Consider the following 144179-nt stretch of genomic DNA (forward strand, 5'->3'; position numbering starts at 1 on the left):
TCTTCGAAGTTATGAACTTAAAAAAATATTTTTTTACTTCAATAAACGATGTCTTTGATCACCGCTTCAGCCTTGTGTGACCTCGACCTAGAGTTATATTTTGCATACATCTGAAGCACTGAGGGAGGGGGGAGGGTAACTTCCTATTATTGGGCATACAGGGATGTGCCAAAAATATGGGTCCTAATTTTGCGAGATTTTATATAAAAATGCATTTACGTTTCAATGATAACTGTATATTGATTTGCAGTATGATCTACATGTATATCATATATAAATATGCGTTTGAAAATCTTACATTATTAATGGTCAATTATTATATTAAATTTAATCAATTCATAAAAACTTAAGGGTAGCTTTATGAATTATGAGTGATGATATAGATTAAGTTCTTAAATAAGAATGGGTCATATTTTAAATAATGTATATAAGTATAGGTCATTCTTTCTTATATATTTATAACTATAGGTACTGAATTTCAGTGAATGTTATATTAAAATGAGTACGTTTTTTGAGGCCAAAATGGCACACCCCTACCAAAACAATATCGAAGTTAACCCCACCCCGCGGAAGTGATCTGAAGTCATTTTCCCTCTTCTTATGCCCCACCTAGGGCATTATGTTTTTCGGTCTGTGCGTCCGCCTGTCCCGCTTCAGGTTAAAGTTTTTGCGGGTCAATGTAGTTTTTGATGAAGTTGAAGTCCAATCAACTTGAAACTTAGTACACATGTTCCCTATGATATGATCTTTCTAATTTTAAAGCCAAACTAGAGTTTACAATTTTAGAAACTGACGAAATTACCAACTGAAGATTCTTCTAATAAAATTTATCAATTACCCTTGTTGGACATGATATCACTACGACACTAGATAAACTCATCATAGATACCAAGATTAAAAATGTGTACGCCAGACGCGCGTTTCATCTACAAAATACTAAACAGTAATGCTCGAATTAAAACAGTTAAAAAGGCCAAATAAAGTACGAAGTTGAAGAGCATTGAGGACTCACAATTCCGAAAGTTTTGCAAAATAAAGCTAAGATAGAGAATGTAAAAGCTAAGATAGAGAGAATGTAACAAAATTTTTGACTTCCATAATTAGCAAAACACAGGTCGTTTTGGTGGAATTATATAAGTTGAAACATAGGTATACAATTTTTCTCCACTAAGGATTCCTGATTGAATTTGAAAACAATTTTTTGACACTGAAAATGTTGTAAGGATGGCAAAAAACAAAAAATCATCTGTTCAGAAAATAACTCCTATATAAAGGAGTCAATTGACAATTTTAGTCATGACGATTGCGACTTATTTGTAGATCTTTTTTTTAGCTGAACACTTTTGCCGCGAACAATTTCTAACTATCATAGTTTCTAAAAAAATAAACAAACAAGAAGCTCTAAAGAGCCTGTGTTGCTCAATTTTTGCATCTTCAACAACGGCCACTTTTTCGCATAAATCATCATGAATAACTTTATAAGGAGTTAACTGACAGTTTCAGCCATGTTGAAATATACGTAGATCTTGTCTTGCTGATCATTTTTGCTTTTAAAGTTTCTATCTACATTTGTATCTATTATACTTTCATGATAATGGGCAAGTCTAAGATTTACAAAAATGATAAACATCATTAAGGGAGAATAACTCCAATAAAGAGTCGACTGAAGATTTCAGCCATGATGGCTCTTTTGTAGATCTTATCTTGCTGATCAAGTTTGCTATTTAAAGTTTCCATATATCTATTAATGTTTTTAAAAGATTAGGCGAAAACACAAAAAACGGGAAAAACGTCATTAGGGCAATAACTCCAATAAGCAGTCGTCGTGAGATTTCGGTCATGTTGACTTATTTATAGATCTTGACTTGTTGATCATTTAACTTTTAAAGTGTCTATCTATCTATAATAATTGTAGTTTTCAAGATATAAGGCCAAAACGCAAAAATGGTCAAAATCGTCATTAAAGGTCAATAACTCTAATTAGAAGTTGTCTATTTCGACCATGTTAATTGACCTATTTGTGGATCTTGTTTTACTGATCAGTTTTCCTAGATAAAGTTTCTTTCTTTCTATTATGGTTTTCAAAATAATGGATAAAAATGGAAAAAAAGTATTTTAAAAATTGACTTTTACGGGCAATAAGCCGTTTGACAGTTTGGCTTCAATGGCCAGCAGGTATATCTCAATATTCTGAACATTTTTTGCCATGCAATCGGACACATTTGTTAAATTAGATACCCCTATATTGTTTGTGCAAAGTTTGGTTAAATTTGACCCGGTAGTTTCAGAGAAGACGTTTTGTCAAGTTAACGACGATGAGCAATACAGATGCCAAGTGTTGACTTATTTGTAATCTTAATTGATTAAACATTTTTATTATTAAAAGATTCTCCATCTAGAAGGTAAAAGTGACCCAAAAATTAACCAAAATTAGAACTTGATCTGTGTTTTTTGGTAAGAAGCATTGTGCATAAGTTTGATAGCATTTGGTTGAGGCAAATTAAAGTTAGAGATCAGAAACTAAATTTGGGACGTACGGATGGACGCATGTACAGACGGACTTTATACCCCCTTCTCTGCGTTGGGGCCATAAAAATGCTCAAAGGGCAAACAACTGATAATTTTGGTAGTTTTAACTCATTTTAGCTCACCTGGCCCAATGGGCCAAGTGAGCTTTTCTCATCACTTGGCGTTCGTCGTCGTCCGTTAACTTTTACCAAAATCTTCTCCTCTGAAACTACTGGGCCAAATTTAACCAAACTTGGCCACAATCATTATTTGGGTATCTAGTTTTAAAAATGTGTCCGACGACCCGCCTACCAACCAACATGGCCGCCATGGCTAAAAATAGAACATAGGGGTAAAATGCAGTTTTTGGCCTATATCTCTGAAACTTAAGCATTTAGAGCAAATCTGACATGAGGTAAAAATGTTCATCATCTACCTGCCCTGAAATTTTCAGACGAATCAGACAACCCGTTGTTGGGTTGCTGCCCCTGAATTGGTAATTTTAAGGAAATTTTGCAGTTTTTTGTTATTATCTTGAATATTATTATAGATAGAGATAAACTGTAAACAGCAATAATGTTCAGCAAAGTAAGATCTACAAATAAGTCAACATGACCAAAATTGTAAATTGACCCCTTATGGAGTTATTGCCCTTTATAGTCAATTTTTAACAATTTTTCGTAAATTTTTGTAATCTTTTACAAAATTCTTCCCCTCTGAAACTCTTTGCCAAGTTTAATCACACTTGGCAACAATCTTCATTGGGGTATCTAATTTAAAAAAATATGTCTGAAGACCTCTCCTGCCAACCAAGATGGCCAACATGGCAAAAAATAGAACATAGGGGGTAAAATGCAAGTTTTGTCTATTATTTTGAAAACCATTATAAAGAGAGAAAATCCGACATGAACAAAAATGTTCAGGATGTTGAGCTCTACCAATTATCCATACATGTCAAAACTGTCAAACGACTTCTTATAGGATTTATTGCCCTTAAATGACAAATTTTACCATTTTTTTCATTTTTGCCTTTATCTTGAAAACTATGATAGATACAGAGAAACTTTAAGATGACCAGCAAGACAAGTTCTACAAATAGGTCAACATGGTCGAAATCGTCAATCGACTCCTTATTAGAGTTATAGCCATTTGATGATGATTTTGACCATTTTTTTTGCGTTTTTGCCTTATATCTTAAACTATAATAGACAGATAGAAACTTAGCTAGGCAAAATTGATCAGCAAAACGAGTTATTGCCCTTTAAAGAACATTTTCACCTTTTTTTTTGCGTTTTGTCATATATGATAGAAAATTATAATAGATAAAGATACACTTTAAATCACAAAAATTATCAGCAAGTCAAGATCTACTAACAAGTCAAATTTTGCCGATATACTTAAGTAGACTGTGACTCTTTACAAGAGTGATTGCCCTTAAATGAGGATTTTTTTTATCCTCTTTTGTGTTTTGAGCAAAAACTAAAGAAGATAGAGAGAAACTAAACAGGCTAAATGATCAGCAATACAAGATCAACAAAACAGATTTTTGTCATGACTTCTATTCTTGTCTACAATGTTGGAGAATTTCCTTTGTTGAAAATGCACATAGACCAAGGTGAGCGACACAGGCTCTTTAGAGCCTCTAGTTAGATCTTAATGCTCGTCATTTTTATTATTTTAAGTCTCTCTTTAACTGTTTTTGAAGATTGTCAACATACAATGCAAAATTTGCTTAAATTGAACATTCAGTACAAGATAGACATCACACTGCTGATGATGTATACCCGACTGTTTTGCTCTTAACCGATTTGGTTTTTAAGATTTAAACCAATAACTTAAATTAGCTAACAACATGAATAATAGATATTTCAGGGGCAATAAATGGGTTGTTGGACTTTTCTAAAAATTCCATAGGAGATAGAACTGCTGAAACATTAAACCTTCACCAGCTTTAGTTTTTGAGATGTACTATATTACACCCCTATTCTATTTTTAGTAAGAGGCCATGTTTGTTGGCTCAAATTCCTGGATACAATTTTAAACTAGATAGCCTAAGAAGCATTCACATAAAGTTTGGTAACATTTGGCCCAGTAGTGTAGGAAATTTAAAAAAAAAATGTTTTAAAGTTTAATATAACAAATGCCAAGTGATGGGAAAATGTCAAATGGTCTTTTAGAGGGCAATAACATCAAAATGGATTGATTGATTGTTGGTTGCTTAAAATCCAGTGGCAAATATTTCATGCATGTTTAGGAGGATCACATCAAAATGGATTGTCCAACTCTTCTAAAAAATCTTACAGCAGATACACCTCCACCTCCTGATTTTTTCCCCAGATGTCAGTTTTGCTCTTAGTTTTTTTGGGATACAACTCAATAACTGTAGTCATACTCGAGCCTTATTTTTAGTAACAATGCTTGATGGATCAAATCCTCAAACTGTACACCCAATAGAAAATTCAGGCAAACTTGGTAACATATGACCAATTTATTTTCGAGAAGAATTTTTTTAAAGTATACATCGACACAATGGCAAGTGATTGCAATCACTCATATGGCCCTTTAGGCCAGGTGAGCTATAATTGACACCTATCTTTATTCAAGAAAGCCTGCAACAGCCATGTTTTGCATACAATCAAAATGGTTTGAAGACCCTCAATGTAGATCTTTCAGATTGGCTAATTCAGACTTCAAAAATAAATAGATGGAGGGTACAACATGTGTGTATGTCAAATCAGCAGCCTAATTGGAAAAAGTCAGCAAACCAGTACACAATGCATTCAATCTACAAGTTATCATTATACATTAATGTACCAAAGATTAGTTCCAGATCTGCAGACATTACAATAACAAGTCAAGATTCATAATTCCACAAAAATAGTCAATCAACTGTTGAGAAACACAAACTTGATCTGTAAATAGTCATTTTACACTAATGTAATGCAAATCAAATAAATATTTGAAGGAATTACTGAAAAAATTTTGGACAACTGTTTGATATTGAAAAGGACCTACATGGGTAACACTATATGCCCCCATCACATAGTGGCTTTGGCATAAAAATGTGACTTCCATCTGGCCCCAATGGCTAATTACATGTCATAGAAGCCAGTAGACAGAACAATGGTATTATGCAGAGGCTGGAAAAAAATCTCATTAAATACCAAGAAATATAACAAGAGTGCACACGCTGAAATGTCTCGCCTGTTTTACTGACCATTGTATTTATGTTGAAAGTCTTAAAGATACTGGTTTTACTACAAGTATCACATAAACTTAACATTTTTAAAGATCCATGACAACGAGGTCAATGTCAGATAAAAACTGTCACACAGACAGGTACACCTTACAATTATTCCATACACCAAATATAGTTGACCCATTGCTCATGGTAATTGAAAAACAGACCAAAACACAAAAACTTAACATTGACCAATGAACCATTAAAATGAGGTCAAGGTTAGATGACACCCACTAGACAGACATGTACACCTTACAATCATTCCATACACCAAATATAGTTGACCTATTGCATACAGTACTTGAAAAACAGACCAAAACACCAAAAAATAACAATGACCAATGAACCATGAAAATGAGGTCAAGGTCAGATAAAACCCGTCAGTCTGATATGTACCCCTTACAATCATTCCATACACCAAATATAGTTGACCTGCTGCTTGTAGTATCTGAGAAACAGACCTAATCACGCAACTTTAACCTTGATCACTGATCCATGAATTGAGGTTGAGGTCAGGTTAACCCTGTCTGACTGACATGTAAACATTGCAAGGAACCCATATACCAAACAAAAAACTAATTTTTTTTCAAGCAGTCACTGAACCATGAAAATGAGGTCAAGGACCGCTGATAGTAATACCTATGTCTCGCATACTGCCACTTTTGTTGCAGGCCAGACAATACCCAACATATCAAATTTAAAGAATTGTTTCACAAACTACAGGTCCTTTTTGAAAAGATCATGGCAAAAAGAATGAAGAAAATGAATAGCTCATGAAAATGTTCTATCTGGCTTTTAAGCCTTAGTCACACATCAGGAATTTAACTACTGACCTTACATTCCAGGTTAAATTTGTCTTAATTCCAATCATGATCATGTGATTCTAACGTTTGATTTTGCCATTTGATCAGGGACTCTCCCTTTTGAAATTTTCTTGAAGTTCATTATTTTGGTAACTTTACTTTTAAGCTGGAAAATATGTAAAAACATTTATTTTATCACAACAATCAGATATTGTTATGGGAGTGTCCTGTTCATCACATTCTCAATCCAATTCTGATCAAATTTGTATCTTTCTCATGGTAATAAAAATGATCGAAATTGTGCCGACATCATCTCTATTCTCCTGAATATGGTCCAACAGAGATCCACTAGTGATGCAGGACATTGTAAAGATTTTGTTCCGATACAGTAGAATCTGTCCCAACATGTCAGGATTGTAATCAGACTAGACAAAATCGACAGAGTTTCTCTAATATTAGAGGACACACCTAACTGTCAGAAGTACTTGGCTGACCGTTTCTGACCATTCCCAATCATTATATATAATTATGACTCTGTCACGTAACTGTACCACTGTGTTCATACAAAGACATTCCAGATCATTAACAAATGGGAGCCATAATGGTCTATGTGAGTACTCCACATTAGGGTGGAAATATAATACAAACTAACATTGTAACTATCATTTATTGTTTTTGAACCAATATGTATGCACTTTATTTTTTTACAGGTATATGGTTCAAATTTTTCAACAATTGAAAAAAAGATCTAGTTTCAAAAAAACAATTCAGTTGCAGCAATCAAAGGAAGAAAAATTGCAATTTTTTTTTAATTTTCTGTAATTCTGTTAAAATGTAGAAAGTTAATTTAGAGTGTTATCTTTGTGATTTTTTTTGTCAGTTGTGTGCATTCTACATGTTCTATAAATTGTTTCCTCTTGAGCACTCACAAAAAGATACTGTAACATTAATTAAACCTCATTATTTGAATTGTATTTCTTTCTATTTTATATTGAAACATTGCTATTTAGTATTTCTACTTTCAATGTCATCCGTAACTGCAGAATTTTCATAAATAAATTTTCAGGGGTTTTACTCCAAAAGTAATGGTACCGCTGAAACAGTACCATAAATTTGCTCTGTATGATATAAATTTTCTCCAAAGGGTGTGAAATTATTTCAGCAGTTCATAAATCATTTATACATTGCTCGGATAAAAAAACATCACTTAGATAAGAATATAATTAAATTCAAGTCAAGTTAATTCTTATACCTATTTCATTCCTTAAACATAATTGAAAATCTGTGAAACAATCTGTCAGAATAAGATATAATGTTAATATTTAGTACAAATCATTTGTATTTAGCACCAATTGTATTATTACATGTGCAACAAACAAATTACTTCATGTTCTTTTACAACCATAATGGCCATTTTTTTCAAATTTTTTAAAGATTAGCACTAGAAAGTATTTTCCAACTTCAGTTCTGTACATGTATTGTTCTCTTGTTAAAAGAAAGAGAAATAAACAAATCATGTAATTTAAATCATCAGGAATTTTATTCCATAATCCTATAATTCATGTCTAAGGTCATTTTGAAATGTAAATAGTTTCCTATGAAATCTATTAAAGTTTTGAGTAAAGAACATTTTACAGCCAAGTTTAAAAAATGCAAATAAATAATTAACAATGTATAAAAATCAGTCAATTTATCCTGCAACAGGTTACAATCCTGTCCAGACTTCTATCACAGTAGTCAAAATAGCTGTCAACACCACTTACAATCATATTACAATGTTACTTTAATACAAGTGTACAGAATCAAGTTTTGTTTGTATCCTTTAAGTATCAAGTTGTGTACAGAAAGTTTATAAATGATTTGTATATTCCAAATGGATTTGAGTTGTAGAACATCAACAAAATACTGTTCCCTTTTTTTTTACACAGTATGAACAATGGATTATAGTGAACATGATCAGTCTTCGATAAATCACAGATACTTAATTTAAAAGGAACTTGAAACATTTGAAATTAAGAGGTACCCTTGATTTTGAAATTTTCCATCCGTCAGAAGCAATCTTAATGCAATCCTAGCCAGAGTAGGACAAAAGCCCCTCATTTTAATTGAAGAATTTAGAAATTCATGTAGTAAATATTTTGAGTTCTCAAATTAACATTTACTTGACTTAACATCTTAAAATATTTTTTTAATTTCATTTCATTGCTTTAATTACATGTATTTTGTTGCAGCGATTGCAAAAGAAAATTATTTGTTTATTGTTACTATGATTAGTTAATCCATTAAGTAAAACTATCTGTGGTCTAGCAATCAACATCCATCATGCCATTAGATGTTATTGGAAATCTTCCCATCGCACTTCACCATGAAATAAGGAAATACTAAAAGAACCCCCTCCAAAATTATTTAAAATTACCATTTTTATATACTTCATAGTTTCAAGGATGATATGTATTATGAAAGAGGGTCTTTTTTCCTAGACACTAATATATTGACTTCTGTAATTTGTATGAGAGCAAAATATATAAATGACATAAAATCTGTATCATGAAGATTGTAAGTTTGATATTGTGGTATTAATGCTGGTCTTCAGATGTATAATGACCTATTTGACCAACTTTTCTTTAAGAACCATTAAATCAATATTTAGGTTATGATGTTGTATGTGTTTTGAAATGAAAGGGGATTAAAAAAAACTGATGTGTACACATGTGGTTAATGCAGATAAAATATAGTTCACCCCAGATAAAAAAAAACACCAATTTTAAAGCCTTCAGTTTGTATATAAAAAAATATAATGATCAAATAATGAACTGAGAAATGCTACTAGATATCACTGTTGATGTCCAACTTTTTTACAATATTAATGACAATGCTAAAAACATATATTTCAGCATATCAAATTAGGGAAAGATTGATAATTCTAACATGTAGTAAAAATACACAATTTCAAGTAACAGATTTCAAAAAGCCTGAAAGCATTAACAACCTATAATATCATGGTCATGACTAATTTTGCTATTCAAAGCAAATCCCCTTTATCCAAAAATCATTTCTTCATTTACATAATACTAATTCCACCAAAATAACTTCAGCATTCCTCATTATTTTAAATCTATCACATGATCATATACAAAATTGATAATTGACAGCTATTTTTCCCTTGAGCGGCAAAAGGTCTTCTATATATAGCTCAATAACATGCATAGAGGTAAAAGTTTGCTTCATGCTCCAATTGGTCTTGTCATAACACCACCAGTTTGCCGCGGACAGCCCATTCAGGAAGAATTATTTGTATTGTTGTTAAAACAATTTCAGTCCTCGAGGAAGAAAAAGTTCCCAGTCTTCTTCTGTTCTGAATCCTGAAATGGAGGACCAAGAATGTTTAGCTATTTTGTCAATCAATTCAAATATATAAAATAAAATACTTTGCATGTACAAATTCCTTTCAAGATATAATTCCCAGTAGTTACATTGTATTCAGTAAGGATCATAACAACAGGGGTAAATAAAATGCTCCGCAGGGCGCAGCTTGATACGACCGCAGAGGTAGACCCCTGAACAGTTGCGGCAAGTATGGACACAACATTCAAGCTTGATACAGCTCTGAATTTGGATTGTGATTAAATATTTGACACAGCATAGGTTACTGACACAGAATGAATGTGGTCTAAGAACTTAAAAATTTTATAATTGGACATTCACCTATTATGGTCCTATATCCAAAATCTAAATACATGGTTAGATTCAGCATATCAAAGAACCCCAAGAATTCAATTTTTGATGAAATCAAACAAAGTTTAATTTAGGACCCTTTTGACCTCAATGTGGACAAAGTTGATAACGGGGCCCAAAAATCAAAAATCTAAATACATGGTTAGATTCAGCATATCAAAGAACCCCATATATTCAATTTTTGTTGAAATCAAACAAAGTTTAATTTTGGACCCCGATTTGGACCAACTTGAAAACTGGGCCCATAATCAAAAATCTAAATATATGTTTAGATTCAGCATATCAAAGAACCCTAAGAGTTCAATTTTTGTTAAAATCAAACTTAGTTTAATTTTGGACCCTTTGGACCTTAATGTAGACCAATTTAAAAACGGGGCCCTAAATCCAAAAACGGAACCAAAAATTAAGAATCTAAATACACGGTTAGATTCGGCATATCAAAGAACCCCAATAATTCAATTTTTGATGAAATCAAACAAAGTTTAATTTTGGACCCTTTGGACCTCAATGTGGACCAATTTAAAAACGGGGCCCAAAATTCAAAAACTTAATACACGGTCAGATTCAGCACATTAAAGAACCCCAAGAATTCAAGAATAAAACCCCACTGAAATTGGTCAAGAAATAAGCAATTTATACAAAGTATCTTCTTTTGCACAATACTGTGCAATTGAATATTTCTTGCTATTGCGCAATACTGTACAGTTGACAATTTCTTGCTATTGCGCAATATTGTGCTATTGGATATTTCTTGCTATTGCGCAATACTGTGCACTTGAAGATTTCTTGCTATTGCGCAATACTGTGCAATGGAAGATTTCTTGCTATTGTGCAATACTGTGCAATTGAAAATTTCTTGCTATTGCACAATACTTATTATATAATAATTTACACATCCTGTTTGGTGTGTATCTCCTACCATATCATTATTATTTGCTTTTAAATATAAATCAGAAATAACCAACTTAAAATGGAAAATTTTAAAAGAAAAAAAAAGGAAAAAAAGAAAAGAAATGAAAAAAAAAAATCCCCCCCCCCAAATTTTTTGAAACCCCTTATGATTCATCACCCCCAAACTCAATCCCAGCCTTCCCTTTGTGGTATGGAACCTTGCAGTACAATTTCAGAGAGATCCATACACTTGAACACAAGTTATTGTCCTGAAACTAGAAAAATGCTTGTTTTTTTCCCCTTTTAGGCCCCCTTATTCCTAAAATTTTGAGGCAATTACCCCCAATATCAATCCCAGCCTTCCCTTTTTGGTATGGTACCTTGCAGTACAATTTCAGAGAGATCCATACACTTGAACACAAGTAATTGTCTGGAAACTAGAAAAATGCTATTTTTGGCCCCTTTTTGGCCCCTAATTCCTAAACGTTTTGGGCAATTACCCCCAAACTCAATTCCAGCTTTCCCTTTGTGATATGGAACCTTGTAGTTCAATTTCAGAAAGATCCATACACTTACACACAAGTTATTGTCATGAAACTAAAAAAATGCTTGTTTTTTGCCCCTTTTTTGGCCCCTAATTCCTAAAATTTTGAGGCAATTACCCCCAAAATCAATCCCAGCATTCCCTTTGTGATATGAAAACTTGTGGTACAATGTCAGAGAGATCCATACACTAACACACAAGTTATGTCTGGAAGTTACAATAAAATGCTTCGCTGGGCGCAGCTTGATACGACCGCAGAGGTCGAACCCTGAACAGTTGGGGCAAGTATGGACACAACATTCAAGCTTGATACAGCTCTGAATTTGGATTGTGATTAAATATTTGACACAGCATAGGTTTCTGACACAGAAAGAATGTGGTCTAAGAACTTCAATTTTTTTTAATTTACCTATTATGGTCCAATGTCCAAAATCAAAATACATGGTTAGATTCAGCATATCAAAGAACCCCATATATTCAATTTTTGTTGAAATCAAACAAAGTTTAATTTTGGACCCCAACTTGGACAAACTTGAAAACTGGTCCAATAATCAAAAATCTAAACACATGTTTAGATTCAGCATATCAAAGTACCCCAAGAATTCAATTTTTGTTAAAATCAAACTAAGTTTAATTTTGGACCCTTTGGACCTTAATGTAGACCAATTTAAAAAACGGGACCCAAAATTAAAAATCTAAAAACACAGTTAGATTTGGCATATCAAAGAACCCCAATAATTCAATTTTTGATGAAATCAAACAAAGAATAATTTTGGACCCTTTTGACCTCAATATGAACCAATTTGATAGCAGGCCCACAAAATAAAAAATCTAAATACATGGTAAGATTCAGCATATCAAAGAACCCCATATATTCAATTTTTGTTGAAATCAAACAAAGTTTAATTTTGGACCCCAATTTGGACCAACTTGAAAACTGGGCCAAAAATCTAAAATCTAAATACATGTTTAGATTCAGCATATCAAAGAACCCCATATATTCAATTTTTGTTGAAATCAAACAAAGTTTAATTTTGGACCCATATTTGGACCAACTTGAAAACTGGTCCCATAATCAAAAATCTAAACACGTTTAGATTCAGCATATCAAAGAACCCCAAAAATTCAATTTTTGTTAAAATCAAACTAAGTTTAATTTTGGACCCTTTGGACCTTAATGTAGACCAATTTAAAAAACGGGACCCAAAATTAAAAATCTAAATACACGGTTAGATTTGGCATATCAAAGAACCCCAATAATTAAATTTTTGATGAAATCAAACAAAGTTTAATTTTGGACCCTTTTGACCTCAATATGAACCAATTTGATAGCGGGCCCACAAATAAAAAATCTAAATACATGGTAAGATTCAGCATATCAAAGAACCCCATATATTCAATTTTTGTTGAAATCAAACTAAGTTTAATTTTGGACCCCAATTTGGACCAACTTGAAAACTGGGCCAAAAATCTAAAATCTAAATACATGTTTAGATTCAGCATATCAAAGAACCCCATATATTCAATTTTTGTTGAAATCAAACAAAGTTTAATTTTGGACCCCAACTTGGACCAACTTGAAAACTGGGCCCATAATCAAAAATCTAAACACATGTTTAGATTCAGCATATCAAAGAACCCCAAGAATTCAATTTTTGTTAAAATCAAACTAAGTTTAATTTTGGACCCTTTGGACCTTAATGTAGACCAATTTAAAAACGGGACCCAAAACTAAAAATCTAAATACACGGTTAGATTTGGCATATCAAAGAACCCCAATAATTCAATTTTTGATGAAATCAAACAAAGTTTAATTTTGGACCCTTTTGACCTCAATATGAACCAATTTGATAGCGGGTCCACAAATAAAAAATCTAAATACATGGTTAGATTCAGCATATCAAAGAACCCCAATAATTCAATTTTTGATGAAATCAAACAAAGTTTAATTTTGGACCCTTTGGACCTCAATGTGGACCAATTTAAAAACGGGGCCCAAAATCCAAAAACTTAATACACGGTTAGATTCAGCATATTAAAGAACCCCAAGAATTCAAGAATAAAACCCCATTGAAATTGATCAAGAAATAAGCAATTTATACGAAGTATCTTCTTTTGCACAATACTGTGCAATTGAATATTTCTTGCTATTGTGCAATACTGTACAATTGACAATTTCTTGCTATTGCGCAATATTGTGCTATTGGATATTTCTTGCTATTGCGCAATACTGTGCAATTGAAGATTTCTTGCTATTGCGCAATACTGTGCAATTGAAGATTTCTTGCAATTGTGCAATACTGTGCAATTGAAAATTTCTTGCTATTGCACAATACTTATTATATAATAATTTACACATCCTGTTTGGTGTGTATCTCCTACCATATCATTATTATTTGCTTTTAAATATTAATCAGAAATAATGGAAAATTTTAAAAGAAAAAAAAAAGGAAAAAAAGAAGAAAAAAAATCCCCCCCCCCCAAATTTTTTGAACCCCCTTATGATTCATCACCCCCAAACTCAATCCCAGCCTTCCCTTTGTGGTATGGTACCTTGCAGTACAATTTCAGAGAGATCCATACACTTGAACACAAGTTATTGTCTGAAAACTAGAAAAATGCTTATTTTTGGCCCCTTTTTGGCCCCCAATTCCTAAACGTTTCGGGCAATTACCCCCAAACTCAATTCCAGCTTTCCCTTTGTGATATGGAACCTTGTAGTACAATTTCAGAAATATCCAAACACTTACACACAAGTTATTGTCATGAAACTAGAAAAATGCTTGTTTTTTGCCCCTTTTTTGGCCCCTAATTCCTAAAATTTTGAGGCAATTACCCCTAAAATCAATTACAGCCTTCCCTTTGTGATATGGAACCTTGTGGTACAATGTCAGAGAGATCCATACACTTACACACAAGTTATTGTCTGGAAGTTACAAAAATGCTTATTTTTTGGCCCCTTTTTGGCCCCTAATTCCTTAACTGTTGGTACCATGACCCCCAAAATCAATCCCCACCTTCCTTTCGTGGTATTGAACCTTATGGTAAAATTTCATGGAGATCCATTCACTTAAACTAAAGTTAGAGTGCGAAAACCAATGTGTCTTCGGACGACGCCGACGACGACGACGACAACGACGACGACGACGACGACGACGACGACGCCAACGTCATACCAATATACGACCAAAAAATTTTCAATTTTTGCGGTCGTATAAAAATGCTTATTTTTGGCCCCTAATTCCTTAACTGTTGGTACCATAACCCCCAAAATCAATCCCAACCTGCCTTTTGTGGTATTGAACCTTATGGTAAAATTTCACGGAGATCCATTCACTTAAACTAAAGTTAGAGTGCGAAAACCAATGTGTCTTCGGACGACGCCGGACAACGCCGACGACGACGCCAACGTCATACCAATATACGACCAAAAATTTTTTAATTTTTGCGGTCGTATAAAAACCACAAAGCACTAGAGGAAAAATACCCATGATCATTTGCAACATTTTCACCTGATAGCAATGACCAAACAAGACAGCAATTATCAAAGTTATGTAGTGATGGCATCAGTTTAGACTGAAAACAACCATGACTGAGTTTTGTTCAACATTGACTGATCTATTTGATGAAGAGCTATTCCATCAGGATGTTTTTTAATTTGATTTATGCAAAAGAATATATGTCGACAATGTTGTGATTTTGAAACTCCCTTCATACCCTCTCACATCCATTTTAATGGAATACACATTTTATTGAACATTTAGCTCTTTAGAAGCAAATCAACATTATTTATGCAAATGATGCAGGCTTAAAATGATTGATTGCTGCTTAACAACCAGCAGAAAATATTTCTTGCACATTCAGGACAATAACACGTTGATGTGTCAAGAAAATACCCTCTTTTTACTAGCAAGAAATGTTGAGACAAGTTTTAAATTGGTAGATCATAAGGGAAGTTTTCTGTCAAATAATTACATCATTTTCGGGAAAATATTTCAACAGAAATAGTTTATTCAGCTTCCGAATTTAATCATCTGTAATTATGAAATACTTCAACAGTGGAAATTTATAAATATTTCGTGAAATCCAATTTGTCGCTTGCAAGTTGGGATACATGGCCGCCAATTTTTTTGTGGGACCCATACAAATCAATGCTGCTATCAATTCTTTTCTTTCCAGCTTGTCTGTAGAACATGCCATGCAATTTTTGTCATATCTGCAATCATTTCCCTTGACAAGCCTTTAGAAATCATCTTTCAATACCAAAATAAACTTGTCAATTCTCTGAAATAACTGACCTGAATATGTATGAAATCCCTACCAACTTTGCAAATAAGATTACTTTTTATAACATTCAATAAATAATGCCCCATGTATTTTTTTCATTTTTTGCTCTGTAGGTTTTCAGAGTCCAGCTGGGCAGCAGTTACAATTTCTGTATAACTGAAAAGCGTAATTTAGCCTTGGTAACATAATGCTTTCACAAACAACGATTTCCACTTAAAAAACCCAAACTACCCTAAACATCTATCAATCAATAACTCAAACAATGTTTACCTAAGAATTAAGTAAAACCACAACTGAAGATCTGTATTTGAATAATACACTTTCAACTGTATTTTCAAGTTCAGTATATATTTTACCTTGACTGAGTGGCGCTTGTTGATTCTTGGTCTGAAGTTGTTGGGATCTCTTCTGAAGGTGATTTCTAAAGACCTCAAAAACTTATTCATTCCATTGAGTAAGGATGATGGTCTGTAATATTCAAACACAAAAATAAATTCAACAATTATTCGTACTATCGTATTACCTTTGCTATTCAGGACTCATAACATATTTCATTTACTTTGCAAAAGGATCTTCTATTACTGCTTACCCTGGTCTCAATCCATTTGAAAATTATGAGATTCCATCAGGTTTTTTCTCTTGATTCGAATTTCAAAATAGATATTAAAGCTTTAAACATCAGTACACTATTGCAGTAAATTTTGGATTGATTAAAGAACATTAATATATACCTGTAATACTTAAGAAATTAAGAAATTGAAGCATTCAATCTAACATTTATGTGCCTGTCCCAAATCAGGAGCCTGTATTTCAGTGGTTATGGCATATTTGTTTTATGAATTGTATAGTTATAAATTAGGCTTTAAGTTTTCTTGTTTGAATTGTTTCACATTTTTCATGTTGGGGTTTTTTATAGCACACTATACAGTATAGATTTTTCTCATTGTTGAAGGCCAAAAAACAGTGACCTATAATTGCTTATATCTTCTTCATTTGAACTCTGGTAGATTGTTCACTGTAGTTGACTCATTAGCAATCATATCACATCTCATTTTTTATCCTTTCATATTTACCATATAATTGCTAGATAAAACTCTAATCTACACATACTGGATGGGTTCCAACATGCCCAATGTAAAAAAAAAAAAGTGTCCAAATAGTAACCCCTGCAAATAATCTCCCTTAGTACTACAAACAGAACCTTCATGCTAATCTTTTTTAAGCTAGTCTGCAAATTATCTTTTTTTCCTTTTTTTGTCGTGTAATGTTAACTGCTCCGCGGATGGCAATATTGGTCCACTTTTCAGGCCATGCAAAAAAGATTGTTGGTTTCCCCTAACCCCGCTGGGTCCATTTTGTTTTCAAGTGTTAAGATATCCCCCCAAAAAATTTCAGATATCTGAAACAGAAGCATTTAAACATTATAAAGAAATGCAAAATTCAAACCACTTACGAGTTTGCTATTGTATCAATGCCTGGGTTTCCTTCAAACACCACAACTCTGTCAGCTAGGTAGGTAGCCATGATGAAATCGTGCTCTACTACAAAGGCTGTTTTCTTTGCATGAAGAATAAATCTGTTAAAACATAAAAGTGATTATGCATGTTAAATACTACATCACTGGAGTATGATATAATCATTGGGGTGACTCAATACCTGCTAGTCTGATTGAATTATTTAAGCTCTTTGTGAAACAAAACTCCTTTGATTTTCCTTTAAAAAAATTTTCACATGATTTCAGGTGGCAACATTAAAATGTAGTGAGCTGTTCTAATCTATGGATTTTTTTCACACATGACACCTTTTTCTCTTTTTAAATGTTTCAAGAAAGAAAAGTAGTATATTCAGTTTCATTGTTTTGGTCTTACAAAAACTCAAAACATGTTAATCAAAGTAATATGGCCCTAGTACTTGTACCTTTTCTTCAAGTCAGACTACTGTATCATTTTCGGGAAAATTGCTCAACATTTTAGTTCAGCTTCCGTAATGTAATCATTTACAGTAATCTCCCTTGTTTAATAGCATTTGTGTCTATTATCCAAAAATGGTCTTAAAATAGATCAATGTTAACTTTTCTAGAGTAATATTTCAGTTTTCATCGTGATTATGCAATAAACTTTATATTTTAAACAACCCTTGTAATAACTTCTTGTTCATTGTCCAGATAATTCTGATCACACACTTTTTCATTTGGCCTACTATTTCTCATTGACACACATACGTCCTATCAGGCAAGGTGAATCTGATCTCAATAGATCAGTCTGTGATAATATTTATTAGTGAGAGAAAAAGAAGTTTATTCAGTTTCATCAGTTTTTGTCTTACAAAAACCAAAAAACTGTTATCCAGATTAATATGGCCTTAATACTTGTACATTTTCTTCATGACTACTGTATCATTTTCGGGAAAATTACTCAACATTTAAGTTCAGCATCCGTAATATAATCATTTACAGTACTAGTCATCCTTGTTTAATAGCATTTTGTCTATTACAGTAGACTCCGGCAAATCGGATACCCAAAATGTCAGCTAAAAATATCCGATTACCCGATATATTCAATTAGACGATGAATGTATATTCATTGAATATTCTGCAATAATGAGTAGATATAATCCTGAGATGTTACTAACCCTGACAATTGCTAAATATGTGAAAGGGCTGGAGGATTGATGGAGTGATTTTTATCAGTTACATCACCACGATGTTTGTGTAAAAAAATTATCAGCTGATTATGTAATGATTAAATTTGTTTGCAGTTTTTAAATCCTTTATTTATTAAAATAAATCAAATGTCCTGAAATATTTATGTGAATTATTATCTACCATCCATAGTTTGTCTTTATTTGTTTTGTAAGTAAATTAATATCCATTATTTACATTATCACACAGGTAAACTAATTTGGCTATAAATAGATCTGAGCATGTCTGTGTAGAATCTCCAAACTAAAATCGTATTTGTTATAATTTTATTTCTTTTAAAAATTATATTTAAATTTATGAAAATAATCATGATTGATAAAATATTATAGCATAAAGTTTACGTTTTCTGAAGACTATTTATATTTAGGTCATAGTTCTAGAGGCTTCCTAACAAATTTGTAAACATCCAAAATGGCGTCCATGACATGTGGTCACTTTTGCACATGTGAAAAAATTTATCTGACAAAAGTCAGATTTCTCTTGTCAAAAGGGATTTATATTTATATTGCAATAAATTATTCAGAAGGAGGTACATTCAGTTTAGATTATATTTCTGATTCTGTGAACATTTAGAGTTTAATCAAAATTCTCCAAACAGCAACGTCAACTTGTCAACTGAGTCTTGCATACTTTATAAATAAATTCAAACCATTTGAAGTAAAAGGGCATCTAATTCACGTGACAAAGGAAGACAATGATTAAAGACAACAATTTATTAAGAAATAGTTCCTTTTATTTAGTAAAAACAAGATCTTCTTGTCTGCAAGATTGTAAATTCGTAACTTCCGGGTCCATTTCCTGTCAGAAAAACATTGAAAATATACGATTGTGCATGGTTTTGAACAAAATGACCTGAATATTCTTATCCGATTTGCCGATATATTCTTATATCCGATATTCGATTACACGATAAAATTAACATTAAACATATAGGGAATGGTTTGGTGTTTTGAAATAATATTACAATAGCCGATATATTCGTTTAGCCGATATCCGATTAGGTGGAGTCTACTGTATCATACTTTTGGAGTGTCCATCAAACAAATGATCTTAATAATCTTAAGTGTGTTCTGTGCTGTAGCATCACTGTCCTAGATTAAGGGGAGAGTTTGTCGCTATCTAACCAGTTTAACCCCGCCACAATCTGTATTTGCCTGTCCAAAGTCAGGAGCCTGTAATTCAGTGGTTGTCGTTTGTTTCTGTATATCATATTTGGTTTTTTTTCGTTCATTATTTTGTACATAAAAGGTCGTTTGTTTTCTTGTTTGAATTGTTTTACATTTGTCATTTCGGGGCCTTTTATAGCTGACTATGCAGTATGGGTTTTGCTCATTGTTAAAGACAGTACCGTGACATATAGCTGTTTACTTCTATGTCATTTTGGTCTCTGGTGGAGAGTTGTCTCATTGGCAATTATACCACATCTTCTTATTTTCATATTTAAAACAGATCAAATGTTAACTTTACTTGTTGAGTAATATTTAAAGTTGTGATTAAGCAATAAACTTATTTTTAACAATCCTAGTTCCAGCTTTTCATATTGCTCAAGGCCTCTCTATTCTCATCTGAAAATCCTAAATAAATTCATTTTGTTGTGTCGCCTATTCAACTCAATTAAAGGTTTTCATGATTTAATAAAATGCTCCGCAGGGCCCAGCTTGATATGACCGCAGAGGTCGAACCCTGAACAGTTGGGGCAAGTATGGACACAACATTCAAGCTTGATACAGCTCTGAATTTGGATTGTGATTAAATATTTGACACAGCATAGGTTTCTGACACAGAATGAATGTGGTCTAAGAACTTAAAAATTTTAAATTGGACATTCACCTCTTATGGTCCAATATCCAAAATCTAAATACATGGTTAGATTCAGCATATCAAAGAACCCCAAGAATTCAATTTTTGATGAAATCAAACAAAGTTTAATTTTGGACCCTTTTGACCTCAATGTGGACAAAGTTGATAACGGGACCCAAAAATCAAAAATCTAAATACATGGTTAGATTCAGCATATCAAAGAACCCCATATATTCAATTTTTGTTGAAATCAAACAAAGTTTAATTTTGGACCCCGATTTGGACCAACTTGAAAACTGGGCCCAGAATCAAAAATCTAAATACATGTTTAGATTCAGCATATCAAAGAACCCTAAAAATTCAATTTTTGTTAAAATCAAACTAAGTTTAATTTTGGACCCTTTGGACCTTAATGTAGACCAATTTGAAAACGGAACCAAAAATTAAGAATCTAAATACACGGTTAGATTCGGCATATCAAAGAACCCCAATAATTCAATTTTTGATGAAATCAAACAAAGTTAAATTTTGGACCCTTTGGACCTCAATGTGGACCAATTTAAAAACGGGGCCCAAAATCCCAAAAACTTAATACACGGTTAGATTCAGCATATTAAAGAACCCCAAGATTTCAAGAATAAAACCCCATTGAAATTGATCAAGAAATAAGCAATTTATACGAAGTATCTTCTTTTGCACAATACTGTGCAATTGAATATTTCTTGCTATTGCGCAATACTGTACAATTGACAATTTCTTGCTATTGCGCAATATTGTGCTATTGGATATTTCTTGCTATTGCGCAATACTGTGCAATTGAAGATTTCTTGCTATTGCGCAATACTGTGCAATTGAAGATTTCTTGCTATTGTGCAATACTGTGCAATTGAAAATTTCTTGCTATTGCACAATACTTATTATATAATAATTTACACATCCTGTTTGGTGTGTATCTCCTACCATATCATTATTATTTACTTTTAAATATTAATCAGAAATAACCAACTTAAAATGGAAATTTTAAAAGAAAAAAAAAAGGAAAAAAAGAAAAAAAAAGAAAAAAAAAAATCCCCCCCCCAAAAATTTTTTGAACCCCCTTATGATACATCACCCCCAAACTCAATCCCAGCCTTCCCTTTGTGGTATGGTACCTTGCAGTACAATTTCAGAGAGATCCATACACTTGAACACAAGTTATTGTCTGGAAACTAGAAAAATGCTTATTTTTGGCCCCTTTTTGGCCCCCAATTCCTAAACGTTTAGGGCAATTACCCCCAAACTCAATTCCAGCTTTCCCTTTGTGATATGGAACCTTGTAGTACAATTTCAGAAATATCCAAACACTTACACACAAGTTATTGTCATGAAACTAGAAAAATGCTTGTTTTTTGCCCCTTTTTTGGCCCCTAATTCCTAAAATTTTGAGGCAATTACCCCCAAAATCAATTACAGCCTTCCCTTTGTGATATGGAACCTTGTGGTACAATGTCAGAGAGATCCATACACTAACACACAAGTTATGTCTGGAAGTTACAAAAATGCTTATTTTTGGCCCCTAATTCCTTAACTGTTGGTACCATAACCCCCAAAATCAATCCCAAACTTCCTTTGGTGGTATTGAACCTTATGGTAAAATTTCATGGAGATCCATTCATTTAAACTAAAGTTAGAGTGCGAAAACCAATGTGTCTTCGGACGAAACCGGACGACGCCAACGTCATACCAATATACGACCAAAATTTTTTTAATTTTTGCGGTCGTATAAGGGATCATAGATTTATTCTTACGAGGAAGCTCGGAGCATGCTCGGAGGATGCTCGGAGCTTTTTTAGTAGGCTCTTCTCAGCAGTTTATGTGATAATAATTATCATGATCCATTAAGATGTCAATCAAATCTATAGCACTTCTATAATAAGGAAGATAGAGCATTATAGAGGAAGCTCAATTAACACCTGTGTAAACATCTGGTCTATTCAAATAAATCTTGAATGAAATTTTACAAAACTATAAAATAGATAAGAAATTCTTCAATAGTACTGTACAATGCTTGGCAAGAAATATCAAGTCTTCACAGGAAGATAATGTTTTTAAAATATTTTCTTATTTATAATCATTCTTTTTCAATATAAAAAAAAATACTCAAATTTTATATTTAAAATATAAATATAGCTTAATTAAATTTATACTACATAAAATTAAACATAAAAGTCACCAAAGACAAAAACTATGGTAATAGATTTATAATCATTTGTTAAACTTTATATGCAACAGCAAACTTTATAGTTCTTTAATAGAAAATGATGGCTACTTTGGGAAAAAGTTCTAATTCATAGGCTGGGTTGAAAGACTGTTCACAATATAATAATTATGATAAATTGATTTTACTTCAGCAATCCTCTACATCTATTTCTTTAATAAATTTTTTGATTTTGTTTTTATGATAATTAAATGGATTCAGTGGACCAAAAACTTTACAACAAAAAATTATACTTTGTTCTGGAATCCCTTTTGTCTTTTATTTTAAATTCTAGTTCTTCATTACATTGATTTGTATAAAAAATGTCAACTTATTTTTTCAAGTATCTCTTTTAAGCTTAATCAAAATGCAGAAAGTCATAATTACATTTGATATCCCTGAATGATAATTGCAAGATTTCCATTTCATATCAACCTCCTTTTTCTATTTATATATGTGAACAGAAGAGCAAATCATCATAAAATTGAGAAGTCATTTACACAATCTATTTTGCTGTCTGCTTAAAATTTAGAATTTTGATTCATTATCCTAATGCTTTAAGTCAATTGAATACCAGTTTAAAACATACTGTTATTTTATACTATGTATTATAACTGCAGTTAAAAATTCTTGTAATAATTTATTTCAAGTTAGGAAAATGGAATTTAGAAGTTTTAGTGTTTGAGGCCTAGAGAACAGGCAATTTTCTTGAATAATTTGCAGACTTGACTTATATATTCTAGGTCCCTCACTTACAAATATTTAAAGATGTATAGTAATTATAGTTCAATTTGGTTTACTTAAAAGCATTTTTGATTCAGCATACGACTCTCATGACTGTAGGAACATGACAATAGGTAGTCACGACTATACCACTTTAGTTTAGGGGTTAAATTATTATTTATCTACCATATATAAAATAATGCAATATCATCTGTTTCTATCTAATTTTTTTATAACTGTATTTAAAATTGGAATCAATTATTATTGTTGAAGATGTTTTTTATTTAACAGCATACAGCATTTTAATATTATCAAAATATTTAATATGGAGCATAAAAGAGGATGCTCTAAGATAATTATCCCTACTGAAACTGTAAAATGGGTTATTCCCTCAAACTATAATGTTTATATAATGTATCATGCTGTGATATAAACCTTTTATAATAATGTTTTGCGCCTACACAGATTTCTAAACAGTATTATTGGACAGACTGCAGAGTGACTTGTATCAATATTTACTTTTAAATTGTGTGATCATATTTTACTTGTATGAATTGAATATTAAATAACATAAAACAAGCAAAAAATAATTAATTCAACTCCAAACAACTGCCACAATGTCCTATACTAATGAACATAATTATGCCTGAAATTCTTACTAACTTTGATTTATGTTTTTTTTTTTTATAATTATACTCATGAAAGCTAAAAAGAAAAAAAAAATAACTAGTTTGAATCTTATAGAAAATTTTTTTAGTATATATATTTATATTTTTAGGATCTGTTTTATATTGATAGTATGTACTGATAAAGGCCTATATAAAATGACTTTCTACATACAGGCGTTAACTGAGCTTCCTCTACATTGCTTTACTTTCCTTTTGATAGAAGTTGTTTATATATATTAAAAAGTCATTCGAGAAAAGGAAATAGAGGATTGCTGAACTAAAATCCATTTATTTTACTCCGTTATATTGTCAAAATTCTTTCAGGTGTAATACCACCAAAATATAGTACATTCAGTTTCAAGCCAGAAATGGTTGATTTTTTTTATATTCCATTTAATTTGACAGTTGTTGGAAATTAACCCTGCATTTCATTGCAGAAAGTTTTTTTTGGGTCGTTAACATGTATCTTGGGTGTTTCAAAGCAATAAAAAATTCTATTGGTGTTGCTATAAAATATTTTGGAAATTTAAGGGGACATTGCTACTAAAGCTGGTAAACAGGAAAAAAAAAGGGGGAGAGGAATTTGACTGGTTAACTTCTGGTGACGTTTAATATCTTATCTGCAATGAAAAGTTATGTTGTATTTTCACTGTAGTACTGGACAGGATAAAACTTCACTCATGTAGAGTATTTCTTTATTTAAAACATAGATAAATTCATCACATTTAATAAAAAAAAGGCAAATTAAACAAAGACTTATGGGGGAAAAACAATTTTATGTTAAATTTTCCCTGCAGTAATTGACAGGTTAAACTTTACTCATGCCAAATATCTCTTTATTTAAAACAAAGATGAATTCTACACAATTAAAAAAAAGTCAATTAAACAGAGACGTACTAGGGGAAAAACAATGGTGATATTACCCCCTCAAACCAGCCTTCCAATAATGAATTACAACTTTTCCTAAAGTAGCCATAATTTTTTTATAAAAGAACTAAGTTTGCTATTTTATATATATAAAAAAAAAAACATATTACCATTGTTTAGTTAGGGGCATTACTTAAACAATTTTTTTTCAAAATTACCTATGCAATTTATGTTAAAAACGATGCTATATCATATATTACTTCTATTTCATGTATAAGTAACTTATTTCAATATTATTTTTATATGTGTCCATTCATACAGGTTTTAATAGCTTTAACAAATTTTCACAGACATCTGGTTATTTTTCCCATGAAATATAAAACTAATCCTCCTGAAACACTAATTGACTTTCTGAGCCACGCTTCTGGGTCAAAGATTGTCCTCTTGGGACTATTAAAATACCATTTTCCTTTAAAATCTTAATGGTAGACAAATATAAATAGATGGAACCTTGTGATTTAATTAAGACTTGAAGTTATTTATAATGTGTAATCTAAAACAATAGCATATGTTCCATAAATAATTATAAGTGCTAAGTTTTTCAAAGATGTATAAAATAATTTATAAAAGTAATAATTTTGTCCTCATTTTTAAAGTAACCTTTTATCTCTATACTCATCTCACATTTGATAAATACTTAATTTTATTTAATAAAATTATATCAAATTCTTAAAAACTACATTTAGTCCATGCTACTATTGACATTTAAAATAACTATTGAGTTATTAAATAATTTTTAAAAACGAAAAAAATTATAAGTAACTAAAAAAAAATTTACTTGTTTAGTATCGCCCCATGACTGTTGTTTGTGCCTTGATGACTTTTATGTAGCATATTATATAGTATAAACTATATCTAAATTATATAATCTAATAAGAAAATATTTTAATGACTTTTACTTTTTGTGGAGACGACATTTCTTTCCAAGTATTTCCCAGTACTGTTGAAGAATTTCTAATCTATTTTATAGTTTTGTAAATTTCATGCAAAATGTATTTGAATATACCAGATGTTTACACAGGTGTTAATTGAGCTTCCTCTATAATGCTTTACTTTCCTTATTATAGAAGTGCTATAGATTTGATTGACATCTTAATAGATCATGATAATTATTGTCACATAAACTGCTGAGAAGAGCCTACTTAAAAAGCTCCGAGCATCCTCCGAGCATGCTCGGAGCTTCCTCGTAAGAATAAATCTATGATCCCTAAAAATGATTGACTTTGTGAAGGAACTGTAAACTTTGGTGTGTTCCCCAATTAAGGCAACTTTAAACAATGGTTCAAAAGTAGAATGATTGGGTTTAAAGTAGCAACATAAATCAGTACACCTCATAATTACTGTATCATTTTCGGGAAAAATGAATCAACAAAAAAGGTTCAGATTCCGTAATATAATCATTTACAGTAATCTTCCATACGGAACAAACATTAGCTCCTTGTATGTTATACACTAAATTTTTTTTAAACACAATGCAATTATATCAAGATAGCATATGTTTGTTTTCACTCTTTAGTATTGATAAATGATTAATTGTTGGCGATAAAAGCCACTTTTATCACTCATGGCTACATCGTGGCGGCCATTGTTTATTGGTGGAGGAAACTATGGTGTCCACTGAGAACCCCCCACCTTCCGCAAGAAAACTGGCAAACCTAGTGAATTAAGATCGATGTCAAAAGAACCTAGCACTTGCTTGAACTCACACCACCAGTGTTGACAGGCTAGAGAAGAAGTATATTTATTATCATCACTTTAACAAAACAAAATAAATGGGGAATGTGTCCCATGGACATAGATGATGCCCCCACTTACATATAATCTAAAGTTATAAAGGGACATAACTGAAGAACGGTAAAAGTGACGCTACCCAAATTTGTACTTGATCTCAGTTTTGTGGTAATAAGTATTGTGTATAAGTCTCATAACATTGAGGCCAACTTAAGTTAGAGAACGGAAACCAACTTTGGGATGTACGGACGGACGTACAGACGGACAAGGGTAAATCTTAATGCCCCCTCCACTACAGCGGGGGCATAAAAAAATTTGATTCATGTCGTAATTAAATTGCAAGTAATTCAGTGGTTGTCGTTTGTTGCTGTATATCATATTTGTTTTTCGTTCATTGTATTGTACATAAATCATGCTGTTAGTTTTCTTGTTTGAATCGTTTGCCATTTGTCATTTTGGAGCCTTTAATAGCTTACTATGCAGTATGAGTTTTGCTCATTGTTGAAGGCCGTACGGTGACCTTTAGTTGTTAACTTCAATGTCATTTGGTCTCTGGTGGAGAGCTGTCTCCTTAGAAATCATACCACATCTTATCTTAATAATATTTCAACTTTTTCTTCACATCTCTACTGTATCATTTTCGGGAAAATTGCTCAACATTTAAGTTCAGCATCCGTAATATAATCATTTACAGTAATCTCCCTTGTATTATAGCATTTTTGTTTATTATCAAACTTTTCTAGTGTCAAACAAATAAATGATCTTAAAAAAGATGAATGTTAACATTTCTTGTCAAGATTAATATTTTAGTTGTGACTAATCAATTAACTTATTTTAAAACCATCCTAGTAACAACTTTTTAACATCAGTGACCTGCTAAAAGTCCTTCACTTCTGAACTAGGCCTCATTCTAAAATGGAAGCCTAAATTTCCCACATTTTATCCTATTCGATACAGGAACTTCTTCAACAAATATTTAATGTTTAAAACATGCTCATCTATGACTGTTATATTTGCCACTCAATGTTAAGCAAAATACAAACAATCAACAAACCCCAGAATAATTTGCTCACCTCTTGATGACCTTGGCAGCATGTAAACGCTGTTCTGAGTCCAGGTAAGCTGAAGGTTCGTCAATCAGGTATACATCAGCTGGTTTACCGAGACAGAGTACTAAGGCCACTCTCTGCAACTCTCCTCCTGATAAATTCTGAACCTGCAATTACAAAATTGGTGTAATTGAACATCAGATACTCAATATACCTTTTTTTATCTTTATTTTATGTGCTTTGGCTTGAGAACAAAAAGTAATTTTTCAATTGAAAACAAACATTACACAAATATCTGCCTAACATATCAGGTTTTTGTTTAGTATGTAGCCGAAGAATAGTATATCACTGGATAACAAACATCCATGGATAAAAGGAGAAGTGTTTTACATGGAAAATACTGATATCGGGAACTAAATGTTTGCCAAGTATTATACACATGAACATACACTTTTTCTTCAAAATTTAGAAACCTAAAATGTTTTGCATTTTTTTCCCATGCAGATTTTAAGGTCTAGACACTCAAATGGCATTCACAATTCAGACTGCTAAAAAAGTTATTATTCAACTAAAATATGGATTTTCATGATCATGATTAGAAAATAATTTTACTTTATTAAGGATATTGTTTATTTTGTCATCTCTTCTTATTCAAGCTACTAAAACATTAATTGAACGAGACTCAAATGCTTGGTTTGCATGAATCTTCATAAATCACTGAAAAATGTATACACCTCATAATTACTGTATCATTTTCGGGAAAATAGAATCAACAAAAAAGTTCAGTTTCCGTAATATAATCATTCACAGTAATCTTCAACATGGGACCACCTTAAGCTGCATGTATGTTATACTTATCATTTTTTGCAAAATTAAAAATTATTTGATTTCACTCTCGACTAAGACCATTCTCAGCAACCCTCATTCAGATAATTCTGATCATGTTTTTTTTTATTTGACCTAATATTCCTAGCTGACTGACATATGTTCTATAAGGCATCAGATGTCAAACAATCAACTCATTCAATTTCAGACAACAAAAATTATTTAAATCTTTAATATTGTGATGCGGTGTTTTAATTTGCATTTTCCTGGATATTTGATTTCACGTTTTTGCCAATTTGTGCATACAAAGCCTATAGAAAATTTGTAATTTGTTGAACTTTTAAATTCGTGGTTCACCTGTACCCACGAAAATTGGTATCCAACGAATATTAATGAACGCACAGTAACAAGTAGTGGAATGTATACCATCAGCATGAAACATGATGAAGAAAGAATGTATATTTAAAGACAGTGAATATACCTCTTGGTCTATAATGGCTTCCATCATCATGGGCTTCATTACATCAGTAACAAACTGAGGGTGGATGTAAGCATCACGGATCCTTTCATGCAATAACTGTCGCACTGTTCCTTGAGACTTTGGACTTATCTTCTGTGGTTTATAACTCACATTCAATATGGGACATGAGCCTGAAAAACAATATTTTATTTAATATATGATCAGAAAAACGTATCGTAAGTCTATACAAAACAATGATCAACATTTTCACAATTCATTTATTTAAAAGAGAAGAATGTGTCTGAGAAAACAAATGGCCACGCTCAAGCTTTATATTTTTTCAAGTTAAAATTGGGCATAACTCTAGAAAGGTAAATGATACTTAGCCCAAATTCAAACTCTGTCTGCGTGTTGTGGTTCTTAGCATTGTGTATGAGTTTCATAAAATTTGGATGAGACAAACTAAGATTGCGGAAATGAAAACATTTGCAATTATCAAAGGTTATAAAGGGGCACAACTCTCCAACAGTAAATGAGACACAGCCCAAATTTGAACTCTTGTATGGGAGTTTTGGTTTTTAGCATTGTGTATGAGTTTCATAAAATTTGCATGAGGCAGACTTTAGTTAGAATGCGGACACAAAAAATGGGATAGACAAAAGGATAGACAGAAAGACGGACAAGGGTAAAACATGATGCAGAGGCAGGGGCATAAAAAATCTAAAATATAATTATTCACCTTTTACTGCCAAACAATAACTGTACAAGCTATATAGTGAAATCAGCTGACAATTGACAAGAGTACTGGTGTATAGTTACACATGTTAATTCATTGGATTCAGCAATGTATGCTCCTGTTAATCAGAGGAAAACCAGATTTTATACCCATCTGATACGACCTTAGGGTATTCCATTAAAATGGATGTGGGAGGTAGGAGGGAGGTTTATTTTTGGACATGGGAAAGTAGGTAATTTGTATTTGTATGTCCATTTGATATAGGAGCCACATCGGATAGAAATAGACCTTATGCAAGTGCACGTTTATGACTGATAGATTTGGGAACATTCAAATATGAAATAAACTAGAGGCTCTCAAGAGCCTGTGTCGCTCACCTGACTCTACTTTGGTTTTAGAAATCATGTAAAGAAAGATAAAAATCATAACAGATACCCAAATAATGATTGAGGCCAAATTTTGATTAATATTGGTCCCGTTATTTAATAAAATATCCTGGTGGCCATCTTGAACAGTAAATCGGCAACAAAGTAGCAACACTTGGTCAGCACTTCATAAGGAACATTCATGCCATGTTTGGTTTCATTCCATTCAGTGGTACTCTAAAAGAAGACATTTGTATGTATTTCCCATAGGGTCCTATGTTAAACTAAGCCCCCCCCCCCCTAGCAGCCATCTTGGATGATGGATCCACTGCAAAGTAACAACACTTGGTCAGCAACTCATAAGGAACATTCATGCCATGTTTGGTTCAATTCCATTCAGTGGTTCTCTAAAAGAAGACAATTGTATGTATTTCCCATAGGGTCCTATGTTAAACTAAGTCCCCCGCTGTCGGCCATCTTGGATGATAGATCGGCTACAAAGTAACAACACTTGGTCAGCATCTCGTAAGGAAGATTCATGCCATGTTTGGTTTCATTCCATTCAGTGGTTCTCTAAAAGATGACATTTGTATGTATTTCCCATAGGTCCTTTGTTAAACTAAGTCCCCTGCTGTCGGCCATCTTGGATGATGGACCGACTGCAAAGTAACAACACTTGGTCAGTACCTCATAAGGAACATTCATGCCATGTTTGGTTTCATTCCATTCAGTGGTTCGCTAAAAGAAGACATTTGTATGTATTTCCCATAGGTCCTTTGTTAAACTAAGTCATCTTGGATGATGGACCGACTGCAAAGTAACAACACTTGGTCAGCACCTCATAAGGAACATTCATGCCATGTTTGGTTTCATTCTATTCAGTGGTTCTCTAAAAGAAGACATTTGTATGTATTTCCCATAGGGTCCTATGTTAAACTAAGTCCCCTGCTGGCGGCCATCTTGGATGATGGACCAACTGCAAAGTAACAACACTTGGTCAGCATCTCATAAGGAAGATTCATGCCATGTTTGGTTCCATTCCATTCAGTGGTTCTCTAAAAGAAGACATTTTTATGTATTTCCCATAGGGTCCTATGTTAAACTAAGTTCCCCAATGGCGGCCATCTTGGATGATGGATTGGCTACAAAGTAACAACACATGGTCAGCACCTCATAAGGAACATTCATGCCATGTTTGGTTTTATTCCATTCAGTGGTTCTCTAAAAGAAGTCATTTGTATGCATTTCCCATAGGGTCCTATGTTAAACTAAGTCCCCCGCTGGCAGCCATCTTGGATGATGGATCGGCTACAAAGTAACAACACTTGGTGAGCACCTCATAAGGAACATTCATGCCATGTTTGGTTTCGTTCCATTCAGTGGTTCTCTAAAAGAAGTCATTTGTATGCATTTCCCATAGGGTCCTATGTTAAACTAAGTTCCCCGATGGCGGCCATCTTGGATGATGGATCGGCTACAAAGTAACAACACTTGGTCAGCACCTCATAAGGACGATTCATGCCATGTTTGGTTCCATTCCATTCAGTGGTTCTCTAAAAGAAGACATTTTTATGTATTTCCCATAGGGTCCTATGTTAAACTAAGTCCCCCGCTGGCGGCCATCTTGGATGATGGATCAGCTACAAAGTAACAACATTTGGTCAGCACCTCATAAGGAACATTCATGCCGTATTTAATTTCATTCCATTCAGTGGTTCGCTAAAAGAAGACATTTGTATGCATTTCCCATAGGGTCCTATGTTAAACTAAGTTCCCCGATGGCGGCCATCTTGGATGATGGATCGGCTACAAAGTAACAACACTTGGTCAGCACCTCATAAGGAACATTCATGCCATGTTTGGTTTCATTCCATTCAGTGGTTCTCTAAAAGAAGACATTTGTATGTATTTCCCATAGGGTCCTATGTTAAACTAAGTTCCCCGATGGTGGCCATCTTGGATGATGGATCGGCTTCAAAGTAACAACACATGTTCAGCAACTCATAAGGAACATTCATGCCATGTTTGGTTTTATTCCATTCAGTGGTTCTCTAAAAGAAGTCATTTGTATGCATTTCCCATAGGGTCCTATGTTAAACTAAGTCCCCCGCTGGCGGCCATCTTGGATGATGGATCAGCTACAAAGTAACAACACTTGGTGAGCACCTCATAAGGAACATTCATGCCATGTTTGGTTTCATTCCATTCAGTGGTTCTCTAAAAGAAGTCATTTGTATGCATTTCCCATAGGGTCCTATGTTAAACTAAGTCCCCTGCTGGCGGCCATCTTGGATGATGGATCGACTACAAAGTAACAACACTTGGTCAGCACCTCATAAGGAACATTCATGCCATGTTTGGTTTCATTCCATTCAGTGGTTCTCTAGAAGAAGTTCAAAATGTAAAAAGTTTACGCCGACGACGGACGACGGACGCCAAGTGATGAGAAAAGCTCACTTGGCCCTTCGGGCCAGGTGAGCTAAAAATGAATTTTGGTCAGTTGTGTTGGGATCTTATATCAACACAATTTTTAAACAGTTACAGACTTTGCATAGAGATTTTTTCAACCCGAAATAAGTTAACAAATGTATTGATATTCATTTGCATATGGTCGATTTCTATCCGACACAGCATATATGCAAAATAACATAAAGCCATTGAAAGTATGTTGGTTATAGAAGTATTTTGGAAGTCCCTTCCTGTCCTCCTAACATCCATTTTTATGGATTATACCTAATCAAATACTCTGCTTTATAATGTCTATTTTTTTCTAAATATTTGTTCGTTACTTTATCTTCTTACCTCCTTCATCTGGGGCCAATTTTCCTGCCAACATTCTGATGAATGTTGTCTTTCCTGTTCCATTTTCTCCCAACATGACAATAATTTCTGAATCTGTGAACTGGCCTGTTTTTACAGATAATGTGAAATTTCCTAAATAAAAAAGAGAGAATTTATAATTCATTTACCTGCTAAATTTTTGGCACAAACATTTTCTCAAGATTACCTGTTAGTGTACAATGAAATTGTATATTCAGGCTCCCTAAAAGCAGCAACATTATACAAGACTTTTAACCTACAATCTCATATCAAACCAAAATCAATATATCATATAAAACAGTTTACAGCTACATATAAAACAGTAAGTACAGTAAAAGTGATAATTTCCCCAGTAATAATAAAAGCTACATACAAAGAGGATCAAAAGAGCCTGGATTGCTAACCTGGTAAAATAAGCCATTTTGCTATTATTCATCTTCTTTGCAATCAAATTGTTTTCCCAAGGAACAACTTCTTTATTTCCAAATTGTTTTCCCCAAGGAACAACTTCTTTATTTCCAAATTGTTTTCCCAAGGAACAACTTCTTTATTTCCAAATTGTTTTCCCAAGGAACAACTTCTTTATTTCCAAATTGTTTTCCCCAAGGAACAACTTCTTTATTTCCAAATTGTTTTCCCAAGGAACAACTTCTTTATTTCCAAATTGTTTTCCCCAAGGAACAACTTCTTTATTTCCAAATTGTTTTCCCCAAGGAACAACTTCTTTATTTCCAAATATAAAGCTTTTCAAGCAAAAGACTCAAACCAATCTGTGAGACTTCAATTTTTTCCCCTTTTTTTTGGCTAGAAATGAAGACCCAGGCCTATTGTCCATTTCCCTAATCATTACAGCTAATTTTATGCCATTTTATAAAAGAAACATTTTCATTCACATACCTAACATTTTCTTCTGATCAGGGTATTCATATCTGCACATTCTTTTAATTTCTTCTTCCATAGCTGTTTCTGCTACTTTGAATGTCAATGAAGTTTCTCTGAATCTCAAATTCTCTGTTGGCACAAATCCATCCAAAAATATGTTGATACCTGACAAGGAAAGGATAACAATTGTGATAATTGGTTTCAGCATCAGAAATCACTAAATAATATGTATACTCCATCAATACTGTATCATTTTCGGGAAAAATGAATCAACAAGGTAGTTCAGTTTCCGTAATATAATCATTTACAGTAATTATCAATCGATGTAGGTAAATACTCATGGTTTGTAGGCAGAAAAGTCACATTTTCAGGAATTGTGTTAAATGGTTTGCTTGTAGCATCAGAAATTACTAAATAATATGTACACTTAAAGAATACTGTATCATTTTCGGGAAAAATGAATCAACAAGATAGTTCAGTTTCCGTAATATAATCATTTACAGTAATTATCAATCAATGAAGGTAAATACTCATGGTTTGTATATGCAGAAAAGTCACATTTTCAAGAATTGTGTTGACAGCTAGTTCAAATTTTTTTTTTCATAAAGGAATTTAAATACATGTTCATGTAGTTCATGGAATCTTGTTGTCTGTTTTTAAATTTTACTGTAATACAAGTTACATTATTTGCAAAATAACAGCAAAGGTAATTTTTGAACACAAATGGCTTCCTAAAGTTAAATATCTAACAAACTAATTTTTTTTTTTCAAATTTCTTTATAGAATAGAATTTTATTTGACATGACTAAACAGCCATGGTACCTTCAGAATTGAATCCAACCTCAGTCATGTCAGTTAAGATCATTTGTCACCAGAAAAGTCTGAATGTGAACAGCAAATTATCTCACTCATCATTGGTTTACACAAATACTTTCTTTCATTGTTTTATTTACTGTACTTATATTACATTTTGTGTCATATCTGGTACAAAAGTTCATCAACACTGTATTTATGATTTAGACAGCTGCCAATAAATCATTGTCAACCAGAAAAAGCAACATTCTTTTATATTTCTGCTCAAAAACATTGCCTTATCTTTCTTTGTTTTTGCCTGTATGAAAGTGTAAACATGGCATTTCTTTTTGCTGAAAACTGTGTCAAAATCAACTGAGCATTGTTACAAAACAGTCTGCACCAAAAACTTTTCCAGCTACTAGCCTGAATCAGAAACCTCAATATTTTTCCTACACATGTAAACAAAAATTCACTAGCCACAATCAATATTCACTACACTCGGACATAGGACAAGTGACTAAGTGCACATACTGACAAAATAATTCAGTCTGGGTGGCTGAAGGTGAGAGGGTTATAAACACCCTGGATAACATGGATAAGGCCATAATAAAACAAGACTTTTTTCGGTAAACTACAAAAATTCCCTTCCTACCCACCTTTCCAAGGCAGGTATTGACAGGCAACATCTAGCCCTACTATACATATTTTTAAGATTAGCAGTCATGTAACAATCAGAATTAAGCCAGACCTCAGCAAGGATAATTTGTCACCAGAAAAGTCTGAATGTGAACAGCAAATTATCTATCTCATCATTGGTTCTATTGCTACTTTTCCTCTCACACTAGATATTATCACGATACCATGAAATCCTTCAGACAATTGTGTTTAAAATAAAAGGGTAATAATTGATTGTTTAGGTTAACATTATTTTGTACACATCTCGCATATTCATGGCAGATAATTTCACAGTCCAATTGAGTGTTCAACCAATCATGATTTACAAGCAAAAACTAGAAACAAAACGCTTTTTTTTTAACCTCATGTTTTTTAATTTAAAATTTTAAACAAATTCTTAAAACTTTTTTATACGTACTGACAATGTGTTTCGAATCTCCCTCATGACAACGTTTATGATGTGACAGTCAAACAGTGTCCTCAAGCATTTAATAACATATATACATAATCAGAAAGCCTGTACTATGATGATTAAAAATGGTATCATACAATTGTTTATTTCAATGTGAATTTGCAAGACCAAATTTGCTCAAAAATGTACCTTTTCCTTCAAATAAACCATAAATTTTTTTTATATAATATATATATTAACTTCAACCTCAGAAAGACAAAGTCACCAGAAAAGTCTGAATGTGAACAGCAAATTATCTTCCTCATCATTGGTTTGAACAAATGCTTTCCTTCAAGATTTTATTTACTTAAAATTCCATTCTGTGTATATTTGGTATAAAAAGTGCATTACAAAAACCCTGGATAAGACCATTATAAAACAATATTAAAGAATATGTTAAGTGTACTGCAAAAATTCCCTATCTACATACCCAAGAAAAGGCATGGACAAGCAACATAAAATCAAGAATTTGTCAATGTATGACCCACATGACTATAAGATGTGCACTTTCGCAGTCATGTTACTTTCAGAACTGAACCTAACCTCAGTAGAGATAAAAAGAATGCACACATTGTCATGCTAAACATACCCCACTCATAATTCAAAGAAATGGAAAACAGTAACTAGGTGAAGGTGCCTAAAAACACTCACGTTATAACTCATCACCGTAGAACTGCTGACAAAATATGAAGTAGTTATGTTCAGTAGTACTGGAAAAATGTGTGACAAAATTTTTTAGGTTTATTCCTGATATTGAAATCTTCAAAGTATTGACAAACAGATCTGAAAACTGCTAACAAGTGAATATTCTAAATACATTGACTTCAACCTCAGAAAGACAATTAGTCACCAGAAAAGTCTGAATGTGAACAGCAAATTATCTTCCTCATCATTGGTTTAACAAACTCTTTAAAATATTTTTATTTATTTCTTTTACACCTGTGGCATATTTGGTACAAACAAACAATAATGTCCGACATGTTGACGACGGACGGACAGACGGATGAACAGAGGTAAACCATAATACGTCCCGTAAACGGGCGTATAAAAAGTGCATTAAAAACCCTGGGTAAGACCATTTAAAACAAGAACATCTTCAGTAAACTGCAAAATCTGTGTCAAAACCCTAATTTGTATTTATTTCAAAAAGTTCACAACACATGTTTCAAGTTGATGGTAAACCAACTTAAACCAAATTTGTAACCCTGTTTTGATTCCTTATATGGATTGTATTACAGTCAGTCAAGAATTCAAATTTAGACAAGGGAAAATGTTTGTGGCAGTACTGTAATATTGCAATGATCAAATACTCAACAGACATTCAATTTAGTCAAAAGCTAATTTTAATCATTTCTACCATGATTACTGGTTTTGACCATTGGGCCTAACTGTTTTAATTCCCAAACGTTTTCTTGCTCTGATAAACAAAAAGATTTCTTGTTTGAATCTACTCAAATATTGTATTCAAATAGACATCCATGGCATAGTCTTACTGTAAGTGGCAATTATCCAATTTCGCGAAAAGAAGTGGTCCGAAGGTTTTGACCACCAACATTTTGCAAAGGACTAATACAATTTTCGTATTTTGAAATAGAAATAATAGAAAGGACCAGCAGAATTTCTTGAAGGACACCATGGAAAAAAGATTTCGCGAACTCTGATTATCATTCCACATCCACATTCTCGTTGTGAAGGACCTAGTATCAGTAAACATACCTTCTCGTACACTGAAAGGCATAGTAACCACACCATAGGCGCCAGGAATTCCATATAAAACACATATAAAGTCTGATAGATAGTCTAGTACTGACAAGTCATGTTCTACTACAATTATATATTTGTCAGAATGAATCAACTCCCGGATTGCCAAGGCAGCTTTCAGTCTCTGTTTCACATCTAAATAACTAGAAGGTTCATCAAACATAAATCTGAAAAAAAAGTTATCTTTCTTCAATATAAGATTTGCATCATCTTCAAATGAATAAATTATCCATAATAAACCTAGATATATGTCTTTAAGTCCATGTTTCGATAGAAGAATAAGAGAGAGAACTAGAATACCTGTTACTAAACCATGAAGCCGTAATTTGGCATATAATTTAAAATTTCCACATCATAATGAACCTGTGTACTAGTTACAAGTTGATTAGACCATGTTAAAGCACATCCTTAATCTAACTTGATACAGAATGAACAGACCAGAAAACATAATGCCCTCGTATCTTAGACAGAGCATTTTAAACAGACTGGTGTCTGATGCTATTTTAAAGTAACTGATTAGTTATCTATTATTATGTGGTTCATTTAATCTTTCATAAAGGACTTCACTAGGTTTCTATTTTAGTCATTTTAAAGCTAGACATATTATACTGAAACTAATCTATTGTTATGTATGTTGACCTCCATATCTCCATGACTTGTTTTACGATGGAGCTCCGCCATCGTTAAATTTTCTTCCGCCATCTTCAAATGATCCCATGAGCTATGATTGTAAGCCACAATTACGAATTTTTTTTTTTTTAACGAGATGCCCACATGCTTGTATTGACTCCTACAATCCGCATCCCCCTTTTCAAATGAGTACAAGATTAGACTTAATTTTGAAATGGAACATATTTCATGCTAAATAACACGAGTATAACAATCATCGATCACATTGAATCACTTTACGAGTGTAGTAGTAAATACACAAATATTAACTGCAACATGTGCAACTTAATCTGAAGAAAGTAAGTGACTTGAAAAAGGACTACTGTGCATTCAGAAATTAATGCCTGCATTTATTATTGTGAATCCTTGACCTCTGGCCAAAATGCAAAGTCTTAATTGATGCGAATTCAAAAATTATATCGAGAAAAATCACTGCTGAAATCATGAAAGCAATTTTTTTTTTTGTGAACAGGATTCTGTCACATTTTTTGCATTAATAAAAACATCCCAATAATTTCTCAATTTATAGTATACAACTTACATGTCAGCTTTTTGTATACACACCATCGCACATGCAAATCTCTGTAATTCTCCTCCAGATAAATCCTCCACATTTCTATCTCTTACATGCATCAAATCTAAAATTTTCAAAACCAAGCTATATATATATAAAGTAATTCTATTGTTTGCAACTTCCGAATCTAAATATAGAACATAAATTCATTCAACTATTTGATAGAACAGTAACGTCAATTATTATTTAAACTGTCCGTATTCAATAGAACCTCAGAAAAAATTTTCACCAGAAATGTCTGAATGTGAACAGCAATTTTATTTTTTCTTCATCACTGGTTCAACAGCACATTGTTGCCCATCATTTTCTTTGACAATAGCCAATACACTGAAACTACTCTAGATCTCTCTAATAACTAGACAACATGAAATACTTGTACAATTTCAATAACTAGATGAACTGTGAGCTATTGCTCACTTATGATAGCCCCACTATAATAATTTGGTCAATGGAAGTTAATGAGAAATGGATGTACAAATGCATAGCAGTATAGCATTCTCAACTGAAGCTTGATACCTAATTTCAGGAAGCTCAGATTTTCCTTCTGAGGAAAATTTTATGAAAATTTCATACATGTCTATTATGTGTAAGAATGTAGGAGTGTGAACAATGTAAAAGTATTCAGTAAACAGGAAAATAATAACAAAGCTTTTTTATTTTATTTTGTAAAAGTCAAGTCAATCTATCATTACAAGTCATAGATTACAGACTGCTTAAACATTTGACCCAGTGACTTCAATTTGCAACCAAGTATCTAGCATATCATTTTTGATACTGGAAAATACTGAAATAATTCATGTAATTTGGAATATCAAATATCCACTTATAGCAATCAATTGAACCTCAGACACAATTTGTCACCAGAAATGTCTGAATGTGAACAGCAATTTTATTTTTTCTTCATCACTGGTTCAACAGCACATTGTTGCCCATCATTTTCTTAGACAATAGCCAATACACTGAAACTACTGTAGATCTCTCTAATAACTAGAAAACATGAAATACTTGTACAATTTCAATAACATGATGAACTGTGAGCTATTGCTCACTTAAGATAGCCCCACTTTAAGTATTTGGTCAATGGAAGTTAATGAGAAATGGATGTACAAATGCACAATAGCATTCTCAACTGAAGCTTGATACTAAATTTCAGGAATCTCAGAAATTTGTTCTGAGAAAAATTTTACGAAAAATTTCATGCATGTCCATTATGTGTAAGAATTTAGGAGTGTGAACAATGTAAAAGTATTCAGTAAACAGGAAAATAATAACAAGATTTTTTATTTTATTTTGTAAAAGTCAAGTCAATCTATCATTACAAGTCATAGATTACAGACTGCTTAAACATTAAACCCAGTGACTTCAATTTGCAACCAAGTATCTAGCATATCATTTTTGATACTAAAAAAATACTGAAATGCTTTGAGTTATTGCCTAAATGATCAAAATGCTGCAATCAAATATCCAATTTTAGTAGGCATTGAACCTCAGACAAAATTGTGTCACCAGAAATGTCTGAATGTGAACAGCAATTTTTGTATTTCATCACTGGTCCAATTTCTATTTTGTTTGTTCTTTTGACTGGGGAAAAAAATAGACTAAACAAACAAGGTTTTATATATTCATTAACCATTTGATTTTCATTTTTTTGTTAAGATCAAACAGGTTCATTTACTTTACAAAAATTGAACATTTGCATTAGGAAAACATTCCATTTCAGTTTTAACAAGTCTGTTTTATTCCACTTATCTTCCTTTTGCTAACAATTAGAAACAATAGCAAAAGTAAAAGTTTTCAATCATATATTTTTAGTGTGAGTTTCACGGTTAAAATGAAAATATTGCTTTTGTACAGAAATTTTATGAATTTTTGCTAGAACCACATTCATTTTTTTTTTAGTCCTACCCATTTGTTTGCAGACTTCTATTTGGTTTTTCAAATCATCTTTCTTGTCCAGTAATGCTTGAACTGATCCCTGTAAATAACAAATAATATATATTGACCCTCAGAATCATAGAAAAATAATTTATTTAAATCTATATTCAACAGATGGGTGGGTGTTTAACGTTCAATGATAAATACTGTTTGCATACTCAGGACAAGAACATGTTAATGTGATATCAATATGAACATGGCTTTGTACTAGACTGACACCCTGAGCTGGATTTTTAATTTGCTTGTTCACAAGGTATAAGTGTGCTGGAAGATATGTCAGTGCTGCTTATTTTTTTCCAAAATTCAATATTTTCACCTAATATATTTTCTCTTGAAATAATAAATATGAACATAATTTTTGTTATTGTACTTCCCACATTACAAGATAGAAATACTTGATGCTTTGATTTCTATCCATTTCTAAGCCAAAGATGTATTTTAAAGTTGTGTTGTTTGGTTGCTGTTGTATTGACATATACCTCAACACCTCCTTTAGTTCATTATCATACAAATAAATCTTTTATTCCATGACATCATAATTTTGTTCAATATTTCACTTATATTTCAATGAGATCCTATCGCAAATAATTAGAATCAACTTTGTAATACAGATATTTTTGAGTGAGAATTTCACTGTTAAAACTAGAGGCTTTGGGCATGGTGAGCTAATAAATATACAATGTTTGTACAAAATGTTCATGAAACTATGCAAGACCACAAAGATTTTTAAATTTCTTTTCAATTAAAAAATAAAGATTCACCTTGACAGCTTTTGGAATTTGGTCAACATATTGAGGTTTGATGATGGCTTTCAGATCATCCTCCAAGATCTTTGTGAAGAAATTTTGTAGTTCTGATCCTCTGAAGTAAGTCAATATCTCTGTCCAATCTGGTGGATCCTAAAAAATATTCAGTAAAATGTTTCAAACAATAATTTAGTTAATATCATAGAAGCTATTTTTCAAACATCCATCAATAAGTGTACAAGTTTTTTCACAAAAAAATCTTCACACTTACTTTTTGTGGGTTATTGTCTATTGTTAGCAATGGTTAGAGACCATATGGTGACCTTAAGTTAAGATTACTATTTTGGATTAATTTGCTGTTGGGTTGCGGTTTCAATTATGTTACACCCCATATCTCCTAATAATATAGTCATATACATATGATTTGAAATCTTACATCTAATGGTTTAAATATATATTTTCATTTCATCTTTTCCGCAAGTTTATTGTTTTCTGTTTGGTATTAAATTAATATTAAGATCCATTTTGTTACATCTGGTGATCAATTTATTTGGCAATCGCCAATGGCAGTCAGCAGGGTTTAAGAACATCCGTTGTTCGACCTGTTAGTCAAATGCGTTTTGTTAAAATATACTTTTCACTTTTTTGGTCTTTTGGAAAATGTTGTTTGTGCTGTATTTAGACCCCTCTACCAAGAAATTTGTTTTACATGCACACGTATAAAAATTGCGGTTTTTATCCAACGCAATCATAGGTTTGAACGTTGTTTTCAATTTAGACTTGTTTATATTTTCATTACATTATACATAAAATACAAACAACACAAAGGTGAATAAACATGATAAAGTTTCCTCCCTAATAGGCTTACATCAAATCTTCCCAGATTAGGTTTCTGTTTCCCTGCCAATATTTTCAGAGCTGTAGATTTACCAATACCATTGGTTCCTACAAGTCCTAGTACTTCTCCTGGACGAGGGGTGGGTAATCTGCAGGTAAATGTCAATTCATTCAATTCAATAAATAATCAATAAACACACATAATAACATTATTAGTTAAATAATAATTTAATAAAATATAGACTTTGTTCAAGAACTGCTACCCTCCAGGAGCCTTCAGGTTCATCCTCAGATTGTGAGGGGTTTGTTTTGCTCAAGTATCTTTCGTAAGTGTTTCGTGTTTGGTCTTTTCCTCTTTTTTGTTTTTTGCCAAAGTGATTTCTTTCTTTAACTTATGGTTTTGATATTGCCCCCTGGTATTTTTCTCCGCTTTAAAAAACTACTTTAAAAGTGCAGATAATGAAATGAATTCAACTTTTGCGAGTGGACCATAATATCAAAGTTAAATGAAGGTTTAAATACAATCTAATGACGTGTTTATATGTTCATCATCAGCTAATCAAATAAATTATGGTCAACCAATTTAATCATGGTACAAGTTTTGAGAATCATTTTTTAACAATCAGTCTCCATGCATTTTCCATAGCAATAATAGCTAAAAAAAAATTCATGGTTCACTGAACAGAAATGCAAGCTAAAATTCTGTGCAACTACACAATGAATAAACTGCTTCGCTGAGCGCAGCTGGATACGCCCGCAGAGGTCCAACCCTGAACAGTTGGGGCAAAAATGGACACAATATTCAAGCTTGATACAGGTCTGAATTTGGATTGTAATTAAATATTTGACATATAATAGGTTTCTTGGAAATTAGTTATATGAATTGAATTTATATTCAATTAAAGATTTCTTGCAGTTGTGCAATACACTGTGCTGTTGCTCAATACTTAGTAAATCTGTTGTCAGACTGTAAACAAATAAGTTCAATTAATTCTCAATGTCATATTAGAAATTTATGAAAATGTAAAGGGAGCTTACATCAATAGATATAAACAATTCACCAAAGTTTCATGAGAATTGCTAACAGCATTTTTGAGTTATTGTCCAAAAACTGGAAAATCTCCCCTTTTTTAATGAATAAAACCCCATAACTCAGAAATGATAAATGAATAAAATGCTCCGCAGGGCGCAGCTTGATACGACCGCAGAGGTCGAACCCTGAACAGTTGGGGGAAGTATGGACACAACATTCAAGCTTGATACAGCTTTGGATTTGGATTGTGATTAAATATTTGACACAGCATAGGTTTCTAACACAGATTGAATGTGGTCTAAGAACTTAAAAATTTTAAATTGGACATTCACCTATTATGGTCCAATATCCAAAATCTAAATACATGGTTAGATTCAGCATATCAAAGAACCCCAAGAATTCAATTTTTGATGAAATCAAACAAAGTTTAATTTTGGACCCTTTTGACCTCAATGTGGACAAAGTTGATAACGGGGCCCAAAAATCAAAAATCTAAATACATGGTTAGATTCAGCATATCAAAGAACCCCATATATTCAATTTTTGTTGAAATCAAACAAAGTTTAATTTTGGACCCCGATTTGGACCAACTTGAAAACTGGGCCCATAATCAAAAATCTAAATACATGTTTAGATTCAGCATATCAAAGAACCCTAAGAATTCAATTTTTGTTAAAATCAAACTAAGTTTAATTTTGGACCCTTTGGACCTTAATGTAGACCAATTTGAAAACGGAACCAAAAATTAAGAATCTAAATACACGGTTAGATTCGGCATATCAAAGAACCCCAATAATTCAATTTTTGATGAAATCAAACAAAGTTTAATTTTGGACCCTTTTGACCTCAATGTGGACAAAGTTGATAACGGGGCCCAAAAATCAAAAATCTAAATACATGGTTAGATTCAGCATATCAAAGAACCCCATATATTCAATTTTTGTTGAAATCAAACAAAGTTTAATTTTGGACCCCGATTTGGACCAACTTGAAAACTGGGCCCATAATCAAAATTCTAAATACATGTTTAGATTCAGCATATCAAAGAACCCTAAGAATTCAATTTTTGTTAAAATCAAACTAAGTTTAATTTTGGACCCTTTGGACCTTAATGTAGACCAATTTGAAAACGGAACCAAAATTTAAGAATCTAAATACACAGTTAGATTCGGCATATCAAAGAACCCCAATAATTCAATTTTTGATGAAATCAAACAAAGTTTAATTTTGGACCCTTTGGACCTCAATGTGGACCAATTTAAAAACGAGGCCCAAAATCCAAAAACTAAATACACGGTTAGATTCAGCATATTAAAGAACCCCATGAAATCAAGAATAAAACCCCATTGAAATTGGTCAAGAAATAAGCAATTTATAGGAAGTATCTTCTTTTGCACAATCCTGTGCTATTAAATATTTCTTGCTATTGCGCAATACTGTACAATTGACAATTTCTTGCTATTGCGCAATATTGTGCTATTGGATATTTCTTGCTATTGCGCAATACTGTGCAATTGAAGATTTCTTGCTATTGCGCAATACTGTGCAATTGAAGATTTCTTGCTATTGTGCAATACTGTGCAATTGAAAATTTCTTGCTATTGCACAATACTTATTATATAATAATTTACACATCCTGTTTGGTGTGTATCTCCTACCATATCATTATTATTTGATTTTAAATATAAATCAGAAATAACCAACTTAAAATGGAAAATTTTAAAAGAAACAAAAAAGGAAAAAAAGAAAAAAAAGGAAAAAAAAATAAATCCCCCCCCAAAATTTTTTGAACCCCCATTATGATTCATCACCCCCAAACTCAATCCCAGCCTTCCTTTTGTGGTATGGTACCTTGCAGTACAATTTCAGAGAGATCCATACACTTGAACACAAGTTATTGTCTGGAAACTAGAAAAAAATGTGTTTTTTGGCCCCTTTTTGGCCCCAAATTCCTAAACGTTTAGGGCAATTACCCCCAAACTCAATTCCAGCTTTCCCTTTGTGATATGGAACCTTGTAGTACAATTTCAGAAATATCCAAACACTTACACACAAGTTATTGTCATGAAACTAGAAAAATGCTTGTTTTTTGCCCTTTTTTTGGCCCCTAATTCCTAAAATTTGGAGGCAATTACCCCCAAAATCAATCCCAGCATTCCTTTAGTGATATGGAACCTTGTGGTACAATGTCAGAGAGATCCATACACTAACACACAAGTTATGTCTGGAAGTTACAAAAATGCTTATTTTTGGCCCCTAATTCCTTTACTGTTATTACCATAACCCCCAAAATCAATCCCAACCTTCCTTTTGTGGTATTGAACCTTGTGGTAAAATTTCATAAAGATCCATTCACTTAAACTAAAGTTAGAGTGCGAAAACCAATGTGTCTTCGGACGACGCCGGACGACGACGACGACGCCAACGTCATACCAATATACGACCACAAAAATTTTTTTGCGGTCGTATAAAAATTCATAAAATTCTAAACGGAGCTTACATCAAAAGATATAAACAATTCACCAAAGTTTCATAAGCTCTGCTGAAGTTATTGTCCGAAAACTGGAAAATCCCCCCTTTTTTATTGAATAAAACCCCATAACTCAGAAATGATAAATGAAAAATTTATAAAATTCTAAACGGAGCTTACATCAATAGATATAAACAATTCACCAAAGTTTCATAAGAACTGCTGAAAGCATTTTTGATTTTTTGTCCGAAAACAGGAAAATCCCCCTTTTTTATGAATAAAACCCTGTAACTCGGAAACGAAAAATCTAAAATATATAAAAATCGATAGGGAGCTCATGTCAATAGATATAAACAATTCACCACAATTTCTTGCCAGTTGGTGAAAGCATTCTTGAGTTATTGTCCGAAAAACTGGAAAATCCCCCTTTTTTTAATGAATAAAACCCCATAACTCCGAAACGTAAAATCTAAAATTTATAAAAAACGAAAGGGAGCTCACGTCAATAGATATAAACAATTCACCAAAGTTTTATGCAAATTGGTTAAAGAGTTTTTGAGTTAATGTCCGACATATTGACGATGGACGGACAGAGGTATACCATAATACGTCCCGTAAACGGGCGTATAAAAATTCAACTCAAACAAACACAGATAATAATGGTATTCGTCTTCACCCAATTCAATCCATAAGTGGAAAGTAACTTTCAGTTATATCTGGAGCAATTTTTTCTTGGATCTGTGAACAAAATTCATTGTACATTGAGTGCCAATATTGACTTTGCAGTGTCTAAAATAAAATGCTTCGCTGAGCACAGCCTGATACGACTGCAGAGGTCGAACCCTGAGCAGTTGGGGCAAATTTGGATATAAAATTCAAGCTTGATACTGTCTGAATTTTGATTGTGATCAAATTTTTGACATAATATAGCTTTCAGACACAAAATAAATGTGGTAAAAGATCTTACAAATCTATTGCGCAATACTGTGCAATTGAAGATTACTTCTTGAAACTTTTACAAAATTTGAAATTTGAAAATTTTTGAAAAAAATATGAATTCCTTATAAAAATTGGAAACCCCCCCCCCCCCCCACGACTTTTGGAATCCCCCTTTGGAGCAATTACCCCAAGACTTGATCCAATTCTTTCCTTTCACTACAAACCAGTAAAAGTCTGAAATGGCCTATATCTGTACTTGACTGTACTGATTTTTACTCGACCAGTCTGAATTGGTCTGAATTTTACTTAATATTACTCGACCCAGTCTTAACCATACTCGACTGTACTGATTTGTACTTGACCATTATCTTTGCTATTGAAAATAGTCTCAACTATTACTCGACCAGTCTGAAACAGTCTTAACCCAGTTTGGACCAGTACTCGACCAGCTCTCGACCTATTTTTTCAGTCTGAACCATACTCAACCAAAGGTCTGAACAATACTCGACCAGTCTGAACCATACTTGACCAAATAACCTCTTCTTTATAATTTTGATTGTTAAAATAACTTTCTCTTTAACTTACATGACAACAGCCACAATTAAATAAAGATATATATAAAAACATTTTTTTACATTCTTTAATAATACATGATTCTCTTAGATTTGGCAAATCGAGATAGTTAAATTATCTAATTTTAAAGTCTGACTGAGTCTTGTTAAATAAAAGACTTTTTTTACCTGAAAACCACACCAATACTGAGGGTAATAAAACCTTATTAAAAATAAGGTGCTTTTTGTTTGGCATGTGTTTTTTTTCAAACAAAACTTGATTTTCCTAAATTCCTAAATAAAAAAGAATGTAGGACAGAAAGTCACAGGACAATAAAATGCTTCGCTGGGTGCAGCTTGATACGACCGCAGAGGTCGAACCCTGAACAGTTGGGGCAAGTATGGACACAACATTCAAGCTTGATACAGCTCTGAATTTGGATTGTGATTAAATATTTGACACAGCATAGGTTTCTGACACAGAAAGAATGTGGTCTAAGAACTTCAATTTTTTTAATTTACCTATTATGGTCCAATGCCCAAAATCAAAATACATGGTTAGATTCAGCATATCAAAGAACCCCATATATTCAATTTTTGTTGAAATCAAACAAAGTTTAATTTTGGACCCCAACTTGGACAAACTTGAAAACTGGTCCCATAATCAAAAATCTAAACACATGTTTAGATTCAGCATATCAAAGTACCCCAAGAATTCAATTTTTGTTAAAATCAAACTAAGTTTAATTTTGGACCCTTTGGACCTTAATGTAGACCAATTTAAAAAACGGGACCCAAAATTAAAAATCTAAAAACACGGTTAGATTTGGCATATCAAAGAACCCCAATAATTCAATTTTTGATGAAATCAAACAAAGTTTAATTTTGGACCCTTTTGACCTCAATATGAACCAATTTGATAGCGGGCCCACAAAATAAAAAATCTAAATACATGGTAAGATTCAGCATATCAAAGAACCCCATATATTCATTTTTTGTTGAAATCAAACAAAGTTTAATTTTGGACCCCAATTTGGACCAACTTGAAAACTGGGCCAAAAATCTAAAATCTAAATACATGTTTAGATTCAGCATATCAAAGAACCCCATATATTCAATTTTTGTTGAAATCAAACAAAGTTTAATTTTGGACCCCAACTTGGACCAACTTGAAAACTGGTCCCATAATCAATCATCTAAACACATGTTTAGATTCAGCATATCAAAGAACCCCAAAAATTCAATTTTTGTTAAAATCAAACTAAGTTTAATTTTGGACCCTTTGGACCTTAATGTAGACCAATTTAAAAAACGGGACCCAAAATTAAAAATCTAAATACACAGTTAGATTTTGGCATATCAAAGAACCCCAATAATTAAATTTTTGATGAAATCAAACAAAGTTTAATTTTGGACCCTTTTGACCTCAATATGAACCAATTTGATAGCGGGCCCACAAATAAAAAATCTAAATACATGGTAAGATTCAGCATATCAAAGAACCCCATATATTCAATTTTTGTTGAAATCAAACAAAGTTTAATTTTGGACCCCAATTTGGACCAACTTGAAAACTGGGCCAAAAATCTAAAATCTAAATACATGTTTAGATTCAGCATATCAAAGAACCCCATATATTCAATTTTTGTTGAAATCAAACAAAGTTTAATTTTGGACCCCAACTTGGACAAACTTGAAAACTGGGCCCATAATCAAAAATCTAAACACATGTTTAGATTCAGCATATCAAAGAACCCCAAAAATTCAATTTTTGTTAAAATCAAACTAAGTTTAATTTTGGACCCTTTGGACCTTAATGTAGACCAATTTAAAAACGGGACCCAAAATTAAAAATCTAAATACACGGTTAGATTTGGCATATCAAAGAACCCCAATAATTCAATTTTTGATGAAATCAAACAAAGTTTAATTTTGGACCCTTTTGACCTCAATATGAACCAATTTGATAGCGGGTCCACAAATAAAAAATCTAAATACATGGTTAGATTCAGCATATCAAAGAACCCCAGGAATTCAATTTTTGATGAAATCAAACAAAGTTTAATTTTGGACCCTTTTGACCTCAATGTGGACAAAGTTGATAACGGGGCCCAAAAATCAAAAATCTAAATACATGGTTAGATTCAGCATATCAAAGAACCCCATATATTCAATTTTTGTTGAAATCAAACAAAGTTTAATTTTGGACCCCGATTTGGACCAACTTGAAAACTGGGCCCATAATCAAAAATCTAAATATACGTTAAGATTCAGCATATCAAAGAACCCTAAAAATTCAATTTTTGTTAAAATCAAACTAAGTTTATTTTTGGACCCTTTTGACCTTAATGTAGACCAATTTGAAAACGGAACCAAAAATTAAGAATCTAAATACACGGTTAGATTCCGCATATCAAAGAACCCCAATAATTCAATTTTTGATGAAATCAAACAAAGTTAAATTTTGGACCCTTTGGACCTCAATGTGGACCAATTTAAAAACGGGGCCCAAAATCCAAAAACTTAATACTTGGTTAGATTCAGCATTTTAAAGAACCCCAAGAATTCAAGAATAAAACCCCATTGAAATTGATCAAGAAATAAGCAATTTATACGAAGTATCTTCTTTTGCACAATACTGTGCAATTGAATACTTCTTGCTATTGTGCAATACTGTACAATTGACAATTTCTTGCTATTGCGCAATATTGTGCTATTGGATATTTCTTGCTATTGCGCAATACTGTGCAATTGAAGATTTCTTGCTATTGCGCAATACTGTGCAATTGAAGATTTCTTGCAATTGTGCAATACTGTGCAATTGAAAATTTCTTGCTATTGCACAATACTTATTATATAATAATTTACACATCCTGTTTGGTGTGTATCTCCTACCATATCATTATTATTTGCTTTTAAATATTAATCAGAAATAACCAACTTAAAATGGAAAATTTTAAAAGAAAAAAAAAAAGGAAAAAAAGAAAAAAAAAAGATCCCCCCCCCCCAAATTTTTTGAACCCCCTTATGATTCATCACCCCCAAACTCAATCCCAGCCTTCCCTTTGTGGTATGGTACCTTGCAGTACAATTTCAGAGAGATCCATACACTTGAACACAAGTTATTGTCTGGAAACTAGAAAAATGCTTATTTTTGGCCCCTTTTTGGCCCCCTATTCCTAAACGTTTAGGGCAATTACCCACAAACTCAATTCCAGCTTTCCCTTTGTGATATGGAACCTTGTAGTACAATTTCAGAAATATCCAAACACTTACACACAAGTTATTGTCATGAAACTAGAAAAATGCTTGTTTTTTGCCCCTTTTTTGGCCCCTAATTCCTAAAATTTTGAGGCAATTACCCCCAAAATCAATTACAGCCTTCCCTTTGTGATATGGAACCTTGTTGTACAATGTCAGAGAGATCCATACACTTACACACAAGTTATTGTCTGGAAGTTACAAAAATGCTTATTTTTGGCCCCTTTTTGGCCCCTAATTCCTTAACTGTTGGTACCATAACCCCCAAAATCAATCCCAACCTTCCTTTCGTGGTATTGAACCTTATGGTAAAATTTCATGGAGATCCATTCACTTAAACTAAAGTTAGAGTGTGAAAACCAATGTGTCTTCGGACGACGCCGGACGACGCCAGACGACGACGACGACGACGCCAACGTCATACCAATATACGACCAAAAAATTTTCAATTTTTGCGGTCGTATAAAAAGTCACAATTCAGTTTTGAGATTATTTTTCTTTGAACAATAAAACACTTATTTTTAAAAAAAACATTTTTGTATTTTTCTTGAAACAATATCAATAATGATCAAATAATTGTTAAGAAAACAAAATGTTACAATGTCTTGGTTCTTAAATGGCTTCATGGTGCCAAGAAATATATCCTTTGCATGATTAAAATTTTATAAATCTTTATTTATCAAATTAAGTCTTATGAACAATTTCCTAAACTGTAAAATGAATATGTGTAATAAAAAGTAAACATTTCAAGATCTTTCTCATAAATATTCAAACAATTGTATACAAATTATTTGTGACTTTTTGTCCTATCAAATTTGTGACTTTCTGTCCTGTGACTTTTTGTCCTGTGACTTTCAGTACTTAGGTTTCATGGTTACATACAATAGTTATATAACTATCATTTTAATGAGGTAACAACAGCCAACAAAATCACTGACATTGTTTAACCTTATATCAGAAATATATCTATTCCTATGTATAATTTGGGATATATATATATATTTTAAAAGGGATAAAAAATTAAAGAAATGAATAAAATTTTTCTTCTGATTAGGGGTAAACTATAAAGTAATACATCCTGCTTGATGCACACAGATTAAAAAGATCACACCTGGTCAGAGAGTAATAAATTTTAAATAACATCCATTGAAAATTACAACATCCTGTAAAACTTAAATAACAAGGCCTTTTGAATTCACTAGATAAGTAATACACGAGTTTAAGAAAAATATGGTTTTCTTTTTACCTGTAAAACACACCTGTACTGAGGTAATTAAACCATTAAACCTTATTAAACTGCTTCTTGTATGCCATGTCTTTAATTTTGAAAAAACATATTTAAATTTAATCAAAATAAATTTTCTACTGCAACTTTGGAATACATTTCCTTTTTTAAAAGGTTATCAAGGATTGCTATGAAAGTTTTATTATTATTATTATTATATTAAATTTTTGGTTTTACAAAACAAAGGTGTCAATTTTAACATTTATTAAGTTGCTTTATATACTATTTTATATATATTTTGATAAAAAAAAATTGAATAACATTTAAGATATTTGAATAATGGTTGAAAGTTCTAGTATTTTTGATGTGCATAAATCAATGTGAACATGATATCATGTATATAAAAATTCATTTAACGAACTTAATTTATTACATGATATTTTTCTAATCCAACCAGAAATTTTATCACCTTGTTTTATTTTAATTTTAAATGTGATATACATTTTATATATATATATATATATATGAATAACAGTTCCTAAATTAATGAAAAAATAATATAGATAGATACAAAAAATAGGTCTAGGTTGGTTAAGACTTGGTCGAGTATGGTTCAGACTAGGTCGAGTATGGTTCAGACTAGGTCGAGCATGGTTCAGACTTGGTCAAGAATGGTTAAGACTATGTCGAGTATGGTTCAGACTCGAATAAAATGGTTAAGTACTGGTCGAGTAAAGGTTGAATACAAGTTCAGACTGTTTAGTATGGTTCAGACTACAGTCGAGTAATATCAAGTAAATTTCAGACCAATTCAGACTGGTCGAGTAAAAATCAGTTCAGTCGAGTACAAATATAGGCCATTTCAGACTTTTACTGGTTTGTAGTGTTTGTATTATGGAACCTTGTAGTACAATTTCAGAGAGATCCATACACATCTAACACAAGTTATTGTTTGGAAACTAGAATAATGCACGTTTTTGGCCCCTAATTCCTACGTTTGAGGCAATTACCCCCCAACTCAATCCCAGCCTTCCCTTTGTGATATGGAACCTTATGGTACAATATCAGAGAGATTCATACACTTACACACAAGTTATTGTCCAGAAACTACAAAAATTGTTGTTTTTGGCCCCTTTTAGGCCCTTCATTCCTAAACTGTTTGCCCCATAACCCCTAATATGAATCCCAACCTTCTACTTGCTGTATTAAACATTGTTTTACAATTTCAGAGCAATCGAAATACTTATACACAAGTTATTATCCTGAAACTAGAAAAATGTTTGTTTTGGGCCCCTTTCATCATCCCAACTTTCCTTTTGAGGTATTGAACCTTCTTAAAAACTTTCATAGAGATCCATTCACTTAAACTAAAGTTATTGTCCGGAAACCAATGTGTCTTCGGACGACGACGACATCATACGATCCCAAAATATTTTTTGCGGTCGTATAAAGATAATTCAGTTTTTTTTTTCAATACTTTCAACATTAAAAACTGTTCATAATTCTCTGAAAAGACAAACCTGTGTAATTTGAAGGAGTTTGCACTATATCTGTGTGTAGTATCTTTCTCAAGATTACTGGGCAAGTTGATGATTGTAATGGCTTCAAAAGGACATTTCTGAAATGGAAAAATTAAATTTACAGTTTTTGCCAAACTCTGAGCCTCTGTCTGTGAGTCATGCATCCTATAATGGTATTCAGGAGACATCTTCACTTGCCATTGGTGAGACTGTATAATGACTAACAATCATGGAAAACTGTAATAATATTTTCTAAACTGAACCTATTCTAGTTAAATAGATTTTCAACAATTTTGTCCTCAACCTCCAAAAAAGTTCAGATATATACTGTTACCACAGACTGAAAGTAGTGTCTCACTTGTGTACTCTAACTTCCACCGCCAGAAACAGCACTTAGTCTTGCTTTTGCAATTATAAAACAATATGTATTATACTTGTGTTCTACATTTCAACAAAAAACAAGTTTTGTATGACCTTGTCACATATATATACCACAACTTATAATGATAAACACAGTTCTTCATATATAAAATCTTACCTTGGCACATATACCACAACCAATACACAGTTCTTCAGATATGAAAGCAATCTTGTCAGTAGGGCTCACTTCAATACACAACTTTCCTGTGTAAACAGATTAAATCATAATAATATAAGCATTGATAAGTATTCAGTTTGACTGGCAATAAAGTTTAGAGTTACAAATCTGAATAATGTTGAAGGTCAATAAGATATTCGTTTTTTTATTGAAAGCTTTTTACTTGATTTCATAAGCAGCTTATTCATGTCAGAAACAAATCTGGTAACCTGGTTACTACATAATTAATTTTAAATTCCATTCCTGAAAACGATGCACGAAAATAACCTGCAGAACACAATTATGTCTTAAATTCTGAGGACTTACTCAAAATTTATTTAACTACACGAAGCTGATCTCTCTACCTAAGTAACCATGACAATAATTGGAACAATTAAGCTATTGTTCATTTTTGCATTAAGACAAGACCAAATTATATTTCTACTCATACATTTTTACAACAGGACAAGATTTAACTACATTTCTAGATCTACTCACCCATTCTTACAACAGGACAAGACTTTTTACATTCCTGTCTGCATCTTTTTGGTTTACATTTGTCATTGCTGACAATAGCAATACGGGTTAATTTATCTTGTGTTTTCGACATTGTTTCTGAAAAAAATTAAACAAGTCGTAAAATGTCACTGAATGGTAGGAAAGTAATCAGAGGGGAAGGGGGGGATAAGTCTTTTTATTTTAAATTTTCATTGCATTACACAGGAATCAAATAATTATTTTTTTGTCAGACAAGAACTTAACATTAAATTCAATGGCAGAAACTCTCAATCAGAATATTTATTCTTCCCTTCCCCCTGATCAAAATTGTTCTTCAAATTCAGGAATCAGAATATGTTTTGGACGAAAAACCATAAACCCCTCCCCACCAATCCTCAGTTATGATATTTTTGGGAAATCTGGAATCTACCTAAACTTGAATGAACTTTCTAAAAACGTGCATTTTCCCTGGCTTTCAAAATAAAGACATGTCTTATTGACAATAATAAATAATTAAACTTGGTTCATTACAAATGCAAATTTAATATCTATCGCCAATCTGGGTACAACTACCAACCGGTTGGGGAGGATCGTCAAAACAGGTATCAATTTTCAGTGACAAAAATATATAAACTATGGATTTCCAGATTTGTTCTGTCATGGCGCAATCACTCAGGGAAAGGACAACATTTTGCCTAAACACCATGGATGAAATATCATCAGGATAAAAGTTAACAGCCTTCAAAAAATATGATTTTTGGAGGCCATTATCTTTGTATTCAGTTCTCGTTAGGCCAGATAAAAATATATGTGTTTCCAGTTACCCAACTACCCTAGTTTAAACCCCCCCAACCTAGAACTTTTTTTTCCATTTCTAAAATATAAATTTTGAACAAACGATCTCATTTTGTTGAATTTGAATTTCAATAGTTTAATTCACAGACTTCTATTATCTGAATTTCCATTAGAAGTATCCACTACCAGTCAGAGCTCTGACATAAACAAGTCAGAGATTTGTGACTTGTGAAAGTCAGAATATTTGGTGTCATGAGTTACCTCCCATCATTTTGAAACAAAAACTGACTTCTTCAAGTCAGATGAAACATTATGCAATTTTTTCCTCAAAACAAAAACAAATTTTTTGTTGACTTCTTAAAGTCAGAAATATACTTAAAATGTCAACCTTTTAGGGCCATGCACCCATATTTAAAAGTTGAGCATCCACATAAAAAGGTTAAAAATGCCTTCCACAAACACTTTTTTATCAACAAAAAATATGAATAAGACCCTTAAAAAAAGAAATTTTATGAAATTAACCATTTTATGTAAGTATGTATTTGTGATAAATTGTAAAAAATATTCTGTATAAACAAAGGATTTACTTGAAAACCAGCATGAAAAGATAGATGTTGGTATTGTTATGCATCATACAAATATTCATGGTAACTTAATGAATAGGTTTGCTACAAATCTTAAAATACTGAAACTTCACAATCCACTGAACATAATCTGACCTGAATAAGTCGGGCATATTCTGACTTTATAAAGTCTAAAAATGCTATTACTACTTTGTAAAAATGCATAATCTGACTTGCACAAGTCTTGACAATTCGGACTTGTTTATGTCAGAGCTCTGACTGACTATGGCTAAAAATGCAACAAATTCTTAACAGAATGCAACAAAATTAACTAAAAAAGTAACTTGTCTGTCTATTTTACAACCAAACATATAGAGAAACTTCCGGTAAGGGCGTGAATAATACCTGAATAGGATTACGTGAACACACAATTTTTTTCCAAATTTTGACAATCAAAATTTTTTTTTTTTAAATTCTGACCGTAACCAACCAGTTTTTTTCAGTATGTAACTGGAACCACACATATATTTTTATTTGGCCTTTGAACTATGGTTGTAAAGGGAAAAATGTTGCCATTTATATGAATATTTGCACCATGACAGCTATCATGATGAAATACAAAATTTGATTTTTTATCACTGTAATTGATACCCAATTTTGGGTATAATAAATACCCATAAATGGGAATACATGTAGTACCCATTTATGAGGATCTTCTCCAACCTGACTAATACAGTTATACCTCAGTACCTACATGACTATTTCAATATAATACATCAAATGGTGGATTATAATTGAATTTGTAAACGTATATTTGTTCTGTCCAACAGTTTTTCCCTGGTAACTTTGGTACATGTATAAACAATCCCATAGTAACTGTTCATGTCGATCCGGCCCAAGTCGATCCGTCCCACGTCGATCCGGCCCATATTTAAAGTCGATCCGGCCCAATAAAAAAATATATTTATAAGGAATAAAACTAAAGATATATATTAATTGTAATTCATAAATGTTTATGAATTTTATTATAATGTAAAAGGTGTACGGTAAAAAAAAAATTGGCCTTTGACAAATATTTTCTTCAGATGAGTTTAAAACAACTATGTTAATTATGTTTTCATTACAAGTTTTCAAGATTAATGGATATATATTATATATGTATACGTACTGCGTATGATAGTTACTGTATATGTTATTGTAGTGCTGCAAGTGTGACCCCTTTTATATTATGTAAGTGACAGTGTAACTGTTAGTGTAAATGATTTAAGAGTTATATATATTTATGTGAGTGTCAGAGATAGTGTGTTTGTTAGTGTGTATGAATTTATTGTTATATTATAGTAATGCTGATATTATATTTTAGAGAGTGAAAATGTGCATTCAGTGTAATTATTTTGTTATTATCTTGCAATAAAGAATAATGGATACTCATATAACTTGTTTTTTTATCTACACACAACTATTCAAAATATTGTCAACTTTAAAAAAATATATTGACTATATTCGATATTACAAAAAAAAAAACTTGTATTATAGAAGCCTCTGATGTTACCTTAAAAAAAAATACAATTAATTATTATAACACATAACACCAAACAAAAGATCAAACTATAAAGACCTTGTTGATTACGTAACTTTAATCAATCAGGATTTGATTGAATTAAGTGATTACGAGTGGCATTACCTTAGTTCACAATCATTAGACAATTTGTTGAATAAACAAACCAATTATAGACTAATGATTTGATTAAACAAGTCATTATGATGAGTTAAATTTTATAGGTTCCATTGGACTGTAAATATTGATTTAGCTATTCTGTGTGTGAATTAAATAAAATAAAAATCGCCATGACATTCAAAGTTATCATGGAAAATAACTTCATATAAAAATATGTTGAAGCTGCTATACAAACAGACACAATCACACTCATTTTCGTATCGATGTAAAATATTTCTTTGACTGGTACTCCAATACTTCACTTACCTGTTTTCATCCATCAACGATACTTTTTACAAATTCCATTTATACTGTTAAAATTTATCACAAAATCCTCCAAAGTCAATATAGTTTATTCATATTTTATTATGGGGCCGGATCGACGTAGGGACGGATCAACGTGGGCCGGATCGACTTGGGACGGATCGACTTTGGGCCGGATCGACTTGGGGTCGGATGGGTTTGGGGACGGAAAGACTGGATACCACTGTTCTTGATGGAAGACATATGCATTCTCTACCCTTTATTCCACGAGGAACAATATTTCCAGTGGAAATAATATTACAGAATATTTCACCCACTTGAAACTTATTATATGAAGAAACTTCTATTTCATGACAAACTGAGGTATAAACAACCAATTAATGGGTATTGATGACCTATTTAAAGGTTGTTGAAAACCTGACATATGGCAATGACACAAGACCAAATTTTCTACCACAGTACCAGGCAGTTTATCGAATACTTCTCGATAAAAGATAGACAGCAGTAAATTTCATGCTCTTAGAGTGATATTTAAAATTGTTACAACTGTAAACTCATACATAGTCGTGAAAAGTTGAGAAATACACAGTGGAGACACACCGGCTTCTTCACACTGGTTAATATGGCGGCCTCCTATTTCCACATGTTTCGCAATCGTCAACGTTTCAGAGACGCTTTTATTGTTTGTATGCAATTATTGCTAATTGTATGTATATTCATTACTATTTTATATGTATTTTTCATTATTTATTGATTAATAAGTATAAAAGGATGTATCTGTATTTTGTTTGAATGTTGTCTTGATTGTAAATGTTATTTTTCACAAATTTTATGAAAACGTATGACTGATTCGGAACTTTAAAAAGATTTGAGGCTCACTGCAGGATGTCTGTAAATTCTTAAGGCCAACAAGAGGACACTGTTTATAATGTAATTCAGTGGCTGTATATCTTATTATTTGCTTTTCTTTTGTTTTTTTACATAAACAATTATTAGGGGTGTAAAAAGTACTAGTGGTTTCTTAAAAGAAAAAATACTAAATTCTATTGACAGTTGTATGATTGTTCTACGTAATATACTATTGACAAATCAGTATAAGACATGATTAAGGTCTCAAATTTCTCGAAGTTGACAATATCTTTTTTAAATTATGGCAAGATTTTATATCATCAAATTATCGGAATTCATATGGATACTAATTAACTGTGCACCTCTAATATTACAGAGCTTTTTCTTTACTATTACCAGAGACATATAATACAAGTGATTCGCAACTCAGAGTTGTATTATATGTCTCTGCTATTACGATTCATCTTAAATGGAAAAATAACTTGAAACAAATAACGTGAAAAAAAAACGTAAAATCAACAATAACAGCAGATACCTAGTTGATGTACTTACTGTTAATAATCCCGAAAATTTTCTAATATGCCACTTAATGTTTTTAATCAAAATTAAAAAAGAACTTCGGCTTTTTAAAGCCCAATAACAACAATCATTACTATACAATTTTACTTAAAATTTACGAAAAAAGAGACGATCTCAATTTGTCATCATAATTTTTTATGGACGGCGATGTCCCTCTTGTCGTATCCGCCGGATTGCATGTACCGCGACTTAAACGGCTTACTAAAATAAGTTCTGTTGAAATTGATTATATAGAGCGTACGCCTAATATGTTGCATTAACGGCACAAACTTACTTTTACAAGGTTACAGATACAGCAGACTTTTCAAATTAAAAAAAAATACAATCGTAATCAACATCCTATCTGTAAATATTATGTTTCTTTTAAAAAAAATATGTAAGATGATAATTCTCATGGCACTTGTTCCGTTGATTGATAGCGTTTGATTTTGTCAGTTTTCATAGACTTCCCCTTTTTGAATTTGTCATGGACTTCGGTGTTTTTGTTATACTTTCTCACCTTATCAATGTTGTTTATATATCTTAAACAAACAAGAAAAAATGATATATTTAAACTCGCGAAATTTCTGAAATCTTTCAACAACAAGAGTAACAAATGGTATAGCCTCACTCATTCAGTAAAAACGGTTCTTTCTTATGACGGCCCGACTATTTCAAATACATACCTTCGCTAGTGTTGTTGTTTTTTGTAGCAAACACCTGTTGACCCTACTTTCAAAATTATGTGCCATTCTTTAATTAATAATTTATTGTTCAAGTCATCCTGTTAACTGTTGCTTGTGTAGCTGTGTTGTCTTAAATGATAATTGTGCTGATGTGAACACGAGGTGCACTGCCGCACATAGAAATAGTACTTATAATATGTATTTTTATTATTAATGCTATTTTCATGCGTCTATTATATAATATCTGTCACATTATATGCTGTACAATGTCTCAGGTTTTTTGCTTATATTGTCATATCTAATTATAATTGTTAATTGTAAATGGCCCCTGACTGGAAAATAAAAATGATTTGATTTGATTTGATTTATAGCATACGTTTTACATTTGTCATTTCGGGGCCTTTTATAGCTTACTATGCGGTATGGGTTTAATTTTGCTCAATGTTCAAGGCCGTACGGTGACCTATAGTTGTTAACTTCTTTGTCATTTGATCTCACGTATATTTAAAACCAGTGGTTCATACAAGTCATGAAAATAACAATCTGATTAAAAAAACATATCATATGCCCACGCTTTGTAATGAGCTTTTGTCAATGAGACAACTATCCACCAGAGTTCAAATAAGTAGATATAAGCAGTTAAAGGTCACCGTACGGCCTTCAACAATGAGAACTACCCATGCTGTATAGTCGGCTTTAAAAAGCTCCGACATGAAAAATGTGAAGAAATTCAAACGAAAAAACTAACGGCCTAATTTATAAGAAAACAATGTACGAAAAAAATAAGACGGACATGATCCATCGACAACTACTGACCTACAGGCTGTGCACCGCATGGCGGGATTAAACATTTTTGTGAGCGTTTAACCCTCCCCTAACCTCGGACATTGAGGTTACAGCACAACACAAGAACACACGGTAAAATTCAGTTGCAATTGGCTTAACTCAAAAGATCGATACGATGCACAAAACAACTAACATAATAACAATAGACTCAAAGCACGGATATACGAGTCCTCGCAGTTACTGAAAGCTAGTTCAAAGTCAATTACAACTTAATTGATATAAATAAATTATGTTCTCCAAGACTAAAGCATCAATGTGTACACACCCAACGCATTTAGTGTAAAGACGCCACAAACAGTCTCAGAAACGCATGACCTTGTGCAATTCCAAAATATAAGTAAACGGTATCGACAGGATGTAGGATCCTGAATTCTCATAACTGTATATATTGGTACCAAATATTTAGTCATGTTTTGATTTTTCAAAAACAAAACTAGATAGTAATGAAAAAAAAAAAGAAACAATACTTAACAATATTACTACTGTGTTTAATTGATAACCTTTAAGGATATGTTTATTCAAAGCATCAATGAGTTTACATGGATCTTATCTAAATTTACGGGATCTATTAACAACAATACCGTAAAAATTAGGATGTGATATCCCGTTTTTGATAAAAATTGTACAGGAACAGCTAAACTTTTTATCAAATATTTGTAACTATGAAAGAATTTGGTAAAGGTTTTAATCAATTTGTGTGGTAACGAAATCCCTGAATAATAATAATAACTTACCAGTTATGATCGAGTTGCAGCCGGTGACATAAATCTGCAACTAGATTTATCAAAGGGCCATTTAATTAAATAAGAGAACTTCTGTTTGATAAGATAATGTGGTAGTGTAGTGTACAGATGAGAAAAATCATAAATGTCAATCGAATTTTACAGAGTTGAATGGAACATCGAAAGCACTTAATTTATCCAAAACATCTAAAGAGCTTCTGATACTCCGATGTTAATTCCTTCATATCCATATGCTTTATTACACAAATAACAATTTCAATAATAGAAGTTAGGAGACTACTTAATATCTTGATTGTCCATTTCCACAACATTGTGTCATCCGGCGTTATTGATGAACTTAGGCCCAGGATGTTAAAAGGGACTGCATGGACGGTTCGGCCCACCGACCGTGAGATTTTCCTTTAAAGGAGAGTAGGGTCGAAGTCACATAAAAATCACGGAAAAAGTTCGAAAATCAAATTTCGAAAATCTAAATTCGCTTGCAGCTGGGACTATTAAACTAGTAAAGTACTTACGGTCCCAGCTTGAAGTAAAGACATTACTTTTTACGAATTTCGTTCACGATACTGACTACTGATTTCCATTTTGCATGACAATTGTTTAGTACTTAGTTTTCTATGTTGTGTCATCTGTACTATTATTTGTCTGTTTGACTTTTTATTTTTGGCCATGGCGTTGTCAGTTTGTTTTCGATCTATGAGTTTGACTGTCCCTCTGGTGTCTTACGTCCCTCTTTTGTAGATTGTAAAGAATAACAATAAAATTAGACAAATAAAAGATAATGAACTACATTGTATATATATGATAAATAAAGAATATCATGTTAATACCCTTGTTATGTGCACAATCTTACTTTTTTCGGAAAAGGTATCGCACTGCAGACGGAAGATAACTTTCTTTTTACCCTACACAGAAAAGACTAGAACCAGAAAGAAAGCATGTACATGAATGTACATTTGTTACAGAAAATAACATCACAGAATAAATTTAATGAGTGATTTTTCAGGAGTACTCATCTGTTTTTATTCTTATTTAATAAATGGTCTTACCAAATTACCGTTTTACGTGTATACAGTACATATTATCTGACTCATCTTAAAGTTCGTTGTGCAATATTTACATGATTTTCAGATATACTTTTTATAATCTGGAGGCCAGTTTGGGATGGGAAGATCCACATAAAAGACCGTTTTTCTTTAAAAGTTTAACAAGAATTGACTTAATATTAGCATGGACACCTATTTAAAGGCATCATGTGTGGTCGATTAATAACGTGATTTGTATTTTTGGTGTATTTAGTAGAACTACCGCATTCTAGACCAAGCCCGGTTGGAGTTGGGGGCTTGGCCACTGCAGTTTGTTTACATTGACTTTGTTGCATTTTTAAACATTTGTCATTGACCTGAGTTAAAGAGTCAAAAAGTGTATTAGTATGGAAGACATTTTTACTCAGGTGCGAGAAGGAAATGCATTTCACGTGCGAGTTTGGCTTGATAACACAGAAAATGACCTGAATCAGGGGTAAGGAAATATTGCATGTTTCAGTGTCATGCACAGCTTACTATTATTAATAACATTACTTAAATGCCTTGTCTAAGAAAACGGGTAAATCAAAATATTTGCTACCCATTGCATTTTTAAAATATATATTTTCTGTTTAGTACCATACTGTCCCCCTTTAGATACCCCATTTGTGATTCAGTTTCCCACTGATGTTGATTGGTCTATGCAAATTCCTTACAAGGATATGGTTATTACTGGGGTTCATGTAGGGAATGCCTTAAAAACAACAATAAATTTTAATCATGGATTATTTTTAAAAACTTTAAGTATTAAATATACCTTAGTCTCTGTATACATTTAGATTTCAACTAGTTTTAAAGTTACATTTTAAAACTGATTTTATATAATTTTTTAGATTCCATTTTTATGCTACCTTTGGGAATTTATTTTCTAAATTGACTGTTATGAATGAGCAGTAGTAGTTCTACTATCTCACTTATGACAGAAGTTATCAGTATTTCCTCTCATTACACAAGAATGTTAGTGAGGAAATATACATATGTATACAACCACTTGCCCCATATCCATATGGAATGTTGATGATATTTGAAGTGCAAAATAAAGTGGCCAATTATTTTTTTTCAAGTTAAATGTGTAACATGTTGGCCTGTGAAACAAAACACTATAATGAATTACAGTTCAGCAATTAAATTAAATCCCCAAAAAGGAGATGCAATTTTTAATTGACTACTTTTGACTCTGATATATATTTGTCATATATTCTTATAAGTGATACAACAATTAACAACACACCAAAAGATTGTATGAAAAAAAGTTTATTATTTAATTTGATCATGCAATTTAATGAAATCTGTAATATGCGATCTAAAGAAATCTGTAATAGCTTAATTAAATGTGAAATATACTACTACATGTACATGTAGTACTACAACGTTTACATTATACTAAACTTAGTATATATATTCACCATTTATTAATTTAAATTTTATCAATATTTATCAGTTTATCATAATTAGTAAAAATTAGTATCAAATTGGTTTTGCAAAATTTGAATGAAGTTAAGATAATTAATCAAGCTGAAAATATATTCGATCATGTCCAAATACATGTACCTGCTTGATTGTGTCAAATGATTGAAGGCAGTTGCTCATATGTTTTATAATTTCACTGACTCTACATTTTGAATTTTTAGTGACCGGTTAATGCACATGATGCATGTCAGGATCTTTGCAGCTCATTTTCAGTTTATCTTAACAAGTAAATGGTTATGAACCTTACCAGTTGTTTTGAAATGAAGATAATTTTAAGTCTAGATTTTATAAGTCTCAAAGTTTCTTTAACAAATTCTGAAATTGACTTTTTAAGTCTTTAGTGACAAGAAAAGATACATTTTGACATGTTAATTTTTTTGTACATGATGTAATGGCTGAAATTGTACGTGTACTTTAAATTCACAAATGTTTGCATTGTTTTTATACAATTGCAAAAATATTTTTGGGTTCGTATAATGCTATGATGTTGTCGTCGGCGTCGGCGTCGTCGTCGTTGTCTGAAGACTCATTTGGTTTCCGGACAATAACTTTTGTTTAAGTGAATAGATCTCTATGAAATTTTACCAGAAGGTACAATACCACAAAGGGAAAGTTGGGATTGATTTTTGGGGTTTTGGTACCAACAGTTTAGAAATCAGGGACCATAAAAGGGCCAAAAACAAGCATTTTTGTAGTTTCCGGACAATAACTGGTGTGTAAGTGTATGGATCTCTCTGACATTGTACCACAAGATTCCATATCACAAAGGGAAAGCTGGGATTGAGTTTGGGGGTTATTGCCCCAAATATGCGGGAATTAGGGGCAAAAAACGGGCCAAAAACAAGCATTTTTCTAGTTTCCAGACAATAACTTGTGTTTAAGTGTATGGATCTCTCTAAAATTGTACTACAAGGTTCCATACTACAAAGGGAAGGCTGGGATTGAGTTTGGGGGTAATTACTCCAAGGGGGGGGTTCTAATTTTTTTGGGGGGCTCATACTGTTTTTCTTCAAAATTTTTGAAATTTCAAATTTTTTGAAATTTTCAAGAAGAAATCTTCAATTGCACATTATTGCGCAATAGATTTTTAAGATCTTTGACCACATTTATTTTGTGTCAGAAACCTATATTATTTCAAAAATTTGATCACAATCCAAATTCAGACAGTATCAAGCTTGAATATTGTGTCCAAATTTGCCCCAACTGGTCAGGGTTCCACCTCTGCGGTCGTATCAGGCTGCGCTCAGCGAAGCATTTTATTGTAAGTGGGGAAAATTGCAACAGGAAAGGTGTTGTTAAAAAAAACCTTTCATTTTAAATTGTGATAACAATATTTCTCATGTTTATACAATGTATGTTGATGTAGCATTTCCTGAAATTGTAAACTTTTTCAGGAAATGATGCATATTTGAAGTGAAGAGAAGGAAATAAGTTAAAATTAAAAACCAATTGTTCAGAGAACAATTGAAGGTCTTTCCTCCAGTAAGGATCTATTTTGATATGAAAAATATTAAAATTAGATTTTAAATGTCAATTCAAGCGTCAAATGATAGCTTAATGTACGCTGATTCCAAAAATATATGGTTTCTTTACAAAAAAAATATAAATAAGGGAGATAATTTTTTACTTCCGGATTGAAAAATGTCACTTCCGGTATTATTTGAAAGTTAACTTGACACTGATTCCAAAAATATATAGTTCTATATATTTTTACATTAATTTAGTACAATAAATAGCTACTTCCGGTTTACAAAAGGTCACTTCCGGTTGACTTTTTCAATGTCAAATGGCTTGCAACCTAATGCAAAAAGTCCCATGGCTTTATCATGTATATATATGAGGTAAAAGCAAAGGTCAAAATATAGAACGTCGAATCAACCTTTGACCTGGCCCAAATTTCAAGGTCATGAAACAAGGGCTTCAAATAAAAAGACCCTAGGTCTCAAATATATATGATGAATGAGTTATATCACCATACGTGTAATTTTGAATATTATATGGGAGAAAACTCCCATTAAATGTCTCTGTACCCTTTCAACTCAAATTTACGTGTTACGACATGTCGCAACTAACAATTCTGTAAAAAAAATTGTCGATATCTTATAAGATTTCTGAAAATTAGTGATAACAAGCCAAAATCAAAATTTTTAACATGACCTTGACCTTTGACCTTGACCTCAGTTTCATTTTTATGGACCAAGGACCTCAAATCAAAAGACCCTAGGCCTCTATCACTTATGGTTTTCCAGTTACAAATACATTTCACATATATCAAATACAAAAGGGGAAATAACTCTCATATGGAGTCTTCGTAAAACTTCAGTCTAAATAAAACCTAACATCCTGAGGATATAACGAGCAATTTGGAAAAATAAATTTGTCGCTTTCTTTTACGGTTGCGGAGGAGATCTCATAACAAGAAAAACAGTGTTTGGGGAGATAACTCTTACAAAGAAAAGTGTTCGGTTAAGCAGGGTCAGTTTCAAAAGCGTATAGACTGTATGATATCATATACCAAAAAACTAAGCGACATCTTTTGAAACAAAAATACACCGCAAGAAAAAAATTAGGCGGAAGAAAAAAAAAATAATCAGAAGAAAACCAATAGGTCTTTCCACGGAAAGGTGGAAAGACCTAATTATGATCACCATTGTTTAACCAACACTGCCTTTACACTTCTTACCACCTGCATATAACAATTATGAAACCATATTGTGCCTATAGTCATGATAGTGTTGGTCAATGTTAAATCATTTAAATTATGAATGATTTTTTCTTGTACTTTCTGTTTTGACCAAAAAAATATATTGTTTTCTCACTCTGAATATGATCAAATTATCTACCGTAAATTTGAATAGAATAAAAAAAATTGTTTGCCCACAAATACATTGCTTTATTTTTCCAAGCTTTATCAGTCTGGGGACTTATTGAAATAAGTGATTTTTTAAATCACTTATTTAAGTAGCAAATTAGAAGTTTTGTCACAAATTGTGATTTTGTAGTTTTACCAAAATTTTAAACACATATAGGTTAAGATAATATCTTTTCATTAGTAAAATTTTAAAAAACGAACTTTTTGCTTCTTTTATGCAGCAAAGTTTATGCCCTTGATGCAATCATTTAGCTGCAAATTCTATTTCAGTTGAAAAAATGCTATAAAAATGGCTTTACATAATGAACTGATACTTTCTTAACAGATTTTTCCCAGCAGTGGGAATATTTCTCCTGTAAAATTCAAGGTTTCAAAATAATGATACATTATGAAGTGATTTTTTGGAAGGAAATTGAGGTATGATACTTAAGCAAGTGATTTTTATGTCATTATCCTAGATTTAGTACAAGGTCATCACCTAACCTGACCCGGTCATCCTATCAACACAGATGTTGGTTCTGATAATTTTAGCAACATAATTAGTCCCTGGATCATTAGTATTCTATATTTAAAGCTACAATAAAATTAAATCACTTAGTCTAGTGATTAATTTGTACTACTTAAAAAGGTGATTATTAAAGAAAGACAACTCTTACTTCCAACCTTTATGGACATAATGTTACTTGAATCAGTGATTTAGAAAATCACTCATTTAAGTAAGCCCCCTGTTTATTTTTTTCATAAGACCCATTTATTGACAACCATGAAACAATGTAAATGCAATTACACACAAGCTGGTTAAGATACAAGCACACTTGCTGGTGTTGAATCTTTAAAACAGTGTTATTGCTGATGTTTTTGAAAGGAACAATTTTTTTATGCCCCCACCGTAGCAGACTGGGCATTAAGTTTTACCCTTGTCCGTCTGTACGTTTGTCCATACGTCCTGAAATTGGTTTCCATTCTCTAACTTTAGTTTGCCTCAACCAAATGTTATGAAACGTATACACAATGCTCAATACCACTAAACACAGATCAAGGTTGAATTTCGGTGGTGTCACTTTAACCTTTCTAGAGTTATGCCCCTTTACAAATGGAAAAATTGCTGAATTTTTGGTTTCCGTTCTCTTACTTAAGTTTGCCTCAACCAAATGTTATGAATCTTATACACAATGCTTATTATCACAAAACACAGATCAAGTACGAATTTTGGTGGCGTCAATTATACTGTTCTAGAGTTATACCCCTTTACAAATGCAAAAATTGCTGATTTTTTTTCGTTTCCGTTCTCTAACTTAAATTTGCCTCTTCCAAATGTTATGAAACTGATATGCTTATAACCACAAAACTCAGATCAAGTATGAATTTGGGTAGCGTCACTTTTATTATTCTTGAGTTATGTCCCTTTATAACGTCATATGTAAGCGGGGGCATCATATCTGTGTCCCATGGACACATTCCCCATTCATTTAACATACACTGTGGATTCATTATTATTTGTGGGGTACCAATGTTCGTGGATTTCGTGGGTACATGTGAACCACAAATTTAAATGTTCAAGGAAGTCCACATTTTTTTTCGGCTTGTATGCAGACTTTGGTAAAACCACAAAATCAAATATCCACGAAAATTGGTACCCATGAAACTAACCAATCCACAGTCGAGACAGTACATGTATTTGCAATGGAAAAAATTGTGTCAGGGTAAGATAATAATTCTGTAACAGAAAACATAATATATTTTTATTTTCATGTAGCTTAAGACAACTACATAATAACTGGCATATAACAACATATATTTCCTAAGCATTTTATTGAAAGATTTTATTGAGTTTACTCAATTACCTCATTGTTAAGTGAAATCAGAAAATTAAATTCAGTAGAAATTTAAAAAATCAAGACTAAAGGTTTGTTTAAGCAACTTCAAATAATATGGGTGCACTCAACTCCAATCTTAATTGACTAGGATTGTCAGTTTTCCTATCGAAAGTCATGGTTTTCTCCAGGCACTCCGGCTTCCTCCACCAATAAAAACTAGCCGCCACGAAATAGCCCAAATGTGGCGCTTAAAAGTGGCATTAAAACACCAACAATCAATCAATCAAATAATATGTCGTGTTCTGCAATGTTCATACTGTGGATACATTTATTTTCATGGATTCGGGAAAGACTCGCGTTTTCGTGGATACTTGATTTCATGGTTTTACCAAAGTCTGCATTCAACCCTATGGAAAATTTGTAACTCGTTCAACATTTTAATTTGTGGTTCACTTGTGCCCACGAAATCCACGAAAATTGGTATCCCTTGAAAAATAATGAATTCACAGTAGCTGAAAAAATATTATTTTTAGATTTTATATGAAGTTGATGAAGAGTTAAGCAGCTTTTACTTACCAATAAAAAAATATGTTTGAGTGCACTGCACACATGCTGCATCAATATGTTTCTGAAGCTACATTTAACTGCACTTGATTTTTCAAGGCTGAAACTTGTTAGTTTGGAAAACAAAAAATGTGTATCTTCCCATCCTATGCAGAGCTTCTCTAAAGCGTAGTCAAGCATTGTTTAATAGACAACATGCAGACAAACAACATTCCGGTGCTAGCTATAGTAAATTCAATCCTACATGGTTTAATTAAAACATTTAATTTGTAGTTCTTGAAGTTTGTGTCTGTCTGTTTGGCATGGGATGTTTTTGTTTAAACAAAAACAACCATTGAAGATGTAACTACAAAACAAATGTTTTTTTTTTTTAGTGATGACCATCGATTTAGTTTGCTGCACTGGGCAGCACGGGAAGGAAGGACCAACATAGTGGACATGCTGATTGCCAGAGGTGCTAGAATTAATGCCACTAACATGGGAGATGACACAGCTTTACATCTGGCTGCAAGCCATGGACATAGGGATATTGTTATGATGGTAAATTAGGCCTTAACAAAATACAATGTATATGCTTGTTTCTTGTTTCCCGACTTTCCCTATCTCAGAACCTTCTACCATGATTTTTTCCTGCAATTTTGGTAAAGTTTCCGAATCGGTCATCTATTCCTGTTTTTATTGTCTAATCTACATGGATCCAAACATAAACAAAATATCAATCAGACAATAACCAATGGTTTTGAGTATCCTCCGTTCTGAAATTTACGTTTCTCAGGTGAAAAAAAAATTTAAAATAAAAAAAATAAGATAAATTAAATCCCTACTTAGCTATAGCTACCTACCCTGCTTTTTCAGCTTGGAGACAGGAAACTCGTCAGATCAGCACTAAGCTCAAAAATCAACAATAAGTAACACAAAGATAAAAGAACCAAAGTACCGATCTAGTACTCAAATCTACTGTTTTGCCTTCAAGACTTAGGTTGCTTATTTGACGAACCCCATAGGACAGCTGATTAACTTATATTATATATTTCAGTTACTACACAACAAAGCCAATATAAACGCTGTCAATGAGCATGGTAATACGCCACTACATTATGCAGCTTTCTGGGGAAAAGATCAGATTGCAGAGGTAAATATTATTTAAGGATGTTCGCTACTCTGTTTCAAAATAACTAGCTTTTTAAAAGACTGTTATAAATTAATAGTATATAAATGAAGGAACTGTAAAAGCAGAAAAAAATGAAGGGTCCGTGTGCTTGTTTTCGAGGTATAAGCCATTAAAAATTTGGTGGGAAATATTCCTCTCTAGACGTTTCATACATTTAACATTGGCACCCTTTTTCTTTAAAAAATTATGAAAAAATAACAAGGATTTTATAGGATTTTCAAATATGGCTTTTTAAACTATATGTAATTAAATTATGAAAAGAAAAGTAGGGGTTAGTGGGGAAATTTTTTAAATAGTACTGCATGGATAAAACCAGAGGATTCCGAATATCTGGCAAAAATTCAAAAACAAGAGGAGCGAACATCCTTAAATGATCTTGCTATCATCAACATAGTGAATTTATACAATATGCTATTAGTCTTAAAAAAAGACATGTATATATAATATGTACCTTTTAACAAACAAATGGCTTTTATGATACCTCCTCTGTTGTTGATACCTCCTCTGTTGGTTTGACAAAGGAATTGGTTCACTAACTCAAAATTTTGGCCATAAAAATCTGGGGAAAAATATTGCTGAAATATTTTTCAACCACAATTTCTAATTGGCAAGGGGTGGCGCCACATATAAAAAAGTGACAAATATCTAGAAAAATTGACTAAAATGATAATTTTTCCTATTTCAGGCTGTATTGATAACATAAGAAGCAGACATACAATTTTTCTTATTATACTTTCAAAATAATATATTCAGAAATACATACAATGTACATGATGTACAAATTACAATTTTTACTCAAAACAATTGAAGTTTAAATCATACACCTTTACAGTGCTTTTTATTGGTGTTACTGGCTCTACTCTTTTATACACAAAAATCAATTTGCTTTTGTGTGTTTGTTCCTTCATTATTATAAGTAAAATTTTATTTGCATATTTCAGGATTTGGTAAATAATGGTGCTTTGGTTGGTATTTGTAATAAATTCAATGAAAGTCCGCTTGAAAAGGCCAAACCAAAGCTGGGAAGCATGCTCAAAGGTTAGTTATAAGAAATAGATCCAGAACCTCAAAGCTTTATATATAACTACTCTTGTACAGAAAGCAACACATTTTCATTGATGTAGCACGATAGTCTTGATTATAAATAATTGAAGTTTGTTTGAACTTTAACTGTCATGGATGATTTTATTTTTGTGCACTAGAAGTTTTCCATATTAATTTTGAAATAGAAAACAAGAACTTTTACATTTGAAATTCAATAATCAATCTGAACTAAAATAGTCCTATAGTTACAAATTTACAAATATATTAAAGCTGAAGTCCAGTTCTGCTAACAAACAAAAAAGAAGAGCAAGTTTGAGATCAGGCAGGTGGCCCAAGAACCCAGTTATTTCGTAGTGCATTTCTTTTAGACAATAAAGGCAAATGAAAAAAATTGCACCTGCTTTTTGTCGAGCCTTCAACTTTTGTCGAAAAAGCGAGACATAGCGATCCTACATTCCGTCGTCGATGGCGGCTTCCACAAATATTCACTCTGTGGTTAAAGTTTTTGAAATTTTAATAACTTTCTTAAACTATCCTGGATTTCTACCAAACTTGGACAGAAGCTTGTTTTTGATCATAAGATTATATCCAAAAGTAAATTTTGTAAAAAAAAAATTCGATTTTTTCCGTATTTTACTTATAAATGGACTTAGTTTTTCTGCCAGAAAACATTAAATTCACTCAGTGGTTAAAGTTTCAAAATTTTAACAACTTTCTTAAACTATCCTGGATTTGTTTATGATCAAAAGCTAGTATCTAGAAGGAAATTTTGATAAAATTTTGTTCCATTTTTTCCATATTTTACTTTTAAATGGACTTAGTTTTTCTTCCAGTCAACATTACATACATTCTGCAGTTTAAGTTTTTAAAACATTTATTAGATTCATAAATTATCCTGGATTTTTACCAAACTTGGACAGAAGCTACTTACAATCAAAAGATAGTATAGAGAGGAATATTTTTATTAATTTTTTTCCTCATTTTTGTTGAGCCTGCGATTAACAGCAAAAATAGGCGAGACACTGGGTTCCGCGGAACCCTTACAAATTTTTCTCCAAAAGATTTTTGCATTGAAACGTATTACCTAGGACAAATGATATAATTTTAAAAAAAAAAGTCTATCAGGTCAAACTCAAAAATATGGTCCTTTTTATGTTATGAGGATTATAATTCAGTTGCAGCTTCAGACATACTAAATTTTTACCTTTTTCAACTGGACCATATCACTATTTTACCATAAAATTCCTAACCCCAATTTTTTACATGTAATTTCATCCCACTACTTACTATTTTATGCCTAAAATATAAAATACAAATTTGGAAGGTGTAAGAAAAAAATTTGCAAGTAATACAGTGTCCACACTAGGGACGATATCCGTAGACAACGAAAATCAAAGGCAGATAACTGTGTCCCAGGACCAGGTTATCATTAATGATTCTGTCATATGTATTTTATTCTTCAATGTTCAATGCAATTAAGGATGTTCGCTCCTCTTTGTTTTTGAATTTTTGCCAGATTTTCAGAATCCTCTGGTTTTATCCATATATTGACATTAAATAATTTTGTCCACTAACCCCTACTTTTCTTTTCAGAATTATATTTCATATACCGGTAGTTTTAAAAGCCATATTTGAAAATGTTATAAAAAATCCTAGTTATTTTTTCATAGTTTTTATAAGAGAAAAGCGGACAATGTTAAAAGTATGAAAAATCTAGAGAGAATCATTTCCCGCCAAATTTTCAATGGCTTATATCTCAAAAACAAGCACACGGACCCTTCATTATTTTCTGCTTTTTTGGTTCCTTTATTTATATACTATAAATTTATAAAAGTCTTTTAAAAAGCTTGTTATTTTGAAACAGAGCAGAGAACATCCTTAACAGGAAATGTTAGGAATGTTTCAATGACACAGCAACCCAACAACATAAAAAAAAAAGACATTTAGATGTCACCATACAGTCTTTAGCAACCGACAGTCCGTCTATACACATGATAAAATATGTCAAGCTCTAAATCGACACAAATCTACAAAATTGGAACAAAATTTAAACAGAGACAATGAAAGATCTGCTATCAACCGTTTATGTTGTTCTGTTTGGTCAAACACTAGATAAATTTATGTAGCATGTCTGGTTTTAAAAAATCTGTAACATGTGATTTAAGTAATCACTGATGATTTTTTTAATTTATTTTTAATCAGAACGAGCTCTACAGCTTGGTCAAGATCTACAGAAAATACCATTCAAAGACAGAAGTTGGCTTGGCTATAAAACTAGAAGTAGTAAGTGTAGATTTATAGATTATCAGGTTTTTCTCAATACTGATGCTGAAAAATATCAGGTGCTAGTCACACACACAACGCACAAGTTAAAAAAATTGCTTCATATTATGTCAACAGCTTATATTTTATAATAACAATATGATAAAAATCTAATAACCAATTTATCTTATTTTATTTGTGTGTTTTTTTGCGATAGAAACTTTAGTTTTTGGTAGCTTTACCAGAAAACCAGATGAAGATTTGATATGTTAGGGTCAAATTGAAAATTCAATGTCAGCTCAAAAATTGTGACATCTATGATAAGTCATGGTCAAAGTTTTTAAGACTCATAAATCGAAAATAAACTGACAACGCCATGGCTATAAACAAAAAAGACAAACAGACAAATAATAGTACACACAACTATTCATATAGAATAGACATAAAAGATATTTCATGGCAAATTAAGGCAACAGTAGCTGTTCAATAGTCATAGATTGATTAAGTGAAAACAAATTCGGGTAACAAACTAAAACTGAGGGAAACACATCAACTATAAGAGGAAAACAACAGAACAACAGAAACGCTGAACTGCAACAAAAAGAAACGCCAACATACATAGAAATGGACTATTTGATGACAACTGCCATATTCCTGACTTGGTACAGGACATTTTAAGAAAAAATGGTGGGTTGATCCTGGTTTTATGGCTAGCCAAATCACTCACCATCACCAGTATAGACTGAAAAATCACCACCAAGAGTGATTTCTAACTTGTGTGCAAGTATGTAGGTAGAAATACAAAGTCAGCATGAACTTCATGTAATTAATAGCTACCCAGTATAGCAAACCTGACAATGTAAAAAACAAAAATTAGTTGAAAATTTATATATTTTTGTAACATTCATAATGTTTTCTGTATTTTATTATTATATTTAAAGGTGGTAAGTGTATTAAAATGTAAACTTCAGACTTTTGTCAAACTTTTTTTCTATCCATACTAAATCATGAAAAAATGATTGAAGATTTTATCCTACATTGTCATGATTGTCTTTTCTTTATTTGTTCTGTATGAACTTGTACTAAGTTTTTTATCTTTTTTTTTACTGATGAATAAAACATTATTTTTGTCACACAGCTGCAAAATTTTTCCTGTCATATTGTGGTATGAATACATGTTTCTCCTGTGCAGTGTTTATTCTCATGTAAGCCCAGTCAGCATCACATTTTTCAAAATAAGGAGAATTATAGAGTATCATAAAATACATTTTTGAAATTTATTAATCTTCATAAATTATACGATTTATCATCAAACTTGTTTCCAGCAGGCAAAACTTGATGCTGGACTATTTATTGCAGAATTGGTAACATTTAATCCACAACATGTTTACCTGCCTTGAATAATTATATATATATTAACTTAAACTGATAACAATTTTCGAAAACAAAAAAGTTTTGAACTTTAAAAGCAATATTTCACGAATCCACAAGATACTTATGTTCGTACAAAAACACTTTTGCTGAGAAGAAAGGCAAACTTTTATAGAGGGGCTTATATGAGGATAAACATAATATTTCTTTTCATGAAATCACTATTTCAAAAATTCTGGTGTAACAGTCCTTTGAAATAATATCAGTATGATCATTAATATCTGTTGACATCCAAGATAGATATTTAGGTCTTTATGCACTCACATTTATGCAGTATGCCCAAATGACTAAAAACTATTGCATATATTTAGTTTTCCAATATTGTCCTTTAATTTTATTCAAACATTTTTTTGTCCAAACCACAATTCAAGATGGCTGTCATTATTAAAAACTGAGCTGAAACTATAGGCTTGTGAAATGTTGTATGATTTATAATTAATTGCATGATTTCAAAATGTACAAAATTGGAATCAATAGATTTTCATGATAACTACATGTATAAGAAGGAGATTGCCAAAGAGGAAACCCAATATAAGACCAATTGATGTAGATGTAGGCAACTATTGGTCACTGTTCAGCCTTTAACAATGAGCAAAAGCCATATCATATAGTTGACTTTATAAGTTTCTGAGATGACAAAATGTAAAACAATATACTGTGGATTCATTATTATTCGTTGGATACCAATTTTCGTGGATTTCGTGGGTACAGGTTAACCACGAATTTAAATGTTCAACAAATTACAAATTTTCTAAAAGAATGAATGTAGACTTTGCCAAAACCACGAAATTAAATATCAACGAAAATGCAAGTTTATCTCAATCCACGAAAATTGGTACCCACGAAAATAAATGAATCCACATCAGGTGAGAAAATCAACTACCTTAGTTGTACCTGTATTGGTAACACAGAGGTTTCTGGGTTCCATGAGCCTCTAGGAATGTGAATTAGATACTTCATTAAAATCCCTAAAAGTTACTTTTTAACAAACTACTAATATTCTGATTCTTGATGAACCAGTCCTTTTTTTACACACTATTAAAATTAATCTCTTATAAATAAGACCACACTGGGTATCCCGATCTGAAATCCGCAGAGTGATCTGAATCATGAGGAGCAATTACAGGAGACTGCAACATGGTGGGTAAGTAAATCTGGATCTGATTCCCATGGAGCATAATCCTCTGTTGGAATAGGATCCTGATTTTACTTACGAATTGCACTAAACAAAGTGTAATTGCTACTTTGGATTCAGATCCCTCCGCTGATTTCGAAATTGGGATCCCCAGTGTGAAAACAGCCTGGAAGAAAATTCTGTGAACTAACCTACACTGAGGATGTCTGTCTAAATCCACCTTTTTCTTGATCACAAATTTGACCAGACGAGTATTTGATCACTTCAGATAATTCTACAATGTTAACTAATTTGTCACATAAAAAACAACAATATGCACTCTTTTGATCAACTTTTGTTCTTACAATAAACATGATAAGACTCATAAGAGTAGTCTGAACATTTTCATACAACTAAGATTTGAAAGGATGAGCTATGATAACAAGGATAAGTACCATTATGTAGGGTTTGAAATTTCAAAAAAAATAAAATTCTTTATACCTTTTAAAATAATATTTATAATGTCATACTGACATCACAAATGACATTTGTGCACTAAAGTTTCCAATTCATTAATTAAAACATATTTATTAATCAATAAAATCTACATAATTCTGAAAGGATTGGAGAATTTAATTATTTTTGAAAATTCAGAGTTCAAATAAAGGTCATTATTATACATCCTAATTTATGGTATTGTGTTTCTCATAAAAAAATTCAAAATGATAAGAATTATTTACAGATATGAATTTTTATTAGATTGGCTTTTTTTTTTATATCAATGTAGTTTGAATATAATAGGACAAATCAGATATATGTTGTTTTTCGTTAAATGCTAAAAAAGAAAAGAATTAGGGGTAAAATTTGAAAAAGTTGTTATTGTCAATTATTTAAAAAAAAATTATTGTTGGGAAAGTGTTGATTTTATGTCAAAACTAATTTATTTTTGTTTACAGGAGATGCTCTTCTTTCAAGACATACTGGTATAGATATCAAACAGCTAAACCTCAGTAATCAGGTAGCAGTCACTCATTCAGGGGAGGTAAGCATTTATTTAGATGTTACCTATCATTTGTATTATGTATTGTGTACATTGTATGGCAATACTTAAGTGACAATAGTAATGTAGTCTGTGCAAGATTGTTATTGTATATTAGAAACTATTAAGAAAGGAACTGTCCAATTCCATCATGCAAAGTTAACTAAGCTGAATTTGCTATCCTTTTTGGTCATAAATTTTCTCACTTGTTGAAATATTTTTACGGTACAGTCTTTGCTTTGAAATGTTTTAGTTTAAGTGTTCCTGATGAAGGTAAACCCAGACCAGTGATGTGGCTGTCCCAAATAAATAATGTGTTAATTTTCATTCTCTACAATTTGTTTGTTGTTTGATATATCTGTTTTGTTGCATTAAATATTATTTATTGGTAATATTCAGAGCTAAATCTTTTAGAACAGTAAAAAAAGGAAGAGATATATTTTAGAATCAACAAATCCATAAGGATCTACAGAAGCAGTCTCAACTGTCTAAGACCAATTTTATTGAAGTAGTTTGGAAGTTCAGTTAAATTACAAAATTTATAAACATATAATTTATCAAACTGTCTGTAGTGGAAAAACATTATCTACAGGGCAAATGATATTGTCAGACACTGGCAGCCCATCAGAATTGGCGTCTACATAATGGTAGTTATAAGATCAAAACACTTTTACATTTTATAAAATTTATTGCCATCAAAAACCAATAATCTGTTATCATGGTCATAGTTTCTTTTTAGTCCCCTACTGACGAAGTCGAAGGGGACTTTAGGTTTGCACTCTGTCTGTCTGTCTGTCTGTCTGTCTGTCTGTCTGTCTGTCTGTCTGTCTGTCTGTCTGTCTGTCTGTCTGTCTGTCTGTCTGTATGTATGTATGTACGGCAAGTAAGTTTTCCTCACTTTTTTTCTTCTTGCTTAAAGATATTGATCTGATATTTGGTATATAGTTTTATCATGACAAGTTACAGATCAAGTTAGGATTTTGTTCCGATCTGATGATTTTGTCCAGAGTTATGGTCCTTGGACTTAGAAAATTCACTCAAATAATCAGTTTTCAGCTTTTTTTTTCGTCATGCTTGAAGATATTGATTCGATAAGTGGTATATAGTTTTATCACAACAAGTTACAGATCAATTTCGAATTTTGTTCTGGTCTGATGATTTTGTGCAGAGTTATGGTCCTTGGACTTGAACATTCACTCAAATAATCAGTTTTCAAAAAAAATTTTCGTCATGCTTAAAGATATTGACTTAATATTTGTTATATAGTTTACACCAGGACAAGTTATAGATCATGGTAGCATTTTGTTCCAGTACAATGAAATTTTAAACGGTAGGGGACTATGTACTCTCATAATGCTTGTTATCTTATCAAATCTTGTAAAGTTTTGATTGTCTTACTGTTACTGTAGCTGTTTCTGAGTTATCATTAGTTTGAAAGAATCAAAGATTTAAACTACTAAAGAATTTATTTACATATTAACATTTTAATGTTTATTTTACAGATGTACAGAGGACAATGGGAAGAAAATGACATCGTAGCGAAAATACTCAGTATTAGAGAATGTACTCTTAGAATGTCCAGAGATTTCCAGGAGGAAATTCCTAGACTTAGGTAGACAAATTATATGATTGTATCAACTAAAAAGTTTGTAAAAAAAAAGATAATTTTTTGTTATCAACAAATAAGATTTTTTTAATTTTTTTTTATAATTTTTTTTTTTTTTTAGGGGGGGAGGAGGAGGATGGGTAAATAGGAATCAGTCTGTCTGTCCATCTGTCCTTGTCAGTGCCACTACTCCATAATGGATAGAATGATCTTACAGTTGTAGAACACTACTAGATGTGCACATATAAATATAATGATCACGGTCCAACATATTACAAATTTCCTATAGGTGTGATACCACCAAATCATAGTACATCACATCTGGTTGCATAAGAAAAAGGGTTGAAAAAAATATTTCCTTGAATTTGACAGTTGTAGGAAATTAATCCTATATTTCATTGCAGTAAAAAAATTTTGAGTCATATACATATATCTTGGGTGTTTCAAAGCACCATTATTTTTTTATTTGGTGTTTCTATAGAATATTTTGGAAACTTGAGGTTACATGGTTACTAAAGCTTGTATACAGGAAAATAAACAGCTGCGCCATGAGCGCATGATACGCCCGTCGTCTTGTGTGTGAATTTTTATGCAATAAGCATAAATAGTTTCTGACATACGGCGTGACATGCGAAAACCCCCTTTTTTTTTTTACAAAAAAAACAATACCTCTAAAATAAAATTTTGAATCAAAACCAAAAAGTATACAGATCTTTAGATTAATATAACTAAGAAGTGTGTAAAATTTTAAGCAATAATCATAAATCGTTTTTGAGATACGGCGCGACATGTGAAAAACCCCCCTTTTAAAAAAAAAAAATCAATATCTCAAAAATAAAATTTTGAATCAAAACCAAAAAGTATACAGATCTTTAGATTAATATAACTAAGAAGTGTGTAAAATTTTAAGCAATAATCATAAATCGTTTTTGAGATACGGCGCGACATGTGAAAAACCCCTCCCCCTTTTTTTACAAAATACTCAATAACTCAAAAATAAAATTTTGAATCATCACCAAAAAGTATACAGATCTTAAGGTTAATATAACTAAGAAGTGTGTAAAGTTTTAAGCAATAATCATAAACTGTTTTTGAGATACGGCGCGACATGTGAAAAACCCCTCCCCCTTTTTTAACAAAATACTCAATATCTCTAAAATAAAATTTTGAATCATCACCAAAAAGTATACAGATCTTAAGATTAATATAACTAAGAAGTGTGTAAAGTTTTAAGCAATAATCGTAAATTGTTTTTGAGATACGGCTCGACATGTGAAAAAACACACACCTGTTTTAGTTACTAAGTCCCAAAACTCAAAAAGTTTTAATCTTATTTTCACCAAAAAGTATACAGATCGTTTGACCATCATAAGAAACAACTATGTTAAGTTTCATGAAATTTGGATAAGTCATTCTCAAGTTACGGTGCGACATGTTTACGCCGGACAGACAGACGGACAGACGGACAGACAGACGGACGGACGCCGGACATTTGTATACCATAATAAGTCCCGTCAAAAATTTGACGGGCGTATAAAAAGGGGTGAAAATTTGATTGGTTAACTTCCAGTGATGGTTATTTTCTTATATTCAATGAAATGTTATGTGAAATTTTGTCTATAGTACTGGACAGGATAAAACTTTACTCATGCCAAGTATTTCAAAGATAAATTCTGCACAATTTTTTGAAAAGTGCAAATTTAACAAAGACTAATAGGGGAAAAACAATGGTGGTATTACAAGATATTGATTTGATATTTGGTGTATTGTTTTATCATGACAAGTTACAGATCAAGTTCGAATTTTGTTCCGGTCTGATGATTTTGTGCAGAGTTATGGTCCTTGGACTTAGAAAATTCACTCAAATAATCAGTTTTCCACACTTTTTTCTTTGTGCTTGAAGATATTGATTTGATATTTGGTGTATTGTTTTATCATGACAAGTTACAGATTGAGTTCGAATTTTGTTCCAGTCTAATGATTTTGTGCAGAGTTATGGTCCTTGGACTTAGAAAATTCACTTTAATATTCAGTTTTCCACACTTTTTTTCTTCATGCTTCAAGATATTGACTTGATGTTTGTTATATAGTTTACACCATGACAAGTTATGGATCAACTTAGCATTTTGTTCCAATACACTGAATTTTTAACTGGTAGTGGACTATGTATTGCCATGCAATACTCTCAGAATTCTTGTTTGATTTTAGGGTAGCAATATTTGTTATCCAAAGAATTTTAATCCACTGAATAAATTTTTGACTAAAAAGATTGTTGTAGTCGTTATATACATATTGCCATTTAATAATTTTTATTTTTTACAGAATCTTCAACCACCCAAATGTTCTCCCTGTATTAGCTTGCTGTAACCAACCACCAGATCTTGTAGTCGTCAGTCAGTTTATGCCTTATGGCTCATTGTTCAATGTATTACACGGAGAAACAGGTTAGAAAATTATAGCAAAAGGTATTATAAAGTAACATAATGTTCCCAATAGAATGAAGTTAAAAGTTACCATGCAATATTTTAAATTTGTCAAAATAACTTTAATATTATGATCATTTTTATCAATTGGTAACAATAAAAAGAAGAAAAAATGTACAGAAATATTTGTTAATTACAAAACAAAGATGATTTGACAAAAGTGAAATCTCTTTCAAGATGGTTCTCTGTATTACCTGTTTGATATGAAAACTATTGTGTATTATTATAAAATAATCCCAAAATTACCAACAAATAAATTATAGAACAGTTAACAAAAGAATAACTGAAAAAAAATGTTTGACAAGTTTGTTTCTATATTTACAAAAGCTAATAAATAATTAAAGATTGACACAAAATACCGGCAAACTTGTATTTTGTCCACTAAGTACAAACTCAAAAGAGTTAAGCTGTGAACATTTTTATTGAAAATTTGTCCTTATAATTCTAATTTTTGTTTGACTAGGTATAGTAGTAGATCAGAATCAAGCCTTGAGATTTGCTATAGACATTGCTAGAGGGATGGAGTTCTTACACACACTAGAACCAATGATTCCTGACCTTGTTATAACCAGCAAACATATCATGGTAAACTATTTTCATCTTTGAAACTTATAAATATTTTGAAATTTTACAATTTTTTTATGTTGCAGGAATGTTGATAAAGGTTTATAGTTGTGTATTGTATTTTGGGAAACTGACAAAAATATAAAATAGATAAAAAGAGTAATAAAAAAAATTTGTAATACCTTTGTTGTAACTGAGAACTGTAAATTAAGAAATGTTTGCATTTTCTTTAGCAAAGCTGCACCTGGATAGTTCCGCCAAAAAAAAAAAAAACATCATTTTAAATTTTGATAGCATCATTTGTTTGCTACATTTCTTGAAATTGCAGTATTTTATCTCACATTTTTGTCCATTTTTCCACAATAACCATGAACAATACACACAAATTTTCTGAATTTATAGTATTTCAATTTTAAGTTATCTAAAGAATAATATTTTGTAATTTTGGTTCACAAGTTTTTTGTAATTTAAATTTTTTATTCAAATATAAGAAATGACAGAATTTTCTAAGATCATTGGTTTATTTAAAAAGGAGCATAAAAAGTTGCTTTGTATAAATGGATTTTGGAGAATTTAGAATATTGATGTGAGATTTTATTTCAAATATAGGTGTTTGTGAAATGAGATATACTTATGTAATTTATGCTACTGAAGTGGTGATTGTCAAATGGCAGTTGTGATAACGTTTCCAATGAAATCAAAATGGAAGTGTTTATACATGGACCTGCTTGCTCCAACCAGATTCAACCAATGAAAGGAGTAGGTTCACGAAGGGTTCAAATTGGCCCTACGATTTTGATTTTTTTTTAAACAGGCCTTAATACTACAAATTTGACAAAGAAATAGTTATGATAATACAATTAATACAAAATAACTTCATTTTGGCACATCACATTTAAATGATGACTTAATGACTCCTTAAGAATGCATTATTTGTGTTGTAACGTCATTTTTGGACAAATTTTCAATAATTCTGAACAGTTTTTAGCATAATTCACTTTGGCCGCCAGCCGTGATCCAGAAAGTGTTGGTGTTTAGGCATTCAATATCATCATTACAAACTTTTGGTTAAAGAACATTTTGGATCCTAGGTTGCGGATAAGGATTTTCTCAAGCTTTTAGATCCGAAAATGCACAAAATCATCGTATTTTGACAATTTATCCAAAATGTGCTAATTTTGAAGACTAAAATGCACTCTTCTGAAGATATTTGTTTAATCTAGTAGTGAGACTTTTATAATAGATCCATTTTAGAATCAAGTTATGGCCATTTTGAAAGTTTATATTATAAAGTTGAAATTCAAGGCCATATTTGACCTAAAGTGAACCTTGTCCTTTGAGCATAGCACAATGTGAAACAAAGATAGGAATACATGTAAAATGCATTCATTGTAGATTGATGAGGATTTGGCTAAGATAAATATTGACGATCCTAAATACTACAGGAAAACTGATGGAGTCGTAAATGGGGTAAAGGAATGCCTCCCATTGTTAGAGAGTGAATAAAACCTAATTACTAACAACTTTTTTCTTTTTGAAATTAGGTAGATTTCGTAGGATTCAGTGTAGAAAATGCAGTATTAGATTTTTTTCGAGAATACAGAATAGTTTAATATCTATGCATTTATTATTAAATTAATAACAATTGTTCATTTGAATAGGAGTATGCCTATAAATAATTATTTTTGTTAATTTGATAATATTTACCTTTGTTTACAAATTTTGATTGTCTAGTTTTTGGTCCTTTTGTCTTTTCCAAGAGAAAAAATAAGTTTCTCTCCATTGGAATAAAATTAACAACAAAAAAATCCAAAAACAGGATATTGAACAAAGGGGAGTAATTCAGATGATTCTAGAAAAATAATTTACCAAACAGATAATTCCATATTCAAAACCATGCATTTAGGGTTAAAATGTACTTACAGCGCATATGACAATATTAAAAGAATACTTATTAAGTTGTTGTGTTTGATATGAGTTCTAGATTATTGATATATTTTGTTGGTTATCTGATGTTAGATTAGAACTTTGACCTTTGATTTGTTTATTAAATCATTTTAAGTTTTTATGCATGTCCTGTTTTATTAATGTTTTAGTTTATTTTGTATCTGAACTATGATGTGTAAAGTGAACACTGCTCACACTTCTTGCATTAAACATTCTTTTCCTCTGAAGACGTCCTTTTGTACAGAACATGTTCTCTAATTTGTATCTTGATGTTTCAGTGTGAATTTGTACTTAAATTTTGCAATATTTACATGTATGATGGAAAGATTTTAAAAAAAGTTTCAAGATAGTTGCATCTATATGACCTGGGAACAGTATATCTAACGGGAAATGAATCTGATACGCTTTTCAGTATAAAATTGATAAAATCTCGGACTCCCCGAGACTTCCCGAGATTTACGGATTTTGGTAGCGTCTGACTGAAAAACTATCAGAACTGCTCAACAAATAAACCACATAACTCTAATTGTAAATAAATACAAGTTTTATCATTTAGTAGATATATTTTGTCATATAAAATTACCAAAATAAGTTTGATTTATTTGATGTGAAGTGTTTTATAATAGTTTGGGAATTTTTAAATCATCGCGGCAATGGCCGCCATTTTTTTATTACCTTGTTTGCATTCTGCACAATTCTGTGATGAAATGCTTGCGATTTTAACAAATTTGAAGTGACAGAATACAAGTTTGATACACTAGCATCACTATAAAACTAGTTTGAATGACATTTTATTGATAATATCAGAAATTATTAGGAAAATAGCGAGTCCGTTTTTAACACATGTCCGTTTCTGTATCGTATCTTTATTAACTATGGCACGACGATAAAATCGACTACAATCAGGTAGTGTCAAGTCCCGTCAATATATATGTTCCTGATATGACAAAATGCATATATTTATTGCATTAATTTACATTATTGTAGTTTTTTTAATGAGGTAAAAATTTTGTATCAAATCAATTCAAATCTAAATTTAAAATCTAAAGAGAGGTTTTTGCGATATTCAAATCGAAGTCCAAATTTAACAGAAATGATAATAAAAATAATTTTATTGTTCCCATGGTGACAAGATATGAGATATTTATTATTGTTGCTACTAAATATAAAATAATTATTTCACTAGTATACACAATGTACAGGAAAGTATATAATTATGATGCCCATCCCTCATTATACTCTTTTCAAATGCTGTGGATTTATTTAATTTATGGTTACCAATTTTCAATCTATCTGATGGGTACCAGTTTACATAGTATTTCATGGAAACCAGTTTACATAGTTTCTCATGGGTACCAGTTTTCAAAGTTTTAGAAAAAGTAACTATTTAGTTAAACATAATTTCATTTTATATTTTTAAATCAAAGAATAAAAAAAAATGTATGCCTAACATGGTTAACAATTTTAAACTACTATCAAGCAATCAAATTGTTCTCCATGAATATTAATTAATCTACAGTACTTGTGGTTGCCGTTGACTGTTTTCATTGGTAATAAGGAATACCTTTATAATATATCTGCACCTGTATATACTGAAATATACTTCATTTAAAAACTGATCATGTTTTGATAACAAAAAGTACAAAAGGGACATTTTATTTCCCCTGAAAATGCTGATTTTAAAAGACTGCTTATTCATGTTGTAGAGTTATCTTCAAATTTGGCAGACAACACAATGTTCTCAGATCAATTGTCCATTGTGGATTGATAAAGTCTCACAAATAAAAGATTGTTATGTATTGTATATGATGAGTCAATTTCTAAACTCAAATTTGTATAAAAGTTTTTAAAAAATGGTGTAGAATCGATGATTTGTTGAAAAAAATAAATTGTATTCTTTGAAAACTTAAGGAATGAAAACCTATTTTCAAATTGTCATATTTGCTTTGATCTAATATTGATTCAATGATAAAGTGATGCATTCTGACATGTATATGTTTACCATCAAATTCATAAACAGACACAAATAAGACAAATGTAAAACATCCATACAATATATAAAACCATAACAACAGCAATTAAAAACAAATTATATAAGAATTCGCTCAAGTGAAAGTGGCAACCAGGTTTTGTTAATTCTTGTACATAACCAACTGAATTTAACCAATGATTACTGTGTTTATTCAATGGTTTACAGTAAATTCAGATCATGACCATGTAGAATGAGATTTATCCTGGAAAGCTATATGTAAAAGAATGGTATGTATAGAATGGTTTGCAATTAATGTAATTATTTCTTTTATTGTTTGTTTACAGATTGATGAAGATTTATCTGCCAGAATCAATATGGCCGACTATAAATTTTCCTTCCACGAGAAAGGCAAATTATTCTCTCCAGCTTGGATGGCTCCAGAAGGTAAAGAATAATTTAAAAAGGGAAAATTCTGTTAAAATTGCACCATGTACATACACATCTTTGTGAAATTTGTTAATTTTCCAATTGTGAACATTTTATTTTTATGAAGCAAGATGCAAGCATCACCTATAAATGGAATACTGGTATATATCTCCCAGTTCATTTGTTTCATACAAAAATTTCTTGATAGGGAGAGGGTTTCTGCTTTCAAGGAAGCCATTAAAATAATATAAGTTCCAATCTAATCTCCAAAAGTTTATATGTATACCATCTTTATTTGATCGACCATAATGAAATATCTGTGTCACATATGATTAGGAATATCTTCCTTTTGTAGAAATCGCAATCTCATCCTCTTTGTATCATGAATTAAATTCAGTTACAATTAATTGACCAATTAGCAGTAATTGGGGCAAGAATAATTTTGTTAAGAAAAGACATACCAAGAGAGTCACCTTTGTAGATTAAATTTTTACATTTTAACAGCGTGCAAATAATATGAAACTTTTCCTCTATGAAAACTTTTATTTAGTTTTCATATTTTAACCTGAATCACTCATAGTTGATGGTTTCATTAACTGATGTTGTTGTTTTGTAATAAAAAATATATGTGTTGGTTGGAAGCTCTGGTTTATTATAAAGGGTTGTTTTGGAATTACCTTGTCTTGTTGAATTTCTGTCCATTGGTTGTTCCTTCAAATATTTTAGTCACACTTTTTTTCAGAAACCACTCACCAGAATGACTTCATATTTGGTCAGCAACTCGAACAGTTTTGGAAATGTCAATTTTTTCACTTGTGGGACTTTTAGACACATGCTTCCTGTTTTCCCATACTTTGAATTACAAGTGGGGTACACTCAGAACTACAACGATTCTTGTTATCTTGTTTTATAAAGAGATTGTATACTTAATTATTAATTAGGTTTAAAGTTTCTAATTGTAGAGCAATATCAATTGTAAAATTCGTTGATTGCCAATCAATTCACATTAAAATGTTAAATGCTTGTTAGCAAGGTTTAAAAAAAGTAATAATGTTGAGTTTTGTTGTTCTAGCTCTTATACATAAATTATTCTGTTGTAGCACTTACACGTAAACCATCAGAAATAAATCAGAGAGCAGCTGATATGTGGTGTTTTGCAGTGTTGCTATGGGAACTAGAGACAAGAGAAGTTCCACATGCAGATCTGACACCTATGGAATGTGGAATGAAGGTTCATAAATACAATATTATACATGTATTAACTTTTAAGGAAAAATATTAAAAAAGAGGGGGGACTGAAAGACACTTTATACAATATTCATAAGATATTATTGAAAAAAGTTATTCCAAACTGTCACACCCATACACATAACATGGCTGAACATATTAAACAAATATTGCGAAATTGATGCAAGGAAACAAAAATACCTATGTTATGTAGAGTTATTTCCCTTTACATTGATGATTTTTAAATTACCCAAGTGTTTTTGTCGAGCCTTCGACTTTAGTCGAAAAAGCGAGACATAGCGATCCTACATTCCATCGGCGTCGTCGTCGTCGTTGGCGGCGGCAGCCACAAATATTCACTCTGTGGTTAAAGTTTTTGAAATTTTAATTACTTTCTTAAACTATCCTGGATTTCTACCAAACTTGGACAAAAGCTTGTTTATGATGGTCCGAGTACACAGTTATCGTCCTTTGATTTTCGTTGTCCACGAATAAAGTCCCTAGTGTGGACAGTGTGTTGCTTGCCAATTTTTTTAGTACCCCTTCCAAATGTATTCCTTCATGTTTTATGCCTCAAATAGCAAGTAGGGGGATGAAATTACACTGTAAACAAATTTGGGTCATGAATTGTAAAGTAAAGTAGTGATTTGGTCCAGCTGAAAAAGGTTAAAAATTAGCACTTCGGAAGCTGTCAAAAGATTTCAAGACCCCCTTAACATAGAATTGTCCATATTTTGAGTTAGAGCCGATGAAGTTTTCTATAATTTTGATATGATTTGTCCCAAAAGTAGTACAACACACTGTAAAAATATTATTGAGAAAGCGCAGGTGGGATTTTTTTTATTTTCATTTATTGTCTAAAAGAAATGCACTACGAAATAACTGTGTACTCGGACCTGATCATAAGATAGTATCCAGAAGTAAATTTAGTAAAAATAAAATTCCATTTTTTCCGTATTTTACTTATAAATGGACTTAGTTTTTCTGCTGAGAAATATTACATTCACTTTGTGGTTAAAGTTTTTAAAATTTTAATAACTTTCTTAAACTATCCTGGATTTCTACCAAACTTGGACAGAAGCTTGTTTATGATCATAAGATAGTATCCAGAAGTAAATTTTGTAAAAAAAAAAATCCATTTTTTCCTTATTTTACTTTTAAATGGACTTAGATTTTCTGCCAGGAAACAACACATTCACTCTGTGGTTAAAGTTTTTAAAAATTTAATAACTTTCTTATACTATTTTGGACAGAAGCTTGTTTATGATCAAAAGCTAGTATCTAGAAGGAAATTTTGTAAAAAAATAAATCCATTTTTTCCGTATTTTACTATTAAATGGACTTAGACTTTCTGCCAGGAAACAACACATTCACTCTGTGGTTAAAGTTTTTAAAATTTTAATAACTTTCTTATACTATTTTGGATTTGTACCAAACTTGGACAGAAGCTTGTTTATGATCAAATGCTAGTATCTAGAAGGAAATTTTGTTTTCTTCCAGTTAACATTACATTCAGTCTGCAGTTAAAGTTTTTAAACATTTATTAGATTCATAAACTATCCAGGATTTTAACAAACTTGGACAGAAGCTTCTTACAATCAAAAGATAGTATCAAGAGGAATATTTTTATTGATTTACTTCCTCATTTTTGTTGAGCCTGCGATTAACAGAAAAAGTAGGCGACACACTGGGTTCCGCTGAACCCTTACAAATTTTTTTTTCATATATTTATCTCAAATGATTATTTAATATAATTTAGAATTAAAATGCTTTGAACATATATCTTTTAAATTCAACCATAAGCAGTTATCAAGCATTTTGGAAATTTTGCTAAATTTGTGTCAGTTGGTTACCTATGATTTGTAGATGTGCTATTTTGTAAGGTACATATAAACAAGAGGTTACATTTAAAGTACAGATATGATTCCCAGTTTATAACGGACACGTCAGTTACTATAGTATATTAAAAATATTTATAATGGTTAAACTGTCTGTGTTTTTGATTCTCCACAATTAAGTACCTACACCTTATTTTTACTTATTTTTAGCCTGTATTTTAGGTATTCGTATTGTCATCTGAAAAAAATCATGCTGATTATAAGGTCTACAGTTTTCTCTGCTTTCAAAATTTTTCTGTTTGAACCCGTCCTGGTTTTCTTACTACAACCAGAAACTACATGTAACATATACTATTGGAATTGTTATTAGATTCGACCCAGAACTTGTTAATTATTGGTAATATTAACTATGTGGAAAGCAAAAGGGCCTGGAATGATGTAATTTTTAATCAACACCATTGTCCTATATTAGTTATATATAAAGTTGAATTCTTTGATCCGTTGTTTTTACGTCATGCCAGCTAACAAATTGGACCTCATTATTTTAGTAGTATAGATAGGAAAGCAGTGGAAATATATTGACAGTCAGATTTCTCAGTTGATAAAAATGCAAAATGTTTGTTAAAAATTCCCCCCAAAAAATATAATTATGGTGTTGTAGAGAACTACTATTTAAGTTATCCCTGTGAAACATTTTTTTGGGGGGATTGGGGGTTGGGGGTTGGGGGGGGTGGGGGTGAAAACACTATCATTTACTACCATGTCAGATGACCTATGGAAATAGGATGTTGGGACCATAAGTCTTGTTAAAGATGAATACATGCCACATAGGTCAATGTTAATAAAAACCTGTGTCAGAGTTAGCCATTATTATATCTTCTACTTATGAAGAGAGTGTTTGTTGTTCTTGATTTTGTTTGTTTGTCTGTTATCAGTGTTCAGAACAATGACTGGATTTCAATGATGCTGTAAGAAAAAAATTCAGTTCTTTATGGCATTGTTATTAAGAATGGTGTAGGTGATAAAAAATATAAGATAATGTTGCTTTATTGATGGGGAAACAAAACCTTTTCTATATCATATCAATAAAATATTAAAACTAGATTAGATGTGGTATGATTGCCTGTGAGACAACTATCCACCAAAGTCCAAATGACATGCATGTAAGCAACTATAGGTCACTATATGGCCTTCAACAGTAAGCAAAAACAGGCTGTTCATTTTTTCATTAAAATTGTTTCACTTTTTGTGACGTCAGGACCTTTAAACACCATATAGATATTTACCCTAAGTGTCCTGACGTGACAAAAAGTGAAACAATTCAAATGAAAAATGGACGACCTGTTTTTTAATGAAACAATAAATAAAAACAAAACTGAAAATAATATGACAGACAGCTACCAAAGACAACCATTCAATTACAGACTCCTAACTTGAGACAGGCACATAAAGTATGTGACGGTGTTAAAAATGTATGTGAGTGCTTTATTTGAATGTCTGTTTCCATGTTTATCTTAATTATGCAATAGTTTAACGGAAAACTTTTTTAAATGATTACCAGCAGTCAAGGGTCTAAATTAAATAAGCTATTAGAGAAAAATAACATACATGTCGTTATTGTGGGCTAAAATATAAAAAAAACTGTGATATCATATGTATGTTACATGTTTCAAAGAGGCAATATACATCCTTTACTTTGTTAAATTGTATACAAGTTCTACTGGTATTATTATTGTCTTTATGTATACTAAACTTTAGAAAGATATAACAGTTTATAATTTGCCAATCATGTATAGTACACCTATGTTATTACAGAAAATATATGCCTGTAATAACTAAAGAATGTTATTACAGCTTTTCTACATCTCTTCAAAGCCATTTCTCAGACATATATCACAATGTATTTTAATTTCTTTGTAAGAAATAATGATCAGAGCATGTAATGAGGTTCTGAGCAAGCTTCCCAGTAATTCCCAAGTGTCTCATTTTATAAGTTACATGCCTGTAATAACTAAGCCATGTTATTACAGCTTAGTGTATCCCTTAAAAGCCTTGTCTCATTGATTTACCATGGTTGATCAAAAATGTATTAATTGAATTGGAAAATTAATTATCAAGGTTATGCATTAAGTTTCTGCGCAAAGTTTCAAGAAATCCCAAGAGCCCACTAAAAATAAAAATATATTTTGATACATTAACTAATAACAAACATATGTTACTACAGATTAAGAAATAAAGAGCAGACAGCTCATGAAAGTATCTGCAATAACACATGTATGTTATTTTTCTCTAATAACTTATTTAAGTTAGACCCTTGAGTGACTGACCAGTTACTTCAGTATTTAATCAATTTCTACTGAATAAATACATACTTAGAAATTCAGAAATTATTGCATGCGTTTATTATTGAGATTATTGAAGAATGGACAAATATGCAAGATTAATTATTGCGATTTCCGGAAAGCTGCAAACAGATATATGTATCAGATATCAAAATGCTAGTTCTATTATTGTGATACTCAACCAGTCGCATTATTTGCATTAATAAAATGCTCACAAAATAATTTCTGAATTTACAATATATGATTTAGGAATCTTCTATCTATTTCTGTTGCAATCTTCAACATTGTCTGATGTGTCTGTGTCAGACTTTGGTACTGTAACTCCTTGAAAACCAAGATTGCACAGATTTTTCTACAGGACATGAAGTTGTGCACCTGCTATTTCAAATGACATGATTGATTGTTTGGGGGTTTCCCATGTCGTCACATTTCTGTGTACTGTATATTCATTATTATTCGTTGGATACCAATTTTGGTGGGTTTCGTGGGTACAGGTGAACCACGAATTCAAATGTTCAAAGAATTACAAATTTTCTATAGGCTTTGTATGCAGAGATTGGCAAAACCACGAAATCATATATCCACAAAAATGCAAGTTTTCCTCAATCCACGAAAATTGATACCCACGAAAATAAATGAATCCACAGTGTATAATTTTGGATGGTAGGCGTCATACCTCTTCCTTATTAGATTCATGTCACATTTTTGTTCTCTCAAAAAGGCATCTTAAACAACTCAGTTCATACAACATGCATGAAAATCAGAAAAAATCTAAGAATAAAAATTCTATTTGGCACCTGATAATTACAAATAATAATTTTTATTTTAGATTGCAATGGAAGGCTTACGTTTGACAATACCTCCAGGAATCTCATCACACATGTCACGTCTGGTTAAAATCTGTATGAACGAAGAACCAGGCAAAAGACCAAAGTTTGACATGATTATTCCCATTCTGGAAAAACTCAAGCAGAAATAATAATCTAAAGAAAATGGCTGAAAATAGTAGCTATTGTGAAAGTTACCAGTTGTAATGAATATCAAGCTTCAATAATTCAATTAAGTTTTATTCCCAATGAAAGGCATATTTAGTTAATGGAATAAACTAAACATGTATTCAGAGTACACAACCACAAATTCAAAACCTATATGTACCATTCACAAGTAGACCAACTTTGAACTTAAACATTCATTTTGATTTTAATGAACCAATCATATTTTGTCTTTAAGTTAATTTTCAGACATTTTCTATGCAGTAAATTTAGTTCCATTCAGACACTTTGTTTTGAATTTGTCCTGTTTATTTTTTTATTGTTAAGTGGCTTCATTTACCTGTAATAGAAAATAAACACGGTATTGCTTGAAAGCTTGATAGACTGCAAGTGAAATATTTTAATATTCTGCATTCATTGCATTGAAAATACATGAAAATTACATTTGAATAATAACAAAGCTTAAATTTTTATGTCAAGATGTTTAAGATTATATTGTGTTCAAAATTGGCTTTCAGACATTGACAAATGCATCTTATTTCTGCAAAACACGAAAAACTTGAAAAATGGAATAAAGTACTTTCACTATAAACATCTGTAGTTTGATGATCTCAGATATAATTAGTTGGTATATTTTAAATCAGACTAAAAATAATGGATGTCTATAAAATAGATTTGATTAAAATTGTATGAAATGACATGAAAGAGTGTCTATAAAATAAATGATATTAAATTTTATGATATGACGGTAATCATTTTTTACATTATTTATTTAATAATAACTATGGATATGTTTTCCATTAATATTTGATTATTTACATATGGCCAGATTTCCTATATTCTATGAAGCAGGAATAATTTTTGCATTTAAAAATCACATACCATATAATGGTATTAAACATGAAAACGTATGAAACACTTCATGTGTACATTTGTTTTCTTAAAATTTTTTTTTTTTCAAAGCTTACATAAGATTGTTTTTATCTATTTAACACTTTATTGATAAAGTGGTTTAATTTTAAATATAGAATAACATTATTTGCAATTAATTAATAAATTTGATTGTACAAAGCCATTGGTTATCTTTTTGAATTTTGATCAAAATTGAAGTTTAGTAATATACATGTAATTCAGATGTTATTAACATACTAGCCTGATAATTGATTCAGTTTGTTAAATTAGCTGAGCTGCTATTTCAGTTTTATAATCATGTTTTATTTTGCACTGACAGAATTTAACACAAGTAGAAAATCTGTCTTTAAGGTACTATCTAAAATTATATAAACTGACAAAGAAAGAAACGTGTCATAATACTTGTGTGGAAATACAATTTATGTGTTTATGTTATAGTTTCTGTTGAATGGTCAAGACAACAGCCTAGAACTGTCTAAAATATGAAAAAATGTCCATTCAACAACTCAATTTTCCTTTGGTGAAACATTAATTTTTTTCTAAAGTGAAAATGTTTGACATATTAGCATCTTATTTTTTTTTAAATAGTGCAAACATCAGGCTGTGCTGCAACCTCTACCGACAGCACTTTCAAGCACTTTGATAAAGTTGTTGAATTTAAACATGTCATGTTTGAGGGTTTCCTAGACTAAAGTGAGTGCCATAAAAGAGTCTATTGAAAATCCAGGGAATAATATACTGGTGCTTAATTTTTTATGTAAAATATATGAATATAGTATACGATTTATATTTATGTATGTGTATGTATTGTATAAGTGATGTTACTGTACTAGTATTGGTTTACTTATGTAAGTATATAGGCAATCCATGTCCAATTAGATTTATTGTTTTTAAATTTTCTAATATTAATTTTTGGCCAAGAATTTTGAAAAAAGAGCTTAATACCAAAATATCTTTTTCAAAAAATTACAACCCTGCTGTATAGTTTGAAAATTAAAAATCAATTACTACTTATTTGTCTTGAGCAAAAAAGTATGATAAATATATTTGAAATCTATTTAAATAAGGTTATGTCCATATTTTCAAGCAAAACAGAAAGCTATTCAACGCTGATTTTTACCTTTTAAAAATTGTTAGAAAAAAAATATGTTTTTTATGTCCTTCAGAGTAAATAGATTCAATGGTTTAAAAGTAAGTAAGTTTCTATGTTTGTTCTCTTTATAATCAGATAATATTACTACCAGTATATGTTATTTTTTTTGTTATTTCTAAAAGAAATCTTTATATACATGTATATTACAATACAAATTAATGGTATCTGGTTAAATTCACATTGATAGAAAAATCTTCCCATTAATGAATTACAGTAACCAAAATTGAATACATCTTTATACACAAATATATTGCATTATTGAAAATAATAATAACTTATGTAAGGGAAAAAAATCTTAATTTTATTTGTATTATGAATCATTGAATTCAATGTCCAACTTGAAGTAAAAAGGTAGTATTTATAGAAGGAAATGTTCAATGTCAAAGGGAGATTACTTATATTAACCATAAACATTATCTCTCTTTTGTAGAGCCTTCCAGGGTTATTAATTTCACTGCCATAAATTTTGTTAACCGTAACTTATTTCTTGTTCAGTGTCTTTTTCATTATTTTACATATGTCTTCCATTTGCATTTTGCACTTTTTAAAACTTTACTATTGTTGAACTATTAGATTTCTTTATTTCTGAGTTATTTTTCTTCTACTTAAATTACATATACATTATTTTCAAACATGTGTATAACAGCTGTTTATAATTTCACAATTTTGAATATCTTATTTTATTTGTATTGATTTGGGGTTTTAAATGAAAATGTGGCCACAATGTATGGCAAGCTCTGAATCCTGTTGAGTTCTAAAAAAAGTGTTGTAAATAAATTCAAAAGATGACCTAATATTTGATTTAAGGATGTTCGCTACTCTGTTTCAAAATAACAAGCTTTTTAAAATTTAAAAGACTGTTATAAATTGATAGTAAATAAATAATGGAGCTAAAAAAGCAGAAAAAAATTAAGGGTCTGTGACCTTGTTTTCGAGACATAAGCCCTTGAAAAATTGGCGGGAAATGATTCTCTCTAGATTTTTCATACATTTAACATTTGCACCTTTTTTCATTCAAAATCAATGAAAAAAATAACAAGGATTTTATAACATTTTCAAATATGGCTTTTTAAACTATGGTAATAAAATTATGAAAAGAAAAGTAGGGGTTAGCGGGCAAAATATTTATAGCCACAACATGGATAAAACCAGAGGATTCTGAATATCTGACAAAAATTCAAAAACAAGAAAAGCGAGCATCCTTAATAATGAAAGTGCCTCTTAAATGTGATATTGTTATCATTGAAATGGAAACTGTTTCTATCTGAATGGTAATGTTTATTTTACATATACTGCTATCTTACTATGCAACTGTTACTTCATATTGTTTGCAACAAGCAGCATTAGCCAGAAATAATATGACCTTTTCTTGTATTTATTGTACTGAATTTTATTCTACCAGTCTGTAAATTTCTTGATTTATTTGAATTGTCTTAACTGGTATTTAAAATTTCTTGATCAACACTAGACTGTGATTAATAATTATCTGAAATATGCTGTAACAAATTGTGAACATTACCTAACCAAGTTTGAAGAATATGATGCAAAGTCTGGAGCTAAACCAACATAGTCTGAGCCGTGACATATACATGATTGTGATTGGTTAAGTTAAGACTTTATGTAAATTTCAGACTCAATCCAGTAGATTTCATATTAGACTTAGTACAATACACTACAATTCAGTACACTCTACTCCAATTTTAATTGACTAGGATTGTTAGTTTTCCTACCGAAGGTCGTGGTTCTCTCCTCGCACTCAGGCTTCCTCCACCAATAAAAACTGACTGCCACAAAATAGCACAATAGTGTTGAAAATGTTGTTAAACACCAATCAATCAATCAATACAATTCAGTACAGTTTCGACTCTGTTTAAGACAGATTAAGTAAATTCAGATTTATGCAGTTTGGTCAATTATAATTCAGTACATTTTAATACAAAAATGGATCATTCAGACTCTTTCAGATTGTAGTGGATTTGTATTGTTATATTTCATGTAAATATTTTATGAGAAGTAATATTTTAAACAGAATTTGAATTTTGCTTAAATTAAGCATTTGTTTAAGTCATTAATTGTTGACGTTTTAATGCTATCTTAGACATAAATTAATGTACAGTCTAAGCATTTATTTAACAATACACTGATTTAAAAAACACTTTTGTAAAAGTTCATTAACTAAGACAGATCAGCTGTTAGCCAATTGATCCTAAAGTTTTGATGAAGTTTTGTGCATCAGAAAATTAGATTGCAGTTGTATTAATGTGCTGTTTCTATTTTTATGCCCCACCTACGATAGTAGTAGGGGCATTATGTTTTCTGATCATTGCTTTCGTCCGTCCGTCTGTCCCACTTCAGGTTAAAGTTTTTGGTCAAGGTAGTTTTTGATGAAGTTGAAGTCCAATCAACTTGAAACTTAGTATACATGTTCCCTATGATATGATCTTTCTAATTTTAATGCCAAATTAGAGTTTTGACCCCAATTTCACGGTCCACTGAACATAGAAAATGATAGTGCGAGTGGGGCATCCATGTACTATGGACACATTCTTGTTATGCTCCCTTTAGTCAGTAGCAGGGCATAAAGTTTTATCCATGTCCACCTTTTGTAAATCCATCAGATTTCTTGTTATGCCTGCAGATTTTGAGCTATTTTTTGGTTCATTAATATAACAGTGAGTACAGTTTTATATACATTGAAGAAAGAGGAAAAATAAGGTTGAAGTCTCTTAAACAACAATCTGTTATAGATCTGTTCGATTTGAGGTCTTTCAGTACAGCAGTTGTTGCCTTTATTGAAAAAAAATATATAAAGTTTCTTTCTATACAAAAAAGAAATATCAAGATGTCATGGGGTTACAAAAGGTCATAAGGTGAAGGACATACACCATGATGAAAAAGTCTACAAAACATTACACAGAAAAAAGTTTTCAGAAAAATCCTATGCTCTTTAAAGTTTTTTTTTTATTGAAAAACCTTCATTAGCATATTAGACAGTGATTAAAAAAAATTAATATGCAGAATAATTTGAAATGTTACATGCTTATATTTAAAACCATGCAAGATGAAATGTTTGATATGTGTATTTTTGTGACTTGGGTAGAAAACAAAAAGGAGACAGATTATAAATAGTATGCTTTACCGTACGCGTGTAATAGGAAGTATTATGATTAGCATTTACTGTTATTTGATATGTGTTATGATTATAATAAAATACATGCTTAATAATTATCTTTATTTATAAATGGGAGGACCTTTGTGGCTGATTGGTCTAAGTGGATTATTTAGATGAGGAATAGATTTCCGTAGCTGTATTTGGCAAAACCTTTCGGAATTTTGGGTCCTCAGTGCTGTTCAACTTCGTAATTTATTTCGGCCTTTTTTTAACTTTTTGACTCAAGTGTCACTGATGATTCTTTTGTAAACGAAACGTGTGTCTGGAGTACAAAATTTTAATTCTGGTATCAGTGAGGCCACCCTAATTCTTTGCTTGATGTTGCCTACCCATGCATTGTGGGGTTGGGTAGGAAGTAAGGGCTTTTTAAAAAAAAAATTTTGACAACAACACAAGTTACATGTTTTAAACAAGAAAACAACGTTACAGCAAGAATACACCTAAAAAAACCAAAAAATTGAACCGATTTGTGTCATAAACTTTTTCGGGTAGGCAGCTTTTTGGGTGGGTAGGTAGTCAACATCAAACAATCTTAATTTTATTTTTGGCCTGATGAGTTTATTTATAGTGATCACTAGCCTGTCAACACTGAGGTTGTGAGTTTATTCCCGCTTGTGGCAAAGGTGCGTTTGACTCGGTTCTTGATTGATGAGGATTGCCAGTTTTCCTGCTGATGGTCAGGGGTTTCCTTCAAGCTCTCCAGCTTCTCCACCAATAAACTGGCTGCCATTCTATAGCCAATAGTTCTAAAAGTGGCCTTTACCATCAACAATCAATTTATCAATTTTTACAAATGGAGATATAAATATTTACTTCAATGAGTCAGCAATCTATCACAATGAAACCAGACTGACATCTAGAGGATAAAATGCTATCAGCTATAGACCAATGTCTACACCAAATTTCAAGCTCTAAATGTCCAAGTGTCCAGACAAGTTTTCTATTATTTAAATTTTTAATAAATTCTGCTGTGTATCTGATCAACTCTAATTCTTTTAATGAGTAAGAATACTATAAAATAAAATTAAAGCCATTCACTGACAAGGTTCCTGACTTGGCACATAAAATTTAAAATTGAGAATGGAAATGGGGAATGTGTCAAAGAGACAACAACCCGACCATAGAGCAGACAACAGCCGAAGGCCACCAATGGGTCTTCAATGCAGCGAGAAACTCCCGCACCCGGAGGCTTCCTTCAGCTGGCCCCTAAACAAATATGTATACTAGTTCAGTGATAATGGACGTCATACTAAACTCCAAATTATACACAAGAAACTAAAATTAAAAATGATACATTTTTCAATGCTAAATTTTAATCTGCAGTTGAACTTCTAAGGGGACTAACTGTGCTCCACTGATTGCGGACCTGTTTCTGTATTGTTATGAGTTACAATTTATGACTAAAATCAGCAAAGACCCATCGAAACAACATCTGATACAAAAAATTAACAATACTTTTAGATATTTGGATGATATATTGGCTCTCAATAAAGACGACTTCAGTATGTATACTAAAGAAATTTATCCTGTTGAACTTACTTTAAATAAAGCTAATACTAACAATGACCACTGTCCTTTCCTCGATTTTGATTTCTATATCATTAACGGGAAGCTTAATACAAAAATTTATGATAAAAGAGATGATTTTTCATTTCCTATCGTTAATTATCCATTTTTAGATGGTGATGTTCGTGTATGAAACAACGTATTAGATTTTAGCGAGAGAAATTTATATATTACTGAAAAATTATTACACCAGGGTTTTCGATATCATAAACTAGTCAAAACATTTACTAAATTTTATCATCGGTATAAGGACATCATTCGTAAATATAACTCAACATGCAGACATCTTATACGTTCGGGTATTTCACATCCAACCTTTTATTGTAATATTCTTTACAAAGCACAACAATGTCAGTATTCACCTCAAAAGCTAACAAAACCTTTAAACAGAATTATTAAGAAGGGATATAGTTTCAATACTGTTGTCAGGTCATTAAAAGTTGCATATTTTGGCTTTAATATTGATTCACTTATAGGGTCTTTGCATCGGAATTAAACATATTTATTCTAAAACCAGTTGTTGGCATGACACGGGTTATGTTCTTCTCATATATTTTATGACGGTATAATACTAAACCCCTAACAGGAGGGATTGTGCCTGATATTCATATGATGAAGACATAATCTTTCAATCTGTTTAATTGAGGTCTGGAGCTGGCATGTCAGTAACTGCTATAGTAGTCTGTAACAGTTGTTATTTATGTATTATTGTCATTTTGTTTATTTTCTTTTGTTTCCTATTCTGACATCGGACTCGGACTTCTCTTAAACTGAGTTTTAACAGTGCGTACTGTTGTACTTTTGTTTTTTCTACATTGGCTAGAGGTATAGGGGGAGGGTTGAGATCTCAAAAATCATGTTTAACCCCGCCGCATTTTTGCGCCTGTCCCAAGTCAGGAGCCTCTGGCCTTTGTTAGTCTTGTATCATTTTTAATTTTAGTTTCTTGTGTATTATTTGGAGTTTAGTACGACGTCCATTATCACTGAACTAGTATACATATTTGTTTAAGGGCCAGCTGAAGGACGCCTCCGGGTGCGGGAGTTTCTCGCTGCATTGAAGACTCATTGGTGGCCTTCGGCTGTTGTCTGCTCTATGGTCGGGTTGTTGTCTCTTTGACACATTCCCCATTTCCATTCTCAATTTTATATCTTGAATAAACCTTATTCAATATTGGAAAATTTCACATAACAATGACCTATGTATATGAGGCAAGAGTGAACATTACCAGACTACATAATAAAGTTGAAACTTCAACAAGATTTTGACCATCACAAAAGTACCCTCCTCGCAGCCACTGTTATTAGCAAAGGATGACCACAGAAACAGACCAGTAACTATACAAGCAGAAGGTTCTGTAGATGACAAACTTCCAAAGCAAGAGTGTTTTCTCAACTTTCCCCAAGAACTATGTATACATATCTAGCTGAATGGTCGACCATTTTTCTGTCCATCTTTTTTTCCCAGATTTTCCATTTAATGCATTGTACTAGTATATTGATGACTTATTGCATGGTTCTTTATTTGCTTGAAATATTTTCCACTGCACGTATAAACAAATTAGTTATCCATTTTAAAAGTACAGATACACTTAATTGCTGCTTAAACAACTAAATATAGAAAAATAATACATTTCAGGGGTAGATATCTCCAACTGGTCAAGAGGGAACATTTTCTTAAATTGACTTGCCCCTTAAAAAGTACATGTAAATGAAATCTACTTGCCATGGGGGCAAGTTGGATTAGGGTTTAGCTTGTTGCTTAACATCTGCTTGCCACATGCCTACAGGAGACCTCTTATTGCGACCCTTGCATTTACCCAATTTACTTTTTTTATTGGATAAATATTCATAAAATGTATGTCCGTTTGCATTGAATGCATGTAAAATTAGCGAAAAGGAACTTATAATTGTCCAAATCAACACTGATTTCTCAATAGCCGGTCCATAGATTCTTCTTGAAAATAATAACCTGTAAGATAGATTTCCGTTTATGATTTAATAATAATTCGATCACTGAATTCGTTTTTCATTTTTCATCCATTATACAACTGTCATAGCAAAACATTTTAAAATATTTTTATCCCATAACTCATTTTAAAATGATAAATACACTATATATTTTTGATTATTTCATACCATTAGAAAACAATGTGTATGGCAACAAACCAATTTTGAAGAAAATCAAAGTATCCGTTTAAAGGACATATTTTTCACCAATTTTACATGCATTTTCAACATATGACCCTAGGTTTATTTTTTTTCTGTTTTCACTCAATCATATTAAAGCAAATGAAACAGTTAAGTGATTTCAAGAATTTTATCAACTTTCAGTTAAAGTTCAAACAGAGAGATGTGCTATATTTGTATATATAATAATGGTTCCAAAAGTGAAGTTGAGCACAAAGTTTTACAAAAATTCGTAAAGCAGTATGTCTTTTAAAATAACACACTTTTGTTTTCTGAATTACACTTTAATAAAACCCTTGAATTTTTACACATTGTCATAAAACAATGCAACTCAAAATGAAATGAGTTCGTTTTAAGAAAATTGATGTTTTCCGATCAAAATCTAATGGTCCTCGTCTCTGTCATTGTGTGGCAGGCATTTTTGATCGAAAGATAATCTCACTCTCCTACGTATGAAGAAATGTGCCACAGTAAAATAAACAATTGATACATAAGCCAGCCCGTTTGTTAAAGATGATGATGATGATGATGATGGGTGGCTGTTTAACGTCCAGTGGCAAATTAAATGCAAAATCAGGACGAGAACAGAATATAAAACCTACTTTGTACTAGACCAACACGCTGAGTCGGATTTTTAACATGCTAGTCCACAGGAAGACATGTCACCCTATACCCGGACAATTCATTCCTAGTCCGAGCCTACCAGACTTTGCTTCTACCCCTAAATGCCGCGTGCTTAGCGGAGAGCAGCAAATACCATTGTTTAAGTCTTTGATTTGACATGGTCAGGATTCGAACCCACGATCTCCTGCACTCGAAGCATTCCCAAAGTAGCGTCCAGGACTTAAACCAGTCGGAAAGTTACAGATATATTATTCAAGATATGTCACCAACGCACGGAGAAGGAACAGTTACTGCCGACCCATCCGAAGCAAGTGATATTTTGGTAGAATTGGTGTTGCTCAAACTTACAGCATTTGATTTTCTTATTGTTTGGCGGACTGTTGTTTGTTTGTTTGCCTTTTTCTGTTGACTGTGATGTTGTCTGTTCTACTCATGATTTTCTCCCCTTTGAAATTTCTCCCTTTTTTTTACCCCTATGTGTATTTTCTGATTTTCTTTTTTAGTTTTTTCTAACATAATACGCCAGGTCTCCTGTTAGTCATATGGTAAGCAATGTAACAATAAGAGGCGCCTGAAATAGCAATTTAAAACAATATCTAAAATGTACCAACAATGAACTTGTCGGCAAAAATTACCGTGCGTATAAATTATTAGATATATAAACAAACAAGTATATAAATTTATTAACAATTTAAAATAAGACTACGTTTTAGCATTCTTTTCTTGATCGTTCGGATCTAAAAATTCAAACGAAGCCATTACAGTATTTCCGGTTTTCTCTTCCATTGCTTCTACCGCCAACTCAGTTCCACCGAATATCATTTTCAGTAAAACTGGCCTATTCAACTCACCTTTGTTGTCGTGGAATTGAAAGGTCAATAGTCCAATAAATTGTGAATTTGTGTCCGTAACAAAATAAGGATCTGGATCGGAACTAGCGAACACTTGGACATTAGCACATCTTTGCTTTTTCCGAATGGGCATATAGCGCTTCGGCCCGATTACAGTATTTATCGGTAAAATATCACCGACTGCAACATATTTCACGAAAAAGTCTTCACAAAGGTCTCTTCCATCCATTACAACTTTTTTACTGTCGGGATGTTGTCCTTTTACAAACGGAATGAAACTGTTTGTCCCGTATGTGAATCTAGCAACTCGTGCAGAAATTATCGACGGGTTAAATCCAAATAGCACTGCACCTTTCATAACGGCAAGTTCGGGATCCTCGGGTATCATCACATTAACGTCTGGAAAAGCCATCTGAATACTTTTCTGCATGTATTCAGACTCTGAAAGTCCACCAACCATAATGATATGGTTAATATCGTACCTCCGTTTGTTAGTAAGCAAGCAACCTACTTGTCGAATGATATCGTCAACAATAGAACCGAACATTTCTCGTAAAATCCCCGCCTCCATTCGCAACTTATCTCCAGTTATGCTTACTCTTCTTCGATACGACGTAGTTTCTAAAGCCTCTTTGATGTCAGCACAATCAGTAACTGTTCGGAATATCTCTAGAAAAGATGGCGGAATCCTAATTGTAATTTTGGAAGAATCGTCAACTTTCACTTTTCGTTTCACCATTTCAAATTCTCGCTCTAATTCCAAGAAGTCAAATAAATGCGTTTCACGAAATGTTTGAACGACTTCATTGCTGAATAATTTTTCCAGAAATTGTACAAACGCACCATCTACATTTACACCTCCCCATGCGCCACCGCTGGCTTTCTGGAGTTCTTTGATATGACCCCCATCTAACACCTGATGGACAGTTATGTCCGCAGTACCTCCTGAAAAGTTTGTAAAAAAGATTTGCGTGATTGAATTCATTTTATTGGTCATACAAAACTTGAGTCGGCAAGTGTTCGACGTTTCGTACACTCTTGTTAAAATTTTATTTGCGTTAAGTTAGGAAAATTAATCTATTATTGTTCCCATGAGGATCGCACAATGTCCACGTATTCAAGAATTTGTTTTAAAAGTCACATACCCTAGCAGCCACATATTATTAAATGACAAATATTATAAATGACAGTGTTTGCATGTAGATTTACATCGCCTTTTGCTCAATGTCCATTGGATATGCATTTTTCGCCTATCCCAAGTCAGGAACCTCTGGCCTTTGTTAGTCTTGTATGAAAATTTACAAAGACCAAAGCCAGTGACAATATACAGAAACGTTATATACTTCAAAAATCACAAAATCTGTCGGTTCGGCAGTCCGTTTTGTCTGTTTTATGTACAAATCAGAATTCACCTTTTGTATAATATACAATTGTCAACTTTTTTTTCTATAACTATTGTACAAATTTATAATTATTTAATACTGTTGTTGCATGTCTTTTAATGTATAGATAATAACTAATTATATTTAGGATAGGACTATCTGAAGTTGTGATAACTTGCGTCTGATCCTTTTTGTAATATGTAATAGCAAATGAAATATCTTAAAATGAAATAATGAAAACAGAAACGTTATTACAGCGGTGCTCCTAAGGTATATTGCTTTGCCAGATGTCTCATATACATCCAGTCAATTTCATATCTATGTCTGTGTTTTCGATTTCCTGCATTTAAAATAACTGTCAACCTAACTGCAAAACCAATATTTCCTGATTCGCATAACTCATGTGCGAAGTTCAGCCTTTGATATACACACACACTATATATAGTGGGAATGTGGAGATATTAAAATACTTACAATGTACTTATTGGACCTTTTGCTTATTGTTTAAAACGTCGAAATATCATGCTATTAATTCAAATATTGAAGCAAGCGGATGTTTATTTCAATATTATCTAGTTATTTCAAATTTGTAACCGGTATTTTTATTTTTATTCAAGAATATATGAAAATTCCAAATAAACATGCATCGATTGCATAATAGCAGTAATATATAATTTTGAATTACTTTTACGGAGACACTAATGCTATACAACATACATTAGGTGGGAGGGGGGATTGTGTTGTTTAATTGATTATTATTTGATAATAAAAAAAAAACATCACCTCCAAGGTCTAACACCATATAGGACGTCCCTGCTTGGAATGCACTGATACCTCGACCTCCTTGTAACCTCTCAAAAGGGATATGTTGACAGTAAACAGAAGCTGCCTCCGGTTCTAAACATAGCTGGAGACTCTTTAACGGAATACCCGCCTACAAATTGATTTGATTATACATTTAGTACAAGCAGTATAAATTCACCATTGAAAATTCACCACTTGATAAAACAGTGTACTCTTAGCAAATTGTTTCTATGCGTTAACACAACGGACTTTCTATTTCCCTTTATGTTTATAGATACGTAGCCTACCATTTTGATTTCAAAACACTGATTCATTGGCTCAAGTATAAACTCACAGCGAAAAGTACACTTACTGTAGTAAACTGTAAACTAAATAGTAGCTGACTATGCGGTATGGGTTTTGCTCATTGTTGAAGAACGGTGACCTATAGCTGTTAACTTCTATGTCATTTGGTCTCTGGTGGAGAGTTGTCTCATTGGCAATTATACCACATCTTATTTTTTATATTGTCTGTTCATCGGAAGAACAACTTTCAGTGTTGTATTTAAATTCAGGGTATCTTTGGATCGATAAATACTAGAAATATCTTATTTCGAAGCAATTTTAAAAAGATGAACGCAGTACAGCTATTTATTTTTTTTTTGTTCGTGTTTTGGGGTTACTGTGGTATTTAGTTTCGTTAATTAAGTATCTTTAGTTATTTATACAAATTACATCTGCAGATGCATTTTCTAAATTTGAAATTGGTCAAATGATATATTTGATACAAAAAACCTTCTATAAATTGTACTTAAATAATTGCTAGGAAATGGCAAATTTCTATTAAGTAATTATACATAAATATATCAAATGAAACTTGGTTTCATTTCTTTTGTAAATAACTCATGACAAGACACTTTGTGGTATAAACAGCCAGGATTTTGTGGTATACATTACACTACAAGAAGTAAATCTTTGTTTTGTTTCAGAAAAGCGGTCAATGATCCATTCTAAATATGCAAATGTTATTTCTCATTGACGCAGAAATTTTCGAAAAACCCCCATGCATATTTTTTAGCGTTGATAAATTATTGGCACTTAGTTTGACGTCATTTAAATACGGAAGGTGTCAAAATAGAACAACGTTATATACATTTTGATACATTTTAGACCCAAAATAGCAGCTGCAAAATGTTGAGGGTCAGGAAAACAGGTAAATACATTTCAGTTTGTGGTAAAATAATTAAATATATGTTTACATCATGTAATTTATTGTTTACCTCATATTTACTTTTATGTATTATCATATATATATATATATATATTATAATTCGTCTCAAATTTAGCCCAACAATGTTAGATCTTCAAATTTGCGTTAGCAATATTTTTTCTTCCCTCAGCGGGATTCGAACCCTTGCTTCTGTGACATCGTGGCAACACCGCCTGCACCGTGTCCAGCGCTCTAGACCACTCGACCATCTAGACTGAATTAAAAATTCAACTTTCGGTGGCCTAGTGTTACCTTTCCTCGTCAGTAGAATCTAGAGTTGTAACACAGTGCATGATATATTAGGCATGAAGATGGAATTGATTGCAGATTAGCTACATTATCTGTATATATATACAAATAAAATTGAGAATGGAAATGGGGAAAGTGTCAAAGAGACAACAACCCGACCATAGAGCAGATAACAGCCGAAGGCCACCAATGAATCTTCAATGCAGCGAGAAACTCTCGCACCCGGAGGCGGCCTTCAGCTGCCCCTAAACAAATATGTATACTAGTTCAGTGATAATGGACGTCATACTAAACTCCAAATTATACACAAGAAACTAAAATTAAAAAAAGATACAAGACTAACAAGGCTAGAGGCTCCTGACTTGGGAAAGGCGCAAAAAATGCGGCGGGGTTAAACATGTTTTTTGAGGTCTCAATCCTCCTCCTATATCTCTAGCCAATGTAGAAAAAACAAACGTACAACAGTACGCACAGTAAAACTCAGTTTAAGAGAAGTCCGAGTTCGATGTCAGAATAGGAAACAAAAGAAAATAAACAAAATGACAATAATACATAAATAACAACAGACTACTAGCAGTTACTGACATGCCAGCTCCAGACCTCAATTAAACTGATTGAAAGATTATGTCTTCATCATATGAATATCAGGCACAAAGACAATATCATACTATAGTATTATAACTATTTTTTTATATTCTCAGAGAAAGTTATACTACATCGAGTGACAAAAAGAGGGACACAAAAATATCAGCAAAAGGCTCCAGAAAAAAATCAATGAATAGAAAAAAGCAGAGAGTATTGACTAAAAAAAAAAGCACCTATTTCGCCATACATGTGCACGGAGCTTTCCTGTTAGATATTAGCGCAGCTAATATGGTATTTTTCTAATTTGAATTTTACGCATGGAGTCGAAATCATGCAGTTTTCAATAGCCAGCTTTATTGTTAGTACTAGAATTTATCCCGATTTGATAAGGTGTTTGCTACTGTCGCAGTTCAAATATTAAAAGGTTAATATTTTAAACAGCACTTTCCTTTGCAAATAGTAAAAGGTACATATACTCTAAATGGAGCTTATGGCGCCCAATATGTATATCGTGTTCAATAAATGGTCTCTTTCATTTCAATCAAACGTAGATTTTGTAAATTTCATTACAAATTTCTCTGACAGTGTTTTCTTGATTGCTTGATATTTGCTTAACGTCCAGTGGCAAACATTCCACGTATACTCAGGACGAGAATAAATTATCAATAAATACAACCAATCTATAAATTGTGAAATTAAGATTTTCGCCTTCTGAGCAAAAGCGTTAATTTTTATGATTTTTTTTTTAATATTTTCTATAAGAGTTGTCATTGACTTCTAAGATGATTTATGACGTCCATTGAAATAGCATATACTTCAGCATAAAACAAGTAAAAAATCTATTGAATATACATAAACGTAAATGTATAAGATATATAAGCATTTTTATCAATTCGAATCTATATAGCAAATAATTTTTTTTATTTGCAAGGATTTTGGTGTGCTTTATATGCATATCAAATCTGAATAAAATTACATTTGTACTAACTTTCGCAGGACACCTTTTTTTTAAAGAAGGGGGTGGTGGGATATAAAAAACTACTAGTAGTACTATTATATTGAAATATATTTTAGTTAGTGTGTTTGAAATTTGGAGAATTATTTGTTGATGAAAGATCTGTTATAGTTTCTGGTAAGGCAAGGGGACGACCATATCATATTCTGGGTGGGGAGCGGGTGCACGTGGAAATGAATATCATGGCCGGGTCAGAACTGGAAGTGAATAATCTATCCCAATTTAAGACATAATTAAAAATGAATATACTGCAACAAAAAATACAGCCATTTGCAGGAAATAATTGTTTGCAAATCGAAAAAATTACTCATGCCCGCACCCCACCCCAGAATTCATTCAGAAACTTTATTCTTAGATTCTAGTATAGGTTAAACAAATCCACTAAAATTAATATTTAATCCCTAATCAAAATACTGAACTCCATGTCTCATGGTCAAATTAATTCCTTCGTTCATAAAACAGTAATTGAGACAAAAGTCGGAAGACTTCATTTTTTTATATTGACTTAACGTTATATCAATGTATGTGTTTAACTTGGTGTTAATATATATGATAGTGTTATTATATTCTTATCAGTGACGGATCCAGGGGGGATTCCGGGGGTTGGAACCCCCCCCCTTTTTTTGACGATCAATGCTTTTGAATGGGGACATATGATTGGACCCCCCTTTTATTCTTGGTTGGAACCCCCCTTTTGTAAATGGCTGGATCCGCCCCTGCTTATTTGATTTCGTGTCACCAATTAAGACTTTTTTTAATGGCAATACAATATTGAATTGAATTGAACCTTACTTGCATGCAGTGGGTTAAGCCGTTGCAGCAGTGCAAATTGAGAAAAATACACCCACTCTTAATTAAAAGTTTGGTTCAAAACTATTATAAAGATATTAAATGGAAGCATGAATTTCAATTATGACAAAGTGGAATGAAATTAGCAATCGGCAATCCTCGGGTGAATCCGCAATTCTCATGGAGGAACGGAATCGGCCGAGTTTTGACTAGTGTGAAATTAGTAGGTTATGTATTGTGCGGTTTATAAATATAAAGCGGAATTGATTTTTTTGATTTTTCGGAAATAAGATACTTAAATCGATTACGTGGAAATGTTATGATAAAAATGCGGAAACTAAACAATGAAGCGTAAGTAATAGAAAGGATACACTTGGTCTGAAAAATGTCAATTAGGGATTACACACCAGTTCTCAGAGATTGGACCAAAACATATGGGAAAATTAAAATAAAAAAAAGGCCAGATGTAAAGGCGTATTGTTTTTGATAAAAAAAAACATAAATCAAATTTACAACGACTGAAAGAAAGACAGAAAAAAAACCAGAATGAAGAAAGTGAAAATCATGGTTTGAACTTTGAATACAATTGAATATCTTAAACAGTTTTTTTTTATTAAGATCTTGGAATTGTAAGGTTGTGTTAAAGAAGTCAAGATCAAGTGACACCTTCCAAATCTACGAGTGCTTCTTTTAATGAATCTTGATACGATAATAAATACTTTAAGTAGCCAAATACACACACACAAAAAGTTACAAGCATATAATACTTCTCAGTGTTCTTTTCGAGTTTGGCGAAAACAAGGGTCACGTTCTCAGAGGATCTTCCGGCGATGAACAAACATAATTTTATCCCTTGCACGGAACAGAATTGGTACATTTGCAATAATCCGTTGCATAAAAATATTCAGTTGTATGTTTTGTGTACTCTTGTGTACTCTTGTTTGTCTTTTGGCCTTTTTCTTCTTCTTTTTTTGCAATGGCGCTGTAGTTTTTTTTTTCGAATTATGAGTTTGAATATACATTTGGTATCTTTCGCCTATCTTTTTGTATTTCATCACAGGTCGAAAAACACTTTCGTTATATCTAGCTTGTAAAATTTAAGAATAATTAGAAAGTATTTTATTATCGAAATAAAAAATTATAACCGATCTATCAGAAAGTGAAAAAAACCCGACATATTTATAATTCAAACCCAGAGGAGGGACGAAATTCTGCACATGCGGCACGCAGATTTGTCTTATATAATCGATCTAATTCAAACCCATCACCACTATTTCCAGTAAATTAATTAAGTTCATATCTGTCATTGGAAAAAAAACCGACTGGGGTCTCTTAATAAACAATATACAAAATGTATGTACATTGTAAGAAAAAAATAAATAAATGTGTACGAGCTGTAAGAACAGGAAGAAAAGCGAAGCTCGCCGAGTTTTCTCATATTTCATATCGAGTACAAATAAATTATATAGTTTCCAAAATTGTACGTTAATGAATACTGTTTTCATCCTGCAGTTTTCCATTGATGCTTTCGCGTTAATTTTTTTTCCCTCAGTCCTCTTTGTTCTTTTTAGAAATCGACAGATCGGACCATGAAGGGGACAATCCGACCATTAAATAAATTGTTACGTTTATTGGTTTTTTAACGTTTCTGTTTGCTCAAAATAAAAGAAGGATACCAGAGGACTTTATTAATAAAGAAAACATTGTTTGTTTATTTGTTGTTAGCTTACATATATATTTACGTGATCATGGTTTAGATTTATCACATATTTTATGTTTTGTGTTTGTTTAAACGGCAATAAAGATTAAAATCTAAACTTAAAAATTGTAAATATTTTAAAACACTTCATACATCTACCCGACTGCCTTATTCCGGTGGTCTAGTGGGGCTAGCCATGAAATCGGGAAGTCTTAATTCGAACACCACCGAGGCAAACGGAAAGTTTTTTGCTGGTTCCCTGCAAATATGCAGCATTCAGATAGAAGAGTACTACATAACTAGTCCGCGCAAGATAATATGTGAGCATTATGACTCAGTGAGCATTCCCGTCCAGTGAAAAGAAGAATATTGTCCTGTTTATTACATTTAATTTATAAAATGTATGTACTGTTTGCCACTGGACGATATGTACTACAAAATCAATCAATCATTGGGATTCTCTGATTGAGTGATCTTATTATAATAAACATGACAGTTATATAAAAATAATTGCACTGTTTTTAGTTTTTGTGCCTTTTCTTGCGCTCGATCCATGGAGTAAGCCAGGAAACATATATATGGCGTTTTGTCTGTTCGTCTGTTCGTCTGTTTGTAAATTCATTGCCGAATTAAAGGCGAATAATTGCATCATTTGTATTCAATTTATTTACGCATTTTTTCTCTTGTCTCAGGTGTATATATGGTATTACTGGTAATTTTGAGTAGAAAAGAGATATGTCTTATCATAATTTTTCAAGTATTTTCTATATAAATAAGAAGATGTGGTATCACTATGATTAATAATGAGACAACTATCCCCTTTAAGCAAATGACGAGGATGAAAGAAAATATAGGGCACTGTGCGGCCTTCAACAATGAGCAAAACCATACAATATATGATAAGATATAAAAGGGAACAGCATGACAAAAAATTTAGAAGAGAAAACCAACGATCTGATTAAAGCCATTAAACAATAAACGAAATACAAATAAAGGGCATAGCAACCAACGACAACCACTGAATTACAGGCTCCTGACTTTGGACAGACACATTCCCATAAAAATGCTGGAAGTACAGAATGGCATTCTACGGTAAATGCACACCAGTAGTAGCACACATATGTGTTACTTCGAAGTATAAAACAAACATAAAATTGAGAATGGAAATGGGGAATATGTCAAAGAGACAACAACCCGACCAAAGAGCAGACAACAGCCGAAGGCCACCAATGGGTCTTCAACGCAGCGAGAAAATCCCGCACCCGTAGGTGGTCCTCAGCTGGCCCCTAAATAAAATTGTGTACTAGTTCACTGAAAATGGACGTCACACTAAACTCTAAAACATATAAATGAACTAAAATGTAAAGCAGTGTTTTTTAAGAGTTATGCCCCTTTTCTTAATTAATGCAACTTATTTAATGAAACATAATGTCAATTTCCTCATTCATGATCCTGAAAAAGATATATAATTTCATTATTTTCACACGGCATTTATATTCATTGACCAAATCTGACAAGAATTCAAAAAGCTTTTAAAATAATGTTTTTTTGAAAAGGATGTATATATTATATGTCAAGTAAAGTCCATTTATTATTTCATGGCGTATGGTTCATAATGTCTCCAGTATTTCATCTGTCTTCCTAAAGGTTAATGTTGAATTCTACATTAAAAAGATTTATTTTGGCAATTACTGTTTAGGGCTATACACATGATACAATGGAAAAAATAAAACTATATATATCTTGAGTTCCCTGGTTCGACACCAGGTCAGGGACGGATCCATGGTTCAATCAAAGGGGCTTAAATTCCCATGATGGTAAACATATGGATTTTTTTTAACGAGCTTCTGCCAAAAAAGTATATTTTTGCCGATCAAAAGAGGACTAAGAGGGGAAAAAGAGTGTGTGGGGGGGGGGGGGGGGGGGGGGGGAGGGGCGTACGCCTTCTCTGAATATTGCAGTTTAGGTTATAAAGAATAACATTTTTTTAATCACTTTCTAAATCAAAGTACATTATAATAAAAGCTTTGAACCAATTGAAAACTATTATTATTTAAAAAAGAAAAATAGAAAAGCTCATGGGCATAATTTTTTGTTTGTTATCGCACTTACATTAAAAGTGGAATTGGGGGGTATTCATATTTCCCAAACCTTAGAATGACATTTTAAATGGCAATACATATACATTACGCCTTCTCTGAATATTTCAGTTAAGGTTATATAGAATAACATTTTTTAACAACTTTCTAAATCAAAGTACATTATAATAAAAGCTTTGAACCAATTGAAAACTAATATTATTTAAAAAAAAAAAAGAAAATCTCATGGCCATATTCTTGTCAGACTTGGTCAATGAATATAAATGCCGTGTGAAAATAATAAAAATTATATATCTTTGTCAGGATCATGAATGAGGAAATTGACATTATCTTTCATTAAATAAGTTGCATTTTTTTTTGTTATCGCACGTACATTAAAAGTGGAATTTGGGGTATTCATATTTCCCAAAACCTTAGAATGACAATTTAAATGGCAATACATATACATTACGCCTTCCCTGAATATTTCAGTTTAGGTTATATAGAATAACATTTTCTTAACAACTTTCTAAATCAAAGTACATTATAATAAAAGCTTTGAACCAATTGAAAACTAATATCTAAAAAAAAAAAAAAAGAATAGAAAAGCACATGGTCATAAATTTTTGTTTGTTATCGCACTTACACTAAAAATGGAATTGGGGGTATTCATATTTCCTTAAACCTTAGACTAACGTTTTAAATGGCAATACATATACATTATTCCTGAAAAAGTAGAAAATGACAGTAAAGAAATATTTACTTTGAGTCAATTGATTAACCATCTTCAATTGAAGAGTGTAAACATTTTCCTTGACCTTACAATTCGGGCAGTTCATTAACAAATGATAATATGGTGAATGAGGCCAAATAAACTAATAAACTTTTAATTAATAACATAGGAAAATAACATAAATCATAACTAATAATGTATTTACACTTGCACAGGTAAAAATACCACCTGTGGTTTTCTAAATGGTTCTATTGTTTTTATATTAAATAGTTAAGACTGTCGGACAAATTATGACATACAGTATTTGGTAAATTTCTCTGCCTATTACTTATAGCCTTGTTATTTGTTGACAATTTCCAACTTATGCGAAGACAGATCTATACACTTAATACCGTTTTCATATAGCACATAACTACAATAAAACGGGTGCTAGGTGACGTTTTGAAGAGAGAGGGTGACACAATCGAGGGTGCTCATTTCCCAAATCCCGCTTTTTTTTTGGCAATTTTCCACACTTCAAATTTTTTTCATTCTTTTTCCCAGATCCAACTTTTTACCCCCTATATCCCACACTCCCACTATCTTACCACCTACATTTCACATCACAAAAGCGTGTCACCCCTCCATGAACATACAATGAGATGTCAGCAATTGCTCTGCGCCGAAAGCCTCTCATTGACTTTGAGATTTCAGTCGGCGGAAAATTTCCTTTTCATGAATTTTTTAAACTGTTCTAATTATTAAGTTGCAACTCCTACACTGGAATAGTTGTCTTAAGACCATTTGGCTGTTTAGTTAATTTCCCTTTGTTTTGATACTTTTGAATGTCGTTCGTCCGAAGCACTTTTCTGGGATTTACCGCCATCGCGGACGCTCAATCCTAAACATTTGAAATCAAGGGACATAAATACGTTTAATCGTTAGGGAACGACCATTTAATTTCAATGGGAGGGGGAAGGGGGGTTATGGTTTTTTCCTTAAAAATATACTGATCCCCAATTTGATGAAAAAAAATACTGTGGTCAAGCAGATGAAAAAAAAAAATTCTGAATCTCGATTTTCCCCATACCTTATCGTATTAAACTTTGAAAAAATAATTTGATTGATAGCGTCGAAAAACTAAAAAAAAGCGCTAAACAAAATTTCTGACTCGGACAAAAAACCATAACCCCTCCCTCCTTGAAGTTAAATGGTTGATCCCTTAGGAGCAATATTACAAAAATGGACCTTATAGCATAGCCAAATTCATGTGAGGTAAACTTGGCCTGAATGCGCGAAAAAGGATAGACCAGTTAGAACGTGTTCTATTACATGCAAGCAAAAGTAACAACAAACCACAACATTTGAGACAATATAAAAAAGGACTTAGCGACCCCGATAACGGTGAGATCATCTTGCTTTAAAATTAATAAAAAAATCCTTATTAAGTAGAAGAGATTGAAATGTCTTTTAGAGGAACACTTGTCTTGGTTTTTCCACTGACGAAAATAGTCAGTTATCATTGTAAGTTTCCGTGTTATTATAATTATTTGCTATGTTTTAATGTATTCATTATCTTCCTTAATTGTTAGAAATGTACAGTATCTATTAATTAATCTAACAGCATATACATAAAACAATGTAATTTAGCTAAAATGACAAGCTTAACAAAATTATGTACTACTTAGCTTGAATTTAACTCTTTTCTTTTTCTTTGTTTTAAAAACGTATTATAAGATTCACGAACTTACACATAATAATGTTTTCTACATATTTAAAAACTATAGCTTAAAAAAGGAAAAGAAATTATCTTTTAAATTGACAATGGCGTTTAAAAATATACTACACGCTAAGGTGTTAGGTATTAGTCAATTCATGACTTAGCACAGGCAGTCAGAAAATAATTTCAATGAATTTTGATGCAACGGAAGAGTATAAACTGTTCCAACTGTTCCGTTTTTTAGATGTGTCGTTTTTACTGAATAGTGTTTAAAACATGGGGAAATATGCACATTGTTATGAATTATGTAGTATGCAAATTAGTACCCCATGACCTTTAACTGCGAAACCTTACTTTTTTAAATCTGGACAAACGAAAAAAAGTAATACATTTTAAACAATAAAAAAAAACTCTGAAACCTTGCAATTGCGTCTGGTATTTTTGGGATAAACATCGATTACTAATTTTTACCTTGGTGCAAGTAAAAATATTCCGTTTTTCTTTTCTGCAATGACATTCTGTACACGTTCGTTCTTTTTGGTATTGTACAAAGTCGTGTTATGAAGCTCTGGAATGAGGATTGGGGGACTTTCATTTCTTTATTCTTTTATTTTTAGAACTATATTCAGTTTGCCCATTATTCTCTATTCTTTATATTTAAGGTGGTACCTAACACTACAGGGAGATAACTCTGTAAAAATCAGCTAAACGTTTTAATTACGTTGTATTGTTAAGGAAATATTAAGCTTCTCAATGATCAAAATTATTGTTTGTCAAACTGCTATATAACCAATGAAATTTTTCTGATAAAGTTGTTGGTTCAAATTTTTTGAAATTTTTATATTTTTGTCAAAGGGTCAAAGTAAACATTTTGTCAAAATTTTATGAAAATTAAACGAGCCAAATTAATATTAGTCAATGTGTTGGGTACTACCTTAAGCACCCCATTACCCTCTATTTCTCGTTTTTGCCTATTTTTCTTTATTCTTTATTTTTTCAATTTAATTTACACCCCCCCCCCCCCCATATTTTCTATTATGTTAACCCCACCAAGACCCTAAGACCCTCTGTTATCCTATACTGTTTTGCTGCATGAAAACAACTGTATACTGGTCAGTGATATTAGGGTGTACGACAAGATTGCATTTCAATTTTTCGACTTTTAGATTGCTTTAAGTAATCGTGAGCTTTATGGATACAGTATTGGTTTTTTTTTGGTGTTTTTTTTTTAAATCATTTTATACCGCTAAGTACTCTTTCTATACAGATTTTCATTGTTCTTTTATATACCTTTAGTTAGTCTGCTGTTTGAAATGAATAAAGGGAACGGTTGAGATCTCAGAGATCTAGTTTAACTACACCGCAGGTTCATCTGCCTGTCTCTAGTAGAAACCTCGCCAGTGCTGGTCTTAAATCATATCTAAATGTTTGTTGCTATTTTTGGAAAATTTGTGTCGATGTAAAATCTTAGATATTATCTGTTTAAATAATTTACAACTATTTTGACATGGGACATTTAGAACTTGACTGTCATACAAGAGAGAGGTTTAGCTAGCTACAAAACCAGGTTTAATTCATCATTTTCTACATAAGGAAATGCCTGTACCAAGTTAGGAATATGACAGTTGTTTTTGATGTGTTTGAGCTTTTGATTTTGCCATTTGTTAAGGGACTTTCCGTTTTGAATTTTCCTTGAGTTCGGTATTTTTGTTATTTTGCTCTTGACATATCGTACAAACAGCTGTATATTGTTAAAAACTGTAATATGTGTAGACCTCAAGATGTCATTTGGTTGCACTCTTACTTAGGTATATCCCACATCTCCTTTTGATCATACTTACATACATGTTCATGGTTTTATACACGCACAATTAAAAAGGAACATATTTTGCACATTTAGTAGAATTCATGTCAAAGTATTTTCTCCTTATTCATAATTGCAATAATCTTGGGGATAGAAATATGTTCCTTAAATATTCATAGATTTTACTGAAAGGTACTTCAGATGGCAAACAAATCTACACTTAGTCTAATAAATTTAACTTCACAATTCCCATAACAGGCGGAAACCCAGTTGAAATAGAACAAAAGAATCGAAGCTCTTTGTTAGAGAAGGCGATAAATGCTTACTGTAATGTTTACTGTAGTAACACAAATTTTAAAAGTTAATAGAAACAAATAAAATGACAGTTTTTTGCTAAATTACGAAATATTTTATCATAAAAACACAATTTGCATAAGTTTTCAATTTATCTATTACATAATTAAGCAGAACAATTAGATATTAAGTCGAAGACATGGGTGTTTATTAAGTTGGATCTAAAAAATGCATAACCTCCGATTTTTCAAGAAAATTTACCACGGACGGAGAACATATCAATCTATTTGTTCCTTAATTTTCGTTTCTGCCCTTCCATTATGTGACTCAAGAAAAAATTCCAAAAAAATGGGTAACAATTGCATCGAAAAGAGAAAATCGAGTGCACCTTTTTATGTTAGGGCGTGTTTGAGTTGAATATTTTGTCTTGAAAACGTAAATAGCAAAAGTATTTGATACATCATCTCGCTTCAGATTCTATCATTTTTATATATCAATGCTACAGGTTAACTTTAAAACATCGAAAATTCACAGTACTAAAAAAATGAAATATATAGGTCAAGTGAAATACCCTTCTAATGAATCATAAAAACAGAGTAGGTGTGTTCGAATAGCAAATTTTTACTAAAAGTACTTGACGACAGACTTTTAAGTTGGATCTTAAAAATGCATATCTTCGAAAAAACTTCATTTTTTGTGTGTGATATCTAGGGTTTAAAGTCTTCAACCACTAAAAATTTTTAGTCTGCCCTTCCACGAAATATTGAATTAGATTTTTTTAAATGTTTATGAATTTTCGAAAATTCCACCTGACAACCGATCAGACAATAGTTTTAAGTTGACTGAATGCAGACAAGTACATTAACTGATGCTCATTAGCTAGTAGATACATTTGTCTTTTAAAATACAACTGGCATATAAGGATCGTAATGGTACTATGCGGATAAATTTATCGGTTTTCAAGAGCTAAATTGGCAGCGCGTCATCCCTACAATGGCTTCCATTTTTACGATTGTAAAAATGAACTGGCGTAATGGGGAGATAATTTTGACGGAGTAGAATCCTGACTGATAAAGTAAAGTCATTACACTTCTTTTATAATTTTTATTTCTGATGTAAAAACAATGCGATAAAGTACAATCTAAATGTCAGAATTTATGTAACAGCTCAAAATGATAAATGGCTTTTTAAAAAAGAAGTAATCTAAAAAATATGGATTATTTTAGAACATAAAGTAAGCGCAAATATGTAGTATATTCGATATGTAAAATAAAACAGCTTTTTCACCTTATTTAATTTTGTGTTAAGATATATTGTAGATGTCCATTCAATGATCTCAGACACCACACTGGACTTGAAAGTTGAATGATACGAATAATACTATATGCAAAGGACCAGATCATCTGTTTCGTATTTTACATATTTTTTCTTGAAATTGAAATTTCCTGTATTTTGACCCTTTTCTTGAAATTTCCTGTATTCAGACCGTTATATTGAAATTTCCTGTACTTTGACCCATTTCTTGAAATTTCCTGTATTTAGACCTTTATCTTGAAATTTCCCGTAAATAATCATTTCTACTTGAAATTTTCTGCCTCTAAATCGTTTTCTTGAAATTTGCACTATAAAAATAAGAATATATGGTATGATTGCCACTGAGACAACTGTTCACCAGAGACAAAATTAGTAGACGAACCCTCCTCGTAACCTGGGATAGGGGTGTAACAGCACAACACAAGAACAAACTGTAAAATATCAGTTGAACAGGACCTATAAGATCGACAAAAGCACAAAAACTAGCAAAAAGACTAAAAACAAAAAGTGCCGAGTTAAAAGTACTCGTAGAATTTTTCTGAGGGCTAGCTAAAAACCAATTATAACTAATAAATATATCATGCATACCAGACTAAAATATCAATTAGTATACACATCCAATGGATTTTTTGAAAAGACACCATAAACAGTCTGAGATAAACATGACCTTTTGAAATGGCGAAATATAAGTATTGACAGGATGTAGGACTGTAAGTGTTCATTAGTGCACTGTAATACATTTAGTAAAGTTTCAATTTACCACCAACTCCAAAGTAAGTACCGATAAAAACAACACGCAAATGTCATATTACTGCAACAGTGTAAAACCGAAAACCTTTCAGAATAAGTTTATTCAAGAATCGATAAGTCTACATGAATCGTATTTAAGTTTACGGGATCTTTAAACAACATCACCGTTAAAATGAAGATGTGATATCCCTGTTGTAATAAGTTCGGTACCAGCACAACCAAACCCTCAAACCAAACCCCTGTAAGATGACTTAAAAGTAGGATCTATGACATGAAGCAATTTCACTCCTTTCTTAAGTAAGAAGATTAAAACTGACCAATTCTGTATTCTTACATATCTCAGTTGATATGATATGCTTGAGCATGTTTTTATGGTAATTTCACCAACAATGAAATGACCTTACGTAAAAAACTATTCCGACAATGTCACTTCTCAGATTCTACGATTGCTACGATGTGCGAGTTAAATATATATATATGTTTCACAATTTACTTGATACATTTTAACCGTGTCATAGACCCCACATGTCCACTGTTGTTCATCTAAAATTATGAACGAAAATTGCACACATAGAAGAATATGCACACACATTGTTGTATATGCGTTTCAGGTTATTTAAAAAATAATGTTGAATTTAATTAAATTTTTTTATTTGTGTAATTTAAAAACTGAATGCGGAAGTGACAAACCAGTATTGCGTTTCAGATTATTTAAAAGATAATGTTATATTCGATTAAATTTCTTTTACTGTGTAATTTAAAAACTGATAGCGGCAGTGACAAATAAATATTGTCTGGTCACGCAATCTGTTGGCGTTATGGAACCATAAAAGTTTTTTTCATTATACTGAAGCGTTTAAGTGTGAGGGTCTCATGCATTATTGTTTCCATGCTTGACGCTCCTTGATGACGTATTGGGGTTAAATCATGTCTATCCAATCATATACATCGCCATCCCGAGTAATTCAGGATTAACAAATGTGCCAATAAAAGAAGCTATTCATATCTCATTTGAATTAGCAGAGACATATATACTAAAAATCTCTGTATTTATATTCTATGTGTGTATATACATTTGATTGGACATAGAAAATTATATTCATCTGAATATCACAAACATACTAGCCGATTAAAAAAAAAAATAATTGTTAAGATATATTATTTATTCAAATGTTCTCTTATATCCTTGAGGCATCGTCCCCTGGTATCAACTGCATTCAAGTTACCTATGATGCTTCCTTGTTTGCTTTTGATACAGGTAGGAAAGAGACATTTACACACATTTTACATGCCTATGGCCCATAAGGTATCGCCCCCTGGTGTCAGCTGCCTTTAGGAAACCATAATGCTTTCCTATTTGCTGCTGACACAGGATGAGTCATGGACATGTTTAATTTCTACTTTCTTTTTGGCTAATTATTATATATTTAATTGATCCAACTTTTTGTGTACTATACATATGTGGATATCTATTTTTCTTTTTTTCTTTTTGGGCTGCTTGTTTGTTATCTATATCAACCACACTTGCAATAAAATGCATTAGTATTAAAAAAAACAACATACTATAGATTCTTTATCTACGTATTCTTTAAGAACTTAAATAGTTCTCGTTTAACTTCTTTTTTTTTTTTATCTCATTGTTTGTATTGTATTATGAAAAAATTATTGATGTTGTAATGTTTATGCCCTTTGGGGCCCATAATTGGAAATAAAATATCTTATCTTATCTTATCTTATATGGCTCTGGAATTAGTTCACAAATTGTTTCCTTCAATAAAATGGAGGAAGGAAGAGGCACTATTTGTGCTCCTCTTCAGCAAAGGTGTACTTATACTTATGTCTATATTTAATCGAAAGAATGTGTGGTTGTTTTCACGTTTTTGTTGTTGTTTGTCTATCTTTCTGTTTGTTTTTTGTTTGATTGTTGTCATTATTGTTTGTTTTGTGATGGATTTTAGTTAGAAAGGTGGTCTTTGGTGGCATAGTAAATGTTCCTGTATTCTTGGCATTATATATAAAAAATCAGCCTCTTGAGACGGAATTGTCAACACACCAATGATATATCTATTGGCTCAACACGACATTTTCTATAAACATATTGCAGTGATCGAAGAAGAAATTATGGGTCGATATCCACTTTGAGTCACCTCGAACTCTAAACCCCAAGCCCCAATAAACAAAAGATAAAAGAAAATCTCAATCAATCATCGCAACTATTTCTGCAATTGAAACGGATTTATTTCACAATGACATGTTGCATAATAAAATAATAATCTTTGTGACACTCGGTACACCTCGGCAGATCTAACGGGTAGGGTAGGGAAATCTGCCGAGCTTTACCGAATGATCTTTGTGACAATAAAAGAAGTCTCCCCTACCTTGACAGCAGCTTCTTTCATAAATTGTTTTGCTGCATCACTCCATATTGCTGGTAATGTAATAATCCAAAATATGTCGTCTTCTCGGAAACTATTGATTCTATTACATAGAACATGGACGAGAGAATCCCGAAGGTAGTTTATTGCGTATGAAATGATAGACAATGCTGGCATTTGCTTCCCGTCAACGGATTCAATTTCTGATTCTCTTGATAATGACTACAATTAAAACAAATAATACAGATGAAACATTTTTATACTATGTTCATATCTAAGTTATCAAATTTATACGTCTTACTTCAAAAGAAGTGTTGTAACTATTAGAACAGGAGCTACGCACCCATCAGCAACACCGCAAGTCACCACCCATCTTAAGTAGGGTTCATGTTGTCGAGTCTGTAGTTTTCAGTGTAATGTTTTGCGGACTTTTCTTTTTTCTTTTAACCATGGCTTTGTCCTTCATATCAGGAATCTCCCTTGCCACAAGTGTGCCACATGTGGAACAGGATCTGCTTACCCTTCCGGAGCACATGAGCTTTTCTAGCCCTGGGGTTGCCAGTTTATTTTTCAACATTCGAATTTAAATGTCCCTTTGGTTTCTGATGCCTCTCTTTTGGTATATATCTCCTCTTCTTTATATGAGGGGTGACACGGGAGAGTTCATTTCCCAAATCCATACTTTTTTCTTTTATTTTCCCAGATCATACTTTTTTACCCCCTGTATGCAACATCCCAAAAGCGTTTATCCCCCTCTTATAATACTAATAATTCGTGATGGATATTCTTTAATTCATTTTTACAGACTTTGGAGTAAACAATAACTTTGTATGTCTACCTAATTTTTATACCTACGTACGTCATAAAGATTACAATATTGATATAGTTCATAACATGCAAGTGTGCATGGGATGAGATATTTTAATGAATAAGATAACACTAATACAATCTGACATAATATTGTCATTACTCACACTCAATGAAAACCCTGTGTACCAAATATACCTTTTTCATCTTTGAGACCATTGCCTATTGGTCTAAACAAACTTTGTCATACGAAAATCCCCGTTGAACTTTACGTATAGACAAGTACAAAAAGGTATTGATTAATTTTCTTTACATATATAGAGTATCCAACCTTATGCAGTCACAATACAATCTTTTTTTAATGTATTTTAAACTTCATAATCGTGATTGAGACCATAATGTGTGACCCATTTAAAATATATTCAATTATACATATGATACATATATACAACACAATTACTCAGGATAAACCCATTTCTGTAGCATATTATGATAGCATACAGGCGAGGATCCAGCCATTTTTAAAAGGGGGTTCCAACACATGCAAGTCATATAAAAAGGGGGGTTCCAACCACAAGTCCCAAAGCAAAAGCATTAGTTGTCAAACAAAAAGGGGGGTCCAACCCCCTAATCCCCCCACTTGATCCGCCACTGTATCATGACAGTATACACTGTATATTTTATCTTAAAATAGATACCTTTTGTTTATAAAGTTCCATTTTAAAACGTCGGAAATAGTACCACTCGTGGTGCTCCCCATCCAAACTAAGTTCTGAATATTTATTCTCAGCATCGTATCCAAACGAATGAAATTCCTTCTTCGGATTTAACAAAACAGTGGTAGGAGCTTTATGAGAAATCAGCCATCGACCTCCAGATTCCCATTTCGGATTTACTTTAATACACAAAGGATCCTTTTCGTGTTCATGTCTCAAAGAAAAGGCGTATCCTGAAAATGTAGTCCCAAAATCAATCGCTGCCACTACTAGTTTACTATCCGTACTAGACATTTCCGAAGCTGTATTTTCAGCCTGATGTATACACCTGGGGCGTCTCAAAGTTTTATATTCCATAAATATACCCAGGAAGTAATTTTTATCTTTTTAAGTTGCTAATGTCAATAGGTATTACGTATTGAATCAATGCATATTATTAAACTTTGAATAAAATGAGCACAAAACATAATTTTTTCGCCGTAAGAACTTCATCCGTGCATTTCGTTATCAAAACCGGCAAATTCACAAAATTTTACTTTCTTTTAAAGTGAAGAAATCCATATTAAAACACACAAGGAAATACGAGTACAATTAATTTGTCATAACTTTTAATAACTAAATTTCAATGAATTTATAGAGAACTTAAATTGTCCGGAAAAAGTCAAGGTCAATTATTTTTGTTTCCTGCATTTTAGCAACGCTAATGGCGTTGAGTGGGTGATTGATGTTTTCACACTTCCTTACTCATTTTTGGTCAATTTTTTTTAAATATAAAGGTTAAAATTTTATAAATAAAATGCATTTCAATGCATTTTCCACTTTTATATCATACATGATTTTTCAATTCCATAGCATTAAATATTAGATACACTTCCTGAATTTCAAAGTTGCAGATGTTTAAGCGTAAAAATAAAAGCAACGATCGAGGGTCTGGATTTGGGGTCCTTTATTTCTTTATTTTCTAATTTATTATCATAATACCATTTTTCTATATTCTTTATTTATTTTGCCCATTATTCTACTTTCTTTATATTATAGCACCCAATTATTCTCTACTCTTTATTATTTAAAAAAAAATTGAGAATGGAAACGGGGAATGTGCCAAAGAGACAACAACCCGACCAAAGAGCAGAAAACAGCCAAAGGCCACCAATATGTCTCTATTCTTTATTTGTTTGGCCCTTAATTTATATTGCAATTTTTGCCGTTTATTCTCTATTCTGTAAACCCCATCCAAACCCATAACAATGGCATGAAAAGTAAAAGTTAATGACAAGGCAAGTTCAAAAAGGGAAAGTTTATATAAACTGAAAACCCCAAACGGTCGACTATATCAACAGAACGACTGAAAAAAACGATCAAATTCTTGACTTGGAACTGGCATTTTCAGAAGAAAATGGTTGTTTAAACCTGACAGTTTAGTATAGTTCAAACATTAACAAAATTAGACTGTAAATCTCACAAAACATGTTTAACCCCGCCGCATTTTTGCGCCTGTCCCAAGTCAGGAGCCTCTGGCCTTTGTTAGTCTTGTATGTTTTTTTTGATTTTAGTTCATTTATATGTGTTGGAGTTTGGTGTGACGTCCATTTTCACGGAACTAGTACACAATTTTATTTAGGGGCCAGCTGAGGACCACCTCCGGGTGCGGGATTTTCTCGCTGCGTTGAAGACCTATTGGTGGCCTTCGGCTGTTGTCTGCTATTTGGTCGGGTTGTTGTCTCTTTGACATATTCCCCATTTCCATTCTCAATTTTATGTAAAACTATTTCTCGTCCTGAATATGCATGTAATATTTTCCATTGGACATCCATCGACCAATCAATATCTATTTTAACGAGTTTATAAACAGGACGAAAAGCAAAGCTCGCCGATTTGTTTCTCGTTTAGTAGAAAATGCGTAATACTATCATAATCATTGGTAACTTTATACAACTGACAAAATAAACATATTGTGTTTACCCTAAAAATAAATGTTTATATTATTTACTCACTAGTCATATGTGTTTATCAGAAATGGACTTTGCATAGACGCGGGTCGCAAAGTCACGGCGACATCAAAACGAACTGCGACCTGAACATTAATTTGATCATTAGCTCTACCGTTCTAATAATAGAAGGATGTCAGATGACGCAAATTATATAGTATATTGGATATTACAGGCGCTTGGGGAATGGAGCTTCTATACTACTAAAGGAAGAGACTGATTTCTTCTAGCCGCAACTCCTCTGAAACCATACAAAGTCGGAAATATTTGTGATATTACGTATAAATGTAGTGTTTTGTATTTCCTAAATTTGTCTTTGAAACAATCTTTTTTTCTACAGAAAACTCCAATTTTTGAAAAAATATCCAAATTCGGAGACCCTTATCGATTCGTGTCTTATACGCTTTCGCGCATGCTCAGTCGATGTACTACCCGACAACTTGACCCACGGCCAACTCGCACCACTCAAACACTATTACTAATTATTACAACTTGCATCACTTTATCAAACTCGCACCATTCAAAAAAAAAAAGAAAAAAGAAAAGAAATATAACAAACTCGAAGAAATGTGTTTAATCATTTAGATTGTTTTCTTCTTCTCTTAGTGAATTCCTCCTTTCTCGGAGCACCCGTGTCACACAAAGACAGAACTCACACCACTCGAAAATAAAATACTACAAACTCCATATGGAGTATATCGAAATCAGAGTTCTTTATTTTAATTAGACTGCTACTAATTGGACATTCAAACTCCTATGGAAGAAGAACTGACAAACTAATAAAAACTATCAACATAATGCATCAGTGCATTAAGGATGTTCGCTCCACTTGTTTTTGAATTTTTGTCAGATTTTTGGAGTCTTCTGGTTTTATCCATGTAGTGCCATAGAAAAATTGGCCGCTAACCCCTACTTTTCTTTTCATTATTTTGTTACATATAGTTTAAAAGGCCTTATTTAAAAGTCTTATAAAATCTTTGTTATTTTTTCATAGTTTTTGAAAGAATAAAGGTGCCAATGTAAAATGTATGAACAATCTAGAGAGAATCATTTCCCGCCAATTTGTCAATGGCTTATATCTGGAAAACAAGGACACGGACCCTTCATTTTTTCTGTTTTTTTAGCTCCCTTATTTATATACTATCAATTCATAACAGTCTTTTAAAAAGCTTGTTATTTTGAAACAGAGTAGCGAACATCCTTAAAACAGTTTAAGAAACACGAACATCACCATAAACATATCAAGAAGTCTTCAAGCCGCGCATGCGCGGTTTGTTTCTAGTTATTATATATATAGTAAAGGGCAAAATATTTAGATTTAGTGTATGGTAAGATTGCTTGATTATATTATCAGTGTATTAGACTAAATCAGACGTCATTATTCAAAACCACAGTCGTAAATGCATCCGACATTTATTTGTCAAATCTATGAATTTCTCTATGATGTTAAAGTTACACAACTCAATGATGATATGAAATTGTACATTTTGAAATTGGCCCAAAATTTGTTACCAGTATATGGAATTCCCAGTTAAATGACTTATTATAAATGTTTAAAAACCAAAACAATGACATTCCATCTTTTTTTTTTAAATGTAAGTATACTGAGTATCAGTAGAAAAGCAACACAATAAATTCACATCACTTTTGGTTCTTTTTAGATAAAAATACAAAAATTTCTTTCAATACATTCCTCATACATTTAACTACATGGTACTTTGACTGTATGATATCACATCAACTTTACCAGTTCAGAAACTTGCGGTTAGTCCTATAGTGGTCAAAATCAAAATTCACAAATTTTCAAATGTGATCACACGTGACCAAATGCAAAAGAAAAGAATAAATCTGCATTATAGATAATAACCTTTGCTAAAGGGGTTCATTAAGGTGGAAAATCACCACCAAAGCGTTAAGTTCAATTGATATTGGTTAAAAAAAATGGAATTTGTGAACTTTAAAATTATAAAATCGAAAAGCTTTGAAAAAATATTTGGAAATATTCTGTCTTCATGTCATAAAAAGTCTTCTAAATCTTAGAACGATTGGTCAACTTCTAAAGAAGATATGTCGGTTACAAAATTGAAAATACATATAGGGGTTTTGTTTCTATTGGTACTCAGTATACTTAATAACAAAGGAGTAGGCCCGGTAAGACCTTTTTTTGGCCCCAACATATAGCATTTTTACAAATTTTTAAAAATGTAAACTTTTAGCTATTTATTGAAAAGTAAAATACTTGTGTTACATAAACATAGACTGTTTTTGACAATACAATGCATCAGGTACAGACTAGCATTATTAACTGAACTCATGCAAAATAACTGAAATCTTTACAATTTTAGCATTTGTGCTAATTTTTAGACGGTTTTTGTCTAAAACGGAAGTGGCCGCACTTGTGTTCAGTCTTAATATTTAAATATATATTGTATTTGATAATAATGCATAACATATATAAATGTTGAGACTGAACACGAATGCAGCCACTTCCATTTCAGACAAAAGCCATCTAAAAAGTGACGTTTTATGGTATATTTGATAGATTTTTCATATCTAAGCTTGAATTTGAGCGTCTTTAAGGACCAAATCAGTTGAAATCTTGTATACAAATAAATTGAATTGATTGAAGTAGACATTTAAGTGTTTAAAAAATGTTAAAAATCTTTCGTTAGATATACTTCAAATTTTAGGCCAAAATTAGCCCTTACCGGACCTTCTCCTTTGAATACACTGTATATTTTCTATATTTAGATAAACTCAATGTAAACACCACGTAATGGAGGGGAAATCCTTATATTTGTAATTTTAAAGTTAACATTTGACACCAAAAAATAAACAACAATGTAGGACATCTTAATTCACACGAAGATTATTCGGTTAATGATATGTTAATCATCACATTGCAAAATACATTAACATCCATGCAGTACACTGACTGGATCACAGAAATCATTTTCAACTTTTTTCTTCTGCATGTAGTGTTGAGGTTTAACTCTTTGATCTGTCCTTCTAATTGTTTTGCGCGGGCTCCAATGATGGGTCGTGTGTGGATGAAACACGCGTCTGGCGAACCAAATTGTAATCCTGTTGTCTAACTTTTTGGTGATGTTTTTTTTTCTTCGCAAAATTAGTTTTTATTGGTTATAGGATATTTTAGTGGGTTTTCTTCCACTGTCAGAACTGAGCATGACACATATATAAATATAATCAAAAGTTAAATCGACCATTAACTACGGCATGTCATACATAATGTCGATATTGAAATATGGATTTAACAAAAAGACAAGAACCTTCCTGTAGTTCTAGATAATTACATTACCAAGAAGTACCATACGATTCCGCAATTTTGATTGGCCGAGGCATTCCAGAAGTTAAATTTTATTTCCGTACAAAATGCAACATCTATGACTGCACGTACTATCCGTGACAACATTAATACAATGCATATAAAACATAAAAATGTGATTATATGAATTAATTGCTTCTTTTTGTAATTTAATAGGCCGGGTTGTAAAAGTGTTGAACGTGCGCACAATTTTAGTATGCGCTGTTCCTTTGCTCTATATGTGTATGTTTTTACATTGAGGTGCATGTACTGATTTTGTGTCATGGATGGATACCCCATATCCTTTGTTTTTGTTTTATACAAAAAAGTATAACAAAAATACCGAACTCCAAGGCATATTCAAAAAGGGGAAATCTATAAATAATACCTGACAAAATAAAATGCTACCAATCAACGGAACAAGTGAAAAACAACTGCCATATTTCTGACTTGGTATAGGAATTTTCCGAAGTCCAACTCAAGAAAATGGTGTGTTAAACCTTGTTTGATAGCTAGCTAAACCTTCAATGTATAAAATGTATGTACTTCGGTCAACGGCTATTACACCCTAATTGCAAAAAGAAGCATTTAAATTCTAAATCAACGTAACTGTATCAAAACATTATGCTTCAACCCCAACCACGGCTTTCGTGTAGGAGTAATAATATTATTTGGAGGTAAATAAAAGTTCATTGTAAAACTCCCCCGGTGAATGAGTGCATGTGTAATAGTATCATTTTGGGGTCATTTATATCGTTATAATTTAATTTTTAGCCAGGGTTATAATAAATTTGTATTAAATCACGACAAAGGTGGTCATGGATCATATATATACACATAATTTAAACGTGTGATATGTCACAATCAAATATATCAATTTGATAAAACATTTTATAAATTCAAGGTGTAAGGTCAAGAATGTGTCAATGGTAAATACACGGCGATAACTAAACACTTCTAACGTAGCAATAGTTTCTGGCAGGTTTTTAGAACTATATTTTCAAACATTGCAACTGTGAAATGAATAGTTTATACGTCGTACACAATCGACGAATTTGCCGGCTAAAATCATAATCAGGTACTTGGAATAATACCATCCATTAGTGACCGCTGTGAATAGTAAACTACCAATTGATAGTAATTAGGAAACATATGATAGTTGTTTTTTTTCTCCAAAATGAATAGATGTTACATACAGTACTGTATTGTTTAAAACAAAGTTTCCAGAGGAACTTTTGTAAGAAGGTCCAATCCATGTTGTCAAAGCCACGTCCGGTCGGATTAGGGCGCCTGTGTAAAGTGAGTGGCATTCCCTCCCTTTGCATGTTTAAAAACCCTACCAACAGCTCTCTCTGTGTCCTGTTGCAAGGTAAAATGTCTGTCCTTTTCCAATAGACCCTCATTTTCCAATCATCAATTGTATTCATTGTTATTTTTTCTCTCGTCCCGAATATGCATGAAATGTTTGCCAAACGAACGGAAATCTTACAACATTACAACTATCAATCAACCAAATATTTAAATCAAGACGAAATACGATATTGTAAACTAATTTATTTTCGCGTTTAGCACTTTCTAGCCCACTTCGGGTCTATTTAATTTCGTCGGATTGTCAAATTTACTCCATGTAGTTAAATCCGGGAAATTACAAGTTTTACATATTCGCGACGATTTATATTTTAGTTATTTTTCTACTAGCAAAAGTCGCGAAAAATAAATCGTACGCGAAAATAAGTTTGTTCACAGTAACTGGTTTTACGGGAAAAAAAGTTAACGTTGTATGATTGATTTACTTAGTTGCGTTTGTTATGTAATGTTCTTGTCCTTGTGAAAACTAGAAAATACACAAAAACAAGCAGATAAACTAAAATATATACAAGATTGGTCTTAATTATGCAAAACAATCATTCGTTAAATTTATTCACAACATTTTATAGCTTACTATACAGTATACATTTTTCTCATTGTATTACGGTGACCTATAATTGTATACATCGCTTTGAACTTCTATGCATTGAGATTGATTGATTGATTGTTGGTTGCTTAACGTCCAGTGGCAAATATTTCATGCATATTCAGGACGAGAACAAGTTCACAATAAATACAATAGGTAGGTTCTGTAATAGATTAAGGGATTATGGTCGGAGAAATTTAGACTGCCACGGGAAAATGAGGGTATATTGGATAGGGACAGAAATTTAGCCTTGCAACAGGTCACCTACGGACCCCTCAAAGAGTTGTTGCAAGGGTTCTTAACGTGCAAAGAGCGTGGCACTCTCTTTACACGAGGCATCGGATTTAACGTCCCCATTCTGACCGGACGTGGCTGCAAATTTGTACATCCCGCACAGCCAAACGGACGCCCCACTTTAGCACGGGTTTTACTGCCGGTCGGAGGAAGACCAATGGTGACCATACTTCTATTCCCCAGTCACCCTTGGGGGTGCATTGAGATTCTTCCATCTTTTGGTCATGAAATAAGAAATACCCTTTCGTCGTGTGAATCTTATAATGTTATATGTTCATTTTTTATAAAAATGGAGATAGCTTTATATTTGATATCCATCTCCCTATACAACTATAATACGAGATTCCTATGACACAGTTAAACAATCTCTGGTCTATCTCCAATAGAAATATAGGGATAAATTTCTAAAACAACATTGTTTGTAGTGAAGTGTTCTATCACCAAAGAAGGGGATGCTTTAATCATTTAGATATGTTGCTTGTCTATTAACAAATAATCGAACAAAGAGTTACTCTTTGTGTACGTGAATTCGATTCCTGTATAACTTTTTATGTCTCATTCAAATATTTATGATATTGCGCTTTTAAACTTTGATTCAAGTTTTTACCACTTTTACCAAATTATGGGAAATACATCATTATACGATTCACAATACGAAATATCAAGGACGGGGATTTGGAGTGCCTCTCGGTAAGATATAGAGAGAGATAAATTGATGAACCGCAGTACTTAAATTATTTGAAGTCCGCGTGGGTCGTCCGTTTTCCGAGAATTTCCGTTTATATTACATTGAACATTTTTTTTTTATTTACACTTTTGAAAGTCTTAAAACAGTTTGGTGTCAAGGTCTGTGGATATTATTAAACGCCATTAAAATATTTCAGAAATGAAGATAGGAAATCAATTCATTTATATCAAGAGGTTCAAGTACACAATGAAGTTAAAAAACTTGACAGCCATTTTCTGTTACTTTTACAATTGTAAAATAGCAAGTTTTTGGTTCTTATATTTTTAACTCGGTATGCTAAGAATGTTCGCTTCAAAACTGATAGCCTTCAGAATGATGATTGATATAATGCATTGATTATTATTACACCAGGGTTTTCGATATCACAAACTAGTCAAAACATTTACTAAATTTTATCCTCGGTATAAGGACATCATTCGTAAATATAGCTCAACATGCAGACTTCTTATACGTTCAGGTATTTCACATCCAATTTTTTATGGAAATATTCTTTATAAAGCACAAAAATGTCAGTATTCACCTCTGAAGCTAACAAAACCTTTAAATAGACTTATTAAGAAGGGATATAGTTACGATACTGTTGTCAGGTCCTTAAAGATTGCATATTTTGGCGTTAATATTGATTCACTTATAGGGTCTTTGCATCGGCACTAAACACATTTATTTAAAAACCAGTTGTTGGCATGACACGGGTTATGTTCTTCTCATATATGTTATGATGGTATGATACTAAACCCCTAACGGGAAGGATTGTGCCTAATATTCATATGATGAAGACATAATCTTTCAATCAGTTTAATTGAAGTCTGGAGCTGGCATGTCCGTTAACTGCTAGTAGTCTGTTGTTATTTATGTATTATTGTCATTTTGTTTATTTTCTTTGGTTACATCTTCTGACATCAGACTCGGACTTCTCTTGAACTGAATTTTAATGTGCGTATTGTTATGCGTTTACTTTTCTACATTGGCTAGAGGTATAGGGGAAGGGTTGAGATCTCATAAACATGTTTAACCCCGCCGCATTTTTGCGCCTGTCCCAAGTCAGGAGCCTCTAGCCTTTGTCAGTCTTGTATTATTTTTAATTTTAGTTTCTTGTGTACAATTTGGAGTTTAGTATGGCGTTCATTATCACTGAACTAGTATATATATTTGTTTAGGGGCCAGCTGAAGGACGCCTCCGGGTGCGGGAATTTCTCGCTGCATTGAAGACCTGTTGGTGACCTTCTGCTGTTGTCTGTTCTATTGTCGGGTTGTTGTCTCTTTGACACATTCCCCATTTCCATTCTCAATTTTATTAATCAAATATCAAATAGAAATGTTGGGAGACTAAATAAGAACTAATACATACACCTAATCGCTATTTGTCCACCATTACTGGACATCACAAAGGTTCCCGTAACATATTTTTACGTCATAATAGAAAATGTCTGACGCCACAAAGGAAAAGTGATTGTTGTATGACTTCAGTAGTCCAAGTGTCGCAAATTCTGAGGTCAAGTATCGGAGATTTCTAAATAGCGATAATCTATACATGATACTGTATCAAACTCCGAAACAGTGATAACGTCGTCTTTGCTACTCTACGCTGACTGAAAGTTTTGCAAAGCAACATCACCGCTGTTTCGGAGTTTGGATAATGTATCTGTCTGTAGATGTGAAATCCATAGTGTCCATTTTTTAGATCCAGATCAGTGTTTTCTTAATTTAATGTTCATTTTATAATTAATTTGATTTTCACATACTGGTGTATATTTTAGCTTTAATAATTAAGCTATTCAAGTATGCAAACTTCAATACCATATCTTTTTCTCTTCAATTGATCAGGAGTTGCTGCGATGGAGAGAACGCATAATATCCACGTGTATATATGAGCCGGCAGTTATATCACCATGCCCAGTCGCTCCAAAATTTTCGTATCACGGCGTTGAGACGTGAGCATGCACAACTTATCAGCAACGTCACAATGTTTGAGTGGAAGTTTAATATTAGCGGCGTCACAGTGTGTGAGAAGATGTTATCAAGCTTACTTTTGTAACAGCCGCATGAGGGGGAAAAGACCAGAAATAGCACGATAAACAGAGCATCGAGTTTTCTGCGTATAGATATCGTAAAAATTCGGTCGCTCGACACAATGTGAAGTTATTTGCTCGGTCGCTACGCTCACTACGCAAACTCGCCAAAAAAAGTTCTCATTGTGGCTCGCAGCTGAAATTTTATGATATCAATGTGTAGAAATCCTGATAATCTATTCTTATTACACCTTCTCCTTTTCTTTCACTTTTTTACAGAAATATGCAGGACGCATTATAAATTGTCTTTTTCACGTCGCAGTTGTTATTTTCCGTAATATATTACCCGATAAGAAAGATTAAATATATTTTATACCTTGACCTGTCAAAATAGAACTATATTCCTTATTGACAAGGAGGTTATAACTTATTTATTCTATACTATTTTTTGATTATTGTTTACTAAACGTTAAATTGTAAATATCACTTTCATCATGATTTATATTCATATGCAGGACGGGAACAAATACACATACATCAAATCGGTTGGTTCTGAAATACGGTCAACCTAGAAGGACAGGGAATTAGGACTGCGCCTGGAAAATGAGGATGTGTCAGATGGGAATGAGATTTGTAACATACCACCCAAATACTCCTCAACTAGTTCTTTCACGAGTTATCATCGTGGCACGACCCCTTCACGGAGTATCGCTTTAAACGTCCCCATTCCGACCGGATGTGGCTGTGTATTTATACATCCCACACAGATAAACGAAGGTCCCCGTAAGCACGTTTTCTTACTGTCGGAATGAAGGAGTCAACGCGACCATATTTATGTACCCTAGACAGCCTTCTAAGGTTTGAACCCTTTATATGTTGATACAAAAACTTTTAAGACAGTAGATTAGCTATAACGTCGAACATTCATGACCATCAAAATATATTGAGTAGAAAAAGAAAGTTGGTTTTCATTTAAATCCATAGCATAAAATAAGTAAAATTAAAAGAAATGGATATAAAGTTAATGAGGTTAATAAGTCTTGGATACGTGATTTTTTATTATTTATTATTGGCTTTGAACTAGCTTTCAGTAACTGCGAGTACTCTCAGATCTGTACTTTGTGTCTTGTTTTTTTTTTTGTTAGGGTTAGCCTGTAATTCAGTGGTTGTCGTTTGTTGCTGTATATCATATTTGTTTTTCGTTTATTGTTTTGTACATATACGAGACCATTAGTTTTTCTCGTTTGAATTATTTTACATTTGTTATTTCGGGGCCTTTTATAGCTTATTATGCGGTATGGGTTTTGCTTATTGTTGAAGGCCATATGGTGACATGTAGTTGTTAACTATACTACATTTGGTCTCTGGTAGAGAGTTGTCTCATTGGAAATCATACCACATCTTTTCATCTTTATATAGAATACCATTAACGGTAACAATTTTACTGCACCAGATGCGCTTTTCGACAATTAATGGCTCTTCAGTAATGTTCAAGGTCAATATATTTTGAAAATCAAAAATCTAATACAAACGTTATGTAAGAGAGTCGATAAAAACGGAAACGAACTCAAGCATACCCAAATCAGGACAAAGAATCAGAAAATCATTTGACAAACAACGTACGATAAAAAATAAAGTAAGTCATGAACATTTCAGTGTAACTCACGATCGATTTTTGTCGTAAGATTTTTTATAAAAAGATTTTCTGGGCTTTTCATGAGGGAGATATAAGGGTTACACATGGAAAATGTGGATATGTTAGATGGGAAAGATGATTACAGACAGAAATAAGGAATATAAATATCATTTAACATGTTTAATGTCAATATTATCTTATTATTTAAGAAGGAACCTTAAGGAAAAGTAATGAATTCTTCATAGAAATGTAAGAGAAGAGGGGAGCAGGTCAGTCTGATTAAAATTCAGACCTATATTAACTCGCGTGCTCGTACATAACGAAATTAGAGACTTTATTTCCATTAGATTGGGAGCAGGTCTCACTAGTTATGAATCAAATACATTTACTTCCTTTGCTGCAAGGCATCCGACATTGTTTAAAACAATTTTTTTTTTCTATTTTAGTTCCATCTGTTTAACCTCATGACATAACATACACATTTTTAACCTAAATCATGTTTATGTGACACAGATAATACACTACACACACCTTTTATGTCCAAAACTTGTTAAAGTTGACAATAACACATGTTTTATTGTAAGGCTGATGACATAAAAACATTAAAAGTTAATACTACCTTACACAATAAACCAAATATATGATGAGAATAGCACGTTGGAAACAATTGTCGCTGTAAATCATACCACCCTGACACTACGATATAAACTATATATATGACATTATAAGAATTGGAAAACAAAGAGGTATATACGTTTAATGTCTTTAGATTGGTATTTCTTACACTGAAGGGTCAAAATCGGAACATTGGTGAAAGCCTATGAAACCATTTTCGTTTTTGTGTACTATATGCGAATTTCGACAAATAAATGACCCCCCAGTGGTCCTCGTGTCCCAACAAATTAGAAATTCAAAGCCAAATACAAACGTTTGCATGAGCAAATATAACTGAAAAGGACCATACAACTAGCCCGACCTGGTGTTAGGGACTGTAGCGGTCGGGGATAGATTTTGATCCGTGTGGAAGGCATATGAGATGGTTAACAACAGTAAAAGTAACACTCCGTTTCTTTTAGCTTTCTCAAGTGTATATTGACAAATGATTCGTTTCACAAACGTATGTCCCTTATCCTTTGTTTGAAATATTTGTCACTGAACTTTCAACTAGCAGCAAATCAATCCAACTTTTAAACCGTGTATTGGTAAAGTCTTGCAGAAAAACGTTTATGATTTGATAACTTGGATGTATAAAACAAAAGATGTAAAAATGTATATGTTTTCATCACACATAAGTTTGTAAAGTAATACCACTTAAAGAAGTATAAAATTGAGAATGGAAATGGGGAATGTGTCAAAGAGACAACAACCCGACCATAGAGCAGACAACAGCCGAAGGCCACCAATGGGTCTTCAATGCAGCGAGAAACTTCCGCACCCGGAGGCGTCCTTCAGCTGGCTCCTAAACAAATATGTATACTAGTTCAGTGATAATGGACGTCATACTAAACTCCAAATTATACACAAGAAACTAAAAATAAAAATGATGCAAGATGATGATGAATATATAGATTAGCTTTCTCTTAAACAATACCTATTTAAATATAAATTTCCGTTTAAGAACCAATCACCATAGACTGCAGAAAAAACAATTAGTGAATATTATAAGGCAGTGTTTAATATTGCATAGAATGTCCCGAATATGCATGAAATATTTGCAACTATACGTTTAAGCAGAGACATATAATACATAATAATTGTATTATATGTCTCTGGTTTAGGCAACAAGAAACAATCAACCAATTGTATAATATAAAATCAAAAGTCAAAAGTCAAAGATTTTATTGATATAAAATCCAAAATCTGGATTGTAATCAACACACAGACAAAGAACAAACATTAATCATTATAATCAATAATATAACAATACAGAACAGAAAAAAAAAGAAAAAAAAAGCTATATATATATATACGGCTGAAAATGCACCAAATATTTATATTCAATATGAATATTCACATTTTGTCTATTACAACAACAAATTGTTCAAAAATGTTCTCCATGTATATATAATGAGAATTTTTATTTTTCCCTTCTATCTATTTGACTGAGGAGGTACAGTTTTAGATACTAGAAATACAATTTATATAATATATAACATAAAATAACTTAAGTTAGTGAACGTCTGAACTTGTACATCTCATTAGTACCTTTAATGCAACATTTACTGACATCATAATCATTACTTCGAAATATAAAATAGAATTTTTCAATGTCTGAAAGATTATTGAAAGATGGTAAAATATCTGAAATATTCAGAAAAAAAATATACATCAAATCATTGAGTTTGGTACATTTTATGGTAAAGTGTAATTCATCTTCAACTTCAAATTTACAAAGGGGGCATAATCTGTTTTCTAAATCAATCTTTTTTAATATAATGAAGAGCAATCAAAATCGTCAAAGTTGATATAAAAAGGGAGTCCAGATATTATAGACTTTATGTATACACTATTCCATATATATTCATAAATCATGTTATTATATTAAAATTAAGGGGGGGGGATGGATGGTCTAGTAAGGCCAATTTGGTATTTTAATACCCTCAAATGACTATTTTGACTTTCGGAACCTTTAGTCTCCAGTGTATCTGATGAAAATTCAAGAAACACGTGTCGTTCGAATGAAAGCCTGCATCAATCGTGTTTAAGTAGTACGCTAGAATACTTTAAGGTTTGAGCTGTGATAATGACTTCCTTATATCAGCAGTGTAAAAGGTCAACAGAAGCGAAATAGTTGTACTAGTTGAACTACGTCTCAATACTTGGAAATGTCCATATGTAGTTTACCGATTGGCACTTAAAACGTGTTATGTTTTAGAAGTTTATACGTGTATTCATCGCCTGTTTCTTTATTGGAATTGATAAGAAACTACCTATAACTAATACCATGCAGGATAATTAATATATTATAATAGCTCAAGGGAAATATTGTCATGTACAAAAGTATGATTTTTGTTTATTGTGTTTTTTAAAGACTCGTTTAGAACTTTTTTCATGTGTTGCATGTTTCTTATGTACACGTGATATTTGCATTTTAACCCGTCATGGTTTTACTTTTTGCAATAAGTAAGTTTTTTTAAGTTTTAAAAATGATTAAAAAAAAAACGAAACTAACGCTTAGTGTAACAATTGACGTATCAAATAAAAAAACAACATTGCGAAATATTAATGAATATAACATCATATAAATACCAAAAACACAGAAATACATTTTTTAATGAATGCATAGAAAAGTATTTTTATTTTGATAATAAAGTCTACATGAACAAAGTTAGTAAGTGAACGCTGATTCATTCTTTGATATGATGAACACTCTTTTTGACAACATTTTTTGCTGTAAAAGTCCCCCCCCCCCCCCCCCCCCCATAAAAAAATATTTTCAAAATCGATGGTTACATTGAAAAAAGTTTTTCAAGTAAATGCAGTAACGCACGTAATTGTACCTAATTAAAACTTTAAACTACGCAGTGTTAAATATGACAAAAATATTTTTCATTTCAACAATTATTTGGGATACATTATCGATTCATTTATCATTATTGCCCATAAATTTCAATTACAACGATTTTTGGACATAAATTTCAATCATAACAATTTTTGCACATAAATTTCAATCAACATGACATCGATCCACTTAAAAACCAATCAAATGACGTCTTCATATTATGTCAATTTCAACTTAGTAACAGATTTTTACCTTTTTAAATAATTATGTGGTTTTTCGATTGTTAAGTTAACTGTACAAATGACAAGTGAAGAAGAATTATTACCTGTCATCTCACCTGATACAGGTAAAAGTTGGTACAGTATCGCTGCACTTTTTCTACTGTAATTGGAAGAGTCAAAAAGGTAAGTTGCAAAAAGTTCTAATTAATTTTATATCTTCATTGTGGTCAAACTACTGACCTCAAAACGATGACAAATTGTATAAAAATACAAATAAAAAAGAAATAAAATGCATCGCTTTTCATACTTCAAAAGAAGAACAAGAAAAGATCAAACCCTCATCAGTCTAAATATTTTTTTGTGCGTTTAAAAGCAATAAAACTAAAAAGAAATTTGTTTTATTACAGATTTTTAAAATCATTTTTAATTTATTTAATTTTTACAATTTTAAAAGTAGAATACACAACTGAAATGTTCCGTTGATTCTCGTTTTTCCGAAATAAGAAAAAAAAAATTACGAGAAATTTAAAACAAATACATTTACGAAATTATATACCGTCAAATAAAATTAATATGAATGATTTGAAAAGTGCAATGGAAATTTCGTTTTGTTTTGAAAATGGTATATGCATTTAAACAATGATAATTATTTTAAATCATATGTTTAAGTTTATATAAAGAATTAAAAGTGCAACCTATGCAAAATATCGTAAAATAGAATGAATAGCAGGTATAAAATTATGTTTGAATACTTCATTAGATTTTTGAACATGCATGAACGTTTTGAAGTTTATGTCAGTTAGTCATAAAACATCACCTTTACTGTTGCTTTAGTAACAAAAGGTAAATCTGACATGATCGGACAATTTTGGATGGCTGAAAAATGATTTTGGGTTTAGATCAGCACTAAAAATAGATACAGAGGAAATGTCTCACGATCCCTATTCAAATTCAAATGAATTAGTAACACGATTTCCGATTTAGAAGTTAAAGGGAAAGTTTGATAATCTACCAACACGAGTTTGCGTCAATTGTCTAGCTAAGATTTTGGTTTTGTTTTTTTTATGTATTATTTACTTGTATTTATAAAAAGCCACATACCATGCAGATGCTGAATATAATAAGCTTGGCTATCATAAACTTTGTTTAGGCTATATATTCTGTTTTGTACCTGAATGCAAGAATCTGTAAGTTACCCATCACTTTTATGCATTTTCTTAATATAAAAAGAATTGTTTAAACTAAACTAAAGAATTGTTTGATGCTATATTTTTACAGTCGAGGCGTATTACATATATACATTTAGTATACGTAGCCAGGTGAAATTAATATGTTTAATTTTTTCACTGACATTAGAAAAAAATATACTTTATTTAATTGTCTAGGACTTTAGGTGTAGGGCCCACAGTGGGTTGCATACCCTAAATTCGCACCAATTTTGACTAAGAAAGTGAATTTGAAATAAAACTTTTATTTTTACAGATTATCGTTTTAAGACAACTGGTCTACTTAGAATATACTCTTTAAAGTAGGAGAAAACTTTTTTGTATTTGCAAATATACCTTCACTTGCAATTGGAAAATTACCAAAACACGAGCTGATTGTAAGACAGTCAAAGTATTACGGAATGTTTTGTACCATGGAGAAACAGGGTATATTTTGCGAAAAAGGGAAATAAACAATAAAAGAAAAAAACAACAGAAAATCACACCTAACTCATGAGGATGTGGATGGGGGTTTACAGAATAGAGAATAATGGGCAAAAAATATAAAGAATAGACAAATGGACTAAAAAATAAAGAATAGAGAATAATGAGGTGCTAAAATATAAAGAATAGAGAATAATGGGCAAAAAGTATAAAGAATAGAGAAAAATGGCCGAAAAAATTAAAGAACACAGAATTCAAGGACCCCCCATCAAGACCCTCACTATTCCGCAATTTTCTGATTTTATTGTTGCTTGCTTAACGTCCGGTGTCCTATTTTAAAATAGTCTCCAAATGTTCCTAATACAACTAAGACTTACATTTAACAAAACAATAGTTATGATATGCATTTGTCAGGAGTCTGTAGTTCAGTGGTTGTCGTTGGTTCATATTTGTTTTTCGTAAATTGTTGTGTTATGAATGAGGCCGTTAGTTTTCTTATTTGAATTGTTTCATATTTTTCATGTCCGGGATTTTTATGACCGACTATAAGGTATGGGGTTTTCTCATTGTTGGAGGCCGTACAGTTGCCTATAGTTGCTTACATCTGCTTCATTTGAACTTTGGTGGATATTTGTCTCATCGCATCACTCACTACTACATAATCATACCACATCTCCTTATTTTTATATATATATATTTCATTCAAACTAAAAGGTTACTACTCCATCTGGCAAATGTGATCTCTGCTTAATTAAGCTAGCTCTCTTTTGATTTGATGCTCAAAAGGTACAATGCATTTGGTTCACCAATCCTTTCGTCTCACATTTTGAAAGTATGACCAGAAACACGTGCCGGATGTACTTAGATCGATATCGGAAAAAATATAAATGATGTTAGCTGTTTATTTTGTAACCTACATGAGCTATCAGTGTACTTGCATGGTGATAAAACGCCTTCATGTTGTCATTAATCTTAACCATTTAACAGTCTTCACCTAGGTCGGTCATAGTCAGGGTAAAATGTGCACCACCCATGTTTTACTTTTGAATTTTGTGTATTTTATTTTCGGCTACGCCTCGGTGTGTATATCTTACATAATTTTTACCGTATAACAAACTCTTTACCAACGGTGTCTATTATTTATCACGGTAAAATGCACTTCAATAGTGCAATACCCCATTTTGTACCTCTGAACAATTATCCCGTGTTGTCTCGGCTTGATGCATTACATAACATTTTTATATAAATAGATCAAAAAATAAAATTTGATTGATGCAGCTGCAAAAAGCAGGTTTATAAATCACTATAAAAGATAAGGACATATATTTCCATTTTAACATATTTTACCTCATGTTAACGACATGTAATTAGGTTAGCAATAAACCAGCTAGTATATGTTAGCTTATTCTATCTTCGAATATTTTGTGCGCTTTTCTGATTATCAGTTTAAGTTTTAAGCATCTAGCTACATGTATGTTCAAATTGTCTATCAAAAAAGTTAATTATAAACACAACAAAATTTAGGATTAGCAACAACAATTTGTGTATATCTTCTTGTCGATTTCATTTGTTAACTATGCAAATAATTAATTATTCCCTCTCATCAAAATACCAAACACGTGAACAGCAATTATAGTATTCAGAAAAAAATAAGTAAAAAAAATAAAATAAAAAAGAGAAAAAAAACTCCTTAAAAATCGTATCAAATGCTGACGTTGTGTGCAGTCTTTACATTGCTGGAGTAAAATTTGACTGTAGGTAAAAGAATGATTTCAAAGAGCTTTGGAGATGACACAATCGCAATATATAAGAGAAAACATCTCGTTCAATGCGAACCAAGTGTCGACTAAAGCAGTATACCTTTTTTATCAATACGTTAGACTTAATAAGCTGGTGAGGCCTTCCTACATATATCGGCATTCGTTGTCCGACAACGCGTTACTATCATTATAACAATAGACATTCAGACAATCGCATGATACTGTCTAGATACTCGATTATTCAAATTCGAGTTAAAGCTGGTGTCATAGCAACTAGCTACTTGGAGCTGTCTCTGTTTTGTAACAAATGCATATTTTTATATTTAATGGATACCATATTTTAAAGACAACAGCGAATACAATTATAATGGGTGCGTTATAGAATATTACTTATAAACAGAGTTCCTCTATTGTTTATCAATCAAACAGGGGGATCATTAACTTGAAAAACCAACACAGCAAAGGGGAACACGACCGATCGAGAGATGATTGACGAAATTAACCCCTATGAACCATGATAACGTTTTATCCAATAAAGTCAATTTTCACCAGTTTGAAGAGGTAATCTATGTTGTTGATCTATATTTGTATTACATTGTTTTTTTCTTCTAGTGATCATACAAGAAGTTACAACAAAAAAAATTATTTTCTAATGTTCATGTAAGAAGATATGGTTATTTTGATAAGGTGATCAGATGTAACTAACCACGACAGACGTCATGTCATGACTTTGATCCTTTATTGTGCTCAGGCGCAGTTTGTGGTTTCTTGATTTAGACGTAGAATGTATGTTAAAAACGATAAACAAAGATGGAAACAAACCAGTAAATTACCCTATGGTCTAGATTAGTTTTACCCTTTTAAGTTCTTGATGACGAAGTGTACGAGGGTCTGAATGGGTACAGGGGGTCCTATATTTCTGTATTCTTTAATTGTTTGGGCCATTTTTCTCTAATTTTTTTTTATACTTTTTGCCCATTATTCTCATTTCTCTATATTTAAGCCCCTCATTATTCTCTTTTCTTTATTTCTTGGTCCATGATTTTTCTCTATTTTTTTATACTTTTTGCCCATTATCATCTCTATTCTGTAAACCTCTACCCACACCCTCATGCATTGCATCACCACAAGATGATTCAAAATCGCATAAAAAATTAACTGTTGACACAGAGATATGTCTCGCCTGTTCGTAATTTTGTTAGGCAAATGTTGAGATTTATTGGATTTTATGGGCAATGACGGAGGGGCGGGACCAAATAACATCCATGGAAATCGGATGTGAAACTGCTAAATCAACTACATCCCAAATATCGTTGACTTATTATAAGTGGTTTCCTTTAAAAAGACATAATTACAAACGTTAACAATTATTGACGCCGCCGACCCTGGAAACAACACGCCTAAGTCTCGCATCCGGGACTTTGTCGAGGCGAGACAAAAAATGCAAATAATTAATCCTAATTGATAAGGATTAGAATTACGTATTACTGGGCTGTTGGCTAATGTCACGCACATAAGGTTTCGAGACAACGTGCGCAAGGATTGGATGA

The 144179-nt window shown here is 32.0% G+C and overlaps 3 protein-coding genes and 1 long non-coding RNA gene across 5 annotated transcripts; 1 reads left to right on the top strand and 3 right to left on the bottom strand.

The window, feature by feature from the left end:
- Positions 1-7200: 7200 nt before the first annotated feature.
- Positions 7201-58445, bottom strand: LOC127716273 (ATP-binding cassette sub-family E member 1-like). Its single transcript, XM_052222434.1, has 16 exons — positions 58349-58445; positions 54450-54566; positions 53913-53998; positions 53375-53472; positions 42407-42524; positions 41554-41691; positions 40763-40832; positions 38825-38921; positions 37570-37781; positions 33948-34097; positions 33033-33164; positions 29151-29320; positions 27869-28011; positions 17463-17585; positions 16366-16477; positions 7201-9914 (listed from the first exon to the last, which is right to left on the bottom strand). Exons 2-16 carry the CDS (start codon positions 54559-54561, stop codon positions 9867-9869), a joined length of 1809 nt encoding a protein of 602 aa, XP_052078394.1. The 5' UTR covers positions 54562-54566; positions 58349-58445; the 3' UTR covers positions 7201-9866.
- On the bottom strand, positions 44401-51096 carry LOC127716274 (uncharacterized). Its single transcript, XR_007988839.1, has 2 exons — positions 50932-51096; positions 44401-45732 (listed from the first exon to the last, which is right to left on the bottom strand). It is a non-coding gene; the product is annotated as an uncharacterized LOC127716274 (long non-coding RNA).
- Positions 58446-62623: 4178 nt separating the features above from the next.
- On the top strand, positions 62624-92761 carry LOC127716435 (integrin-linked protein kinase-like). 2 transcript variants are annotated; one of them, XM_052222625.1, is made up of 13 exons: positions 62624-62991; positions 69653-69818; positions 70315-70410; positions 71391-71487; positions 73696-73776; positions 77257-77342; positions 78842-78951; positions 81268-81389; positions 81892-82013; positions 83388-83462; positions 86256-86355; positions 87438-87568; positions 92574-92761. In XM_052222625.1, the coding sequence occupies exons 1-13, from the start codon at positions 62903-62905 to the stop codon at positions 92721-92723; spliced, it is 1425 nt and encodes a 474-aa protein (XP_052078585.1). In that variant the 5' UTR covers positions 62624-62902; the 3' UTR covers positions 92724-92761. The 2 variants fall into 2 exon arrangements, with proteins under 2 accessions (XP_052078585.1, XP_052078586.1); XM_052222626.1 differs by lacking the exon at positions 83388-83462.
- A 10254-nt stretch (positions 92762-103015) lies between these two features.
- LOC127714123 (heat shock 70 kDa protein 12A-like) lies at positions 103016-124150 on the bottom strand. The gene is made up of 4 exons (XM_052220095.1): positions 123526-124150; positions 122024-122242; positions 105367-105517; positions 103016-104146 (listed from the first exon to the last, which is right to left on the bottom strand). Exons 1-4 carry the CDS (start codon positions 123898-123900, stop codon positions 103053-103055), a joined length of 1839 nt encoding a protein of 612 aa, XP_052076055.1. The 5' UTR covers positions 123901-124150; the 3' UTR covers positions 103016-103052.
- Positions 124151-144179: the final 20029 nt, after the last annotated feature.

Source organism: Mytilus californianus, unplaced genomic scaffold (assembly GCF_021869535.1).
Source record: "Mytilus californianus isolate M0D057914Y unplaced genomic scaffold, xbMytCali1.0.p SCAF_9, whole genome shotgun sequence".
Taxonomy (NCBI): Eukaryota; Metazoa; Mollusca; class Bivalvia; order Mytilida; family Mytilidae; genus Mytilus; species Mytilus californianus.

Excerpts from the sequence above, each read along its gene's own strand:
- LOC127716273 (XM_052222434.1), bottom strand. The coding sequence starts at position 54,561 with ATGTCGAAAACACAAGATAAATTAACCCGTATTGCTATTGTCAGCAAT. Across the intron at positions 53,999-54,449 it reads TTGTCCTGTTGTAAGAATGG|GAAAGTTGTGTATTGAAGTG; the intron begins GTGAGTAGATCT and ends CTGTTTACACAG. Across the intron at positions 28,012-29,150 it reads AAGCCATTATAGACCAAGAG|GTTCAGAATTTATCAGGAGG; the intron begins GTATATTCACTG and ends TTGTAATTGCAG.
- LOC127716435 (XM_052222625.1), top strand. The coding sequence starts at position 62,903 with ATGGAAGACATTTTTACTCAGGTGCGAGAAGGAAATGCATTTCACGTG. Across the intron at positions 77,343-78,841 it reads CAGTCACTCATTCAGGGGAG|ATGTACAGAGGACAATGGGA; the intron begins GTAAGCATTTAT and ends TTTATTTTACAG. Across the intron at positions 81,390-81,891 it reads TGTATTACACGGAGAAACAG|GTATAGTAGTAGATCAGAAT; the intron begins GTTAGAAAATTA and ends TTGTTTGACTAG.
- LOC127714123 (XM_052220095.1), bottom strand. The coding sequence starts at position 123,900 with ATGGAATATAAAACTTTGAGACGCCCCAGGTGTATACATCAGGCTGAA. Across the intron at positions 105,518-122,023 it reads TGAAAGAAGCTGCTGTCAAG|GCGGGTATTCCGTTAAAGAG; the intron begins GTAGGGGAGACT and ends ATCAATTTGTAG. Across the intron at positions 104,147-105,366 it reads TATGGTGTTAGACCTTGGAG|GAGGTACTGCGGACATAACT; the intron begins GTGATGTTTTTT and ends CAAACTTTTCAG.